Here is a 144,179-nt window from a genome sequence, read left to right on the forward strand (position 1 = left end):
ACGTGCCTCCGTCATCCGCAGCCCTGCTCTCTGCGTTCTCCTCCTCCCCCCTCCCTTTTCTGTCTGTCAGTTCTTACCAATGGCAGTAGGGTTTGGGCTTGTGACCGAACATGCCCTGCACCACACCCTCCTAACCCCCCAGTACCAGGCCCTCCGGAACCCCCCCCCCGCACCATACCCTCCCAAACCCATACACTGATCTTCTACTGACCTTTGTACACTGCCCTACCTACTACTGACCTCTGTACACCGCCCTACCTACTACGGACCTCTGTACACCGCCCTACCTACTACGGACCTCTGTACACCACCCTACCTACTTACACTGGCCAGGAATCAGAGCAGATAGCCAGGCCTTAAACTAGTTGAAGAAATTAGCCTGCAGTGCTAGATGTTCTGCTTTCATGATGATCTCCAGCAATAGCCTTGTGTAACCAATTACTCCCCAGACATGAAAAAAAATTGTGAATAAAAGTGAATGCCGAATTTCTCACTGAAGCCAAATTTTAAAGAGCATGGCACCTGGTGATCTTTGATCGTATCCATGTTTTCAGAATAGATATCCACCTCTCAAAGTAAAGTACAGTAATACCTTGGATTGCGAGTAACGCGGTTAATGAGTGTTTTGCAATAAAGCCATTATTTAATTTTTTTTAAATCCTGACATGGTTTGCGACCGTTGTATGTGGATTCAAGCCTTTGCAGTGTGCAGTACCGCATTAGGCCAAAGGTGCGGGGGCGCCGGTGACACTTGGAGCTGCTCGGATGCACTCAAAGCCACTCAGAAACACTCCATTCTCGAGCGTTTTCAAACCTCTCCAAGTGCATCTGAGCGGTTTCCGAGTCTCTCTGGCACCCCACCTCTGGCCACATGTGCTACTGCATACAATAGAAGTCAAGTGCTTTGGATTACAAGCATTCTTCTGGAACAAATTATGCTCGTAATCCAAGGTTCCACTGTACCATACTTTTAAATATATTCCTAATTATTAGCATTGTGTATAAGGATACTTTGGTGTGATGTCTAGGTCCACTTTCCCTTATAAACACTACACACATAGCAAAAAGTTGCCAATCCCATGAGATGGTTGAAGGCCTAAACGGGTCCAGAAATGCTAACTCAGGATTCTAAAATAATTTTTTTACAGTAAATGTAATCTTTTCAATATCAAGTCCCAGAGTGAGTTTTTAGGACAAATGTTTTGCTCCCTGTCAGGGCCAGCACAAAAAGGGACAATGAGCAGAAGACAATTAAAATAAATTTCAATTTCTAGTGTTTCTCTGGAGATTAACTGCTGTTCTAGTCTCTGAAATAACATATTATGCAAACATTGCTTAAATTAGTTTACACGATTAAATTGGCCACTTCTGTAGTTTTATGCTTCTATGGAAATTGCTACATTTCAGATCATGTACACAAGGCGTTCAGCATACATTATTTTATGTAGACGATTGGATTACTACATCAGGAAAATGTTCAGCTAAGCATCTTCTTTACGTTCAAATACTTCAAGTGTGTATCAGTGCTTCAGCTTTCATCTTCTCGTTCAACCTCAGAATACCAGCAGATGTAAGTAGACATACTGCATGATGGTGTTTACAAATTCTGGATGCACATCTGTATTCAGTGATCTGGTCTTGTATCAGTGTCTTGTATCAGCTACTACAAAACAAGATTGTAGCAAAACTAGAAATATGTTTGACATTATAGTATCTAAATACAATTACTTAGCTTGGCAAACTAACTTCTTTTGAAGCATTCCTTATTTGATGGCACATTTTGTCGCAGAAAACAAAGTCTTTCAATAGGAGAAATTAAGATGTCCTTACCTCAACAGATATTCCTCGGCCACTCTGTCCCATAGTGACTGTACCAATTTTAATAAGGAAATCGCAATACTGGTAGCGTGTCCCCCTTGTCTCCATCTTATTAGCCTTTGCGTTTTGAAAGAATCCTTTTAATTTAATCATAAGTACGTCAAAGTTTTGGTCCGCAACCAAGCAGGGTCCATTCTCAAACAAAGCAAATGTACTGAGAGGGTGTTCTGAACCGTGCATAATGTAGAGGAGCTTCCCAGGTTGACCTAAAAAGTGATTCAAAAATAAAAAATACCGGTGAGATAAAACCCAATACCCTGTGCCTGATGTACTATATAAAAGCCCGATGTTGTATACGTTTAATAAGTTAGGAAAGTACAGTAGATATAAAAAGTCTACACACTCCTGTAAAAACTACAACTTTTTGAGATGTAAAAAAAATTAGACCAAAATAAATCACTTCTCCCCCCCATCAGTTTTTCGATAATTAATGTGACCTGTAATCTGTTGAATTCAATAAAAAAAAAATGAATAACTGAAATTGTACTGGGGGATTTTTTTTTCTTTTATAAATAAAATAATGTGGATGCATAAAAGTGTACAAACCCTCTTATAAATATAATCTCTGCAATTCAAATAAAAGCAAACTGCAATCTTTAAAAGGGGGCAACAAAAAAAACTTTGATACTTTGTTGAAGTACTTTTTGATTTGATGACAGCATTCAGTCTTTTGGGGTAAAAGTCTATGAGTAGGGATGAGCTGAACACCTCCCAGTTCGGTTCACAGCAGAACATGCGAACAGGCAAAATATTTGTGCGAACACCGTTAAAGTCTAACACAAAATCAGTGCTCATTTTAAAGGCTTATATGCAAGTTATTGCCATAAAAAGTGTTTGGGGACCTGGTTCCTGCCCCGAGGGACATGAATCAATGCAAAAAAAAAAAAAAAGTTTTAAAAATGCAAGTTTTTTAAGGAGCAGCGATTTTAATAATGCTTAAAGTGAAACAATAAAAACAAAATATTTCTTTAAATATCATGCCTGAGGGGGTCTCCTTAGTCTGCCTGTAAATTAGCGCATCTTTCCCATGTTCATAACAGTGCCGCAGCAAAAGGACATTTCTAAAAGGAAAATTTTAATTTAAAACTGCTTGCGCTGTAATGTATTGTCGGATCCCGGCAATATAGATAAAAATCTTCAGGTCTGGTATGGATATTAAGAGGAACACGCAGCCAAAATGTAAAAAAAAAAAAAAATCCATACCAGACTCTTATCCGAGCAAGCAACCTGGCAGGCTGTAGGAAAGGGGGGGGGGGAAACGAGAGAGCGCCCACCCTCTCCTGAACCATACCAGGCCACATGCCCTCAAAACACCCCCCCCCCCCAAACATCTTGTCCCCATGTATCACAAAAAAAGGATGTCCCTAATGTATCAATCTCATGTAAGACCCAAGAGACGGGATACACAATCCTGACAAGGTGGTACAGAGTTCCCACTACCTTACATAAACTATTCCCACAAAGTTCCCCACTGTGCTGGAGATGTCCAAAACAGGAGGGTTCCATGCTACATATTTTTTGGTCCTGTGCATGTCTTAAAGACTTTTGGATGCAAGTTAAATGTTGGATCTTTATAATAGACATCCAAATGCCTGATGACGCTTCAGCTTACTTCCTTCAATTAATTTCTAATGTTGTTAAAGCACTATAAGCATTCTCTATTGATACAATTACCCAACACAGCAAAAGCATGTATTCCACTATTCTGGAAAAAAACATGTTGCCCCACCAGCCTGTGGTTTTCTAAGATGAATGAAACTAAACTGATAGAGGAACTCGCGGCATAAACTAATCATAGGAAGAGCGTTTCCATGGTTCTTCTAGACTGAGTTTACCTGTTCACCTGAATATCCTGATATACTGGACTCCTAAGAATAATACAGTGAGACGACTCCAATGGCGATGCCAGAAACACACTTATCTGCCGGACTTGGGCCATACACCCCAAAAACCCTTTCCTCCCCAGAGGCGGCTCTTAGGCAAAACTTAGCCATGTGGCCCACTCATGCCCATAATGAGAAAAATATTTAAAGGAAATAAAATTACCTGTATAAATTGCATACAGTGGGCATAGAAAATAAATCCCCCCTTTAAAATAATCAAATTGTGTTGCTTTGCAGCCTGGAATTATGACAGACAGTTTTTGTTTTATCCTGCTATGCAATTTAGAACATCAAATTGAAAGATATAACACCAACATGTCAGAAAAAAAATGCTCCCTGTCTAAAAGAGATTGCTCTGTTACTGCAGAGGACACTGGGCAGTGGCATGCATAAAACAACTGAAACGGACTGCAGACCAAGCTGGCTCAGACCACAAGCCCCCTTTCCCCCCGCCCTTGAACCTCCATGCCACTTTATTACCCTTTCTTAAGTCCCTGCACACAATCCCTTGTAATAAACTTGCCAACTTATCTCCCCTCCTGTAACCTGCATCCCTTCCAACAGGATCTCTGAAGCCTGGCAATGCTCTCCCTTTCCGCCAGCGCTTGTAAGCAGCAGCTGGCCCGGCAGTATATATGCTCCGCCTCCACCTGTTTTTTTCTTTATTTTTTATTCAGCCAGTACTGTAGCGCCATGGGGGAGAGGGAGGGAATGTTGGAAAGTGCTCAGGAAGATGGAGACAATGCTGGAGTGCCAGGGCTTACAAGAATGGAGCACTGAGGGAACGCTAGAGCGCTGGGGATTTGGATTTTAACACCTCCACTATCCTGGCACCCTAAGGTGGCTGCCTAATGCCGATACCAGCCCTGGGCATGTTTGCAGAGGAAACAATGCAGCCTTTTACAGGGCACTGGGCAGTCTAACCACTTCCCTCCTGTTCTACAGCAAAATGACAGCCGTCGGTGGTTCCGTTATCCCGGCTGGACGTCATATGACGCCTTTCGGGATAACGAGCCGGCGCAGTCAGTCTGACACACCACAACACCGATCTCTGTAAAGAGCCTCTGACGGAGGCTCTTTACCACATGATCAGTGGTGTCCAGTCATAGCTGACCACAGTGATAAAATGTCAAGGGGTATGAATACTTTTTCAAGGCACTGTAACTTTGTAGACTATCAGCTGCTGGCTTCTTGGATACTCCAACATTGAGATTTGTATGGCATGATTCCTGGCTCTGTTCCTGTACACATTACGCCAGCACGCCCAATTACATTTGCTATAGTACAAAATATCACTGAACTGAAACTCCTGAATTTTCTAAAATATAAGAAATGTTTAGGTGATGGAACTATTCTGCCTCTACTAAAAAAACTTAAAGTGGATGTAAACCCACTCTCATCCTTTCTAAACTTCTGTCGTAGTAATGATCAATAAGGATATACATGCCTCCTGCATGTATCATTACCTGTCAAATGTCTCCCCTCTGTCTGTTATAAGAACTGAAAAACTGCAGATTCTGTGGGTGGATCACTCCCCTTGTCAACATGCATTTTCTCCTGTGTATTCCTTACACTAAATTCTGCTATGATCAGTAACATCCAGTCAAAATCCAGAAAAGTAACCACATGACTTCAGAAAAGGAGTGGGGGTGGGAATTAAAAAATAATGCCTGTCTCAAGCTAGTGCATGAGAGATGTAAATAACCTGTCATTCACAGCAGGGGGGGGAGAACGGACAAAAGTTTTCTCCTGTTTGTCCGTTTATCTCACTGAAAAAATAAAAGAGGATTGCTCAGACCTGGATAAACTCTTTGTGGCAAGACTGGGCACAGATAATAAGAAATCTTATACTCTACATTGTAACAGCAAAAAAATTGGGGTTTACATCCACTTTAATATCAGCTTTTGTTTAAGCAACTATAAAATAAACTTATTTTGGTGTAGGTTTGCTGATTTGCAACCTGTCAGCTCACTTGTGACTTCTACTACTGAAGCTTTTAGTGATTGTGGCCCATTGCGGAGAGTGGGCGGAGAGCAGGCTGAGAGCAGGCGGAGAGGGGCGGAGAGCAGGCTGAGAGGGGCGGAGAGCAGGCTGAGAGGGGCGGAGAGCAGGCTGAGAGGGGCGGAGAGCAGGCTGAGAGGGGCGGAGAGCAGGCTGAGAGGGGCGGAGAGCAGGCTGAGAGGGGCGGAGAGCAGGCTGAGAGGGGCGGAGAGCAGGCTGAGAGGGGCGGAGAGCAGGCTGAGAGGGGCGGAGAGCAGGACTCTCTCTTGAGCTGTACGAGTTTCCGGGATTGTGGGGATGCTGCTGAGCACTGAATGTCCCTGGATATGTGTGCGGGGTATGTGTTCGCCCCCTGGTGAAGTGTCCTTTCCATGCCATCTCCAAGCGTCATACAGTGCAGCTGTCAGAGGATCGTGCAGCAGAGCCACCGAGCAGGTCTGTGCAATTTACAACACGGTAACAAGTGGATACAGGGGTTGGGGGCATGGACACTTACTGTGTGCTCTATTGGTCATGAGTGAGATCTGCAGGACTTCCACACACCAACCCCCTCCCCATCAGCTGTCAAAGAGGGATCCATTCCTCCATCAACATCTATGCCATCCTGGAAATTCCACTACAACACTACAAGGCAGCTCTTCTCCACTTCTAAAGCCAGGATCCATGCAGGAGAGGACACAGAAAGCACAGACAATGTACACACAGCACACAATAGACACATGTTACACACACACACACACACTACCAAAATACACATGTTACACCCACACAATACATGTTACTAGGGTTGTCCCGATACCGTCAGGCCCCATACACACGAGAGGATTTATCCGCGGATACGGTCCACCGGACCGTTTCCGTGGATAAATCCTCTCGAGGATTTTGATCCGATGGAGTGTACTCACCATCGGATCGAAATCCGCGCCGAAATCCCATCGCGATGACGTGTCGCGCCGTCGCCGCGATGATGACGCGGCGACGTGCGCGACGCTGTCATATAAGGAATTCCACGCATGCGTCGAATCATTACGATGCATGCGGGGGATTGATTCGGACGGATTGATCCGGTGAGTCTGTACAGACCAGCGGATCAATCCGTTGGGATGGATTCAAGCGGATAGATTTGAAAGCATGTCTTCAAATTTTTATCCGCTGGAAATCCATCCCAGGGGATAAAAATCCACGGAAACAGATCCGCTGGATCGTACACACCAGGGGATCTATCCGCTGGAGCCGGTCCGCGGATCAATTCCAGCGGATGGATCCTCTCGTGTGTATGGGGCCTTACTAGTATCGGTACCGATACTGAGCATTTGCGCGAGTACTTGTACTCGCGCAAATGCTCCCTATATACTCTATATTTTTTTTTAAGTGACGAGCGGGCTAAGAGGGGGCGGAGAGTGGAGTTTAAAAGAGGCTGAGAGTATGCTAAGAGGGGCTGAGAGCGTGCTGAGAGGGACAGAGAGTGGGCGGAGAGCAGGCTAAGAGGGGCAGAGAGCAGAGCAGTCCTCAGCAAGTAAAGTTAGATTTTTATTTTTTACTTTTACGTGGCACTGGTAGATGGCACTGATAGGTGGCACTTGTGGGCACTGATAGATGTCACTGATTGCACTGATAGTGCAATCAGTGCCATCTACCAGTGCCACTTATCAGTGCAATCAGTGCCACCTATTAGTGCCAGCCACCTGTCAGTGCCACCTATTAGTGCCCATCAGCACCAGTCAGTACCCATAAGTGCCACCTATCAGTCCCTATCTGTCAAACTGTCACATGACATTAAAAAAAAAAAAGTATCGTTGAGTACTTGGAAAAAAGTATCGGTACTTGTACTCGGTCTTAAAAAAGTGGTATCGGGACAACCCTAATATTTACCCACATCTGTAATCAGGGCAAGTTAATCTGAAGCATGGGTAGCATTACTGAGCACCTTTCTGTACCTGTCGTTCCAACATTGGCCCCTGCAGTGTGATATGTCTCACAGTCCACATAGAATGTTCCTTGCTTCTCTGCTCCCATCTGCTCCAGCCTGCGAGTAAGAAGTTCCACAGTCTGCTGCACACTCTTCCCTTCTGCTAAAGGAACTTGAGTTACACTGAGAGAAAACAAAACAGTATCTGATTTTTGAAATGTTATAACTTAGAAGCATTAAAAACTGCTTTAGTACAAGAAAAATGCACAATTTATTTTGCCTGACTGCAAATATCACAAGAATATTAAACATGAATAAAGAGAATGTGAAATTGTTGCTATATTTGAAAAAAAGCAGCTAGCCCGTCAGGTATAACCTCTCCCATCATGATTGAGCTTTGCAGTAGTAGTGATCATAAGACAGAAATTCAAGAAAAGGATTTATGGTCAAAATGTAAAGTTTTCTTCACCATCAAAGTGATATCAAAGGCTGTTTTTTTTCCTAATAACAAACATGTACTTACCTGCTTTGTGCAGTGGATTTGCACAGTGCAGCCCTGATCCTTCTCTTTGCGGGTCCCCCACAAGTGCTCCTGGCCCCTCCTTCCTGCTGAGTGCCATATATAGAAAGAAGCTTACTATGGGGGTTCCTGAGCCACTGCTCCGTCTGTCCATTCAGACACAGAACATGGCTCAGCCCTGCCCCCACTCTCTCCTCATTGGGTCACTGGCTGTGATTGACTTTATGAAAAAAAGAACCCTAGGCCTCAAGACAACCTTATTGCTATGTAGCACAAGTAAAGGTTGTCTACAAGAGGGCCATTAATTCAGAAATTCACCTCATTCAAGTAATGGCAATAAGGCGACCTTGTAAGTAAGTGTTGACAAGGGAATATCTCCAAGTTCTTTGAAGAGCCAACAGAACCAAACAGAGATCCCACAGGTAGACATAGGGTGGAATAATATAAGCTACACCCTATACAAAAGTCTTTACCAAAGAATGAGATCTCATCTTTGATAGTACTCAAGGCCAAATGTTGAGCCAAACTGAATTGGAGAAAAGTCAGAAATTGTCTCGCAGAGTATTTTCTGGGATGAAACTTTCTTGCCTTGCAAAAAGCTATATATTCTTTCAAAATGCCAAGTGGACCTTGCAAGCAGTGGATTTCCTGGGTTTGAGGAGTGTAACATCAAAGAAGCCCCTATCCCTTAGTATCTGGGCTGCAACAGCCATGTTGTCAAAGCCAGCGTCTGTGAAGCAGGATGGTAAATCCATCCTTGGGACAACTTGAAAAATCTCACTGGGAGTCTGCAAGAAGCCCAATATGGTCCAAGTACAACTTCAGTAGAGCAAACGAGGAAGGAGGTTCAGACGAGGAAAAGCATCCCACAAAGTCTCCAGAGCATCCACTGCTATAGCTAGAGGATCCCTGGACCTGGAGACAAACCTGCCAAAAGGACTAGCCCATGAGGTGATGTACAGAAAAAAAAAAAATCAAGGTGTTGTAGCCAAGTGCTCATTTTTCACAGTGGGGTCTCAGACACTGATACTAAGAACATCCCAGGGTCACCAATCTCAATGAGTATTTAACATCACAGGCTTTCTGCCTCCCCCAAAGGCAACACTGTTCGCACCAAGAGGCACTGGGACCCTCAGAATCCTGCACACTAGGAAAGTACTACTAAACCTAACTTACGTGGTCAGCGCTTGATTAGGATTCCTTCCCACAAGCGAGATCTCTAAGGACCCCCATCATACCAGCAGGCCTACTATACAGTAGAGCTGCACGATTCTGGCTAAAATGAGAATCTAATTTTTTTTGCTTAGAAGATAGATCACAATTCTCGCGGTGTAACATCATCCTTCACTTTAAAACAAAAAAATTTGGCTAACTTTACTGTTTAGTTTTTTTTTAATTCATTGAAGTGTATTTTTTCCAAAAAAATTGCATTTGAAAGACCGCTGGGGCAAACACAGTGTGACATAAAATATTGCAGCAATTGCCATTTTATTCCCTAGGGTCTCTGCTAAAATATATAATGTTTGGGGGTTCCAAGTAATTTTATAGCAAAAAATATTGATTTTAACTTAAAGCAGAGTTTCAGCCCTTTTTATGTTTATTAAAAGTCAGCAGTTGGCTTTTAATAATCAGACACTTACCTTCTCCACTGTCCAGCGACGCAGCGGCCCGGAGCGTCGCTCCTCTCCCCCCCTTTCCGCCAGCGCCTCCATTCAGACTGTGGGCACCCGGGCGTGACAGCTTTCGGATTCACGGCCGGGCACTCACTGCGCATGCACAGGCGATCGCCTGGGACCTGTCATGTGTCCCAGACGATCGCCTACAGCAGGGCCATCTTAACTTCATGGGCCCCTGGGCAAAGTAATGCAGGGAGATAGTGACCGAGCTCCAAAATGGACGCCTAATTCACAAGCTCTGCTCAGCCTCAGGGGGATCTGCACTCATTCAAGCCCACCACCGCCCTAGCAGCTATGAAATACCTCCATCCAACCCCCGGAACAGCCACAGGATGACCTAGCGCAGGAAAGAAGCATCGTGGAGGAACAAACTGCCCGCATTCTTCCCAACGATTTCCAGGCAACAGCAAAATGGCGCCGGCGCCCGCTCCTTGTAACACTACGAGCACGCCGAGAACAGTACGGCGGGCATCGGCCAGCATGATGATCGCAGGGGAGAAAAAGGGGGTTACAGCAGCAAGCGCCTCCAGCCTGACCACAAGGAACCCAGTGAAATCGAAAGCCCGCAAACACTCTCCACCCAGAGATCCAGCGCCACCAGACATGGAGGTGAGTGGACCCCAGACATCCAAAAGGAATCACCTCAGTACCAGACCCCATATCAACCTTACCACTACAGGACAGCCTGTGTCAGATACCGTGCTGGCTGACTTAGGGCCCACTGTGACACAGTGCTAAGTGGAAGTGCAAGTTTTAGGAGGCAGAGTAGGATCATGTGGGACACACCATGGGGGAATACTCTGCATCCTTTAATACTCTAGTAGACTCCCACAATTAAGAAATTACATGGTTAAAAGACAAGATTACTGACATGGAAGACAGATCCAGAAGAAATAACATCAAAATCATGGGTATCCCTGAGTCTGTGCCACCCCACCAACTGCAACATATTGTACTGCGCCTATTTTCCTCCTTAGCACCAGCACTGTCAGCACAAGAGCTAACGATCGCTCGGATCCACAGATTGCCAAATTATGTAACACACCTATACAATCCAATCAGTATCCAATTGCACTACACAGGTATACTACATAGCTGATGATAGAGACAAATGAGATTGTATGGTCAGCAAAAGCCTTCCAGTTAACACTGAATACAAGTAGATGATGCAAATGAAGAAACATCCATAGCAGATAACCCGGAGCACACACTCCTTATTATTCACAGCAGTATCTTGTATTTGCTCACCATGTCACCCCCATGTTAGTCTCTCTAGCAGGCGCCGTGCAATGTCGTACGTCGCATATGTACAAACGTAATGAACATAAACAAGAACCACTAGAAAAATTGTCTTTGGAATTTGATGCTATTTTTGAGGAGGTGACCATTTTTTTGAAGCCTTATACAATGAGGAATCTCCACAGTTGTCTATCCCAACATGGCGGCAGACAGAGACGCTTCCGCTTTGACACATCCATCGTTAGTATTTGCGTTCCACCAACTTCGGTGGGACTAACGAGACGCACGGCGCATGCGCAACAGCAGCTCGTCAACACGTGTGGAATCATGCCCAAGCAGCGCAGTTCCCGGGGCTCTGCTCCCCGTCATGCAGCGTTGGCTGACCAGATCATACAAGATGGGGCGGTCAGAGTCACGAATAGAAGCAAGAAAAGAGGGCAGGGGGACGAAGACTCGCAGGACGAGAACTATGTGGATGAGAAGCTGTCACGGAAGATCCTGGAGCAGGCCCGGCTACAGCAGGAAGAACTGGAGGCCGAGCATGGACCTGGGAGACAAGTCGCTAAGCAGAAGACAACTGTCCTCGGTATGGTCTAATCGCCTCTAGTATCCCCATCACACCCCCTGGTATTCATCTGTTCAGAAAAGTTATTGTATTTCTAATTCTGGAGTAAGGGGGTGTTTAGAAGTTTATAGTGTCTGTCCTCTCCGGGAGATTTGCCACCATTATTTGTCAGAGACTTAAAGTGGAGGTACACCCGGAAATGTACATTTTTAACCTTAGATTGATGCTCATTTTGTCTAGGGGAATCGGGTGTTTTTTTTTTTTTAATCGAAGCAGTACTTACCGTTTTAGAGAGCGATCTTCTCCGCCGCTTCCGGGTATGGGCTGCGGGACTGGGCGTTCCTATTTTGATTGACAGGCTTCCGACGGTCGCATACATCGCGTCACGATTTTCCGAAAGTAGCTAAACAGTGCGCAGGCGCCGTATAGAGCCGCACCAACGTTCGGCTTCTTTCGGCTACTCGTGACGCGATGGATGCGACTGTCGGAAGCCTGTCGCTCAAACTAGGAACGCCCAGTGCCGAAAGACCATACCCGGAAGCGGCGGAGAAGATCGCTCTCTAAAACGGTAAGTACAGCTTCGATTTTAAAAAAACTAGCCGATTCCCCTAGACAAAATGAGCATCCATCTAAGGTTAAAACATTTTTTTCGGGTGAACTCCTGCTTTAATAAAGTGGATGGCAAGTCTGTACAACCACTTTTGCCTACAGGTGTAAGCCTATACTAAGGCTTGCCTGTAGCTGCTGGAAATATCTCCCAAACCTGCAAGGTTTAGGAGATATTTATAATATGAGTGTGTCGATGGCGGCGCATGCACACTTTAGAAAAGGGGTGCGATCATAGCGTTTGTAAAGGGGTCATGCTGTGATTGGCGGCTCCCATGACTCTGGCCAGTCACAGAGCCGGAGTCCGCGGCCCCGGAAGGAAGAAGGCTGAAGGTAGACGCTTCCGGACAGCAGTGACATCGCAGGCTTCTTTTTTAAGTACCGTATTTATCAGCGTATATGGCGCACTTTTTTGCCCTGAAAATCAGGGCAAAATCGTGGGTGCGCGATATACGCCGATACCCGCGCCGAGTTTTGAATACTGCGCCGACATATACCGAGCGCAGTACACTCGGGTATAGTCGGCCAGTCTCGGCTTCTTCCGCGGTCACGTCCTGGACGTACAGGACGTGAGCGTGACAGTTGCTGAGCCTGCCCGAGTGTACTGCGCTCGGTATATGCTGGCGCAGTATTCAAAACTCGGCGCGGGAAACGAGCGGGGAGGACGCCGCACCCGCCGCAGAAGGACACCCGAATCCGCAGAAGGACGCCGGACCCGACAAGGCCGCTTGTTTGCTTCACCCCCCCGCTGCCATATTTGGCATCTTTGGGGAGGCGTCCCCACTTCCGGGAGAACTTGCTGCAGTAAGGTCCGCTGGAAGTTTGGCCCCTTCTCCTTCCACGGCTTCTGGGCCATTCAGAATGCGCATGCGCTTTGTGCAAGTGGAGTAGGAAACTGGCTGCAGGTTCACCTTATGGAGAATAGCGAGGGCATCATGATTGAAACATCGCCTGGAGTGCCGACAGCCTAGGATCCCTGGAAAGGTGAGTGTCCTTATATGTAAAGTCAGCAGCTACAGTATTTGTAGCTGCTGACTTTTAAAAAAAAATTGGTGGGGGGAGGGGTTGGAACTTCGCTTTAACAGGTTCAAACCGTGCTCTGCGTTCTTGAATACTTTGACTATAGATACGTTTTTAAAGGGTTACTTCCCTTTATGTCAAAACAAGAAAAGGTAAACTAACCCGCGACACCCTCACCCAAATGCATGTGTCCCTATCATTAAATGAAATATTAATGAAAAAAGAGGAGGGGAAAAAAGTGCGTAAAGAAACTCTCCCGGACTGCGGTTTTTGTGGTGTGAACCAGCCCTAAAACAACGAGACCTCAGGGAGATTCCCATTGGTCAGTGCAGTCACCTTCTGGTGCTGACCGGTGCTTGCTCATTCTGAGCCTTAGGCCCCTTTCACACTGGGGCGGGAGGTGCGCTGACGGTATAGCGCCGCTATTTTTAGTGGTTCTATACCGTCGGAATTGCGGCGGTATTTGACCGCTAGCAGTACGGTTTTAACCCCAACTAGCAGCCGAAAAGGGTTAATGGCGCTTTGTCGGCCTTATTACCGTTGTTTCCCATTGCTTTCAATGGAAAGGAGCAGTAAACACACCGCTCCAAAGATGCTGCTAGCAGGACTTTTGGAGCGGTCCTGCTAGCGCACTGCTTCAGTGTGAAAGCCTTCCGGTTTTCACTTTGAGACTTCAGGGCAGGAGTTTTTCAGGTGATATTTTTAGTGCTAAAACGCCTGAAAAACTCCTCAAAGTAAAAGGGGCCTCAGGGGGGCCAGCCTCCTGCCCGTGTATGGCGTTTTTCTATTGCTCAAACCGCTACATCGGCTGGCATGGATAGCAGACACTCATTGAAGGAGGCAAGTACAGCAGGGATCCGGGGGTGTTGTGAATTCAGCTTTTCATTTTATGTAAAAAAAGGGAACTATCCCTTGATTAAAGGAAATACCTGTTAAGTGAAATGGTGTGAGCTGTTAGGGGTGACCGCTCACTCTGGAAATGTTAAAGGTAAGCTCCACTTTTGCTGAAAAAAAAAAAAGCAAATAAAAAATAATGTAGCATATACAACTAATAGAGAAGCCACATTAGAGTTTAATGTGTTACCCCAACATTTTATCTTCCTGATGTGTCTCTTGAGCCATGTACTTGTATGAAAGTCTCCTTCTTTTTTGTATTGCTTCCTTTGTGTTAAATCTCTGGTGTTCCTGCCAGTCCTTCTGCTTTCCTATTAAAAACCGACCACACTAGGCATGAGAGCACATCCTTACCAGTGTGATCAGTTTCCTGGTCTGCTTGGAGCACAGCCTGCCTGTCCTCCAATGGCCAAGACTTGTGCTACACACCCCACTGAAGTCTCCACCCCCACAACTCTAAAGTGGGGTACACACTATGAGAAAATCAGTTTCTCAGCAAATCGGAACCAATGAATGAGAATTTGTATGAAAATTCTTGTTCGACAAAGGCTTTTTTCCTTTCTCCTGATAATGCGGTCTGTCTTTTTCTTGTACGAAAATCACACAAAGACGGCACACATTAAATAAAAATTGTTCTTTCTGTTCCCGTACGAGATTTTTTTTTGGAGTTTGTCCCTTCGGGATTTTCGTTTTGCTGCTGCTCTCAGGTACGGTGCTAGATTGAGATTAGATAAGTATACAGGAGGGGCTAGGTGGGGAGCTGATCACAGGAAGTTTTCTACCTTAAAGGGGTTTTAAAGGTAAAAAAAATTTTTTTTTTCCTAAATAGCTTCCTTTACCTTAGTGCAGTCCTCCTTCACTTACCTCATCCTTCCATTTTGCTTTTAAATGTCCTTATTTCTTCTGAGAAATCCTCACTTCCTGTTATTCTGTCTGTAACTCCACACAGTAATGCAAGGCTTTCTCCCTGGTGTGGAGTGTCGTGCTCGCCCCCTCCTTTGGACTACAGGAGAGTCAAGACGCCCACTAACACAGATCTCCTTTCTCTATTTGCAACGTAGAGAGCATCCTGACTCTCCTGTAGTCCAAGGGAGGGGGCAGGCACAACACTCCACACCAGGAAGAAAGCCTCGCATCACAGTGTGTAGTTACAGACAGAAGAACAGGAAGTGAGGATTTCTCCGAAGAAATAAGGACATTTAAAAGCAAAATGGAAGGATGAGGTAAGTGAAGGAGGACTGCACTAAGGTAAAGGAAGCTTTTTAGGAAAAAAAAAGTACCTTTTTCAACCCCTTTCACACCTGCGGACCGTTCAGATCCGCCTGTCAGTTTCTTCAGGCGGATCTGAACAGGCGCTACATGTATCCCTATGGAGCGTCGGATGTCAGCGGTGACATGTCCACTGACACCCGATCAGCCCAGCTCCGATCCTCTCCGCTAAAATGTGATGGATGCAAACCCTATTTTTGCATCTGTCTGGCGGACCGCATCGGATGAAAATGAACAGACGGTTCGTTTTAATTCGATCCCCCATAGAGGAGAGCGGAGATCTGACTGGTTCGTCTCTGCGCAGTGAGACAGACCTGTCATCTGCCGGCTCAGCGTGGATCAAAGGAGCGATCCCCGCTGAGCAAGCGGATGTTAAAAAACTGATTCTCACGGGATTCGCAGGTGTAAAAGGAGCATAATGCAAAGAAGGTAAACAAAAACTTCTGCTCCTTCCTAGGACTACATGTCTCATGAGGCATTGCTCCTCACACATTCACAAATTCTCCGGCACTTACTGACATGTATGAATGGTGTACTAAGCTGTATGTGTGCTGCACTGTATTTCCTGATATGTAAACATATAATGCATTCTGTATGCAGGATAACTATTTTTATAATCAAGTTTTTCAATTTCAACCCTACTTGTGAGTGCAGCTCCCCCTTATACTTACCTGAGCCCAGTCTCAATATAGTGATGTGCACGAGAGCAGCGGCTCTCTCCCTCCTCATAGGCTCAGACACACTGTCTGTCACAGCCAGTGAGGAGGGGACAGGGCCAAGCTGCATTCTGTGTATCAATAGACACAGAGCTGACTCAGGGGTGAGCCCGCGCAAATGTCTCCTTGGCAAAGGGCTGTGGTGGGAGGTCTGAGGGGCCAAGAGCGCCCCGAGAAGAAGATTAGGGTTGCTGTCTGCAAAACCATTGCACATTTTACTGCACAGCACCGCACATGTATGGTGTCAACATATTCAAAACAATTGTCTTGGATATTTATAAAACGGAGAAGAGTTGGGAGCCCTTCTTCAGGGATAGGAGTTTGAGGCTAGAGATGAGCTTTAAAGTATAACACAAAAGTTTTGCCTTTGGTTATATATATATATATATATATATATATTATGCATTTGTTATTTTAAAGCCATTGCTCTATTTAAAAAAAAAACAAAAAAACAATCATTTGCTTTCTATGATCTGAACTTGTTTTTCCTTGCATGTAGATTATAAAAGTAAAGCTGAAAATTCTGACTCGGAGGATGAATGGCCCACCTTAGAGAAGGCCGCTTCTATGGATGCAGCAACCTATAATGAACATGTGGAGGTGAACCCTGAAGATGAGGAGGCAATTGCAATGTTCATGAATAAAAACCCTCCAGTGAGGTGAGAACCCTTAAAAAAATAAATAAATAATAATAATCTGCCAGTTATACAATTACATATACTGTTGTTGAACAGGGAATCCTGGGGAAGATTTATGATCGCCTGTTTGATCACATTTATGCCAAACTGGAAACATTTGTACAGCATTCCGTTTATTTGTATATTATAACCATTTTAGAACATGTCTCTTGTTATCCTAAGGGTGGTTCACAGCACGATTCCTGCGGTTCTACATGCATGTTTTTAATGCGTTCCAGTGTGTTTTTGATGTTTTTCCCAAACTTTATATTTTTTTCCCCTCATCTCAATTTAGCACATATTTATTTTATTGTATTTAAGTATAAATTACCCCAGATCTCACATTTAAGATGTCCTGTAACTATTTTTACTCTGTTTACATTCCTTGTAATGGGAGTAAAAGTGACCCAAGGTTTTTTTTTTTTTTTTTTAAAGACAGGGTAAAAATAAAAAAGGTCAAATAAATGTAAATCGCCCCGCCGATACATACGCAAGTCACGGCCGCATATGTAAACGGTGTTCAAACCACACATGTGAGGTATTGCCGCGATTGTTGGAGCGAGAGCAATAATTCTGCACCTTCTCTAACTCAGAACTGGTAACCTGCAGACATTTTCAAACGCCACTTATGGAGATTTTTAAGGGTCAAAGTTTATTACTATTCCACGAGCAGGTGCAATTTTGAAGCCTGACATGTTGGGTATCAATTTACTTGGCATAACATTATCTTTCACGATATAAAAAAAATTGGGCTTACTTTACTGTTGTCTTATTCATTTTTTTTTTTTTTAAGTCAACGTTTTATTTTTTCCACAAAACAACTTGCGTTTGTAAGACCACTGCGCAAATACGGTGTGACATAGTATTGCAATGACCATTTTATTCTCTTTGGCGTTTCTAAGTGATTTTCTAGGAAAAAAAATATTTCAACTTTGTAAACAAGTGTCAAAAAGAGGCTCAGTGGTTAAAAACGCACTGGACCGCACTTGGTTTTAACCAGCCCATAGCGTATCTTTAAGACATTACTCAGTTAAAGCAGTGCTATAATTATCTACCATTGCTGGCTTGTTTTTTGGATACTTTGAGTCATTGGTGCAGAACAAGTAAGTTTATCAGTAATTCTGGGTGTTGAAGGTGAGCATCTCAAAGTATTGAAACTACTGGATCAGCATGACGGCCAACCATAGCAGACTTCAAAGCACAAATACAACATTGCCTGACATAAACAATTGTTTTCAAGTTCAGCTTGCACCAAACCCCATTTCTTTGCCCCACTTAGTATTTTAGGATGAGGAAAAAGCATGTTGTTGTCCTCGTATTGCCATAATGGCAACAATAAATCATTTTAATGACAATCTATTAACTATTAATGTTTTTGTTCCATATGATGTCATAATGGGTATCCTCTTTGCTGTTTCGTAGACGGACTCTTGCTGACATAATCATGGATAAAATAACAGAGAAGCAAACGGAAGTGGAAACGGTGATGTCAGAGGTTTCTGGAAGACCAATGCCACAGTTGGACCCTCGAGTGTTAGAAGTGTATAAGGGAGTAAAGGAGGTGTGAATAAAAAAAAAAAAAAATGTTAAAGCAAAACTAAACCTGCTAATACTCCCCTCCAATAATGTGATGCCCATGAGCTCCCTCACAAGCACTGGCTTTGTCCATTTTATTTGGCATGGCCAGAATTGTATAACTTGCACATGTGCACAGTTCACCTCACCCATCCCAGCACTGAAATATGCAGAGAATGTACACATGTAATTTTAAAGTTACTAAACCCAGTATTATGAAAATGGTTCATCCGACCACAGTGCCCACAGAATATAAATCTTTTTACATTAAAGTACTGCCACTATATACTTTTTTGGATGATCTGTATGCCATGGTTGCATAATAAATGGCACAGTTTCTCCAGTGCTGAGAGTTAAGGTGGGAGGAGATTTCCACTGCAGCCTGTATATACGCCCACATGTGTGATGTCAATCGGCTTTGGTACGCAGAGATCATAAAGATGGCGGTAGAAAGTCCTTGGGTGCTTTCACTACGTCACGACCTGGGTTCAAATTTCTTACTTCTGTACTAATATATATATATATATATATATACAAACACATACACATACACACACACACACACACTCTCTATAGAGGATGCTTTAAAAGCCCCCTGTAGGTCATCAGTTTAGTTTTGCGGAGGAGGTCTTGTGCTGGAATTATTTCCCTCACTCTGGCTTGCGCGGTGATATGCAACGTGCATCACAATCAACGTTTTCACGAGTAGGCGCCACTGTTTGGTGGGCCTCAATATTTTTGTTTGGGATTTTATGTGCTTGGGTGTAAGATTTTTTTATTTTTTTTTGCAAAAAACAAAACATTGCTTCCCAGGGGACACGGAAAGTCTAACCCGGAAGTGACATCATAGATGTCACTTTCCAGGTCACATCAAGAAGGGGAGGAGAGCAGTTGTGTGTCCACTCTTCTCCTCAAACTCCCCCCCCCCCCCCCCCCCCCCCCCCAGCAGCCGGCACTTGCCATGTGGGTTGTGGGCCCGCAAATGGGCAAGCGGAGCCTGAAAAACATGGCGCATCGGGTGGTCGCCGGTACTGGGGGGGGTTGTTAACAATCGGGCGGCAGCGCAAATGCTTATACCTGACAGGTAGGAGTCTGCCTGTCAGTTGTACACTATCTCGGTGGCTGCAGCCAGCGGATTGTGTGTGAAATACCCCTGCTGTCAGGTCTGTACTACATATGGACCAGGCAGCGAAAGGGTTAAAGGCACCCTGGGGCGTGTTGGAAGAGGTTAAAGAAAATGAGTTTTATAGGAAAAACACACTTTATCGTACACCACAGGACACAGAGCCTCCATTCCTTACATAGTGGGTTGTATAGCTCAGGTGATCGGACACTGGCACAACCAATGAAGACAAGTTCCCCTCGATATAACCCCTCCCCTAAGGGAAGTGCCTCAGTTTTTTCACCAGTGTCTAAGGTGTTGGACATTAATGCTAAAAAGCCAGCATCCAGGCGTATCTACTACAGAGCCGTATGTTTCCTGGTGTGACTCCAGAGGGGAATCCTCAAAAGTATGCCATAAGTAGGATTCTCGCCTTTTGCCAATTAGGAGTGGATATGAAATTAGCCGAATACCATCAAGGGTCAAATATCGGCTTTATCAGTCTTTTTTTTAGAGACCTCTGGCATCTCTTTCCCTAGTCCGGGCATTCATTCAGGGAGTACTGTGGATAAATCCACCAGTCAAGTCTCCCTTATGTCCTTGGGATTTGAACTTGGTATTGTCAGTCTTGCAAAAGCAACCTATCCGCCATATTCCTTTGATTCTTTTGAGCAGGAAATTGGCCTTTTTGATTGCTATCTCTTCTGCTAGAAGACATATCGGAGTTTAGCAGCTCTTTCTTATAAAGAGCCTTATTTAGTTAGTCACAAGGACAAAATTGTGCTACGCCCCCCATCCTACCTTTCTTCCAAAGGTGGTGTCTGCGTTTTCATTTAAATCAAGACCTTGTTTTGCCTTCCTTTTTTCCTGACCCGTGGACAGCGAGGGGAGGGTTATTGCACTTTCTAGATGTAGTAAGAGCAGTAAAAGTTTATCTGCAGGAAACTGCTCAGATACGTAAAACTGATGTTTTGTTTATTTTGCCAGATGGTCCCAAGAAGGGTCAAGCGGCATCAAAATCCACCATTGCGCGATGGATTCGACAAGTAATTATTCAAGCTTCTGGTTTAAGGAACAGGATTCCTCCTTTTTCTGTTAAGGCGCAATCAACCAGGGCAATAAGTGCTTCATGGGCAGTGCATCACCAGGCTTCGATGGCTCAGATCTGTATAGCTGCAACTTGGTCTTCAGTCCATACATTTACCAAATTCTATCAAATAGATGTGAAAGGACATGAGGATTCCACCTTTGGGCGTAGTGTGCTGTAGGCAGCAGTATAGGGCTTCTTGTTCATTAAGCGGCCTGTTTGATCTGTGTCTCCCACCCCTCATTGAGCATTGCTCTGGGACGTTCCACTATGTAATGAATGGAGGCTCTGTGTTTTATAACTGCGTGCAAAATCGTTTTCTTGGAGTAAACCACGGGACACAGAGGGTCCCGCCCCTCGTTTTGGGTTACGTATTGCTTTGCTACAAAACTGAGGTACTTTCCATAGAGGAGAGGTTATATAGAGGGGAACTTGTCCTCATTGGTTGTGCCAGTGTCCAATCGCCTCTGGTGAGCTATACAACCCACTATGTAATTAATGGAGGCTCTGTGTCACATGGTGTACTCAAAGAAAAGGATTTTTACAGGTAAGCTGTTATGAAAATCCTAGTGTGTGTGTGTGTGTGTGTGTGTTTTTTTTTTTAAAGATTTGCATTAATGTCATTAACGTTGTCTATTTTTAGGTTCTTTCAACCTATCGTAGTGGCAAGCTTCCTAAAGCCTTCAAAATAGTTCCAGCCCTAGCAAATTGGGAACAGATCCTGTACATTACAGAGCCCGAGACCTGGACTGCTGCAGCCATGTATCAGGCCACGCGGTATGTGTTTTTGTATAAACGTTTAAAGCAGATTTTTTATATATTTTTTTTGTGTGTATATGTGTGTGTGTGTGTGTATGTATGTATGTATGTATGTGTGTGTATGTATATGTGTGTGTGTGTATATGTGTATATATGTATATATATATATATATATATATATATATATATATATATATATATATATATATATATATATATATATATATATATATATATATATATATATATATATATATATATATATATATATATATATATATATATATATATATATATATATATATATATATATAAAATTAGTATTGAGTTATGTCTTGATCTAATGTACTTTTCCTTATGATCCTACCAGCATCTTCTCATCTAACTTGACAGAACGTATGGCACAACGCTTCTACAACCTTGTTCTGCTTCCACGTGTGCGAGATGACATTGCTGAATACAAGCGCCTCAATTTCCATCTGTACATGGCTCTGAAAAAAGCATTATTCAAGCCTGGTGCCTGGTTTAAAGGTATGTTCACAAAGAAACGTATGTATGAAAGTTGTACTAGTAGAAATATTTCACCTTTTCTATAGCAGTTAATCAGAATTACTGTTTCATTTTCAAACCTTAGTGCAGAAATGAAACTTGTAACCTAATTGGTTCCTTTTCAAGATGTTTTTTTTAGGCACTTTTGTATACATCTGTCCCAAAATGCTTAGTAACTGAGCGATGAGCTTCTGTGTGTTTTTATTTAAAAAAGAAATCTAAAAGCAATTAATGCTGTGCTCTTCACTGACCATTCTCTAAAAGCCTATACCAGGTATGAACAAAAATTGTGTCTGGACAGCCGCACTCTGAACAAGTTGTAGCCTTTATTAAAAAAAAAAAAGACAGCACTACAAGTCACAGCAACACAAAACCTGATTGCTGACGCGTTTCGCACTGAAACTTGTGCTTAGTCATAGCTATGACTAAGCACTAGTTTCAGTGCGAAACGCGTCAGCAATCAGGTTTTATTTTATGTTGCTGTGACTTGTAGTGCTGTCCTCCCCCCTTTTTTTTTTTTTTTATTATAAAGGCTACAACTTGTTCAGAGTGCGGCTGTCCAGAAACAATTTTTGTTCCTGCTTTGCGAAGTGCATTTCCTGCACCTGAGTTGTCTATGGAGGATATTCATTTGGGTTCCCACCTGGACCGGCTACTCCCTTTCCCTTCCTATACCAGGTATGTTTGCTGCTACGTACGTACTCTGGTCTTTTTTTAGGCCTTGTGCACACTAGACGTTTTTGGACGTTGTTACAGCATCTGTTTTTGGCAGTAGATATTTTTTTTTTTTCTACAGTCATTAAACTCTCACAACATCATGTTATCCTATGTGTCCATGCACACATAGGCTGTTATCAGCAGTTTTGGGCAGTGGCGTTTTTGAGCAGTAAAAAAAAGAGATGATGTTTTTCAGCTGTAAAAATGCTCTAACGCTTTTAAACGCTCAAAAACTTCACTCACCAGCATTTTTTTTTACGTTTTTGATACATTCAAAAGGAAAAAATATATAATTAGTGTAAAAACGCTATTGCAAAATCGTTAAACTCTGCAAAGTTTTTATAACGTTATTTTAACGTCCAGTGTGCAACGAGGCCTTATAAGGAGTGTCTAAAAATGTCTGCAGTCTTGAGACCTAGATGTCATGGACTTTGATCTGATCTCTACCATATTTATGTACATTCTGCAAAATCCAAAATTTTCCTATAGGTTGCTTGTGTGAGAAAATTATCAAAGAAGCTATTTTTTTTTTTTTTTTTTTTTTAGGAATCCTCATACCGCTTTGTGAGTCTGGATCATGCACCTTGAGAGAAGCTGTGATTATTGGAAGTATTCTAACAAAATGCTCCATCCCTGTACTTCACTCCAGGTACCTGCCTGAATTCATATACAGATTACTAGAGACAATATAGTAAAAAGTAAATTCTAAACATGTAATGGTATGTGCATAGTTGCCATTTGCAATACTGAATGCACAATGTAAGTAGGCCAAGATGGTTTTTAGGCATTGTTCATATGGACTTGAGCTTGAATAGAACTACAGTGTAGAGAAAGCTTTAGCAAAGCCTTTGTTGAAGTGATTATAAACCTTTGGTTATTTTTTTAAACCAAAATAAAATGTTATACTTGCCTGCTCTGTATAATGGTTTTGTACAGAAAAGACAGATCCTCTTCTGGCATGCCCCCCTTGGCCCTGCCCTCGTTACCTCGTCACAACATTTGATTGACAGCAGAAGCTATCAGTCTGCCCAATGAGGAGGGAGCTGCTACTCTTGTGCATTACACTGGATCGAATTTGGCTTGGGTAAGAATAAGGGAGGGGGCTGTGGGGCTACTGTAGCACAGAAGGTTTTTTACCTTAATGCATGAATGCATTAAGGTAAAAAAAAAATCTTGAGACTTTAGAACCACTTTTAGGTTTGGCCAGCTTTAAAGGAGAACTCCAGCTTTTCTTCCCCAAAGCAACAGATGCATTGTGCACCACAATGAACCACAGCCACAGCCCCAATGTCAAATTGTGTGTAACTTACCTACTTTTAGCTCTATATATTTTCTTTGTGGTCAAAGTTCTGCAACTTCCTGATTCCTTCCTTTACCAGTCCTGATACTTCATGTCTCGTGATCCCTTGAGCCTCTGTAGTTTCAGGGCGGGCTATGGCAGTCACTTGCACCAGTTCTGGGAGTTGATGCGGGTGGGTTCTTTGGTTACTGTCGGTGTTTCTAAGCAGTGGCGTCACTAGGGTTGGTGTCACCCCACCCCACAAACTATAGTTCCCTTCCCGCAGTACAGACCCCCCCCCCCCCCCACACCACTAATTACAGACCGCCCCCCCCCTCCCTTACATACCTCAGAACAGTGCTGCGCTACACACACTGTGTCTGTCCCTCGAGCACAGGCTCCTTCTCCTCTGTGGATGTAAACAGAGGAGGAGGTGTCTTCAGTCCGTGCCGCTGAGGTAAACGGTGGCGCGGGCAGAGGCACAGCTAATCGGGGGCAGCGGTCGCTGTTAGAGGTGCGTGCTGCTACCCACGGGTGTCACCCGGCACCTGCCTAGCAACGCCTCTGTTTCTGAGCCTTCATATGGGTGGTGAAAGGAGAGTATTGGAATTCTGCTCTCATCAATCCATTCCTCTCTGTAACCTTACCAATATAATATGTGCTGCTGTCCTTGCGTCTCAGTGCCTGGGGAAGTCCAGGACCAGGGTGATTGTCTGTTTTTCTGGCCCTAGAGCGCAAGCCGCTGGGCGGCATGTTTTTCCCTGCTGATAGCTTGGCTGTATGTGCAGGGGAAAGAGGAAGCCACAGACTGGGGTGGGGGCTATGCCCTCCAAGCTGGCCCACAGGAAGTGCTGACGTCATTGGGCACCAGAGACGCTGGATCTGGTCTCCGAACGGCACGAACAGGGACCCTGGGAGGCTGGTCTTTTAAAAGGTGAAGACCCAGCAGAGGCTGCGGATCACCAGAGGGGCAGGATAGATTCTTCTGCAGCACCTCACAAGTAAGCTTGGAGGAGTGTTTTCACCCCCCTTGCATATCCAGTGAGGGGACATATTTTCCTCCCTCCTGCACGAGGTGTTATGGAGTGTTGGTCTGTAACAGAAACAAAATGACCCAAGACCAGCCACCTCAAAGAAAATGTGCGGTTTAGGACCGAACATACACCGATAAATACGGTAACCGATTATGAAATCGATTACTATTTTCATAATCGGTTAATCGGCCAGTAACATAATGGGTAATAAAAATAAAAATTGTCCCTTTTTTATAGAGCAAATAATCACTATGGTTAATATTATATTAATATGAAAAGTCTTTGTACATTCGCTGAATGAAAGAATGTTTGAAATTTTCACTTGCTTTTAACATTCAGTTTTAAAATGAATGTAATTTCTGAACGAAAACCACATACACGATCTGAAAATTTCATTGACCAAGAAGTTTTCTATTATTTCTTACCTTTCCCGTCACTATGGTTGAAAATGAACATTGATTTGACCCCACTGGCGATTAGAAAATCGAACAAATGTTCTTTAAAATTGTTTAATATTTACCACTTCATAGGGATACTTAAGAATAAATTGTTTTTTTTTTTTTTTTTTGATTCTGAAAATCGTTGGTTGCAACCCTAGTGCAGTTTGCGGAAACAAATTGAGCTCCTCATGGAGTAAAGCAGTGTGCCGCACTTGTATAGACAGCCTAGTCACGAATAACCTGGTAGTTTCCTGTCAGAAAATGCTGACTTCTTTTAGAGATAAGCTAACCTCAACGTTCAGCTCATTCAAAATACTGCTTACTAAGATCCAGGTCCCCTCACAGGGTCCAACTCCAGGAATCCAGCTGGTCCTAGCTCTCCACAGCAGAGCGCGAAGCGTGAAGACTCTGAGGAAGATGCCAGATCTACCCATTCTTCTCCGGAAGATTCCGGGTCAGATACAGGGCCCAGGGTTAGAGAATCCGTAAAGGGCTTGAGTTATAATTTTCATTGGAAGACGTTGATGACTTATTGAAACGCTATCTATACGACCCTTGATATAAAGAAAGCGAAGGTATAGTTGTCTAAACATGACCTTTATGTACAAAGGTTTGCATAAGAAAAAGGCTATAATTTTCCCTGTGCATAGTTCCCTGCCTGATACGATCAAGCTGAAGTGGGAAAATCCAGAGAAAAAAACTTTTTTTTTTTTCTGTTAATCTAAAAAAAGTTTCCATTTCAAGGGGACACAGCACAGCCATGGAACAAAAATCCCAAGCTGGACGAACCTTTTTCAAAAGCTTAAAAAAACACGGACCTAGCGTCTGACGATATGAGCACGCTTAGGGATCCGATGGATAAAAGAGGAGATATCCTTCTATGCAGGGCCTGGGACTCATTTATTGGGAATTTTAAGCCGACCCTAGCGTCCACTTGTGTAGACGGAAACCTAAAAGTTTAGTTGACACAAATACAAACGCATCTGTTGACAGGAACCTCTACGGAACAGATTATGAAGTCCTTCCCTCTCCTCTTTTGGGCACTGATTGGTTAGTATGACCGCTAGGAGCCTTGGTGAATTCGGCCAGAAGAAGCCTATGCTTAAAACCTGGTCAGGCGATGCTGCTTCTAAATTTCGCCTATGTGGTCTTCCCTTAATAGGCGACTATCTTTTTGGCCAAGGTCTGCAAGAGGCACTGGAGCGCATGGCCGATAGAAAAAGGCCTTTCCTGAGAATAAGAAAAAGCCAACAGCCAGAAAAAAAAAATTGTTGCCAAAGTAGGGAGCAGGGTCCAAGAGAAAAGGACAATAAGCCCAAAAAACACTGGACAGGGCACAAAGGCATAGATAAGGGGGGGGGTTTCATGTTTAATTTCAGCAACGCAATGGCACAGGGAAAATGATCCCCCAGGGAAGCAGGAGCTTTATCGAATTGGAGAAAGCTTCTAGCGGTTCAGAGAGCCTTGCAGGTGTTTCAGATGGAAATCAGGGGTCACAATCTCCAGATTCTATCGCTACTTTTGCATACATCAAAAAACAAGAAGGTACAAGGAGTCGGATACTTCATTCTATCGCCCAGGAAATCTTATCATGGGCAGAAGGAAATCCTAGCCTTGATCACAGCAGTGCACCTGAAAGGGACACAAAACTGTCTGGCAGATTATCTCAGCTGCTACCAGGTATGTTGGGACAAATTTACAGGTTGGACTTGTCTTTTTTCAACCTCACCAACTATGTAATTGTTCTCTTTATCTGGAAATCTTTGCGGATCTTGCCTACAGATGGGGATGTATTTTAGAAGACATATCTCATCCTAATAGCCCCTTATTGGCCCAAGAGGCCATGGGTTTTCCCTGTTGCAATCTCTGGTCTCAGAGCCTCCCGAAGATACAAGACCTATTGTTTGAGTCCAGTGTCGTACCCACAGGTGGCTTCCTTAAGCTTGATATCTGAAGAAAAGATACTAAGCACCCAGGGGTTTTCAGGCAAGGCTGTCGAGACCCTGGTAAACTGCAGAGACAGTTACTAGAGCTATATATTCCAAAGTCTGGAAGAAATTTATCTCATGGTTATCTGAAAACCAAAGATTAACTTGTGTTCCATCAATTTTGGAATTTGTTCAAGAGGGGGTTGACAAAGGTCTCGGTACTTTAAAAGTACAGGCGGCATCTTTCATTGTTTTTCTCCAATTTTCGCTTGGATAATCCCACTATAGCTAGATTCTTTAAATCAACATATAGGTAGTTATAAGTTGTCCAACGTAGGACCTGTCCCTGGTGCTTCAAAATCTGGTAGAATTCCCTGTTGGGCCCCCAGAGGTTAGTTCAATAAAATTCCTTAGCGTAAAGACAATTTTCCTGGTAGCAATTACCTCAGCTCATAGGGAAAGTGAGTTACAGGCCTTTTAAGTTGGAGAACCTTTCCTCAGTCTTTGAGGATCTGATTGTTTTGAAGACAGATCCGGGATTTTTACCTAAGGTGGCCAGTACCTTCCACAGATCGCAGGACATTGTACCTTTTTTGTAGTAGGGCGACAAAGAAAAATATATTTTTTTAGACGTTGGATGAATTCTTCTCGTCTATCTTGAGGTCACAAGACCTTTTAGGAAAACAGACGCCTTGTTTCTTCTATTAGGAGCACACAAGGGAAAGAGTGCATCTAAAGCCACTTTGCCTAGATGGATAAAGCAAGCCATTTCTGAATCTTACAAAATTAGGGAAGTTCCTCCGCCTTTTGTCATTGCGTACTCAACAATAGCCTTGTCTGCGTCTTGGGCTGGAGCCTCACCGGAACAAATATGCAAGGCTTTCACATGGTCCAGTTTTTCAACCTTCGTTAAACATTACTGCCTGGACCTCATATCCTCTTGGGAGCAGGCGTTTGGTCGTAAGGTCTTTGAGGCAGTTGTCCCTCCCTAGACTGGTAAGTTCAAGCTCATTGTCTCATGGGTTGTCCTGGAAGGCTCTTGGAGAAGAGCTGAGTTAGACTTACCGGTGACTCCTTTTCTGAGTCTTCCAGGACAGCCAGATTCCCACCCGGTTATATCTTGAGTTATGTGTATTATGCATATGTTTATAAGGGATATCGTACAGTTCTTGAGAAATACTGACATGGGGCCTGGAGGATCACCCTTTTTTTAACTGGTGGAGGTTATGTTTTTTTTCTGTCCTGTTAGGAGGAGCCCTAGGTCTCATGGGCTGTCCTAGAAGACTCTCAGTAACTGAGTTACTGATAAATCTAACTCTGCTTTTTTTTTAATGTAGATGTTGTGCCTAGTATAGGTCTCCAACTTGCACATGCCCGTGAAACTGCGAAAAACTGCAATGACCAACATTGTCCATAGGTGACATTTTAAAAGCTTTTGGAGTTGTTTCCTCTGTTTGCAATGGAATCATCTATAGTTTAAAGTTGATCTGTATGGCAGCTGATATTTGTGGGGTTTTGGCATATTGAAAGAATTTTCCCACATAGTTAACAAATCAGCTTGACAGATTCTTCTGCTGCATTTTTCAAGCTTTCTTAAAAAATGTAATTGGATGTATTATATGCATACTGTTTAATCAGTTTGCAAAGTTTAATTTCTGATTCTTTTACCTCTACTTTTCTAGTGCTGCAATGCTGAAGATAGCAGAGATGGAATATAATGGAGCTAATAGTATTTTCCTGAGACTGTTGATTGATAAAAAGTATGCTCTTCCCTTTCGAGTGCTTGATGCCCTTGTCTTCCACTTCCTGGCTTTCCGCTCAGACCGAAGAGAGCTCCCTGTTCTGTGGCATCAGAGTCTACTCACGCTTTGTCAGAGGTACAAGGAAGATATGTCATCAGAACAAAAGGAGGCTTTACATGAACTATTGCGAATCCACAACCACCCTCAAATATGTAATGAGATTCGTCGTGAGCTGATGAACTCTAAATCCAGAGACGTAGAGGTCACAACACCCATGGGTATGGACTGAACCTCAGTGTGAAGCAAGCGTGCCTGTATGAGCTGTGCTCACAAAAGTCTTTTATTTCAGTCTTTTGACATGTATTTTGCCTGTTAACCATGTAACTGGTTAGCACCATGTTTTCCTGCTTTTAAAGTTCTATTTCTGCTGGCTCCTGTCCTTTAAAGTTAAGATGGCAGGAAGCAGATGAGAAAACGGCTTTCATTTTATTTTTAAACCTCTAGTTTTATGAAGACCAAGCAACTAGAAAGTTTGATTGAAAACCGAATGAAGCTGCAGGAATTGATTACAAGTATTAATACTTGTTCATGACTGAGTAAAGGATAAAATGCCAAAATATAATCTTGTGTGCGTTTTTTTTTTTTTGTTTGTTTTTTATTTGCTTTTTAGAACCATCTGTAGGCATGCAGCCTGTGTTGTTAATTCTTTATAGAGAGCATTAATATTGTACAGGTTTGCAGTTCAGATTCAAGATCATGATAAAAAGCCAAACAAAGTGGGCATTTTTTTTTTTTAATGTTCATTTATTTTGAAATGCATCATGCACATTTAAAAAGGAGTAGCTGTAGCTAAAATTGTAAGTTCTTCCTTTCTTTTATATATATATATATATATATATATAAATATATTTTTTTACAGTTTTATGGCATATGCAGTTTCACATAAAATAGTACCAGTAGATGCATTAATAACTGCCAAAGGGTAGTAGATAACAGGTACAGACTATAGTTCAGTATAACAACATAGGAGTTAGTGTCAAGAGACTCACTATCCATTTGCCCCAGACTTTATTAAATGTGTCAACTTTTTTCTGTAATTTAAAGGTTAGTCTATACAAGGGAAGAGAGTCATTAACCAGTTTCAGCCACTGGGATTTGAAAGTAGGGGCCTGCCCTATATACTCTGCAGAAATGTGGGCCTTATGTGTTGCCACAACACTGTAAGCCCTCAGTTACTCTTGGTGGGCTCAGGAACAGGCCCCGCTGTGAGATATTATATAAAAAATTGTAATTGCATACCCCTGTTGAACAGGGGCAGAAAAATTGGGCCTTGGGCACTGGTGCTACAACCCCTCACAGATACTCTAGTTCAGGGATATGCAATTAGCGGACCTCCAGCTGTTGCAGAACTACAACTCCCATGAAGCATAGCAAGACTCTGACAGGCATGGCACCCAGAAGCAGGATGGGACTTGTAGTTTTGAAACAGCTGGAGGTCCACTAATTGCATATCCCTGCTCTAGTTGGAGCACAGGAATGAGCCCTGCTGCAAATTATTGCATCAAAAATTGTAATTGCACGCCCCTGTTATACAGGGGCAGAAAAATTGGGCCTTGGCTACTGGTGGCGGTGCCCAAAACCAAAAATGTTCTTACAAGCTATCAACATGAACATTGGGGAGGAAGAGGATAGTCACTCAGCATCAGCATAGGCAGTCTTGAAGGGATCTCAGATTCATAAAATGAATTTATTTGGTTACATCAGCATCAGGTGCTTGGTAGCTGTTGGTCCAAGACGGATTAATTTTTGTGAAGGTCAGCTGATTGACCGAGTCGGTGGACAGGTGCACCCTGTGATTGGTTACAAAGCCTCCAGCAGCACTGAATGTGTGTTCTGAAAACGCTTGATGCAGGACAGGCCAGTAGCTCAATTGCATACTGTGCAAGCTCTGGCCAGTGATCCATCCTCAAGACCCAGTAACCCAGAGTATTTTTCGGTGGGAAAGGTGTCCAAGTCTGATCTTATCCCCCAAAATATTTCTGCACCATGTAATTCAGATTCTGGCGGTGGGCCCGCAGGAACACTATGAATAAAGGGGGCCTTGAGAGGTAAGGAAGTCCTCTTCCTCCCTCTCTTCTGCCTCAAGTGCCCTGTCCATTATTCCATGCAGTGTGTGCTCCAACAGGTGGTCAGTATCACTGATGCATGCACTGTCACTGCTCACCGTCCTTGTCGCCGCCTCAAATGGTGACCGGACAGTGCATGCATTCCTGATCATGACCCACTGGCATTGCAAAAAAAAAAAAAAAACAAGCTCCCCTGACCCTGTCCTGGTGCCATAGTCACACAGGTACTCATTGATGGCCCTCTGCTGCGTGTGCAGCTGCTGCAGCATGGCCAATGTTGAGTTCCATCTGGTGGGCATGTCACAGATTAGGCGGTTCTTGGGCAGGTTATATTCCTTTGAGGTCAGCCAGCCAAGCACTGGCATTATATGACCGGCGGAATTGCACACAGACTTTCCTGGCCTGCCTCAAGAGATCCTGTAAGCCCGGGTATATCTGCCCAAGGACCACCAAGTTAAGGACATGAGCCAAACAGGGCACATGGGTCAGGTGTCCCTGTTGGAGAGCGGAGAGGAGGTTGGTGCCATTGTCGCAAACCACCATTCCTGGCTGAAGCTGGCGTGGCTTCAACCACCTCTAAACCTGCCCCTGCAGAGCTGACAGAACCTCTGCCCCAGTGTGGCTCCTGTCCCCTGAGCACACCAGCTCAAGCATTGCATGGCATCTCTTTGCCTGCATGCTTACGTAGCCCCTTGAACGCCTACGAAGCCCCACTGGTTCCAAAGACAAATCGGCAGAGGAAGAGGCCATGGAGGAGGAGGGGGTGGAGGAGAGAGGTGTGGCAGAATCACCACTAGTAGTATTTTGGAGGCATGGTGGCGGAACAACCTCCAGCACTACTGCACCCTGTCCTGCATCCTTCCCAGCAGTTACCCAGTGCACTGTGAAAGATGAGTAACATCCCTGTCCATGCCTGCTGGACCATGAGTCATCTGTAATATGCACCTTACCGCTGCCCGCCCTGTCCAGCGAGGCCAAGACATTGCCTTCCACATGCAGGTAGAGCCGGAATCGCCTTCCGTGAAAAAAAGGGAACCTGCCACTGAGGTACCACAAATTCATGGAAGGGGGCAGTCTACCAACTGAAAAGGCAGCAGTTGAAGTGTTAGCAATTTAGCCAAGCTAGTAGTGGTGCAACGGATCACAGTTGATCCGTGATCCGAACGGGTCACCCCATTCGAATCGGCACACACTGTGACCCGCGGATTGCAGCGGCTCCGGAGCTAGGCCGAAGCCTTTCCTAATGTTATGGCTGCGGCTCCGGAGCGAGGCCGAAGCCACGTCCATAACATTGGAAAGGCCACGGCTTCGGCCATCTTGGTACACCCGGCAGCGCCCCTCCTCTCAGTTTACACCCACAGAGGAGGAGGAGCCAGCACTCGTGGGACACACCACTTTGAGTACTACCTGGGGGGGCTTGTCTGCCTGTTACTACCTTGAGGGTGTGTGTCTGCCTGTTACTACCTGGGGGGGCTTGTCTGCCTGTTACTACCTGGGGTGTGTCTGCCTGTTACTACCTTTGGGGTGTGTGTGTCTGCCTGTTACTACCTTTGGGGTGTGTGTGCCTGCCTGTTACTACCTTTGGGGTGTGTGTCTGCCTGTTACTACCTTGGGGGTGTGTGTCTGCCTGTTACTACCTGGGGGGGTGTTCTTTACTGAGGGGGGACTATAGTTGGTGGGAGGGGGGGTGACACAATTTTTTTTTTCTGCACCGGGTGACACCAACCCTAATGACGCCACTGCAATGGGGGAGATGTGGATATTACAGGGGGGGGGAGATGTGGATATTACAGTGGGGGATTTTTTTTTCTTTTTGCCGATCTGAAAAATTATCCGATCCGTGACTCCTCATTCGAACTGTGAGTTTTTTGATCCGTTGCACCCCTACAAGCTAGCATTCAACCGCTGGGCATGTGGATGGCTGGGAGCGAATTTCTTTTGCCTTTGTAGCAACTGGGGCAGGGAAATTTGCCTGCTACAATCGAACGTTGGTATACTGATAGCAGATTGCCCGCAAGTACTTGGCAGTGGCACACTTAATTATACACCTTCATTCCTCTCAGTGCAGGTTTCTGAAAGGACTGAAGGTATAGTGGGGTTGGAGCTCCCAGCTGATGAGGAGCAAGGAGAGGTCAGCCTTTTTCTTTGGTGTGGGTCTTTTAAGTACGCTTGCCAATGGACTACATGGAACTTCGACACATGTCTGGTCAAGCATGTGGTGTCCAAGCGGCTGGTGTTTTGGCCACGCTTGATACATATGTTGCAAATGGCAACGGTGCGATCTGCTGCCCACGTATCAAAAAAGTCTTGCATCAAAGAACTTTTGGAAGAACTTGCAACGAAACGTGAGCAGCGCCCTGCACATGCGGAGCTCTGCGGTGTGATGCAGTCGGTTTGCTGCCCTTAAGCTTGCCCCTGGAGGGCATCCTGCCTCGTTAGAGGTGTGCCTCCTCCTGCCTATCAGGCACCCATGTAGAGTCAGTGACCTCATCATCCCCTCTCTCTTTGTCACTGGAGCAAACCTAGCAGTGTGCTGCAGCTGGGGAAACATGACTTCCAGCTTGTTGTCCTTCTTGGGCACCCCCTCTCACTGGGCTCATGTTACTGCCTTCCTCAAGCTGGGTACCATCATCAGAGCCTTCAAAATGCTGCGCATCCTCCTGCAGCATGTACCCGACACTGTGGTCGAACAGTTCGGGGGACTCCTCCGTGCATGATGGTGGGGCTAGGGAAGGAGTAACAGATGATGACCTTGATCCGATGAAATAGGCCGCTTTGGCACCTGCATTGGTAGCCTGGGTGACAGAGAATGATGAGGACGTTTTGGTTATCCAGTCTACCAACTCTTCTTCATGTTGTGGTGTGGCTTAACACGGCCAACTGCTTAAAAATAAAAAAAGACAAGCATGTCCTGATGAGGATGCACTGTGTCCCAGACCAGCACTGTTGCCTCTAGACACAGAGCCTGCTTGCCCTCTTTTATTGGCCTGTGAGTGTCTGCCTCTCCTTGTTGGCCTTCCAGACATACTGTATTTGATGTATTGGAATAGGTACACAAGGAATGGCCTGCAGTGAGATGCAGCTGCACAAAGCTGGAAAATATATATACTAAATGAACTGCCTGCCTGTAGTATTATTAGGAAGAGAATAACAGCAACGCTCTGCAGTGAGGTTTAGCTGCACACTGTGCCCAGGATACAGTACACTGACTGAATATACTGCAGCTATCTGAATCAACTGCTTGCCTGTAGTATTATTAGGAAGAGAATAACCGGAACGCTTTGCAGTGAGATCTAGCTAAACTGTATACAGTGTGCGTGTGTATATATATATATACACACACACATACAGTGTGCGCGTGTGTGTATAAATATATATATACACACACAAAGCCTGCAGTGTGTGTGTATATACTGAAATACTGGATCTAACTAAATCAACAGCCTGCTCAAACTAGCTAAATTAAATGACACTCTCTATCTCTCTGCCGCCGCAACACATCTACACAAGGCCGACGCGCAGGCGGCCTTATATAGTGTGGGGCGTGTACTTAGTTCCCCATGGGCCATGATTGGCCAAAGGCACCCTACCTTTGGCCAATTATGGCTCTCTGTTCTGGTGGCACTGTGATTGGTCAAAGCATGCGGGTCATAGTGCATTCTTGGCCAATCAACAGCCAGCAATGAACTGCAATGACGCTGTGCATTATGGGCCGTGACGCACAACTCGAATTTGGCACGAATGGCCCATAAAGTTAGATCTTCATTGAACAGCCGATGTTTAAGTCGAACTCATGTTCGACTTGAACTCGAAGCTCATCCCTAGTAAAGAGTATCATTCTGAAAGGGTTAAACCAGAGGATTGTTGGGGGGAATTGTACGATCTTGAATATTCTGTTGTGTATAATTAGAGCCACTCCAGTTTTTTGTTGGGGGGGGGGGGGGGCAATCCCTGTGATCAATGTACATTGCAGTGATTTTAACAAACTTTGTAGCTTCTTCCCTTTTGTTGCTCAGAAGAACCATGTTTTCACCATGTCCTTTGGGTACTAATTCTGAATGGGAATGTGCGGTTCATTATAATTAGCTGAAGCACAATCACTCGGAAATTAACCACCCCCACGCTAATTTTGGCATTACTCGCATACATGCAAAAATATTTTTTGGGTGTATGGGGTTTTTTTCCTAGAAAAAAATAAAATAATATTTAAGCAGAGGCCCCACGGAATAAAATGGTGTCTGTATCCGTTTTTATGTCATATTTGCACTGCGGTTTTTCAAACGCAAACTTTTTGGAAAAAGACATGAATTTTAGTGAACAATACTACCTGCCCAAGATTCATAAAGATCCGGTCCACCCCCCGGGTAGACCAATAATTAGTGAAATAGATTCGATCTCTTCCAGGGCAGGTAAGTATATCAATGGATACCTACAACCTCTGGTTAGAGCCCTACCGCCCTTTATCCGAGACAGTAAACATGTTATTAATTTGATGAATAATGTACTACATGAGGAAGGTTTATGGTTAGTCACCGCGGACGTTGCGTCCTTATACACCATCATACCCCACCAATGGGGAATATCCTCTGTTCAATACTTCCTAGAGAGACTCCAATCTGTCCCTTGTTCAACAGAGGTTCATTATGGACCTCCTTCAGTTTGCTACCACGCATAATTTTTTGGAGTTTAGTGGTAATTTCTTCCTACAGAAGAGGGGTGTGACCATGGGGGCAAAATTTGACCCCAGTTTGGCTAACCTCTTCATGGGGAAATGGGAGGAGGACGTCGTCTATGCCAATCGCAGACCCGAATTGGTTCTGTGGGTTAGGTATATCGACGACGTCGTCCTCCTCCTGTGGAGGGGATACAAGGAATCCTTGGATACGTTCATGGGATTTTTAAATGTCAATGACAGGGGGATTAAATTCAAGTATGAGGCTGATCAAAAGAGTGTCAATTTTCTAGACTTGGAGATACGTGTAAAGGAGGGTCAGTTTGTGACCTCCACATTCTTCAAGTCCACAGACAGAAACTCTTTCATTCCTCGTGATAGCTGCCACCATCAGGCTTGGCTGGATTCGGTCCCTAAGAGTCAGTACATGGGCCTGAGGTGAAATTGTAGCAAGTTGGAGGACTACAACGAACAGGCGAAGGTACTGACCTCTAGGTTTCTAGATAAAGGGTATCTTGCGGAAGATCTATACAGACAAACTTGTGAAATAGAAAAAGTTGACAGGAGCTCGCTACTGGTAAACAGAATCTAGTGGCGGATCAAAACAAATGTACATGGCCTTTTGTTACAGGCTATTCTAGCCAGCACTTTATGATCAAAAAGTTGATCCGAAAACATTGGCATCTCATTAAGGAAGATTCTGTATTAGGTCCTGTACTTCCAGAACAGCCTCAGGTTGTCTTTAGAGGAGTTCCTTCATTAAGGGACTATTTGGCCCCTGGAGTTTGTGACCCTCCATCTAATAAACCTATGTTCTTCCAGAATATAGTGGGCTACCATAAATGTAAAAAATGCGCTGTGTGTAAGATCAATGCAATAAGTGAGCGTAAAACCTTGAGCTTTACTTGATTAAACAGGGAAAAGGGAGGAATGGGGGAAGGGAGGTAAACAAAACAAATGGAAAAATAAGGGGGGAAAAAAAGGGGGGGGAGGAAAAGAAGACAAGATACACAAGGAAAGCACTCACATTAGCCACATCCGTAATGATTAATGTAATATGTATTGTTCCAGATTGTGAAACAATATCTACATATTGTAGCAAAAATCCTGTTTATCTCGTCCTAAAGAAGCCCCACGGTGAAACGCGTAGGCGACTTCAATAGGATTTGTTCATTACTCATATATCTTTGATCCAGATGGTTTTATTGTGACTGTAAACATTTCATTATACCATTGGTACTGTAAAATATTTTGTAATTTTTGTAATAAATATTATATTTTTATACTTCCGCTTGCCTCAAAGTCCGACCATTGCTCTTTCTTCGGATTGGGTATATTTTTTCTATATTCTTGAGCTTTACTTCTAACAGTACTTCCCAAACATTCAATATTAGATCTTTTATCACTTGCTCGACCACTCATGTGGTGTATCTATTGACCTGCCCATGCGGGTTGCAATACATAGGACGTACAATACAATCCTTTCAAATAAGGGTTAATGAACATATAGGGAATATAAGGGGCTACAAAAAACATTCAGTATCCCGCACAATAGAGAAGTGCACGCAAAAGATCCTAGTGGCACCTCCTTTGTTGCTATTGACAATTTGAAACCTCATTGGAGAGGGGGGTCTAAAAGAAGAGCCATATCTAAACCTGAGATGAGCTGGATCTATCGAGTCAAATGCCTTAAGCCTCAGGGCCTGAACGTAGATATAGAGGTTAACGCCTTTTTGGATAAATACTGAGGTGTTCCCTCCTTTACTACGAATGGTGTGACGAGGGTCCAATAAAACGTAAAATCATAGATTTGTCGCAAATTAATTTAATCATTTGGGGTGGGAATTCGATTTTTGGAATGACTGTTTTTTATTAACATCAGAGTTCCTTTGAATTAATGTAATCTTCAGTTCCCAGCAAGTGACATGCATATATGTATATCACCTCTATGTAATGGGCTGATATCCTTCTGTGGTCCATCCATCATAGTGAAGTTATCAGGTGATATTACATATATGATTTAGTATTGTGGTTGTCTTTCCCCCCTTTACCCACTAGATGGCCCTATAGTGTCTAAGTTCATACCACTTCCATAATTTCTAAAATACAAATTTTTTCTTATTACTATGGATTATTTCCTTTATTTAAATAATTTATGCGATTTATGTCTTTGTTCCACTACCGCTTTAATGATGAATATATTAATTGTGGTTATCTGCTTATATGTAATTTGTAAACTATTTACATATATAGTGATAGGCAGTAGTATTGTGGTTAGGTTGATATACAAATTTGTAAACGCTTGGAGATTGGAGATCGGGTAGGGATGACTTTTGGTGAAGTTGGACTTGGTCCAGTTAACACAGGATATTCCTATCTGTGTTCCAGTGACCAGTCTGTATTACGATACTTCCGGTGTGTCTGGTTCCCGTTCTTAGATGTTCTTACCGTCTCCCATTTGTTTAAAGGGAGTGAAAATGCGGCTGATTCTCATTGGTTGCTGCTACACGAGAGTGAGGCTTGGTTGCTCCTCTGTGGGTATATGAGAGGTTCAGTGCATCACCTGTGCCCTTTGATAACGTCATGTATGACGAAACATGTCAGGGCCGAGCCACGCACTGACATCACGGCGTTAACGTGACCCCAGAAGCACGGTGTACGTTTGTTTTTTTATGTAATTTTCTGCCGGCAATTTTAAATCGTTTCAGTGTATATGTTACACTCTTTTAATAAACCCAGTTTTTATGGTACTTCACTATCTCGAGCCTCCGGTTTGTTTTCCTCCATGATTCCCTGTGGGATACTGAGTTCTAGAGAGGATCGCTCCGAGGAGATAGCCACCTGAACGGACTGGGTGAGGATCAGCTGGAAGTCGAGGAGCCTACAGCCACTGTGATCTCCCATCATCGGATCGGGTGGATTTATATGCCTTCTTGACCCCATCTAACAGGGGGTCCAACTAATCTGGTAAGAGCATTCACTTACCTTTTCCCCTGGTGTGACCCTGAGGAATTCCCCCTTTCAATCAACACTTATCTGAATCAGTGGCGGACTGTTTTCTTTTATCTTTTCACTGTTTGGATTATATTTGAAATTGGACAATTTTTTCACTTATTTGATGTCTGAAGTCAAATTTACTGTTTTTAACATATGTTACTAGCCTTATCATTCAGAGGGACTACTTTGTAATTTTTATTCACACATATATATATTTTACATTTTATTATTTTTTATTCTTATTCAGCTTTTTATTCATGCACTTTATACGCACAATGGTCAGGTTGTGTCGATTTTTCTAGCGCAACCTATTCCCCTCTTGTTTTTTTGCTACATATAGTAGTTTACAGTGGGGAAAAATTATAATTTGATCCCGTACCTATTATCCTCTTGTTTTTTTTATCTTGTTACATGTATATCACATGTTTTTTTAGGTGTTGCAGCTTGTTTTATTAATTCAATTTATTTTCATCTATTGCACTTATCAATTTTTACACTTCATTTATTTCCTTAGCGCAATATATTTCCCCTTTGTTGATTATATATGTAGCAAAAGCTGTGTCTTGATCTGTGATCTTCATGTCCCATTCCTGTGACAAAATCAAGTTGAGCTGAGCACTGCTCATTCATTCACAGGAAGCTTTGTTTTTTATGAATGAATACAAGGCTTCCGATTGGCTAAGATGGAGATACAGGTGAATTATGTCACAATCTCTACCTCTACCAATCAGCCTTGTGATCATCTATATAAATACAAATCTTTCTGTGAATGGCTGAGCAGCAGTCAGCCCAACTTGATTTTGTTCTAGAGATGGGTTCGTAAATTTTTGTAGCAGATGCTTTATACAGTTTATACATTACTTATAGCACATTTCTTAGTAATGGAATAGTTTGGACCAGCTTGGCTTAAACAATTTAAAATTAAATACCTGTAATTAAGCTTTAAACCTGCTGCTTTCAGCAGTGCATGCTCCTCTCTTTGAAACCATTATATATATATATATATATATATATGTGTCTAAAGCCCTGTTAAAAATTGTCTGATATTGGGTCCGTTTGCATGGCAGCCTGTCCGACAGAAGCAAGCTGAGCAAGCTGGCAAACCAGCAGCCGACTGGCTCCTGATCAGCGCTCTTAGCAATTTCTTTCACTTGCAGGGAGAGATCATAGGTCGGCATCTGGCCCCTCCGCGGTGAGCGGGGAGTGGAGGGTGAGTGGCAGAACTCTGTTCTAGATTTAAAAAAAACGTATATACGTAAAAACGTATAAACCACATGTGTACTTGACACATGTGGTTTATACTTTGGTGACCTCTGGTCTCTGCAACAACTAAGAAAAAACGGATGTAGATGCTGTAAACTGAACTGTACTTATATAAACTGAACCGAAGACAGGTGTGCAAACTGAATCAGTTTTTTTCTTTGAAAACAAAAAACAAAAACGTGACTCAACAGGTGAAGCCTGTGTGAAGGCTGTGTGGAAGGGGCCATTTATTCTTCAATTCATTTGTGTATTATGTTTTATTGGGTGGATGTTGAGGCTTTGTCTGATGCAGCTTTTGATTGCAAAATCGATATCTTAGAATCCAGCACACAGGACGCCCTCTCCACTGTGGGTCTTCTTCTGTTGCCTAAGAACACACTTGCTGGGAATAGGAAGAGGTTATAAGGTGGTCCTCCTTACAGTTTTTTTTTTCTTTGCTATTGTCTAAGTAACTGAAGGTACCTGGAAAAATGTGGTAATACTGCGCTATCAAGTATATAAACAGAAAAGTAGGATCCTTAAAAGCAGTGGTCCCCTCTACCGGAATAGTGGTTACTTTGTTTAACCGAGAGACCGGGGGATCAACCCATTTTTTCAAAAGACTCTCTTCAAAAGGATAACGGACCGCCATGCGCTGAGGGACCACAAAGGACTTCTGCGGCCGTTTCAATTCCTTATCTATGAACTTATCAAAGTAAGATACATAAGGTATAACTTTAACAGAGCTGTTCGGTTTGTGCACCCCAAAAGAGACTGACCCCTCCGTGGACGTCTCAGCTGTATCCTCCAGCTTGAGAGTGTCCCTCACAGCATTGATAAGTGCACCCACAAGTGTCCTGTCTTGCGCTGACCCGGACGAGGGGTCCTCCTCACCGGGAATGTCCTGGTCTGCATCCCCTGACACTCCAGGACCGGGGTCCTGTGCCGCAGCCAGGCCCGAATCTGAGTCAGAGCATTCCCCGGAAGATGGCGGGGGGAGGGGTCGCTTTTTACCCCCCTTACGCCCTCATGCCGCTTCCACCCTGGCAACAAATGACTCCAGGACTGCCGACAAAGTATTCATGGGAACCACAGGTGCAGGGGCACCAGTAGCTGCCTCTGGAATGTTGCTGCCTCTGGAATGTTTGACTACATATTGCCCACTGACAGCCCTTAGGGACTAAGTCAAGACACCTTAACCAAAATAATGTCCACCTTCCTTGCTGCACTGACCGGGGGTTACCCAGGGAACTCACCACCCAGCAAGAGACCGCTCAGCGCCGCTGCCCACTTTCCGTCCACGTCCGTGTCTGAGGAATCCTGTGAGGTGAATTGCGCCATTTCGGAAGCCAGCCAGCGCTAGAGACCAAAACCCACTCCAAAATGGCCACCGGACGCCTCAGAGAAAAGGGCGCGGACCACAAGAAAATTGCCACCCGCAATGCAGACCTGCGTCACAGCGCGGCCACTGCAAAATGGCTGCCAATGGAAAAATTCAATATTAAAAGCAGGCAAAAGAAAAATGGCGTTGGCGCTACCAAAATGGCGTCACACACCGCGATGTGGACGAGAAGGCCGCAGCTGAGGCTTCCAAAGTGATAGACCACCTCCCACAGAGAGCAGGCCCCGACACCCCCACAGTCCCCAACCGGGACCTGGAGTCCCCCCACAGGTATACCCCGGTCGCAGCGAGCCCCGTGAGGGCAGGAGGAAAAAAGGTGACAGAGGAGGACAGGAGAACCCCTTATTCGTAGGAATGCCCAGCCGTTCCATCCCACCGAGGCAGGAGGAACCGTACTTACCCGTCCTGGCGAGGACCTGCTGGTGCGTCCCTGACAGACCTACAACCAAGCAGTACGGAGTAGCTGTCGGCAAGGTCCACTGTGACTGAGACAACAGCAGCCCAGTCATATGTGGACCCCGGAGCATATAGCTCACCGGCCACCCCTGGAGTCATGGGGTCCGTCGTCGCCGACCCAGCTCGTAGCTAAGGTCTGCTCATGCTCGATGGCCAGATTGGGCCCAAAGGGAGCCAGGCCCTACTTCTCTACTAGGCAGAAAAAACTGAGTTGCTGACTGCACGGTGAGGGGGTATGACTGGAGGGACCGCTCCCTGGGCTGTTCAACTCTGTTAAAGTAACATGTATTTAAATATCTAACATGTTCTGCCTAGTCCTCTCCTATTAGATGGAACGTAACCCATATGTCAAGACTTGAGTAGGCTGTGTCTGTCCATGGACGAAAAGAGAAATAACTATATATATATATATATATATATATATATATATATATATATATATATATGCATGTATATTGATCATCCTGAGTGAACATCTATCCAAATTTCTTATGTACAGCATTCCTTGACAGAATCAGGTGTAAATACTGCTTTAGTAATTTTAAGTTAATTTACTTGTCTGGTTGTTCAGTTTATAGTTTTAAGGCAGGCAAATAAAGGGCAACTGACATGTTTTCATTTGATCCTGGTGATCTTTGGAGTTAGTGGTATCCCCATATTGAGGTGGTTTTGAAAGTATTTTTACATGTTTTTATTACACAAGTTTACCTTTTTCTGCCACTCCAATATTTGTTGGTTTTAGTGAATAATAGGATTTTTTGTACTCACCGTAAAATCCCTTTCTCTGAAGTCCATGGACGGACACAGCTCCTTAAATCTTGACAAGTGTGTTATGTTCCCTGTTTACAGCAGAGGACTAGGCAGAAACATGTTAAAGAATTAAATACATGTTACATTAACAGAGTTGAACAGCCCCGACCAGGGGGCGGTCCCTCCAGACATAACCCTCCTCACTGCAGCCTCAGTTCGTAACAAGCAGTACAAACCTAAAAATCAGGGGTGGGAGCTGTGTCCATCCATGGACTTCAGAGAAAAGGATTTTACGGTGAGTACAAAAAATCCTATTTTCTCCTTAAATCTTGACAAGTGGGACGTCCCCAAGCAGTGTCAAAAAACGAGGGGTTGGAAATATATCAGTAAAACCAATTTTAACTTCACCCCAAAACAAGCAGAGCTCCTTAACAGAGGAGGTGCAACTTTAAACAGCCGCCGGCAAAAACTAGCGGTTGAAAAAAAAAAAAAAAAAGAAAACATCATAAGATGCACTCACAGCAACCATGTAAATTCTGGAAAAAGCGTGAACGGACGAGCAAGTCACCGCCTCGCACACCTGTGAGACCGACGCATGATGTCGGAAAAAAAACCCAGGAAGCACCAATTGCCCTGGTCGAAAGTGCCGTGACCGGAAAGGGGGGCCCGCCCCTTAGGAGCATAGGCCTGTATGACGGCCTGCCTGATCCACCGAGAAATGGTGGTCGATGAGACCGCCAGGCCCTTTTGTGGACCAGACACAGACACAAAAGAGAGTCAGAAGCTCCGAAACGGAGCCGTAGTAGGCTGGTATACCCGCAAAGCGAGTACCACACCTAAAGTATGAAAGGCCGAAACCTCCTTCGGAAGAGGGGAAGGTCGCGGGCGCACCATCACCTAATCCTTATGGAGGATCAAGCATGGCGGCTTGCAAGACAAGACCGCCAACTCAGAAACCCCTCTAACAGAGGTAAAAGCCACTAAAGGGACCACCTTCTGAGATAGTGTCAAGAGAAAATCTCTCTGATGTTTCCAAAGGAAGGTTCCTGAAGAACCGAGAGCACCAGAGTCAAAACTCATGGGGAAAGAGATGGGCCAAGAGGGGAAAGTATATGACAAAACCCCGGCACACAAAAAAAGGGGACTCACCAGGGAACGTGCCGCAAAAAGGCCACTGAAAGAACAGAGCCAAGGCTGAAATCTGCCCCCAAATGGTGCTTTAAGCAATTTTTATATCCACTCCAAGCTTTAAAAACAGCAGGACCCTGGACACCGAGTACATCCGTGGACGTCACTCCATTCCTTCACACCAAGAGAGGTGGGACGGTAGATCCTCCGTAAGAAGACTACGGTGCCCTCAGCATTGTTGAGATGACAGAGTCAGACAGACCCCAGTCACCTAAAGTCTGGCTTCCAATAACCATGTTGAGCAAGTCAGTGACTGTACAACAGGAGGAAGTATGGGACCTCGAGACAGAGGAACCTCCTGCCCTGGCAACCGCCAGGGTACCTCCACTACCAGGCGCACGATATCGGCGTACCAAAGACGCCAAGGTCAATCTGGAGCGATTAGAATCATCGGGATCTCCTCAGCCTCCACTCTGTGGAGCGGCCGAGGAAGCAACTACCATGGAGGAACGGCAAAAAGTCACCGATACAGACCCCACAGGGCCACCGGCGCGACGCGTCTATACCAGATCACTAACTTTGACACCCTTGCGGAGACGAGCGGCCAGGAGATCCATGCCCTGTGAGGCTCACCTCCTGCAAGGGAGCCGAAACACCCAAGCACAAAGACCAGTCGCCCTGGTCCAGCATCTGGCAACTCCAGTAGTCCGCCTGCCGGTATACCTGATGGTAGACCGAAGCCACGGCCGTGGCGTTGTCCGGCTGAAACCAGATCGGTCACCCACGAGGAGAAGCATAGCCTGATCGCCTAAAATAGTAGGACAATGAACAGTAGACAGCACCTGGTATTCCCAGGCACTAGCCATGCCCGACCCTGGGTAGCTACCGAGACCAGACACATTCAGGGAGGTGTGGCCGTAGGTCCACGCAAGTCCAGCGACTCAGGGCCGACTGGACCCCCTGGTTTTGTGAACCCCCGAGGTTCACAACCCATGAGCTGGCATCCGTTGTAAACACTGACCGCTAGAAGGAAAAACCGACTTCCTGAACCGAAGAGTCGGGGATCTCTGTCACCAACTCTGACTAGGTGGCGCACCGGAATCTGATGATTTCAGAGGCAAGAAATTTTTACCACCTGAACAGTATTTCCCCTGGAAAACCAGGGTGTGGAACTGGGCATACAGTACCGCCTTGGAGGAGGCTACCCACAGCCCCCGAACCAGCAGGCGTATCTGGAGATATGTCGGCGTAAGTGCTTTGTGAATCCGGGCCATAGATTTTAATACACTTTTAGCACCAGCAGGAGACAAAATTACTGATTAAAACTATGTACAAACAAACTGTACAAACTACTTATTCTGTTTTTTGCAATGTATAATTATAACTATACAAGACTATACAAGACAGTGCCAAGAACAATCATTTAAGTATTATGGCCTCAAAGTAATAGAACAATAAACTGAACATTTCTGGCATTTTTAGAAAGAACCATTTAAGAAGTTTAACCAAAACTTTATTTTATAAAGAAGAACAGGTTATTACTGCTGTGTCCATGCTGGAAGGGATTCACCTTACTTCTTGGCCTGATGGTTCCAAAGGTCAACAAGAACAAAGACCTCTACAATAGGTTGTTCACCAACAGCAATAATAAAAACAGTAAAACCTTGGTTTGAGAGCGTTTTGCAAGACAAGTGAAATGTTTTAATACATTTTGCCTTGATATACAAGTCATGTCTTGATATAAGAGTAGCATCATGTCACAACTGAGTATAAAAAAGAAGAGGGGAGCCTCTAAGTGTAGCAATATGATTACATTTAATGAAGGTACAACATTTATTGCTACACTTAGAGGTGCCTCTCTTCTCTTTTATACCCTGTAAAAAAAATGCTTTGATATACAAGTGTTTTGGATTACAAGCATGTTTCTGGAACAAATTATGCTCACAAACCAAGGTTTTACTGTATATATTTTTAACATAGGTTAGAACTCCTGTCAGGCTATGTCTCAGTTAAGATCCCCCTCACTTTCTCTTCCAGCTACACTGGTCCCCGAAAGACCCTAGTAGAAACCTGGATATCAATGAAGACCTGACAGAAGTTCTAATTCTTACCTAGTCTATCCAAACTAAAAAGAGTAAAATGTACCCTAGTGCCACTTTAATTGTGTACTACTGAGATATGAGGTAGTTCTTGCATTGTTTCAGTAAGGTGAATGCGATACTTGTATGAGGTCTCCACAGCTTTAGTTAAAGCAGGCTCAATCCTTCTTTGGCAATTCTGCAATTCAGACTGTTGGATAAAGGTTAAACATTAGCCATTTATTAATCTCTTCGAAACAGAGCTATGAGCAACTATCACAGAGCTATGAGCAATTATGACTAAAACTTACGAGTTGAATATGTACAGTAATTGCTAGTATTTTTAAGGCATAAGTTATTATTGACAGAATTTAAACAATGCTATAATAATGAAGCATAATTATGCATGCGTTTAGTAGCGTTTACCATTTAGGCCCCGTTTAAACCTGAGCATTTTCTAGCTTGAGGTTCAAAGCTCAGAAATGCTCAACAAGTACAAATCAATTGTATTCGAAAGCCATTATTCACATCTGAGCATACTGTCACTTGTGCCTGCTACTCCAAAAAGTACATGAGCTACTTTTCAGGCAGAATTTTGGGCCAGATCCACATAGAAATAGATCGGCGCAGCGTATGTGAGATACGCTACGCCGCTGTAACTTACTTTTGGCTGCTTTGAATCCTCAAAGAATTTGCGCCTTAAGTTACAGCGGCGTAGTGTATCTCTGGCGGCGGAATTCAAATCGGCGATTAGGGGGCGGGTTTAATTTAAATGAAGCGCGTCCCCGCGAGAATGAACTGCGCATGCGTTGTCCCGAAATTTCCCGCCGTGCATTGCGCTAAATGACGTCGCTAGGACGTCATTTTTTTAAACTTAGACGTAAGTTACGTCCATCCCGATTCACGGACGACTTACTTTGTGATGCTCCCTTTAAGTCCGGTCAGTTTGATGGGGCAGATGCCTTTTATCCTGACAGGCTTGCAGTTGTTTGTTTCCCCCGAAATCAGCGGGGGAGATACAGTTTTTCTTTTTGTATATCCTCGACATCACTGCGGCCATCTTGGATTCTGGGAAAAGGGCCAGATTTGCCCTTTTCTTCCAGGATCAATTCGCAGTGGTGGTTTATGGGATTAGCCCACCCACCTGAGCCTATTTAAATTCAGATTAGGAGTTAGCTGTCAGAGTCTACTCAGCTGTGCCCTGCTAGGTTTCTCTGACGCTGCTCTGTGGTAGGTACCCTTGTTTTTCTTCTAAAAAAAATGGTGATAAAAAAAAAAAGTGACAAAAACTCCATAGTACCTTTTTTTTACCCTTTCTTACTAAATTTCCGCAGCTGATCCTTCTGCCTAACTCCGCAATGAGTCATTCATCTCGCAACAAAGATCCTCACACTTCTATTAGGTATGTGACCAACTATACGTGAGTATTTAAAAAAAAAAGGAAGTGCGCTCACTGGTCTAATGTGAGTTCCTTACATCTTAGCCCTGCCCACTCCAAGAGGTCCAGAAAATCTTCAAGACACTGTGATGACGACAGCCCAGACCGCAGGTCTCATTCCTCACGCCACCGGTCCCAGGTCCCATTCTTCACGTCATAGATCAGAGAGGTCAAGATCCAGAGGATCTCCTAGGACCTATACAAAGAAGAAATGCTGGACATGTGGGGCTACACCGCTACCAGACAGAGTGGTCTGTAAGGACTGTTTTATGGACTATGCGTCCAACCGCGAGCTAGAAAATCAGCCCGTTGTAGATCTGCTTAAGCGAACAATGAAGGACTCCTCTGAGCTTGTGGCTTTGGTCCCCGCTCAACCAGTTCAGCAGATATACCAGGTTCAGGATACAGAACCTAATCTCCCTGGTCCTTCAGCAGTCAGTACACCTCTGCCAGCCAGCTAGAGATTCACCACCTGAAGACTCTGCAAAGAACTCTTCAGAGGAGTCAGAACCTTCGGGGCTTCAGTCTATCCTTGGTAAAGCCGTTCATCCAGGCAGTCAAAAGTGCAATCGCCTGGAAAGACGCAGAAGAACCTCCCCAAGAGTCTACGAGTTACTTCCCATTCCTCAAAAGGAAGCAGGTTCTCTTCTCGTTGATGGGTGAGATTAGTCAGGTCATTCAGAATGAATGGTCAAAGACTGATAAAAAACTTTCATTGGGCCGGTTCAATAAACTATACCCCTTACCATAGTCGGGAACGCAGTCACTAAACTCCATGCCAGTTGTAGACACTTTGGTGGTGCGACTCGCAAAAAATATAACTTTACCAATGGAGGATTCCGCTTCCTTTAAAGACCCTCTAGACAGGCGAATCGACCTGGAGCTGAAGAGGAGCTACTTAGCCGCGGGAGCAGCGTGTAAGCCAGCTATCGCCCTCACATCGGTATCAAATGCCATAAGATCTTGGACAGATAATATTGAGACGGCTTTGCGTCAGGATGTCCCCAAGGAGGATATAATTAAAGCCTTGGAAGAGCTTAGATTGTTGGCAGACTTTGTCGGGTAACGGCCATTGACACAATCAGGTGCTCTGCAAAATCCATCTTGCATTCAGTAATGGTGAAGAGGGCCTTGTGGCTGAAAACCTGGACGGCTGACTTATCCTTCAAACAAAATTGGTGCAAAATCCCATTCGATAGGAAAGCACTATTCGGAGACAAAATGGATAAAGCTATCTCCAGCCTGTCAAAAGGGAATTCCGGTATGCTTCCCCAGGGCAGAAGGATGCGAAGATTCAGAGGCGGTTTCTCTAGGTTCCGCCAGACAAATCCAAGGGATTTTAGGCAGTCAAGACAGCCCAGAGACAACAAAAGACCTTGGAAAGGTACACAGGCATCCTTTTTGAACAGGAAGATGAAGGCCCTTCCGGCTCCACAGGAGCAGAAGCAGTTTTTTTGACGCCAGAGTAGCCCAGGCAAGTTCTTTGTCCCAGTATGGGCCACCCGCTGCCAGGACCCCTGGGTTCTGTCAACAATTCAATGGGGGCACTTTTGGAATTTCTCTCATCCCCCACCACAGAATTCTTTCAAAGTAACAGAGATTCCATCCTCTCTGCTGAAGGCTCAAGCTCTGAAAAACTTCCTAACGTCACTCCATCTTCAGGGGGGCGGCTGTTCTGGTTCCCTTGGCAGAGCGCTTCACAGGCTTCCACCCTATTTCTGGTCCCAAAAAGGACAGGTGGGTGGAGGCCTGTGATAGACCTAAAGAGGCTCAACCGGTATATCCGCCCCGAAAGCTTCAAAATGGAGTCCCTGCAGACTATCATTCAGGCAGTCCAGCCATCAGATTGAATGATTTCAGTCGATCTGCTGGATGCGTACCTACACGTTCCAATTCTACCTGCATTTCAAAAAAATATCTGAGATTTGCAGTTGGACAGACCCACCTACAGTTTCAAGCCCTGCCTTTCGGTCTGTGTACCTCTCCCAGGGTGTTCACCAAGATACTAATATCCCTTTTGGCTCCCATGCGGGAGAGGGGCTTGAGGATATACCACTACTTGGACAACATCCTCCTCCTAGCAAGCAATCCGGATCAGTTGGTATGTCACCGGGAAATTCTTCTACAGTTCCTAAAAGAGCTAGGGTGGCTGATAAATTCCAAAAAGAGTCAACTAGCACCCACACAGCAGATGATCTACCTGGGTGCAATGTTCAACACTCAGGAGGGGACAGTGTCCTTACCACCGCCAAAGGCAAGGATTGTCATCCAGAGAATGATCAAGGTCATCTGGAGCCCATATCTGACAGCTTCACAATGCCTGAGCCTCATTTGCACAATGTCTTCCTGTATATCCATGGTTCCTTGGGCCCATTGGCACTTGAGGTATTTCCAGACAGGTTTCTTGGCGCAGTGGAAGAAACAATGACTATCTCAGACGATCCTGCTGACGGGAGTAATGCGCAGGAGTCTTCACTGGTGGACAGTTCCAGAAAACCTCTCCAAACCTCATCACCTGGGCCCCCATCCTTGGATCACAATTACGTCCGATGCAAGTGGACAGGGCTGGGGAGCCCATTGTGGGGAAACCGGAATACAGGGGAGATGGTCATGTTCCACCCAGGGAGTGGTATCCAACATCTTGGAGATGAGGGCAGCCTTCTTGATACTAACTTCTTTGGCATCATAAATCAAAGGCCAGAGAATACTTCTACGCCTAGATAACATGGCAGCTGTCGCTTATGTGCAGAAGCAAGGAGGAACTCGCAGCAGGTCCTTCCTCAAGGAGGTGGAGCCGATCATGCTCTGGGCAGAAAAGAACCTCCTGGACCTCAGAGCAATGTATATGCCGGGCAGGTTGAACACGGAAGCAGATACGTTGTTCAGAAACTTCCTGGACAACGAGTGGGCTCTCCACCCCCACGTCTTCCATCAGATTGCCAGCCTATGGAATCCCCCTCAGGTAGACCTGTTCGCCTCCCCGAAGAATGCCAAGCTGGACAGATACTTCTCTCGGATGTCGCATCCACAAGCCGAGGCAGCTGATGCCGTCATGCCCCAGGAGGTTCACCACGGTATATGCCTTTCCTCCCAGGCCATTAATATTCAAATTCCTCCTGAGGCTCCTCAGGGAGTCAGTCCAGGTGGTGGCAGTACTTCTGTACTGGTTCCCTCTAGCCATGCATCTCAGTGTAAGCTCTCCAATCAGGAACCCTCATTTCCCTCAACTTCTGTCGCAGGGCAGTCTAGTTTATCCAAACCCGAAGTTGAATCTTCGAATCTGGAGGATGAGAGGCGAAGGTTAGAGTCCCTAGGGTGTTCCCCAGGAGTCATAACAACCCTTCTAAAAGCCAGAAAGCCTGCGACTAATGCCAAATATTCAAAAATCCGGGACAAGTTCTTGTCATTTGCTACCGGAAATGGATTTGATCCAATCCTTCCCTCTACGTCCAATATTCTAGGTTTCCTTCAGACAGGACTTGATCTGGGGCTTGGTCTGAGCTCCCCCAACGTGCAGGTAGCAGCAATCTCTGCCGCAACAAATAAGAGATGGGCGGAGGATCCTTTGGTAGTCACTTTCCTCAGAGGAGTATTGAAGATTCGTCCACCTGTCAGACGATCATTTCCTAAGTGGGATCTTTCCCTGGTCCTTGAAGTTCTATCTGACCATCCCTTTGCTCCAGTGGAACAAGTAGCAATATGGAACCTGACACTAAAGACGTCTTTCCTGCTAGCCATTACATCTGGCAGAAGGATCTCGGAACTTCACTCCTTAGGGATAGGTGACGGCCACATCACCTTCTTCCCCGACAGGGTGGAACTTCGCCCCCTTTGAGGGTTTACACCTAAGGTCGCTATTTAAAGCCACCTGTTGGAACCCTGGGCACTACTAGTGTTTACAGAGGTTCAGAGTCTTGTCGTGAGCTGGACGTATCTAGAGTGCTCAGGGCCTACCTAGAAGCCACCAACCCCTTCAGAAACTCTAAGAGACTTTTCATCGTACAGTTCAGTAAATATAGGGGCAAAAAAGCTTCCATCAGAACTCTGGCATCTTGGGTTGTAACGTTAATCCAGAAGGCCTACAGGGTGAAGAATATCCTCCATCCTGAGTGAATGCTCATTCTACAAGGGCAGTCTCAGCTTCCTGGGCAGCAAGGGCTAATGTTTTGTTGAAGACGGTGTGCAGGGCCGCCACCTGGTCTTCTCACCATACGTTCCTCAGACACTACCATATTGATCCAGGAGCTCTCACGACTGTTGAATTTGGAAGAAGGGCAGTTCAGGCTGCTATGTCCTTTTCTAATTAAACATTTATTGTTAAAGCGGAGGTTCCCCTGCACATGACACTATTTCCCCCTAGATGGATGCTCGTTTTGTCTAGGGGAATCGGCTAGTTGTTTTAAAATATGATCCGTACTTACCGTTTACGAGATGCATCTTCTCCGCCGCTTCCGGGTATGGGCTGCGGGACTGGGCGTTCCTTCTTGATTGACAGTCTTCCGAGAGGCTTCCGACGGTCGCATCCATTGCGTCATGATTTTCCGAAAGAAGCCGAACGTCGGTGCGCAGGCGCAGTATAGAGCCGCACCGACGTTTGGCTTCTTTCGGCTACTAGTGACGCGATGGATGCGACCGTCGGAAGCCTCTTGGAAGACTGTCAATCAAGAAGGAACGCCCGCTCCCGAAGACCCATACCCGGAAGCGACGGAGAAGATGCATCTCGAAAACGGTAAGTACGGATCATATTTTAAAACAACTAGCCGATTCCCCTAGACAAAACGAGTATCCATCTAAGGGGAAAAGACAAAAAAATATATAATTGGGTGAACTCCCGCTTTAAGCATTATCCCACCCTTGTCAGCTAGTTATTTATTACAGGTATGCTGCAATGGAGGCACCAGGAAAACAGAAAATTGTATCATACTTACCAGTCATTTTTCTTTCCTGGTGCCTATACATGGCAGCATATGCTCCCACCCTCGGTATTCTATATTACAGAGAATGTTGGGGGAGGGACTATGCCTTTAATTTATGCTAGTCATGGATAGGCACCAGGAAAGGAAAATTACTGGTAAGTATGATACAATTTTCCGTTTTAGCCTATATTAACCACTTAAGCCTCGGAAGGATTTCCCCCCTTAATGACTAGGCTATTTTTTGTGATACGGCACTGTGCCGCTTTAACTGACAGTTGTCTGGTCGTGCGATGCAGTACCCAAACAAAATTGACGTCCTTTTTTTACCCACAAATAGAGCTTTATTTTGGTGGTATTTGATCACCTCTGCGGTTTTTATTTTTTTTGCTCTATAAACAAAGACCAACATTTTTTAACTTTCTGCTATAATACATATCCCCCAAAAATATATAAAAAAACTAATTTATTCATGAGTTTAGGCCGATATTTATTCTTCTACATATTTTTGGTATAAAAATAAAAAAAATCGCAATAGGCGTATATTGATTGGTTTGCCTAAAAGTTAACGTGTTTACAAACTACCGGATAGATTTAGGGACTTTTATTTTTTTTTTATTGTTTTTACTGGTAATGGCAGCGATCTGCGATTTTTAGCGGGACTTCGACATTGCAGTGGACAAATCTGACCCCAAATTACACTTTTTGGGGACCAGTGACATTAAAATTTCACTGGCAGGGAAGGGGTTAACACTAAGGAGCGATCAAGGGGTTAAGTGTGTTCTAACTGTAGGGGGGTGGGCTTACTGGAACATGACAAAGATCACTGTTCCTGATCACTGGGAATAGTAGATCTCTGTCATGTCACCTGGCAGAACGGAAAATCGCATTGTTTACATAGGCAGTACCACGTTCTGCTTCTCTACACCGCGATCGCGGGTTGCCAGCGGACATCAAGTCCATGGGCAAGTGCCAGCTATCCTCTTTGCACAGACCGACGTACAGGTATGTCGGTTAACGTAGGAGAGCCGACCTGCTGCAGTATATCCCCGTGAGCTGGTTGGCTAGTGGTAAAAAAGCCTGACGCTTGAATACACATTAATCCACTTGCCGACCAGCCACCGTCGTTAGACAGCGGCAGGTCGGCACAATCCCACAAACCGTCGTAGCTGTACATCGGTCCCTTTAAGCAGGATAGCAGGCACTCGCAAGCTGCACAGCGGAAGTGCCGATGCTCGTGACCGGTGGTCGTAATGACCGCAAGCCACGAGCAATCACGGGCAAGAGAGGCAGAACAGGGACGCTTGTGTGTAAACACACACATCCCATTTCTGTGAGGAGAGAGAGATTGTGAGTTCCTACGAGCTGGGAACCACGATCTCTCATCTCCTATAGTTAGTCCCATCCCAGAGTTAAAACACACACATAGGGAACACAGTTAAAGTTGTAGTAAACACTGTACTACCACTTTTACCTACAGGTAAGCCTATAATAAGGCATACCTGTAGGTATAAAGAATATCTCCTAAACCTGTACGGTTTAGGAGATATTCCCCTCGCAATGCGCCACTGACTGCAGCGGCGCATGCGCAGAGGGGATCCTTGGCTAAAAGCCCGGCAGCCGCCGAACCATGCCGGAAAGAAGTCTCCCGCGCGCATGCATGGGAGTGACGATATCGCTGCTCCAGCCACTGACAGTGCTGGAGCGGCGATACCCGGAAGACACGCCAAGGCAAGATGACATCTCCCTCGGCGTGGACCAGATAAGTTCCCCATGCCTCGTTCCAAGGTAAGTATTTCATAATGAGCTAGTATGTGGTGCATACTAGCTCATTATGGCTTTTGCCTTTCAGGTAGGTAAAAAAAAAAAACAGCAGAGGATTTACTACCGCTTTAACCCCTTCCCTAACAGTGACATTTACACAGAAATTAGTGCATTTTTATAGCACTGATCGCTGTATAAATGCCAATGGTCCCAAAAATGTGACAAAAATGTCCGATATGTCTGCCATAATGTTGCAGTCCCGATAAAAATCGTAGATTGCTGCCATTACTAGTAAAAAAAATAATAATAATAAAAATGTCATAAATCCATCCCCTATTTTGTAGACGCTATAACTTTTGCGCAAACCAATCAATATATGCCTTTTGCGATTTTTATTACCAAAAATATGTAAAATACATATTGGCTTAAACTTAGGAAAAAATTTGCTTTTTTTAAAAAAAATTGGGGCTGTTTATTACAGCAAAAAGTACAAAATATTGTGTATTTTTTTTCAAAATTGTCTCTCTTTTTTTGTTTATAGAGCAAAAAAATAAAAACCACAGAAATGATCAAACACCACCAAAAGAAAAAGGAAAATTTATTACCAAATACTTACCGTAATTTTCCTTTCCTGATAGGCTCCATGGCAGCATACGTGTGGGTTAGCCCCGCCTCCATAACTACCCAATAGGACCCCTCCCCTATAAATCTTAGCTGTGGGCTCTCAGCCTTGTTCCGTAACTATCCTACTCCACGCATTTTGGGAGGGACTCCTGCTGCCATGGAGCCTATCAGGAAAGGAAAATTACGGTAAGTATTTGGTAATAAATTTTCCTTTTTCCTGACTGGCTCCATGGCAGCATACGTGTGGGAAATAACTCACAAAAAGAAACCCGGGTGGGCAAAAATGCTGAGAACATAAATTTATTTAACACTGTCCACCGACAGCACTTGTAAACCAAAATTTAACCACTTCCCGACCCCCGCATGTACATATACGTCCACAATATGGCACGTACAGGCACATGGGCGTACACGTACGTCCTCGCCTATTAGCGGGTGGGGGGTCCGATCGGGACCCCCCCCGCTACATGCGGGGGTCGGGTCCGCTCGGGGAGCGATCCGGGACCACGGCGCGGCTATTTGTTTATAGCCGCTCCGTCGCGATCGCTCCCCGGAGCTGAAGAACGAGGAGAGCCGTGTGTAAACACGGCTTCCCCGTCCTTCACTATGGCGGCGCATCGATCGCGTCATTCCCTTTATAGGGAAGACACGATCGATGACGTCATTCCTACAGCCACACCCCCAAACAGTTGTAAACACATACTAGGTGCACCCTAACTCCTACAGCGCCACCTGTGGTTAACTCCCAAACTGCAACTGTCATTTTCACAATAAAGAATGCAATTTAAATGCATTTTTTGCTGTGAAAATGACAATGGTCCCAAAAATGTGTCAAAATTGTCCGAAGTGTCCGCCATAATGTCGCAGTCACGAAAAAAATTGCTGATCGCCGCCATTAGTAGTAAAAAAAAAATAAAAAATAAAAATGCAATAAAACTATCCCCTATTTTGTAAACACTATAAATTTTGCGCAAACCAATCGATAAACGCTTATTGCGATTTTTTTTACTAAAAATAGGTAGAAGAATACGTATCGGCCTAAACTGAGGAAAAAAAATGTTTTTATATATGTTTTTGGGGGATATTTATTACAGCAAAAAGTAAAAAATATTGCTTTTTTTTCAAAATTGTCGCTCTATTTTTGTTTATAGCGCAAAAACTAAAAACCGCAGATGTGATCAAATACCACCAAAAGAAAGCTCTATTTGTGGGGAAAAAAGGACGCCAATTTTGTTTGGGAGCCACGTCGCACGACCGCGCAATTGTCTGTTAAAGCGACGCAGTCCCGAACTGTAAAAACACCTTGGGTCTTTAGGCTGCATATTGGTCCGGGGCTTAAGTGGTTAAGGAAGACAAAGCAGCCGGTTCAATACAGTAGTGAGAGACAAAGGTATTAATTGAAGACCACGAAGCCGCTCTGCATATAACTTCAGGTGCGACATGTCGTGAGGCTGCCCAAGAAGTCGAGATGCTCCTAGTTGAATGTGCAGTTACTGCCTCTGGAGGAGCCAGGCCCTTCTCCTTATATGCCCTCTGGATGGTCTGAACTATCCAAGTTGAGATGGATCTGATTGATGCCCGCTTCCCTCTATTCTTCCCATGGAGAAGGACGAAAAGAAAGTCTGTTTGCCTGAAAGAACTTGTCATTTCTAGATATAGATTTAATGTGCGTCCTACATCAAGGGGATGAACACTTTGATCTTCAGACAACCCAAAGGTGGGCAGGACAATTTCCTGATTTTCATGAAAAATGGATGTCACTTTAGGATTTGAGCCCAGCATAGGAATTAATACTGCTCTGTCAGGAAAGAAGGTCAGGAATGGTTCTTTTGAACCCAGATTTCTTATGTCGGAGATCCTCTTAGCTGAAGTGACTGCAACTAAAAAGATGGTTTTGAGAGTAAGGTCTCTAGCTGAAAGAGGTTTATCCGGATTAGAGCTGATCGAGGTAAGATAGTCCAGAACAAGAGGTAGATCCCATTTGGGGAACCTCGGTTTTCTTTGGGGCCTGAGCCGAATGGCACCTTTGAAAAACTGGCGAACCAGGGAATGGTTAGCCCAAGAGATCCCTGTAAACGCAGAGATGGCTGAGACTTGCACTCGGAGAGAACTGACTGCTAAAGGTAAGACCAAGCCCGTTTGTAGGAAGCTAAGGATATCTTGAACCTCTGGAGAGCTAGGAGGGTTGGACCTCGACGACATGTGGTCTGAAAATTTTGACCAAATACGCTCATACACTCTGTTAGTACTATTTCTTCTGGCGTTAAGCAGGGTTGACATGACTTCTTCTGGACAACCTAGTGCTTTAAGCCTTCCCCTCTCAAGAACCACGCCCTGAGGTGCAGACGAGCTGGACATGGGTGCCATATTGAGCCTTGGGAGAGAAGATCTGGTTTGGGGGGGAGAGGAATTGGGTCCCGATAGCTGAGGAGCGATAGGAGAGAGAACCAGGGCCTGTTTGGCCAAAAGGGGATCACTGCGAGGATTTCCGCATTCTCTGATTTGAGCCGGTGAAGGAACCGAAAGATCACAGGGACTGGTGGAAAGGCGTAAGCTTTTTGAAATCTCCATTGATCCGTGAGAGCGTCTATCCCATAGGCTTGGGGATCCATGCCCCTCGCATAATACTTCATCAACTTGTGGTTGCGCGGGGACGCAAATAGATCCACTTCTGGGGATATTCCCAAGGTTAGAAGCCAATTGAACACATCTGTGTGTAGGGACCATTCGTTGTTGTCCAACTGGACTCGAGATAAGAAGTCCGCTTGAACATTCTGAATCCCCGGAATGTATACTGCCGAGATGTTGGCCAGATTCTTCTGGGCCCAGTTCATAATTGGTTCTACTTCTCGAAGTAGGGTCCAACTGCGAGTTCCACCCTGTTTCCTTATGAAGGCCACTGCAGTCGTATTGTCCAGCCTGAGCATCACTGAACATTTTGTTAATATATGGCTGAAGGACAGGAGTGCTTGAAAGGCGGCTCGTAGTTCCAGTATGTTGGAAACAATTCCGTGAGAGGGTGTGCTCCATCTGCCTTGAGCTATCTCCGAAAGGCAATGGGCGCCCCAGCCCAGATTGCTGGCATCTGATGTTATTGTAACCCAAGTGATGGGACGAATTGAATGGCAGTTGCGGAGATTCTTCCCCTGAAGCCACCATAGAAGGGATCCTCTCATAGATTGAGTGATCGTGATGCGCTGACTCTTCCTGGAGGAGACCCATTGTTGGAGAAATCCTTTCTGGAATGGACGAGTATGCCACTGGGCCCATTTCACCATTGGAATTGTGGCTGACATGGTACCGATTAACTTCAGACAATGAAGGGCAGATAGCTGAGGAGCAGCGAATGCTTTGCGGATCCTGCCTCTGATCGTGGTAACTTTTTCCTCCGGTAATGAGATGGTGCCTATTGATGTGTTGAAGAGGGCACCCAAAAACACTAGGGTCTGTGATGGGACTAGATGACTTTTCTCCACATTTATTAGCCATCCGAACTCTTGCAGAGTGGTAATTACTAGATCTCTCTGTTCTATCAGTTGATTTCTGTCTTGGGCTAGTAGCAATAGATCGTCTAAATAATGATGAAGACGAACTCCTTTCACCCGCAGAAGGGCTACGACAGCTAGCAGGACCTTGGAGAACACCCGGGGTGAGGTCGTGAGGCCAAAGGGTAGGCAGGTGAACTGTAGGTGCTGGTCGCCTACCGAGAAGCGGAGGTATTTTTGAAAACCTATTGCCACCGGAACATGAAAATAAGCGTCTTTCAAATCTATTGACACTAACCAATCCCCTGGATGGACCGACTGTTGGATGGTTAACAGAGATTCCATCTTGAATTTTTCTTTCCGAATAAACCGGTTGAGATGAGTTAGGTCTATTACTGGTCTCCAAGTACCGTTCTTTTTCTGCACTAGAAATAAAGGGGAATACATGCCTTCGCCTCGTTCTGTTCTTGGAACACTGACAGCTGCGCCTTGAATTAATAAAGAGTTCACGTAGGCCAAAAGGATTTGTCTTTTCTCTTCTGTGCCTGGAAGGTTCGTGGGAACAAACCTGAGTCTGGGGACGCTGTTGAAGATCCAGGTGTGGCCCGACGAGACCGTCTTGATGGTCCAGAAGTCCTGAATAGAGGCCGCCCAAACATGCCGAAAGTGGGAAAGGCGAGCCCCCACCTGAAATGCTTGGGCGGGCCCAACCTCAAAAAGACTTCGTAGATTCCTGGCTGTTAGAAGTAGTGCCTTTAGATTGCTTCTTAAAGGGAGGTTGTCTGGACCTCCATGGTCTAGAGAATTCACGACCGGGTCTATAGTTGCGTGCATCCCTCCAGCGATCTGTATTATGTGGTCTGAAGAAGGTGCGTTTTTGATTCTGTAAACGCCTGTCTTGAGGGAGAAACCCCGACTTACCTCCCGTGGCCCGAGAGATGGCGCTATCGAGTTTATTGCCAAAGAGGGACCCGCCCTCAAAGGGAATACGGCACCAAGCCTGCTTTGAGGCTGCATCCGCAGACCATGGACGGAGCCACAAAGCACGGCGGGCAGTGACTGCCGACAACATCACCCTGGCCACTAGGCGAGTAATATCAATAGAGGCCTCCCCCAAGAAAGCGGACGCTAGCCTAATTTCCTGGATAGGAGAATTCTTAGCTGTGTCCTCACAAATGCTTCTCAAAGAATCATTAACACTGTCAGACCAGGCTTCTAAGGCTTTTGAGGCAGCTGCTATAGCCAGAATGGGTTTACAAGCGGACCCTGCTGTCAAGTAGATTCTCTTTAGGTCCGAATCGATCCGTCTTTCCAAAGGATCTTTAAAAGAAACTGTATCTTCCAAGGGAAGGGTCACATACTTCACCAAACGCATCAACGCTGCGTCTACTGACGGGGCAGTTTCAAGATGGGTCACGTCTTCTTGTTTGAAGGGATATAATTTTGTTATCTTCGACTGCATAGAGCCTTTTTTATCAGGTTTACTCCACTCATTGGAAATAATGGCGCCTATCTCCGTAATAAACGGGAAATAATGTCGCTCCTTGTTGAGCTGTTTAAAGAGTTTTCTCTGTTTAGGGGGGGAAGTAGCTGGATCCTCCAAATTCAGGGTTTCCTTAATAGCTTTCACTAAGGCAGGGACTAAGGCATAATCAAAGCCTATTACTGTATCCTCCAATTCTGAACCACTTTCTGAAGGAGAAGCAGCCGACTGGCTGGCCTGAGTGGCTGCGAAGACCTCATGTAAATGTCCCTGATCCATTAAGGGAATCATTGGGTCTATAGGAGAGTCCTGCTGTATTATAGTATCTCTCTCCTGCAGGGATTTATCCACGACCCTTTTGACAAGAGCTTCCAGGTGTTTATCTACACCTCCCCTTTCATTGGCTACTTTAGAGAAACAATGATCACAAAGGGATTTGTTAATAGATAACGAAGCCTTGCACCCCCAGCAAGAATTTTCCAATCTTTCATCATGGGGGGAGAGATGAGGAGTACTTCTACTAGCATGACCAGTTCTGGATGAACTATGGTGTCTGGAGGATGAGTGCCGGTGATGTGACCTAGAAGACCTGCTGTGACCGTGGGACTCATTATGCTGCTGGTCAGACCTAGAAGGGCTGAGATAAAGAGAAGAAGAAACACAAATAGTCACACTATGTCCCTATACTCCACTCTCTTCCCCCCCAGCAGGTGCAGAAAACATAGTTTTCCCCTTAGCCATACCTGTTGAGGGAGGGCTGGCCACTGAGAGGCAAAGAGATGTCCATGTAGCCTTGGATAGACACTGTAACAGGAAAGTGACAAGCTGTCAAGTAGAAACATGAGGAAGGTTTTTAGTCCAAAACCGCACCAGAACACTTACCTAGATGTGGACAGGACAGTACACCGGGAACCGCCGTACGAACGCACGCCCCCGGTGTACACATGTCTCTCGCTCTGTTTTTAAAAGCTGGGCGTATGACGCCATGACCGCGTCAGCCGTAACCAGTGCGCATGCGCGAATCGAGTCTCGCGCATGCGCTAGCCAGGCCTCGCTCGCGTGTGAGCCAGGCCTCGCTTTCAGTCCTGGTCTGTCTGTGTAGAACGCAGACAGAACCCGGAAGTCAGAGGGAGCGGCGGCTGGAACGCAAGGGAACCAGACGCTCACAGGGCAAGTAAGACTTAACAAACAAGGAAAAAACAAACTACAAACATAAACACTGATGCCATGAAAAAAGAAACGATACTGCTCACCATCACCACCATGATCCGTTCGGCCAGGGACACACACCGGTCTTTAGATAAAAGAAGGCTACCTGCACCGCTAGGCATACCAATCTTGCGCAATAGACTCCATAACTTCAGCGCTATTCCATGCATTCCATACCCTGCTTAACAGACAAGGCTTATTGGAGAATTCATTGGCCGAGCTTGATCAAGGGATGAGTTGTGTATATGTTATATATATTTTTTTTTTTTTTGGGTAGAAGAACCAAACACATGGTCCTACGGAGGAGGACAAAAAAGGAACAAGGCTGAGAGCCCACAGCTAAGATTTATAGGGGAGGGGTCCTATTGGGTAGTTATGGAGGCGGGGCTAACCCACACGTATGCTGCCATGGAGCCAGTCAGGAAAGCTCTATTTGTGGGAGAAAAAGGATGTCAATTTTGTTTGGGTACAATGTTGCACAACCGTGCAATTGTCAGTTAAAACGACGCAGTGCTGTTTTGCAAAAAATAGCCTGGCCATTGAGCAGCCAATTCTTCCGGGGCTAAAGTGGTTAAATAGCCTGCAATACTCTTCTAAAAATGCCTGTATACACTTGCAAAAACACTCAAAAAAGCTCATATAAAAACTCCTGAAAATTGCTCAGGTGTGAATGCAGCACCAAAACCACTGCTATATGATCAATGCAGACTTTGCAGAGTTTATGCTTTCTGACATGTTGATAGTAACATACAAACAATTAAAATGTACTGATTTTATGTCACCCTACTACACAAAAAAATATATTATTTTGAACTCACTATAAAATGATTTCCTCCAGTTGTTCAATGAAGTACATAACAATTCTTCAACCCTTGAAAATAGCTGTGATCACTAGGAGGATTGAACGACGCATTAAAAAGGGCACATTCCCATCTATTAGCTATACCCTTGCACATGCAAAATGGGTTCAGGTCTAGCGAGCACCAAACAATTGGAAGAAAGAAAGGAAAACGTCCAGAAAATATCTTACCTGTGACAAATATATACTGCAGCAGGTCGGCTTACATCAACTGTAAGTAAATCTGTTTCATATGAACTGGGGATGGAAAAAAGGAAGGGTGCACAGTTCCTCATTGAGGTGGAAGGAGAGCACAATCTTACACAGGAAGGAAGGAAGGCCTGGGTTTGAAATCAACCTTGTCCTTGATAAGAACAATAGGATTTTGGTACTTACTGTAAAATACTTTTTTCAGAATTCATTGAAGAACAAGTCTGAATCCTTCATGTTATACTGCTGCCTACAGAAGGATTGGACACTGACAAACAAACTATATGAAAGCCCTGGGTATAGCCCCTCCTACCACAAAGTTTCCATTTAGTAGCAAAGCAGTACCAAGAGCATGATTATAAATAGAGGGATGGGGCCTGTGGCCCTTGAAAGACTTAAAAAAAACGATTTTACAGTGAGTACAAAAATTTTATTTTCTCTCCATCCATTGAGGGAGAAAGAAAGTATAAAAAGCTTTTTGACATCCAAAAGTAGTCCAACTGAGGGAGGTGGGCAAAACAAAAAAACAGCTATGCCTGAAGCTGGTCTCAGATGAAGCAAATTTGGCAATCTGGTAGAATTTTGAAAATGTGTTAACAGAAGACCAGGTGGCAGCCTTACAAACCTGGGAAACAGAAGCCTGATGCCAAAATACCCATAAAGCCATCACAGCCCTAGTGGAGTGAGCCTTACCTGGAAAGGTAGAAAACCAATCCTTGAGGCCATAAGCTTTGAATGATGGTCTGCCTAAGCCACCTAGAAATGTTGGAACCCATTCTGGGTCCACCCAGACAGGTGATGTCACAGTTCACCATCTCCAAAACTGCACTGCCCTTGTTAGGTCTTACATCTGCCCAGCAACAAAGAGTGTCCACTACCTCAGTGAGAGCTGTACACGGGGAGGGAAGGACAACATTCTGATCAGGGTAAAATGCAAAGACCATCTTAAAAAGTAAGGAAGGCCTAAGCCTTAAAACCACCTTATCTTTATGCAAGATCAGAAAGGGTTCCTTGCAAAATAAAGTTGCCAGTTTAGACACTGACCTAGCCGAGGTGATAGTTATAAGGAAAATTTCATTTGTGGGTCGAAGCAGAGAGAGTGAAAACAAAACAGTGTAGCGCTAATTAACCACTTCCATACCAGGCACTGATACATCTTCCTGCCCAGACCAATTTTCAGCTTTCAGCGCTGTTGCACTTTGAATGACAATTGCGCGGTCATGCTACACTGTACCCAAACTAAATTTTTATTATTTTGTTCCCACAAATAGAGCTTTCTTTTGGTGGTATTTGATCACCTCTGGGATTTTTATTTTCTGCAAAAAAAAAAAAAAAATACAGAAAATTTTGAAAAAAAAAATATTTTTTGTTTCAGTTACAAAACATTGTAAATAAGTAAGTTTTCTCTTTCACTGATGGGGCTGCATTGATGGGCACTGATGAGATGGCACTGATGATAGGCACTAATATGGGGCACCGATAGGTGGCACTGATATGCAGCACAGATGGGCACTGATAGGTGGCACAGATGGGCACTGATAGGCGGCATGGATGGGCACAGATAGGTGACACGGATGGGCACAGATAGGCGACACGGATGGGCACTGATAGGTGGCACAGATATACTGTAATGTGTTGTACTAATGGATACCAATCAGTGTCAAACAATAATGCCTGCCAATCAGTGATGCCCATTGTGGGCACTGATTGGCATCCATTATGTATTTCTGATTGGCATCCCTGGTGGTCTATGGTGGCATACCTGGTGGTGGGCATCCCTGGTGGTCTGGTGGCATCCCTGGTGGTCCAGTGTGGGCATCCTCGGGGGGGCTGCGCTGATAATCGATCAGCACAAACCACCCCTGTCAGAGGAGCAGCCGAATGGCTCTCCTCTACTCTCGTCTGACAGACGCGAGTGAGGAAAAGCGATCACCAGCTTTTCCTGTTTACATCGTGATCAGCCGTGATTGGATCTCTGACAGAGACTGTTTACCTAGATCAGTGTTGCGGGGTTTCAGACTGACACGTTTCGTCCCAAGGACATCATCTGGGGTGAAGCAGAGCATGCATTGCAACTGCTTCCTGCTGGCGAGCTCAACTGATAAACATTCTTGCCAAAGCATTTGATTCATGAGCACTGACATAAGCTCCAGGCAAAAGAGTTGCAGGAGAGAATCCCCCAGTCCATCCACGCAGAAGCACAATGCTTTGAGGAAGGCTCCAGGTTCTTTGTACTATGTCTAGACCAACAAAGCTTGACAAACCCCCATGGATACAATTGTTGGTTGCACGCCCACACTAGCCAAGGAAAAGGACATTTTAAAAGGGGACTCACCTTTTTTTTTTAAGTTCTTATGGACCACCCCTGTGAGAACACTCACTGTGGACTGTTGACAACTATGAGAAACCTGGGCATCTTCTTCAGAGAATATGCCTGCCCTGGAAGAGTCTGTTTCCTTGAGCTTTGCCTCCTCCGTTTCCTCCTCATCCAACCTGAGAAAGGGTGGTACAGGAAAATCGCCAGGTAGTGTCTGTGAGGATGGGGACTTCGACCTCGTAAAGTAGAATTCCAATATAAGCCTAACTAATCTTAAAAATGCTCCCTCTGCATAGCCTGAGTGGCTCACATTCACATCTTTTGGTTCGCAGCTCTCCTTGGTTGAAACAAGAGAGATCATGTGACTGGTCCAACCTGAAAAAAGGTAAGTATACAGATCTGTCTTACACAGGTTAATCAGAATAGATGTTAGGAAGGGGGATTTTAAATTCAGTTAGGTATATCCTGGAATTCTACTTTAAGGTAATCTCTTTGAAAACCTTTAGGATAGCCACCAGCTGTGCAAACACAGTGGAAAATGCAGTTTAGAATTCCTCCTTTGACATTAAAGTCCCTAAGGAAAGAGTTCTTGAAGGAATTAGTGAGAAACTGGATGTTGCCAGAGCTGTTTTTCTGCCCCTTAAATTAATGTGAAGGAAAAACTGTCTCCTGAAAGGAGCCTAGTACATATGGTCCCCATTCCCCTGGTGCCAGATCTGACATTCTTGCTAGGCCCACAAGGGGGCACAATACTCACGATCCTTAGTGATAACACCAAGAAAGGGGGTGGGGGTTAGCCTGGAAGTGCTCCACCACCTGGAGGCTTTGGGGTCCCTGGTTGTGTTGCAGCTTGTGCTTTGTAGGAGTTTAGCAAACTGTGTTCTGATTTGCTGGAGTCCCAATGGAGAAGAAAGGCCGATTCCCAAGATGGGCTCCGTGCATAGTGGCCTCCAGGTTGTGCCTTCGCAGTAGCACAGGAGGGTGGGTGTATGCCCTGTACCAATGAATGCCCACAACACTCCCCAAGAAGAAAACAAATGTCTGTCTCCCAAGCAGAGCACAGTGCTCTACAGGCAAATTTCAGGTCACACCCACATCTTCAGAATGGCAGGGTCCAGGTACAGTAAAACCTTGGATTGCAAACATAATTCGTTCCGGAAGCATGCTTGTAATCCAAAGCACTTGTATATCAAAGAAAATTTTCCCATAAGAAATAAAGGAAACTCAAATGATTTGTTCCACAACCATTTATTCATAAGTCCTTCAGTTTATAGTCCATATAAAAAGATTATAGCAATGTGATAAGTTGTGTAACCATAAAATGTCCATCCACAAATGGCAGCCTCCACAAGGGGATTAGAAGCAAATCCAACAGAAGCTACAGAGTATAAAAGAGAGGCACCTCTAAATGTAGCAATATGGTTACATTTCATGAAGGTACAACATTTAGCAACTCACATGGTTGATGATTAAAAGAGGCACATCTAGGTATGCAGACATCCGGGGTAAAGCTGTCCACATAGACTGTCCTCCGCACCGCCGGCTCTCATCGCTATCAATCTACAATCGTGACCGGGAAGACTACTCTGCAGTAGAGCGATCTGAAAGCGAGGCTTGAACCGCTCGTGGAAGGGACAACATCAATGGCAGTGAGGAGAATAGTCTATGTGGACAGCTTTACCCTGGATGCCTGCATACTTAGATGTGTCTGTTTTAAAGCAAATGTCCGCCTAAAAAGAAATATTAATACTGCAGCTGCTGACTTTTAATAAATGGACACTTACCTATCCAGGGTGCCCGCGATGTCGGCAGCCGGAGCCGAGCAATCGCTCAGCTTTCGGCTGCCCCGCCGCTTCCTTCGGTGAGGGAATCAGGAAGTGAAGCTCTGCGGCTTCACTTCCCGGTTCCCTACTGCGCATGTCGCACTGCGTGTCCTCACTGGTCCCCGCTGTCTTCTGGAACTAGTGTGTTTCCCAGAAGACAGTGGGGGGGTGGATTGGGGTGTGACCCGCGGGAGTCTATGCCCGGAAGTAGGTGCAAATACCTGTATTATACAGGTATCTGCACCCCCCTCCCCCTGAAAGGTGCCAAATCTGACACCGGAGGGGGGGGAGGGTTCTGAAAAGCAGAGGTTCACTTTTTGTGTGGACCTCCGCTTTAATCATGAACCATGTGAGTTTCTAAATGTTGTACCTTCATTAAATGTAACCATATTGCTACACTTAGAGGCGCCTCTCTTCTTTTTTATACTCAGTTGTGACATGACTTTACTCTTATATCAAGACATCGCTTGTATATCAAGTCAAAATTTATAAAAAAAATGTTGCTTGTCTTGCAAAACGCTCTCAAACCAAGTTACTCTCAAAAAGGTTTTACTGTACGGCCTTCAATGAACTTTCTGGCTCTGCATTAAGCTAAAAATTTGGACAGAACACCGGATCCTGATAAAAAAGAAGTCAAGTGGAAAGGGTTTGTGTGTCTCAGGCAGAAGGCATGCATTCTCCTAAGACACTAGCATAAAACTAAAACATGATGGAAGGGCTTATATCTGGCTTACTAACAGCTTTCTTTGCTAGTGTACAATCTCCTGTAGACAGCAGACAGAATTAACCCTGTGTCCCCTAACGATTGATAAAGCTATAGCATTCATAATGTTCATATGTGTCTATCGGAACACACCCGTGTTTTCACTCTCCTCTTCACAATGACACAACTGAGTAGGTCTAAACAAAAAAAAAACCCTCACATGATGCAACGCAAGCCTTGATGACTGTGCGGTGTCAGCTGCGGTGTCATCCACAATGACAGGATAAGAGGATATTTTTACTATTTTTACCCTCTTGGCATCTCATGCTGAAAGCTAGGTAGTTCAAAGTATTACATCATGTTTAGTCATTTCAACAGCTCTTTGTTTTACTTTATTGGTCTACAATTAAATTAAAGCTCTTCCAGTTTTTGATTACTTACTGTATCAGCTTGAATAAGTTCTGCCAAATATATAATGAGGTCCTCTGCAGAGTTTAGATGTAGCCCTAGTCTGAGCAATGCTGTAGCAACACATGCTGCGGCAATCACTGATGGAGCAAATGCTGCAATGTTATTGTCTGTCAAGAGGCAAGATACGATAAAACAATATTTTGCTTCAATAACTAAAATACAAGGCAAATCATAAACAAGTTAGAAAATAAAAAGGAATACTGCGATGTGTGCAAACGTGAATACAAAAATTAGCTGTCAAAAAGCAAAATTGTGAATATGAAAAAAAGTGTAGCGCTTATTATTATATAAAATTAATTATTTAGGCCACATAATAAAATATAGAAAATCCAATATGTAAATAAAAAACTTATCAATTATCTCAAATAATACCACGTGACAAATGAACAATTATAAATTCCACCTATCAGTGAAAAAATGCATATAAATATAGAATGTGGATTGAATCCATTCAATAAAAAAAAGAGTGGCAATAGTCCAAAAAGTGTGGAGAAAATTACAAATTGGAGTGGAGAGTCCAACACAAATGTAACCCTCTAGATAGAGAGACGATAACCAGGAACAAAAAGTAATAAAGAAATTCAGCGCTGGAAAAATTAAACTAAATAAACCTAAAAAATTGCAAGCCAGCACTGAAGGATAAATTCAAATACAAAATCCCAATAGTGATCAATGGTAATAAAGTGCAGCGCAAAGACATAAAATTTAAACAATATCAAAGGTAATGATCAAATATAAAATTCTAATAATGACACAAAGAGACATCCATAAAGTGCATCAGTGAAAAAAGTCCAAAGGTGCTCCAAATAATGAAGTGACTTTTCGTGATAAACATCAGAAACGGTGATCAACAGGAAGGTTCCTCCACCACTAATTACAGATGGCCCCTCACCTCAGCCATTCGACCATGGCTAGGTCACAAAGCTTTTTGAAAACCTCCAAGGCAAGCACAGGACACTTCCAAGTTAAAGAGATGTACAGCAGGCAGCAGGCAGCAAAACGGCTCAGCACTCCCAGAGACCACGGAGAATTTATATAAAACAGAAAGGGGACAAACTAGTGCTCTCTGTCTTTATACTGGATTTAATGAACAATAAAAATCAAAATAGACTCACATTAAACAACACTCAAAGCCGAGTGTAGAGCGTGGCAGCACAGCACGGAGCTCCAGGGCTTCCGGATCTAACACAGCTCACACATCAGCGTTGGGTCGGCGAGCGCGGGTGACGTCACGAAGCTCCTCCCCCTCGTACGCGTTACGTTCCTATGGGCGGAACTTCCTCAGCGTGGGGTAGAGAGGCTAACGTGAACATCCCGCGGCGTCATATATAGTGTATGGTTGCCATCGCAACACACCAATTCCTGCTAACCTGCGCCATCTAGTGGCCAATTGATAAAAAGGCAACTAATATGCAATAGCACAATGCACAGGAAAAAACGGTCCACCTAATTAAAGAAGGACCAGCAGGTTTATAAGTATGGAGAAAATAATTTAAAAATTATTATAAACGTGACGTCAACCACGATCGCCTCACCATTACAATAAAAGGATACCACTAAAATTAGCAGATAACTCCAGTATAATTTACAACATATTAAAAACATTTTTATGAAACCATAAGAGATAAATTAAAATCTTAATCCCTTTTTATACAGAACAAGTCTGCAGTGGGTATTATTACAATAATACATACACAAAATCTAGTCATATGAAAATGTAAAAGATAAAGATATATATTATTAAATATTAATATTAAAAAAGATAAAATTACTAAAAAAATGTTTTATTAAAAATTGCAAATATCCCCCAAATACTGAATAATACAAAATAAAAAATTAACGATTAGAGATAAAACAATTTAGGTCGAACTCAACATTGAGGCCTAGTGGAGCCGAAACCTTGGTTTCATAAATCCAAAAAGATTCACGACGGCTAAGCTGTCGTATGTAATGTCCTCCTCTCCAATGTTTGGTGACCTTTTCAATGCCCCAAAATTTAAGATCTTTGGGATCTCTGCCATGGCATTCTCTAAAATGCTTAGAAACACTATGAGTCTTAATGCCACGTCGAATGTTGCTAATATGTTCTCCAACCCTCACATGCAACTCACGCGAGGTACGTCCGACATATTGCAATCCACACTGGCATTCAAGCATATAAACCACGCCCGTAGTCGAGCAGGTAATTAATTGCTTGATTGGATATTCAATTCCGGTAGTATTGGAAATAAAGGACTTACGTTTCTTGATATTACGTTTGGCATGTTTGCAGGTTGCGCATCTGCCACAGGCATAGAAACCAGATAAGAAATTAAAAAGTTTGGGTCTCGGGATGACAGGTGGATCTATCACCCCTGGAGCCAACCGATCTCTAAGTGAAGGGGCCTTCCTATACACGAACTGTGGACGTTCTGGAAGAACCGGACCTAGGACCACATCTCCCTTTAAGACAGGCCAATGCTTGGCCACAATCCTTTCAAACTTTTTGTGTTGGATGTTATAATCCAACAACATTTTGTAATTGGATCTATCCATTTCTGCGGTCGGAGGTTTATCCATAATAATCAGATTCCTATCTAGGTTTTTGACCTTTTCCATCTCCTGACTCACGGAAGACCTGGAATAGCCTTTAGATACAAATCTAGTGGCCAATTCCTCAGACTGTACAGCATAATCGGAATCCAAAGCACAATTCCTACGAAGTCTGACGAACTGGCCACGAGGAATATTGCATAGCCACAATTTATGATGGCAGCTAGTTAAAGGGATATACCCATTTCGATCTACAGCCTTAAAGTGATTCCTAGTAGCCAACTTGGATCCAGATTTGAAGATCTCAAGATCTAGGAAAATTACCTGTTCAGGGGAAACTGTCCAAGTTAGGACAATACCTTTATCATTGGAGTTTAATTTGGCCATAAAAATCTCCAATGAGGGCATATCACCCTCCCAGACCATCACTAAATCGTCTATATATCTGCGATAACAGAGGAGCTGAGGCGGTGTATCGTGGAAGACTACATCCCGCTCCCAGTGGGCCATAAATAAATTGGCCACACTGGGAGCAAAACGAGCTCCCATCGCAACTCCTCGCTGCTGTAGGAAGAAATCCTTATTGAACCAAAAATAATTCTTCAGTAAACAAAATCTCAAACTATCTAAAAGAAAACTAATATGTTCAGGATTCAAATCAGTGGATAACCAGGAACACCACCACCGATGATGAGAGGAGGCTTACCGGATATAAATAACTTAGAGAGGCATATACTACCCAAGTCACAAACAGCTTATAAGGTCGGTCAACTTGATGGGTACAGCTGATCCTGGATCCAAACGGCAACTCAACATAAGCAATCCAAAGCTTCAATATATATTATGGGATGTATGGTGTGTACTCTTGTTGAAGACAGAGACTCTGTATCGTTATGCCATTCGGAATAAAAGAAAACCGCATTGCATAATACCGTTTAAGAGTAGTATTTATTTATAAAATATATATAAAATGAACACTCACATTTAGGATGATCATCATAGGCATATCATAAAAAAATAGTACTAGAGCGATGTATAAAGGTGGGTCCACCCAACGTCATCTGGGGTGTGGACCCCCCACTTCTACATCGTTATTTGAAGACAAAATTACCCCAATTGGAAAGACCCTGAATTCGGAAATCGTTTGTCATCACTTCCGGTTTGTTTAATCCCAGAAGTGATGACAGCGGGACAGGCCGGCCAAATTCCACGTATAAATGGTTTATATGGAGGGACTAAATCGACACAAATGAATATAGAAGAATAGCCAGCTACTTTGCTGTTCCACAAGCCCCATATATCGGCGAGCGTTACTCTCATAAGCTAGAGGCACTAAAGAAAACCAAGCCTCGCTGTGAAAATGAGGCCACGTGACATCAGTTCCGCTTCTGTGTGTTATAATATCCAAGCCTCATTATAAAAATGAAACATTTAAGCCTAATTATAATGTACACATTTTTTATTTTATTTTTTGATCATTAAAATATGTATTAAAGATATGATTTATGAAATATTGTTAGATGACCCCAGTTCGAAATGACTGGTATACTGGTTAAACACTATTATTGCAATGTTATAATTTATGGCATTATTGCTAATATTTAGCCCGGCGTCATTTCTGTAATACAGTATATTTGAGTTTGTTTACAATTCCGAGCCCTGTGTCTTTGGAGCGAGGCTTGGTTCAATTTCCTGTGAACTAAGGTACCGCAGATGATTGGTAGTGACAATTTCCAGTTACTTTCATAGCGAGGCTTGGCTGTCTCCATTAAAACCATCCTCTCACGTGTTGCGGGCAGCGTCTACGTCATCCAGCCTCGTTTTTATAATGAGGCTTGGATATTCTAACACACGGAAGCGGAACTGACGTCACGCAGCCTCATTTTCACAGCGAGGCTTGGTTTTCTTTAGTGCCTCTAGCTTATGAGGGTGACGCTCGCCATCACTCTGAGAGAGATATATGGGGCTTGTGGAACAGCAAAGTAGCTGGCTATTCTATATTCATTTGTGTCGATTTAGTCCCTCCATATTATAAACCATCCATATGCGGGTTAATAAACAGGAAGTGATGACACACGATTTCCAAAATCAGGGTCTTTCCAAATGGGGTAATTTTGTCTTCAAATAGCGATGTAAAAGTGGGGGGTCCACACCCCAGATGACAACTTTTTAGTTGAAACATGTCGGGCGGACCCGTCTTTATACATTGCTCCAGTACTATTTTTTTATGATATGCCTATGATGATAATCCTAAATGTGAGTGTTCATTTTATAAATAAATACTACTCTTAAACGGTATTATGCAATGCGGTTTTCTTTTATTACGCATGGCATAACGATACTGAGTCTCTGCCTTCAACAAGAGTACACGCCATACATCCCATAATATATATTGAAGCTTTGGATTGCTTATGTTGAGTTGCCGTTTGGATCCAGGATCAGCTGTACCCATCAAGTTGACCGACCTTATAAGCTGTTTGTGACTTGGCTGGTATATGCCTCTCTAAGTCATTTATATCTGGTAAGCCTCCTCTCATCATCGGTGGTGATGTTCCTGGCTATCGTCTCTCTATCTGGAGGGTTACATTTGTGTTGGACTCTCCACTCCAATTTGTAATTTTCTCCACACTTTTTGGACTATTGCCACTCTTTTTTATTGAATGGATTCAATCCTCATTCTATATGTATATGCAATTTTTCACTGATAGGTGGAATTTATAATTATTAATTTGTCACGTGGTGTTATTTGAGATAATTGATGAGTTTTTTTATTTACATATTGGATTTTCTACATTTTATTATTTGGCCTAAATAATTTATTTTATATAATAATAAGCACTACACTTTTTTCATATTAATATCATAAACAAGTGTACAGGAGTTTGGATATATATTGAGTAAATAAATAAATAGAAATGTAGTGTGACATTTGGACAGCTTGCATCATGAATACATACATACCAAGTGCACAAAATGTCAAAAATATTCGAGAATGTCTTGTAAGTGAGACACGGCTGGTTGTGGATAGCAACAGTCTTTCCAAAATATGGTCCAGAAAGTCAAGAGATATTATAATTTCCAAGTCCCAGTGCAAGAAATAAAGTATATTCACTTCCCACTCCTGAAATAGAGCAAATAGAAATATATTCTGAATCTATAGTGCATCATACTGTATATTGACACATTACAGGTGTAGATAATAGAAGAAACTTGTGCTATGACAAATAAGTGGATTGCTATCATTGACCAGAGAGAGGGATAAGGGAGCAATGGCAGCCTCCTTAATTTTGTGTCCCCTCAAAATACCTCATCACACAGCCATTATTGTATAAACCGCTGGCAACAGAAGTGAGTACACTCCTAAGTGAAAATGTCCAAATTGGGCCCAAAGTGTCAATATTTTATGTGGCCACCATTATTCTCCAACACTGCCTTAACCCTTTTGGGCATGGCGTTCACCAGAGCTTCACAGGTTGCCACTGGAGTCCTTTTCCACTCCTCAGTGATGATATCACAGAGCTGTTGGATGTTAGAGCACTTGGGCTCCTCCACCTTCTGTTTGTGGATGCCCCACAGATGCTAAATAGGGTTTAGGTCTGGAGAAATGGTTGGCCAGTCCATCACCATTACCTTCAGCTTCTTTAGCAAGGCAGTGGTCGTCTTGGAGGTGTTTTGGGTCGTTATCATGTTGCAATATAGCCCTGCGGCCCAGTCTCCAAAGGGAGGGGATCATGCTCTGCTTCAGTATGTCACAGTACATGTTGGCATTCATGGTCCCCACAATGAACTGTAGTTCCCCAGTGCCGGCAGCACTCAGCAACCCCAGATCATGACACTCCCACCACCATGCTTCACTGTAGGCAAGAAACACCTGTCTTTGTACTCCTCAGCTGGTTGCCACCATCTGAACCAAATAAGTTTATCTTGATCTCATCAGACCACAGGACATGGTTCCAGTAATCCATGCCCTTAGCCTGGTTGTCTTCAACAAACTGTTTGCAGGCTTTCTTGTGCATCCTCTTTAGAATAGGCTTCCTTCTGGGACGACAGCCATGCAGACCAATTTGATGCAGTGTGCTGCATATGGTGTGAGCACTGACAGGCTGACCCCACCACCCCTTCAATCTCTGTAGCAATGCTGGCAGCACTCATATGTCTATTTCCCAAAGACAACCTATGGATATAATGCTGAGCATGTGCACTCAGTCAAGTCAAGCATGGTGGTGGGAGTGTCATTGTCTGGGGCTGTATGAGTGCTACTGGCACTGGGGAGCTACAGGTTATTGAGGAAACCATGAATGCCAACTTGTACTATGACATACTGAAGCAGAGCGTGATCCCCTCTCTTCGGAGACTGGGCCACAGGGCAGTATTCCAACATGATAACGATACCAAACACACCTCCAAGACGACCACTGCCTTGCTAAAGAAGCTGAGGGTAAAGATGATGGACTGGCCAAGCATGTCTCCAGACCTAAACCCTATTGAGCATCTGTGAGTATCCTCTAATGGAAGGCGGAGGAGTGCAAGGTCTCTAATGGCGCGTACACATGATCGGCAATTCCGACAAGAAAAGTTCGATGTTAGCTTTTGGTCAGAAATTCCTACCATGTGTAGGCTTCATCTGACTTTTTCTGTCGGAATTTCCGACAGCAAAAATTTGAGAGCTGGTTCTCAATTTTTCCAAAATTCCGATTGTTGCTCTATTTCTTCTCTGTTCTGTTCACTTCCTGCTTTTGATTTTACTGACCACTGTGACGGTAGGCTTTACTGCGGTGGTCAGTAACATGCTCCCCCTCTCCTGGGAACTACATCTGTGTGGCAGGATGCTCTCTACGTGTTAGAGACTTCAAGGAGGTGTGAATTACTGGGCGTGCCGCAATGCATACTGGGAAATGTAGTTCTTACATGAACGAGCGATGCAAACCAGGAAGTGAATGAGAGAACAGAAACTAGAACGCCGGAGGTGATATAGATGAAGGAATTTAATAGGTATTTACTAGTTTTTTAACAGAATCATTACACTATTCTGTCTGTCTACCTTGCAGACATTAATTTTAGGCAAAACATTTTTTTCCTTTACAACTCCTTTAAACAAGCTGTACACTTGCTACTTTACATTGTAGCAAAATGTAACTTATTCAGTTTTGTCACATCAAAAGATATGATAAAAATATTTACAAAAATCTGAGGGGTGAACTTATTTTTGTGAGATACTGTGTGTGTGTGTGTATATATATATTGTAAGGGGTTAGCTCGGTAGCGGGGGTGTGTGACTTCCTGAGTGGGTTCACTACACACTGAATTATACAGAGAGGCAGCCATGGGTGGTTGAAAAAACAAGGGTTATGGTTTATTCTTCCATATTGCTGGAAACAAGTGCAAGCATCCAAACAGCATAAACAAAACAAAACATAAAATAAACCCTGGCCACTTGGGCCATCTACCTTCACAACACAGGAACCTACCTATGGAGTCTGGCACAGCCTACTGCTGGGCAGACACTGCTGGTCTTCTAGCAGAAAACAATAGTCTTTTTGATTTTCTTATCACACAGCAAAAATATCAACAACCACTTCACCTCAGCTCACTGCTCTCCTTAACTCAACAAGCCTCAGGATGCAGCATTGAGCAGTAATCCTCTGGACAACTTATAGAGGCCTTAATTTCCTCATTCTGAACAGCTGAAGCTATCCAACGTCCTTAAACCTTTCTGGCTACCTCTGCAGCCAACACCTGGTCCCAATCCTCACTGTGGATGACCACATCATCGAGGTATGCAGCAGCATAGGCTCGATGAGGCCGAAGGGTCTTTAGCCATGGTGCGTTGAAACGTGGCGGGAGCATTCTGTAACCCAAAAGGCATCCTCCGATATTGGAAAGATCCTTCTGGAGTTACAAATGCTGTTTTTTCCCTGGCCGACTCCGAGAGAGGAATTTGCCAATAACCCTTAGTCAGGTCTAACGTCGTCATGTGCCTAGGCGATCAATCAGTTCATCTATGCGGGGCATAGGATAGGTGTCAAACTTAGTGATTTTATTCAGGCGGCGAAAATCATTACAAAACCGCCAACTTCCATCTGGTTTGGGTACTAAGACAATGGAACTGGCCCATGGGAACATTCTTGGGGGACATTTGGGTGTACTGCTCTTCCTGTCCAGTGTGTCAGATTACTGCACCCAAATGTCCCCCAAGAATGTGCCCATGGGCCAGTTCCAACACCATCTTGCGGTACGGTTTAGGCACTACCAGTTGCTCAATGGTGTCCTCTATCCTCTGTGACACTCGATATAACAGGTCCCTTTCAATAATGAAGTAAGGGAGGGCAACCCTCTCGTCAGGGTTAACTAACTCCCCATCTATCTTCACTACATTCTCCCGGGCTCTTAGCAATGTGGGGTCCCTCAATTGCTCAGTGATAAAAGTTTCTCTGTGCACCTCGAGGTCATCAAACCCTATTGGCCGCTGTTCCTCTTCTGAGGTAGCCGGATCCTCCCTAGGGACTGGTGTTTCCCCTGCTAAGACTGAGAACGGAAACTCAGGAGAATCCTCACAGTTAGAGGATTCTGGAGTAGATGATTCAGGCTCAGAAGAACCACTTACTGGGGAATCTGGGCAATCCCAGAGTTCCCAGAACTTTGAGAAATCCCTTCCCACAATGGCGTCATGTGGCAGTCGGGGAACTAGACCCACTTGGTGACACAAGTTACCGAGGGAGGTTTCAAAGGAAACCGTAGTCACCGGATATTCTCGAGTGTCCCCATGTACACAAACTACAGCCATTTTCCTAGGATGTAAGGTTTTTCCCACCACTAAATCACTTTTCACTAAGGTGACCAGGCTACCTAAATCCAACAATACCACAACATCTTTACCATCTAAGCACATTCTACATAAAGGTTTCTCATTCCCCTTTACTGCAGTGCATGTGGTTGCAAAAAGGGACTGTCGTCTCTCTGTCAGAAAGTCACACTGCATTGGCTCATCAACCACTGGGCAAACCGCTGCTACATGTCCCTCTTCTCGGCAACGGTAACAAATCAACCTTTTGGTCCTCTCTTGTGGGATGGGTCTTCCAGGCCGCTCTCGCCAACCACTAGCAGTGGTCCCGATAATACCTCTAGTTGTTCTTTGGTCCCTCTCTCCACCCCCATCCTTTGTTGCAGTCTTACCTATAGGTGGGGAGGGTCTGGTCTTGGGGTGGAAAGTCTGTGCGTCTCTGGGAAAAGGGGACAAATTTTCTGTTAGGTACCTTTGGACCAGGTCTACTAGTTTGTCTGCAGGTTTCCGGACCGCCATGGCTCACCCATTTCTGCAGGGTGTTAGGAAGAGACCTAAGAAATTTGTCCATGACTACTCGCTCCAAAATTTTTGGTCCGGACAGAGTTTCTGGCTGCAGCCATTTCCTGGCCAAATGGATGAGGTCATACATCTGCGATCGAGGTGGCTTCTTCAGCTGATAACTCCAATTGTGGACCCGCTGAGCACGGACAGCCAGGGTTACACCAAAACGTGCCAATATTTCCTCTTTTAACCAATCATAGTTTTTTGCATCTGCAAGCTCCAAATCAAAATATGCCTTTTGGGCTTCTTCAGATAATAGGGGGGCCACTAGTCCAAAAAGAACAGAAAGAGAAAGGCGCACCAGCCTAGTGTATTACCGTTGACAGTTTAATAAATAAATAAGATAAAATATAACTACTCACAAACGAAATGGTATAAAAGGCTTGTCAACAACCATATGATGATAAATACCCCTTGAGCCACAATCCCGGATAGGGGGGAAAGAGGTGTGTCACTGCCGGCTGACGCGTTTCAAGGCAACAGAGGCCTCTTCATCAGAGCTCAGCAGTATGGGTACTGCTGAGCTCTGATGAAGAGGCCTCTGGGATTGTGGCTCGAGGGGTATTCATCATCATATCGTTGTTGACAAGCCTTTTATACCATTTCGTTTGTGAGTAGTTATATTTTATCTTATTTATTTATTAACCTCTTCCCCACCGCGCCATAGACAAAAGACGTCTACAGCGCGGTGGAGTTATTCTGGGAGGACGTCCCTGGGACGTCCTCCCAGAATCCTTCACGAATCCTTCACTCGCGCGCCCCCTGATAGCGGCGGTTTACCACGTGATCGCTCCGTCATGTAATGACGCCGGTTCCTCCCTCTCCTCTCTGTACTGATCGGTACAGTGTGAGAGGAGAGGAGGGAGAGCGGAAGCAGCAGCAGCTGCTGTGGCTGGATCTGTGACAAATGCAGTCACAGATCCAGCCATCCTTCCCTGCGCAATACTCTGCAATAAAATCAACACTCTGAAATAACCCCCCATACTCTGCAATACCCCCCATACTCTGCAATAACCCCCCCATACTCTGCACTAACCCCCCCATACTCTACAATAGCCCCCCCATACTCTGCAATAGCCCCCCCATACGCTGCAATAACCCCCCCCATACTCTGCAATAACCCCCCCATACTCTGCAATAACCCCCCCATACTCTGCAATAACCCCCCCATACTCTGCAATACCGCCAATACTCCGCAATACCCCCAATACTCCGCAATACCCGCTAATATGACAGAAACAAGATTTTTTTTTTTTTTTTTACAGAATTGTCAGTGTTTTTTCTTTTTTAGCGCAAAAAATAAAAAACCCAGAGGCGATCAAATACCACCAAAAGAAAGCTCTATTTGTGGGGAAAAAAGGACAAAAATTTCAGATGGGTACAATGTTGTATGACTGAGTAATTGTCATTCAAATTGTGAGACCACCGAAAGCTGAAAATTGGTCTGGTTAGGAAGGGGGTTTAAGTGCCCAGTGGTCAAGAGGTTAAACTGTCAACGGTAATACACTAGGCTGGTGCGCCTTTCTTTTTCTTCTTTTTGTTCTCTGCTAGGATGTTCCCCATCCCTGAAGGGCAGCAAGGCCATTGTTACCAGTTTTGACATTTGTGGAAATTCCCATGCGGAATATTGACTAACTGTCGGACAATCCACCCATGCGCAGGAGCTTGTGTTTTTTGTTTATTACTTTGTTTGGGTCGCTAGTCCAGCCCACTGTTCTTTAGGCCAACTCTCTTTTTCTGCTGTTCTCTCAAACATGGTCAGTTCACTACACACTGAATTATACAGAGAGGCAGCCGTGGGTGGTTGAAAAAACAAGGGTTATGGTTTATTCTTCCATATTGCTGGAAACAAGTGCAAGCATCCAAACAGTATAAACAAAACAAAACATAAAATAAACCCTGGCCACTTGGGCCGTCTACCTTCACAACACAGGAACCTACCTATGGAGTCTGGCACAGCCCACTGCTGGGCAGACACTGCTGGTCTTCCAGCAGAAAACAATAGTCTTTTTGATTTTCTTATCACACAGCAAAAATATCAACAACCACTTCACCTTCAGAAGTCTTCCTCAGCTCACTGCTCTCCTTAACTCAACAAGCCTCAAGATGCAGCATTGAGCAGTAATCCTCTGGATAACTTATAGAGGCCTTAATTTCCTCATTCTGAACAGCTGAAGCTAACCAACGTCCTTAAACCTTTCTGGCTACCTCTGCAGCCGACACCTGATAGTAATTGGTGAATTTTCTAAACAAGGCAGAAATGTATCTCCCGTCTGTGACAACACCCCCAGATTTACCAGACTTCCTGTCACAATATATATATATATATATATATATATATATATATATATATATGATAAAAGAAAAATGTATCCCTTTAAATACTGTGTATGTCTGCACACTGGTCCGTTGGGCTTCCATTGTGGTGTTAAAAATCCAGCTTGGTGAATTTTTTGGTCAGTTAAAAAAAACGCACAAAAAATGCGCCTCCCAGTTCAAAGGCATTGAAAACGCACCAAGAACGCATCATTACTACAACCTTGTTATGTTTTTGATGTGGTTTTTGAGTCACATGACCTATGAAAAACACACCATAAGCACTGTAAAGCATGGTAAAATTGCTACAAATTTGTGGTGAAACCGCAGTGAATTTGCTGTAAAAAGTGCAGTGAATTTGCGGTAAAATGGCAGCAAAATAACCACAAATAAGTGGTAAAATCGCAGCACATTTTCGGTGCCATTATTGCTGCCTTTTCTCGGCTGCCCCCCTGTACTATACTTTTCTCTCCTGGTTCTTCTGTACAATTCCCTCCTGGCTCCCCTGTACTATACTTATCTCTCCTGGTTCCCCTGTACAGTTCCCTACAGGCCCCTCGTACTATACTTTTCTCTCCTGATTCCCCTGTACAGCCCACTCTGTACTATACTGTTCTCTCTGGGCCCCCCAATACTTTTTTCTCTGACCCCCCAGTACCGTTTTCCACAGTGCTGTGATCTCCTCCCCCCCCCCTTTACTGTTCCCTCCTGGCCCCCCTGTACTGTGCTGTGCTCTCCTGGCCCCCCTGCACTGTAGTGTTCGCTCCTTGCCCCATTACTGTTTGCTTTCTGCCCCCCCGTACTGTCCCCTCCTGGCCCCCCTTTACTGTTGCCTCCAGGCCCCCCATGTGCTGTGCTCTCCTGGCCCCCCTTGTACTGTTCATTCCTAGCCTCCCTGTACTGTCATCCCCTGCCCCCCCTATACTGGTCCCTCCTGGCTCCCCTATACTGTTCTCTCTGACCCCCCTGTACTGTTTCCCCCTGGCCCCCTGTGCTGTTTCCTTTCTGCCCCCCTGTACTGTTCCTGGCTGCCTATAGTGTTCATTCCTGGCTCTCCTATTTGGTTCTCTCCTGGCTCCCCTATACTGTTCTCTCTTGCCCCCCTCATACTGATCTCTCCTGGCCCCTCTGTACTGTTCTTTCCTGGCTTCCCAGCACTGTTCCTTCCTCCCCTGTACTGTTCACTCCTGGCTCCCCTGTACTGTTCACTCCTGCCCCCCCCCCTGTACTGTTCCCTCCTGGTCCCCCCCCTGTACCGGTCACTCCTGGCCCCCCTGTACTGGCCCCTGTACTCTACTGATTCCTGCGGCTGGTATTGACAGCTTTGTGTGAATAGCTACTGATACAGGGCCTGTACAGTGCAATGACAGTTTGACAAACTTCCTGTGCATTTAGGCACAATCACTGCAGGTGATTGCTAGCTGTGTAAATAGTCACAAATAGCTGCAGCCGTCAACAGCCTGTCATTGCACTGTATGGGCTCAGCTGCCACAGCTATTGTACCTACACACAGCTGTTGAACCCAGCTCCAGGAATCAGTAGATTTTTTACACTGGGATTCACAGAAAATGCAGCCCTAGACTAATGTTATGAACCAGACTACACAGAGGCACCCAGAGGAACTTGTGTGGCTTCCATATACACTTTGCAAATGTTTGAAAAATACACCTGTTTTATCATGCAAATTGTTGAAACAATGTAACACTGACTGATATACCACTGACCCAAGAAGAAATTCTAGTATTAGATAAAGGACTCAAATATGCACCGGCCAGGAATATGGATAAATTTCAGACCTACATAAATATTGAAAAATATGTTAGGAAACTGAACATTAAAAAATACATGACCGGTAAGACCTTTAAGCATGCTGGAGGGGAAAATGAAACAGTGGTCCACAGTCAATTAAGGAACAAATCCACCTTCAACCCCAAAGTCAAAGACGGGAAACACATTGAAGTATTCAGAAATATGGTGACAGATGAAATCAAGAAACTAGTGATTCAGAAAGTAGAGGAACCTAAATCTATGAAGATCGGTATAAAGAAACTTAGAACTAACAAGAATCTCGTTATCAGACCCTCAGATAAAGGTGGGGGAATAGTGTTACTGACCACAGAACAATATCATAAAGGAATGCTCAAACTCCTTAACGATCATGAGACTTATAGCCCAATGTCAGGAAACCCTATGTTCAAATGGAGAAAAGAACTGGAACAAGTCGTGCACTTGGGCCTCAAAAAAGGAGTCCTTGACAAAAAAGAGGCAAAGTACTTGATCCCTGAAGCTTGTAGGACCCCCATCATATACGCTTTGCCTAAGATTCACAAAGATAAAGAAAACCCTCCCTTCAGACCCATTGTTAACGGCATAGATTCAATAACAGCCAGACTTGGTCAATACATAGATCGCTATTTACAACAAGCCGTACAACACACATGCGCATACCTAAAAGACACTAAGGAAATGCTGCAACTGTTGGCCGGGCTGAATGAAGATGGACCTCTGCTAATGGCCACGGCCGATGTCTCTTCATTGTATTCCATTATTCCTCACCACCTAGCCTGCGACGCCACTAAGTGGGGACTTCGGAATTTCACCGATCTTCCCTGTGTACAAAGGAAGTACATCATCAAGTGTTTAGACTTTTGTCTAAAACACAGTCACCTATGGTACAACGACCAGTACTACCAACAACGTACTGGAGTGGCGATGGGGGCAAAATTTGCCCCGAGCGTGGCAGGGCTGTTTATGTCCCAATGGGAGGAGGAAGCGGTATTCACTCATCAATCTACAGATCTTTTGCTATATAAAAGATATATTGATGACATCTTTATCCTGTGGAAAGGCGATCACCAATCATTGGTGACTTTCCTAGAGAATCTAAATACCAACACTAGAAATATTAAACTTACCTGGCAAATTGAAGAACACAATATAGCCTTTCTTGATTTGGAGATCTCTAGGAATAATGCAACCTTTGATACCAAGACTTTTTTCAAGAATGTGGACAGAAACAGCTATTTACCCCTCACCAGTTGCCATCATAAGAACTGGCTTTTTAATATACCGAAAGGGCAATTAATGCGCCTACGACGCAATTGTACAAAGCAGGACGTTTTCCAAGAGCAAGCGAAACAGTTAGGTGACAGATTTGTCCAGAAGGGATACAACAACATATACATCAAGCAAAAGATAGAAGAGGTGTCTAAGATACCCAGGGAAACACTTCTGGAAAGCAAAATTCCAAAAAGCAGACAAGATTTAGTACCCATTATATTGGACTATAACATACAACACAAGAAAATTGAAAAAGTTATCCAAAGACACTGGCATATCCTTAAAGGTGACAAAGATCTGCGAGATATACTACCTGACAAACCAAGGTTTACATACAAGAGAGCCCCCACACTGAGGGACCAACTAGTGAAGAGCGTCATCAATCCACCAAAGAAATTGTTCACATTCTTCACCGGAAAAGGATTCTACCCTTGCAAGAGGTGCTACTCTTGCACACATACTAAACACCCGAACAAAAAGGTGTCTACCTTTAAGTCTAACAGCAATGGTACAGAGTATGAAATAAGGGACTTTATTGGCTGCAATACAGAAGGGGCAGTTTATGCACTTGAATGCAGCTGCGGACTACAGTATGTAGGCCGCACAAAGAGACTTTTACGGATACGCATCAAAGAGCATGTGAAAAATATAGAAAACGGGTTTCCTAACCACAGTGTATCTCGCCACTTTGCCAAGGTCCATCACAAAGACCCGTCTCACCTTAAATTCTGGGGGATAGCTCCATATTCTAGACCATGGCGGGGGGGACATAAAATCAGGGCCCTCAGCCAACTAGAATCAAAATATATTTTCAATATGGACACTTTTACACCTAGAGGTCTTAATATAGAGTTCGATCTGAACTGCTTCCTCAGTGATTTTTGAACACCAAGTCACACCCCTACATCACCCTATCTATGCCATGCATTATGTGTAAGACCTTCTGTGACTTTACTATCGCTTCCTGCCTACTGTGCGTCAGGTGCTGCTCTACTCTGTCAACTTAGGATTCAGCCCCTTTCACACCTGGAGTTGAATATCCAGGGCTCTGTCACCTGGATTTTTTCCACCATCAAGTATCTGGTTCATATTGCCCATCCTTGGACATATATATGTTTTATTTAATTTCAATTTCCTTCTATATATTACTTAATATATATTTTTTTCCAAGTAACATCAGCTCGAATGTTTTATAAAAATTCTCCATATTTTCTGCCTAACTTGCCTGCCATTGCATTCTATGTGGGGCCCTCAGGCTCTGTGACATGACTGGAGCTGTGCTGTATACTGTATGTCAGTGTACGTCTCATTTATATCTGTGTCCCAATTTGGACCATCCATATTGGTGCTTTATGAGACTCCCATATGTTTAGATTATGCATGGATGTTGTATTCGACTTCCATATGTCTAGATCAAGCATATATATTAATTGCTTTTTTAGTAATTAATTTTTAATTTTTTCCTTATTTTTCTGTACACAATCCGAATGGTTTTTTAACTTCCCCTTGTGGGTTTTTTTGCTCATAGCACAGGCCAGCCGCTGCTTGCTCCGGCCCGGCCCCCATGACTATCCTTTCCCCGCACTGCTCTGTTCCATCCTGTTGGGACTGATAGGTGGAAGGGGACTCAGGGAAAATGGCGCCGGTGCTGACTTAAGCAAACGGCATGGACTACAACAAAATGGCCACCGCTATGTCCTATTGCTGAGACGCTATTTAAACAAGACCTAGTACTCTAGTTATTTATCCCCTGATGAAGTCACGTGATGTGACGAATACGCGTCGGGAACTTAGAGTACAGACCAGGAGCAGCACCTGACGGACGGTGGACGAGCGCGGTGTTCGTAGCTACGTGACCGCCTCTAGACTGCCCCATGTGAGTGTTTTTACTTATGATTTTTCGTTTTAATAAATTTTACCTTGCTGCAAGCTCCACGCAATGTGCCCCCCTCTCTCCTTCCACTTCTGCCTTTCATAACCCATCACGAGCGCACGGCTCGAGCGATATCAAGTGGAGGAACTGACAGCTGGAAGTGGATAAGGATACGAGCGCGGTGCTCGTGGAGATAGGCACACGCTCCCTACACACACTTGTAAGTTGTGTAAGTGGACAGCCAACCACCTCCTATTTTGAATGTTACGGTTTCCATTTGCCTATTAGAAGATTTTTGCTACAACATCTACACCATTGTTCTTTCATGTATATACCGCGACTGAGATCAGACAAGCAGATATCCGCCTAAACAGCTAGCTGGCACAGTGATACACCTGGGTCTGTATAAGAGCAGGGAGGTAAGCTGTTTGATTCACCATCAGTGAAGGGTGCACGGTGTGTGGATTTTACTCTATCACACACTTTCATTCACCTAAACTTGTTATCTCCTACACTTATAACACTGGTTTACTCAGTTTCTCACTTTGTCACTTTATATTTGTCCGGTTGTTGGATTGCATATCAATTTTGCTCACTAGATTGTATATCACATTTGCTCTAAGTCCTGTTAACTTATATTTACAGTACATACAAATATTATTATTATTTTTTTTTTCTGTTCACTCCCCCATCCACCCCAGGATTCCTTTTCCAAACGGTGGTCTACTCATTAGTCATATTTGCAGACCTTTATGTGTGCGTTTTTTTCTTCTATATCATCTGGGTTAGTTTACACCTATTTTATTTCCAATTAAGAGGTCACTTCTATTTTGCCAAGTACACCCCACTATCACATTAGTCCATTTTTTGTCCACTTTCCCCTCCCTTTCCTTCCCATTTTTGGCCTCTACAGCGCAGACACTCCCATCACCTTCATAATGTAAAATTCGTTTTTCTTGATGGCTAGCTGGGACATTTTTGTATTGTAATAATGGAGCAATAACTAAGTGGGCTTAGGTTAGAAGTTGTGCACCACTGGAATCATTGCCGCACCTTCTTTTTTTTATAAATGTTATTGATAATCTGGGGACAAAGTAGATAGCAACATTGCTATTTTCCCATGAAACACAATCATGTAGCATTCTAAGGCCGAGTACTCACGGCAGGACATGTCCGATGAAAACGGTCTGCAGACCGTTTCCATCGGACATGTCTGGCCGGGGACTGCCCGGGGACTTCTGTTCGATGGCTATACACACCATCGAACAGAAGCCCGCGCGTAAACATTACGCGGGGCGTGTCCGCGGTGTCGCCGCGTCGATGACGCGGTGTCGCCGCGACAATGACGCGGCGACGTGGGCGGGCCGCCTTAAAAATGCTTCCACGCATGCGTCGAAGTCATTCGACGCATGCGAGGGATGCGGGCGGCAGGACATGTACGGTAGGTCTGTACAGACGACCGTACATGTCCGGGCGGACAGGTTTCCAGCGGACTGTTTTAAAACAAGTCCGGGAAACAGTTGTCCGCTGGAAACCTGTCTGATCCGTCCCAAAATGGTCCGCTCGGGCCAACACACGGCCAAACATGTCTGCTGAAACTGGTCTGCGGACCAGTTTCAGCAGACATGTTTGGTCGTGAGTACGGGGCCTTAAAGGAAGGTACAACAGTCTTTGCATTGAGAACATTTTTAATTTGGATTTTTTGGCAGTTTTAACCATACTCTTGTATGTATTCTATATTGTTTAAAGCTAATTTTATTAGACGTTATTTGATACCTGTGCCTACTGTATATCCACTTGACAACTGTTAAAAAAAATGATAAATATATATATATATATATATATATATATATATATAAGGAATATGTCTCATTAAACCTAATAATAAAACATTAACAGCGCTAGAGGAATCTGAGATTCCACTAAAAATATGTATCCATATACTGCAGATAGTATAAACATACAAATGTCATTGATAAATGAAATCAGATAGATCTCATTGGTAAACACAATGAAAGTGTTAAAATCCAGAAAGAAACAAAATTCCCGATGGTCAGCAAATGAGTCTCAATGGATGGCAATCCCAAACACTTCACACAGAAGATGCTAACAGTGGATAGCTTCAGCTGATACACCAGGTGAAATAAAGATTCCGTCACTTATAATCCCCTTAAAGTGGGGGTTCACCCTAAAAAAAAAAAAAAAAACTGTTCTATCCAGCATACTGCTGACATCAACAGTATGCTGTTTTTTTTTTTGGTCTGTACTTACCTTTTTCCGTCGTTTTCACCCGGCTTCCGGGTTCTCGCTCCCCCGGGGAGTAGGCGTTCCTAAACTCTGCATAGATGAGTGACGTGCGCGTCATCGCCTTCCGAAAATATCCGAGTCGGACTCTGCACTTTACGGCGCCTGCGCAGTCAGCTCTACACGGCAGGCGCCGTAAAGAGCCGAGACCCCGTTGGTTATTTTCGGAAGGCGATGATGCGCACGTCAATCATCTATTCAGAGCTCCCCGTCGGGGAAAAGGAGCGACACGCCCACTCCCCGCAAGGAAGAAGACCCGGAAGTGCGGCTGAAGACAGGTAAGTCTACACAAAAAAAAAAAATTGACAACGCTACAAGCCTTTATTAAGGCTAGAGATAGGTTAGGCAACAAATTTATTTTAGGGTGAACCCCCGCTTTAAGGTAATCTACTCACCGAACTCCATACACATTATGCCTTATAAGATCGTCTCTGGAATAAAACCCATCTGCTTCCCTCAAGGTATGCAGTGATTCCAGTCAATGGATGGATGCGTGCAGCAAAGCGGACTTGGAAGTAAGCAAAGGGAATAAGGTAAGGTAATAAACAACCCTGCATATCAAATGTGCTTACAATATGAAAATTGGATAAAACGTGTCACTTAGAGAGATACATCAGCTCACTCAGTTAGAGGCTCCTTCCAACAAACTAACTGTGAGGACTGCGTACACACGGTCGTTCCAAACAGATGAGAATGGTCCGACGGGCCATTTCCATCGGTTCACCGCTGAAGTGGCCTGATGGTCTGATGTGCGTACACACCATCATTCCAAAAACCGATCGGGTCAGAACGCAGTGACGTCAAACAGACGACATGCTGAATAAAACGAAGTTCAATGCTTCTAAGCATGTGTCGACTTGATTCTGAGCATGCGCGGGTTTTGAACCGATGCTTTTCTGTACTAACCATCGGATTGGACCGATCGGACAGCGGTCCATCGGTTCGATTTTGAAGCATGTTTTAAAATTTTGGACCGAAGGAAAACAGACCGATGGGCTATACACACCGTCGGTTTGGACCGATGAAACTGAACCTCGGTCCATTCTCATCGGTTTTGTCCGACCGTGTGTACGCGGCCTTAAGGTGAGTCCCGGGTTGATGCTCCATCCTGTGAAACGTTGCGTGGACACGTCCTGACACTTTTCGTGATTGGCTCACATCTTCAGATATATATATACACGTTGCAGTTTGCAAGTGGTTTACCGGGCTTATGGCTGAAGCTATCAGCCATAACCCCAGTATTTTTTTTTCAGTCGGCAGCTGGCTTTCTCATGAAAGTGGTCTGAGCGGATCATTTGCTGCTGGATCGCTTTCAGAAACAGCGGGAGGGGACGTCCTTTCAGTGGTTCTTGGGGTTAACGTTTTTACCAGGGTGTCCGAGAAACGATCCAGCGGTGTGGCTGGCTGATCACAGAGGAGAACAGAGACCAGATCGTCTTTGATCACTTGTATGGCCTTGAAGGACTGGAGCGACGTCATGACATCACTTCCAGTCTAGAGTAGAAGGAAACAAAACATTTTTTATTTAAAGCAAAAGATCAAAATAAAAATTTAAGGTAAAGGAAATATTTGGGGTCTTTTTGACCCAAAATCTCTCCATAAAGAGGATCTGTTGTATTTCTATTACAAGGGATGTTTACATTCCTTGTAATAGGAATAAAAGTGATTAAAAAAAATAAACAAACAATTAGGCCCGGATTCACATACATTGGCGCATATTTATGCCAGCGTAGCGTATCTAATATACGCTACGTCGACGTTGCGCAGAGAGGCAAGCACCGAATTCTCAAAGCACTTGCCTCCCAAACTGCGCTGGGTTCCCTCTGCGTAAGCCGTCGTAGGTGGAAGTGCTAATGCTAATGAGTCGTGACCCCATGCAAATGATGGGCCAAGCGTCATAGAAGTACTTAAAACGAACGGCGCATGCGCCGTCCCGTGGCCGCATCCAAGTGCGGATGCTCAGAATCACATCGAAACAACTGCCTAAGATACGACGGATCACTGCCTAAGACATGAACGTAACCTACGCTCAGCCCTATTCACGTACTACCTAAACAACGTAAAATACGACGGCTGTGTTCCCTGGTCCATACTTTAGCATGAGTTGCGCCTCTTATATGGGGAATAAGTTTACGCCGGACGTAGGACTTACGCAAACCGCGTATTTTATGCGCCGGGCGCAACTATGTTCGTGAATCGGCGTATCTCCCTCATTTGCATATGTGCATAGAAAATCAATGGGAGTGCCCCTTGTGGCCAGCGTAAACATGCGCCCACGATACGACGGCGTAGGAAAGTTACGTCGGTCGGATGAAGCCTATTTTCAGGCGTATCTAGTTTTGTGGGCAAGGCGCATAGATACGACGGCGCATATTTACACTTACGCGGTGTATCTCGAGATACGTCGGCGTAAGTGCTTTGTGAATCCGGGCCTTAAAGTGTAAAAGTAAAAACAAAAAAAATATTAAGATTTTTTTTTTTTAAAGCGCCCCAATCCCTTTGTGCTCACAAACAGAAGGGAATGCACACACAAGTTGTACACACACATGTAAACAGTGTTTGCACTACACATGTGAGGTATCGCTGTGAACATTAGAGTGAGAGCAATAGATCTAGTGCTAGACCTCCTCTGTAACTCTAAACAGGTAACCTGTAGAAAGTTTTAAAACATCGCCAATGGAGATTTTTAAGTATTGTAGTTTGTCGCCATTCCACAAGTGTGCGCAATTTTAAAGCGTGATAGTTAGTAATCCATTTACCCGGCCTAACATCATCTTTCATATTTTACAAAAAATACTGATTTAAACTTGTAAACAAAAAGTGCCAAAAAGGGATGGTCTTCAAGTGGATATACTGTATCTTTACAAACATGTACACTACGACCCCTTTCACACTGGAAAGGGGTCTTTCACACTGAAAGAAGCCTCATCTGCAATCCCAATGTGAAAGCCTGAGTGCTTTTCAGAGCCCTTTCACACTGCCAGTGCCCGAAAAACGCTGGTAAAGCTCCGCTAAGACCCCTTTCACACTGGGGCGTTCAGGCGCTTTGGCGTTAAAAAAAACGCCTCAATGGGAAGGGGCGCTTTAGGAATGGTGTATTCACCACTCCTAAAGCGCTGCAAAGAAGCTGCTTGCAGGAATTTTTTTTTTTGTTTGTAAAATCTTTATTTGTGAACGGCATAGCGGTACATCACAACACATGTTGTCAAAAGCATCTTGCAGCAAATAAGAAGCCATACATTTTTTTTTTCTTTGTACATAACATAAAAAACAAAGTAGACTTTGAAAACAGAGATGCTGCTAAACACATTGGGACCTGGTACTCAAAATAGTGTCACAGAGGCCCAAGGGCCGGGCAGCAAGCTGAAAGTGGAGATCTCCCCAACACACAAAACACAAAAACTGTGACTTAAAACATGGGGGCGGCACATCTCAGGCTTCTCCTCAAGCAAAAAAAATTGGGTACACGCTGAAGGAGGGGCAAGAACCGGGGGCCAAACCAGCCAATCCACTGGACAACAATTAAATCATTTGTCGGGATGGCAAAACAAGTGCCTGACCCCAAAAAAGGGCCAGGCTGCCGCCGCGGCAGCGGGTCATCGAGTCCGTTCAACCATCCAGGGCCCCCGATGCCCAACCCCCCCCCCGGCGATTCAGCTACCAGGTCTCTCAATGTCAGTAGGTCACAAGGAGAAAAACAGAGAAGAGTAGGGCAAAGGAGATAAGAAAGAGAGGGAGGAAGATAGAAAGAGAGGAAAAGAAGAAGAAGAAGCAGAGAGAAATTAGAATCAGAAGGAACATACCTGAGGTCAGACGTCCAGCTCCTCCCCCGCACCGCCTGCCACCGCCACCTCGTATTCTTAGCAGCTGAGAAAAAAGAAAAAGAAAAAAAAAGGGGGAAACCACAGCAAGGTATGGGGCTCGAGGTCTTTGCTTAAGAGAGGGGTCTGCCAATTCTAATAATGCCACATCCAGACTGGAAGTGACATGGCCCGGGTCCGAGAAATACTCCGTCCAGGTGCTAGAATAACGCTCCCGAGTATTCCTGCAGGTGGCAATCCAGTCCTCTGCCTCCCGTATCTCACCAACCTTGCTGGGAACCTGCGGGTGCTTCCAATATATCGGAAGTAGCCGTTTCGCTGCGTTCAAAAGGTGGGGCAGTAGACTGCGTCTATACTGGCTCGCCGGCAGGGGAGTGCAACAGAAAGGGGAGAAAGGGACGTCCAGGTCCAGAATTGCCTTGATCTGGGACTGTATGTCTAACCAAAAAGGTCTGATCACTGGACAATCCCACCAGATGTGCAGGAGTGTACCCCTGTGGCCACATCCCCTCCAGCACCGGTCCGACACGGAAGGGTAAATCCTAGCTAAGTCTACAGGCACCCGGTACCAACGCGACAGCAATTTATAATTAGTTTCCTGGGTCTTGGAGTCAATTGAGCTAGATCGTGTAAATTGATACAGTTGCGTCAGCTGGCCAGGGGTGAAAGTCGTTTCCAAGTCCCTTTCCCAGGCCCAGACAAAAGTGGGTTTCTGTGTAGAAGTCGCAAAGCTGAGCAAACGTTAGGGTTCAGAGATCACATGTGGGATCGGTTCCTCTTCAATAAAGAGGCGTTCAAAGGCCCTGAGCGTAGAGGTGTCTCGGATCGAGTCCCCGTGGGTCGCAAAGAAGTGGTGTAGCTGTCGATAGCGCCAAAAGTCCATGGGGAAGGTCCTGTGCCGTTCTCTAAGTGTCTCCAGGGGCAGAAGCTTACCATCACGCAGAAGCTTACCACAGCTAGCGCTACTATCCTCAACCCATGGCCCAAAAAAGGCCGTCTGCTCCCCCGGTGGGAACCAAAGAAAGCCGCCCAACGGGGCCAATGGGGACACAGAGGGGGCCAGGGCCAGCCGAGTATTGAGCCGGTCCCAGATTCTCAGGGTCTGGGTTGTCAGGGGACTATCGGAATTTGCTTCACCGCTATCTCCCCGGGACAGCCACGGGGCATAAGACAAGTTCCTACCCGCCATACACTTTTCCAGGGAAACCCAGAGCTTAGAGGTAGTGTGAAAGGGCCAATTGAGTATCCTTTGGAGAACGATCGGCCCTATGATATCTCTAAATATCCGGCAGACCCAAACCCCCCTGCCTCCCTCTGGCGTGTCAACAACCTAAGTGCGATTCTCAGTTTCCGGTCATGCTAAATAAATTTCAATATCAGACTGGACATCTGGGTGAAAAAAACCTTAGGGAGGGACATGGGCAGCATCTGCATATAGAACAGAATGCGTGGGAGGATGTTCATCTTTACTACAGCCAGCCTCCCCAACCAGGTAAAGGACATTTTAGTCCAAGTGGCCAAGTCGTTTTTCACCGTGGCTAACAAGGGGGGAAATTGGCTGTATAAAGGGTGTCATATCTGTCTGTTAACCGACACCTAGGTATTTCAAAGAGGACTTGCTTCAGTCTGGTGGCGAGGATCTTTGCTAAAATTTTTACGTCCACATTAAGGAGGGATATGGGCCTGTAGCTTTGGGGCAGAGTCGGGTCCTTTCCCTCTTTGGGGATGACTGAGATATGAGCCAGCAGCGCCTCACTAGGAATGACGTTTCCGTCTGCTATGGTGTTGAAGTAGCCACACATCGACTCAGACAGCAGAGGTAGGAATTGTCTATAATAAGCTTTAGTGAATCCGACCGGACCAGGGCTCTTACCATTGGGCAGAGACTTCACCGTCGCCTCTATCTCAGCAGGGGTAATAGGGGATTCTAGCTGGGAACTTTGCTCGGCCAGACGCCGTCAAGTAAGTGCGAATGTCAAACAGTCTCGTATCACAAACCCCGGGGGAGCGCGTCGAACCTAGGTCATACAGGGCGGCATAATAATCACGGAACCCAGAGGCTATTTGGGAGGGCCTGACCGCAAGCAACCCAGAGGGAAGGCACAGCTTATGTACCAGCATTTGCGCACACTTCTTCCTGAGAGCTCTAGCGAGCATACGGCCACATTTATTGCCGTGCTCATAGTATTGTTTACGTGCCTGGCGGTCTAGCAAACGCAAAAATAATTCCCTCATATCGGTCAATTCCCGCAAAGCCTCCGAGTCACTGGTATGCTTATGTCTGAGTTCAGCCTTTTGAAGGCCTTGTAGCACCCTATTGAAGTCGGCCTGCTGAGCCTTTTTAAGTCTAGATCCCTGGGAGATCAGCTCACCCCTCACCACCGCCTTGTGTCCCTCCCAAACAATCCCCCTGCAGTGAGTTTCTGACCCATAACCGAACCCTTTAAAAAAACGTACCGTCCCAAGGGGTCTACTCTGCTCTCAGTGACCTGGAAGGGGCAAGATTTGTGTATGGCAATAGCCGTGCCCTTAGACTTAGTGTCCGGTGAGTTACTTAAAAAAGTTGTTATATAAATGAGTTGGTAGTTTGGGCAGTGATCGGGGGGTAAAATGCATTTCCTGTAGAAGGACCACCCCAGACCTCTTCAGTTCCCACCACAGCTTACTACGTTTACATGGGGAGCAAAGACCTCGAACATTATAGGAAAGTACCTTAAGTGTCGCCATCAGAGGATCCGTTTGCGAGAGGGTGTCCTATCGATGGGGCAGGTGCAGCGTGGGGGGCGGAGCCGGAGGCCGTTCCTGTGAGAAAAGCGCAGGCAAGAGAGAAAAGATAGAAGGGAGAAGAAGAGAAACAGTGAGGAACAGTAAAACACACATACATTACAGATGGTAACAAGGGGGTGAAAACCCCATACCAAAACAACAGGGGGATAGGCCCCGGGGTCAGCCCCACAAATTGGGCACCCGAGACTCATTCCTATTTCCAAAAAGGAAAATATACCTAGTAAGGTACGGCCTACGGGGGGAACGTGGACCAACAAGAGAGGGCAGGGTGCGAGGGACAGCCCCCGCACACCACCGCCTAGTTGACATAAGAACATTCGGTTAGGGGTGGGAATCAGCTTAGTGAATCTCAAAAATAAAATAATTATCAAGAATTAAACTAATAAAGTGAACAAAACTCGAACTGGGATGTCAGGGGAGCCACCCGTTGGGACAAGTTCGAATAGAGGCAAGACTTCATCTACAGTTCAGCTACCACGGCCGGTAATAGGAAATCTTAATCCGGCCAGCAGCACCAACAGAGGCCCCAGTCCCTGCAGCAAGTCATACAAAGGCGCATAGCCCAACTATGTCTAAATCCTTCCACCCAGAACGGAGATGATTTCACAAAGTCTGGGCACGGAAGGAGCTGCACAGGTAGCAATGGGTGAGTACAGGGAGGGAGTGCAAACAGCAGCTGGGAAGCATCAAAAGAAGCAAAAGGGTATAATTACCATCAGTTCCCCGGGGGATCTGAGCCCCGGGGGGAGTTGGCAGAGGGGTGTCTTCGGTCTCGCCTGCGACTTGCGGCTAACCGCCATCCATGGTTGAGGAAGTTGCAGGTGGGGGTGTTCAGACAGTCCCCTCCAATCAGGGAAGGCCACCGGCTCCAGTCCCAGGGTATCTAGAAAATGCGGGAGGTCATCCATGGTGCGCAGCGTGGCCTGCTGGCCATCTTTGGTTGCCTGGAGGTAAAAAGGGAAACCCCAGCGATAAGTCAGTCCCGCTTTTTGTATAGCTTCCAGCAGCGGGCGAAGGGCTCTACACTGCATGAGGGTACGCCTTGAGATATCCTGGTAAAAGGAAAGTTTGGCCCCATCGAAGTCAAAGTATTGCCTCCCACGCATCTTTTGCATAATCCTGTCTTTCAGAGTGTACTTATGAAGCTTGCATATTATGTCTCTGGGATTATCCACATCTTGGGAAGGGGGTCTAAGGGCCCTGTGAGCACGGTCGATCTCGATGATTGCTGTTGCAGGCAGACCCAGAATCTCCCTAAATACATGCTCCAGCGTAGGGACAATATCCTTATGAGCAGTGGCATCTGGCAGGCCGCGTATACGAATGTTAGCTCTCCTGCTGCGGTTCTCAAAATCATCTAGCTGACAGAGTAATGCTTCTATTTTCTGGTCTTGGGCACTGCACCTGTCCTGTAGCATGGAAATGGCTGGTAAGGCCTCATCCAGCCTCTGTTCCACTGACTCCAGGTGATTAGTATCTGCCTTGAGCTGTGCCATGTCCGCAGTAAAGGCCTTCTCCACCCTAGCAGTAAATCTCTCAAGATCAGCACGTGTGGGGAGAGACCAAATATGGCGCTTCAAATCCCCATCACTCAAAACGTCTGCCATGTCAGGGCCCTGTCCATGGGAGGTGGAGGATCCCGGGTAGGGAGGGGGAGCAGTGTCACTCACCAACTCCGGAGAGGGGACCTGGGAGTCTGCAAACTGCTGCTGCTGAGACGCAGCCTTCTGTGCTGCCTTGGAGGCCTTAGTCGTTGGCGCCATCTTGGAGGCTTCAGGGCCCGGTTTGCGGGATCCGCCGAAGAAGGCCTCCAGTTGCTCCTGCCGGGTCCCGTCCTTCTTCGCTTGCTGGGAGAGTGCCCGCCGTCCCTGGCTTTCACATTGGGATTGCAGATGAGACTTCTTTCAGGCGCTTTTTTTAACGCTAAAGCCCTGTACACACAATCCATCCGATGAGATTGGTCCAAAGGACCGTTCTCATCGGTTAACTGATGAAGCTGACTGATAGTCTGATGTGCCTACACACCATCAGTTAAAAAAACGATCGAGTCCAACACGGTGACGTAAAACACAATGACGTGCTGAGAAAAATTAAGTTCAATGCTTCCAAGCATGCGTCGACTTGATTCTGAGCATGCGCAGGTTTTTAACCAATGCTTTTGCATACTATAATAGCTTGCAATTTTTCGGATGGCCGCTAGGTGGCGCTTCCATTGCGGCCGGCGTAGATTATGTAAATGAGCTTTTACGCCGATTCCCGAACGTACGCGAGCCCGCCGCAGTCGAATTATGTTGTTTCCGTAAGGCCTTAGGCGGCCTAAAGTTATTCCACCTATGAGGTGGAATAACAATGTTAAAGTATGGCCGCCGTTCCCGCCGCGAGATTCGAATTTTTTACGTAGTTTGCGTAAGTCGTCCGCGAATCGGGATTTACATAGTTTACGTCCACGTCGAAATCAATAGGCCCGTGCGGCGTATGTAACCGCAATGCACACTGGGAAATGTAGTCGCCCGGCGCATGCGCAGTGAAAAAAAACCTTCAAAAACGTGAGGTCAAGCCTCATTACCATCAAACACGCCCCCCTCCAAATCATTTGAATTCGGCGCTCCTTACGCCCGCCCGCTTTAGGCTACACCGCCGTATTTTAGCAGGCAAGTACATTGAGAATCATGTACTTGCCTAGCTAACTTACGGCGGCGTAGCCTAAACAGGCTAAGCTACGCCGCCGTAACTTTGCACTATTCTACCTGAATCTACCTAATTGTATGTGATCTGCACAGCAGTGCAGTGCAAATCACATGCAATGTCTAACATCGCACAAGTGTGAACCCAGCCTAAGTCTCCCTGTTTTAGGGCTCATGCATACAGACAGTTTGGTATGCAGAGTGTAAACTGGGGTTTTTCAGGTGCAAGGGGGGCAGAGGCGAAATGTACATCCCGCTGCCAGCAGCCTGAAATATGCAGTGGCTGTATATGGCCGGTGCCATTCTGTGTCGTCATTGCGTTTAGGGCTGTGAGTAAGCATTCAGGAACTTAGGCCTCAAACTGCCTGGGAGCAATAATATCAAAGATTATACCATTAGGTAGATTCACAAAGAGTTAGGCCGGCTTATCAGTAGATAAGCCGGCCTAACTCTGAATCTACGCCGGAGTTTGTTTAAGCGTATGCTCAAACAGAGATACGCTTAAACAAAGCTAAGATAGGACAACTTGCGCCGTTCTATCTTAGCTTGCAATTTTTCGGATGGCCGCTAGGTGGCGCTTCCATTGCGGCTGGCGTAGATTATGTAAATTAGCTTTTACGCTGATTCCCGAACGTACGCGAGCCCGCCGCAGTCGAATTACGTCGTTTCCGTAAGGCCTTAGGTGGCCTAAAGTTATTCCACCTATGAGGTGGAATAACAATGTTAAAGTATGGCCGCCGTTCCCGCCGTGAGGTTCAAATTTTTTACGTCGTTTGCGTAAGTCGTCCGCGAATCGGGAGTTACGTCGTTTACGTCCACGTCGAAATCAATAGGCCCGTACGGCGTACTTAGCCGCAATGCGCACTGGGAAATGTAGTCGCCCGGCGCATGCGCAGTGACAAAAAACTTCAAAAACGTGAGGTCAAGCCTCATTTCCATACAACACGCCCCCTCCAAGTCATTTGAATTAGGCGCCCTTATGCCCGCTCGTTTGAGGCTACGCCGCCGTAGCTTAGCAGGTAAGTAGATTGAAAATCACTACTAGCCTAGCTAATTTACGGCGGTGTAGCCTAAACAGGCTAGGCTACGCCGCCCTAAAGTTAATCCAATATACCTGAATCTACCTACATGTGCTTCAAGAAACTTTTTTTCATTCTGCTTGGTCAACTGCACCATAATGGGTAAGTTCGTTCATTAATACCTAATTGTATACAGCAGTCATTGATTGTATTTTCATTGTACTACCCACGTGCGTACAATGAGATCTACTGTACTGCAAAGTATTAAAATGCTTCAGCTCAATACTCTTTCTTTGCTACCCACTCACCAAAGCAATAAGCCCACTGAAGTCACCAAAGTTGCCCAACGTATTTCCTATAATGCCACAACTGGCCTTGTTCACTTTGAACTGGAATCTGATATCACTACAAGGAAGCCCATGTTATCAGCAGTGCAATAAGTCTCCACCCCTTGCTTATAGCATATGTTCCTTATACTCACCATCATTCTTCAGAGCCGCTATCCACTTAATGTTTTATTGTCTCATCTGTTCCCCAGCTAGTGATCAACTTAATTTGAAAGTAATTCTTTTAGCATGACTTTATTACTAAACACATTCACACACTGCTTCCAACACACAGCAGACAGACTTGCAACATTTGTACAAAATGTTAACATGTGGAAAGAAAAGGTTATACCCTGATCTCAGTAGCAGCAACAGAGCAAGCTGTATACAACTCTAGAGTGTCAACTTTTATTGGAACCATATCCTTCATCTTCGAGGCCAGCAGGACACACACTGTACCAAGCAGCTGTAAATTTCTTTTTTCCACTGGAAACAAAGATAAGCATTTTCGTATGTAGCTCATAGCTAGAGGGAATACCACATATTCACATTGTTGGTCCTCACACACCTAGAATTTGAAGAATAAAATAAAAGACAAATTAGTTTATTACTAATCGAAAGCATTACACTAGCATTTACACTACGGTAGCATTCAATCTGCACTGGATCAGTCTTCAGAGGGTATTTAACACAGGGTTCGACAAAATCCGGGTGCCCGGTCGCAATTGCAACAAGAAATAGCGACCTGGCGCCCAGGCAAGCTTAGGCCCCGTACACACGAGAGGATCTATCCACTGATCTGCCGGCTCTTCTCGCTGCAATGACAGGTGCGCGGCTTGCATCGGACTTATATAGGCCTCACAGTCCCATCATGCTCCGGTACCTACCCACGTGGGTAGGTATCACATGGGTAGGTACGGAGCATGATGGGACTGTGAGGCCTATATAAGTCCGATGCAAGCCGCGCACCTGTCATTGCAGCGAGAAGAGCCGACGTGTCAACATCGGGAGAAGAAGAAGACGACGTCACAGCCCGGAAGAAGAAGAAGACGTCACAGCACGGAAGAAGAAGATGAAGACGTTCAGCGCTGAAGGAGAAGGCACCGGACAGCGGGAGGAAGAACCGGGGTGCGCCGAGTCAACAGCGGAGAGCGGCGAACATAGAAGAAGACCCCCGGAGAGTGGAGAAGACCCCCTGGATAGTGGAGAAGACCCCCCCGGATAGTGGAAGAAGAAGCCCCCCCTGAGAAGCACACCACCCCCGCTGAAGACGTCGGAGGAAACCCGCCGGGGGGTGGGCGCTTTTATAAAAGCGACCCCCCCCCCCCGGCGGTGGAAGAGAACCAGACGGCGGCGAAGAAGAGCGGCCCCCACCCGAAGACGTCAAAGAAGAAGCCCCCCCCTGGTGAAAAGAGCTAAAGAAGACAGGGGGCGGCCTCCGGAGCAGACTAATAAAATATTTTAATACCCTGTGTTTTTTTATTTGTGTTTATACCAATTTTCTTGCAGGTGAATGGGTAGGGGTACGATGTACCCCATACTCATTCACTTAGGGTGGGGGGCCGGTATCTGGGGGCCCCCTTATTAAAGGGGGCTCCCAGATTCCGATAAGCCTCCCGCCCGCATACCCCGACAACCAACGGCCAGGGTTGTCGGGAAGGGGCCCTGTCCTCATCAACATGGGGACAGGGTGCTCTGGGGTGGGGGGGCCGCAGTGCGCCCCCCTGCCCCAGAGCACCCAACCCCCCCATGTTGAGGGCATGCAGCCCGGTACGGCTCAGGAGGGGGGGGCGCTCGTCCCCACTCCTTTCCTGGCCGGCCGGGTAGCGTGCTTTGGATACGGGTCTGGTATGGATTGTAGGGGGACCCCCTACGCCGTTTTTTCGGTGTAGGGGGGGTCTCCTTACAACCCATACCAGACCTAAGGGCCCGGTATGCTCCCGAGGGGGGAACCCATGCCGGATTTTTAGTTAAAATCCGGCGGGGACCTCCCCCTCAGGATTCATAACAAACGCCGCACACGTGTAGAATTGGCGGGAATCCAAGTCGGATCTCCCGTCGCTTCTATGACGGCTTTGTCTCTATCGCGGCAAGCCAGCTCGGCGCTGGCTCCCGCGATGGGGCTCGTAGGTGCTCAATCTCGCCGAGAAAGGGAGCGAGATTGACACAATATCGCAGTCACCCACTGTAGTTCATGAATGTTCCTATTTTATCTGTTCATTCATAACTGTCACTTAGCATCATAAACTGTGTTTACAATGCTTCCGTTTATAAATGGAGATAGGAGCCACTGTCTCCTGTCCACTCATGTTCAGTGCAGCTGAGGCTGCTGAGAAATGGAATCTCTATCCTCAGTCCCTTTCCATGTCCATGTTCCATTCGGAACTCTTCAAATCTACCTTGGGAAACCGAATCGAAACTATTCATCCTCAGTTAACAGCCTCAGATACACTGGATGCCATAAATGCAGCTCTGCTACAATCAGCCGACTTAGTAGCACCGAAACGCAAAGTCCGCATCCGGAAAAAAAAGTCTGGCTGGTTCAACAACCAGCTGTCCCTACTGAAGCAAGAGCGCAGAAGGGCGGAAGCCGCCTGGAAAAGAAGCCCTTCAGAAGATCACCTCATCATCTACAAGGCAATAACAACACAATATCATAAAGAAATCTTCAAAGCCAAGAAACATTATTTTTCTATGACGATTAACAGCGCCATGAACCGCCCCCGAGAACTCTTCAAGATGGTCACCCAGACCATGAATCCGGGATGTCTTGAAGTCCCCAATTCAGACACCCAAGAGTTCTGTAATGAACTATCGGATTTCTTTATCGACAAAATCGAAAGAATCCGGGTAAGTATTCTGCAAAATAATACCCCCCTCAGCCCCCTCTTCAATCAACCACAAAACACCAACAGAAACCTTCTACAATCAACTAAGTTCACTCTGGAACCCATCTCCATCGATATCACCAAAAATATCATTGGTGCGTTGCGGAACAGCACAGCACCCAATGACATCATTCCCACCAAGCTGCTGAAGGAATGCGCCGACATTCTGGCGCCTCCCATCACACAGCTTATAAATCAGTCATTTAAGGAAGGCATAGTGCCATCCCTGCTGAAAGAGGGCACAATCCAGCCCATCTTGAAAAAACCTAACTTGGATCCCAAGGACCCAACTCACCGCCGCCCCATAACAGGCCTAAATATTCTCTCCAAGATAATGGAGAAAATAGTGGTACAACAGCTGCAACAGCATCTGGATACCCACAATCTACTCGATCCATTTCAATCAGGTTTCCGTCCCGGACACGGGACAGAAACGGCCTTACTCAAAATATGGGACGATGCCCTCGAGGCCGCAGACGAGGGAGAATCCTGTCTCCTGGTTCTGCTGGACCTAAGCGCAGCCTTTGACACAGTAGACCACAAAATGTTACTGATGCAACTGGCCGAGGTAGCCAGAATCGCAGAAGCTGATTTACCATGGTTTTCCTCCTTTCTTGAAAACCGATCACAAACAGTGAAACTGGGATCTTTCACGTCGGAAAAACGCACAGTGCCATGTGGAGTCCCCCAAAGATCCCCCCTGTCACCGGTACTGTTCAACATCTATCTTCGCCCTCTCTTTGATATTATCAGTAGCCAAGAACTACTTTATCACTCTTATGCAGACGATACGCAATTGTATTTTCGCATCTGCAACAAAAAGGATCATCATCTCAGTAGAGAAATGTCTCTCTTCGATAGAAAACTGGATGACTAAGAGTTATCTTAAACTCAACAGTTCCAAAACAGAACTTCTTATGTTTCACGCCAGCCGAAAGAGTCAACTGGCAACTACCTGGACACCGCCGCCCATTCTGGGAAAAAACATCACCCCTAGCTCCAAAGTCAAAAGTCTAGGAGTCATTTTTGACACCTTCATGACAATGGACGCACAAATAGGGTCAGTAGTCAGCGGATCGCACCATTTGTTGCGCCTACTACGCAGACTTATTCCATTTATCCCCAAAGAAGACGTAGCAGTCGTGGTGGGAACAATCGTGAATTCCAGACTGGACTATGCAAATGCCCTTTACCTCGGGCTCCCAAAGTACCAAATCGCTCGTCTGCAAGTCGTACAGAATACGGCCGCCAGACTGGTGACTGGGAAAAGGACATGGGAATCAATCTCACCTTCGCTGAAAACCCTTCACTGGTTGCCAAGAATTGTATTTAAAGCACTCTGCCTGACACATAAGTGCATCCATGGGAAGGCTCCGCAATATCTTTGCGACAAGATAGAACCTTACAATTCTAATCGCGTTCTGCGATCCACTGACCAAAATCTGGTCAAGGTGCCAAAAACCAAATACAAGTCCAAAGGAGAAAGAAGGTTTGCTTTTCAAGGTCCGAGACTATGAAACGCTTTACCAACCAGCGTTCGGTTGGAGGAAAACCACCTGACTTTCAGAAGACAGATTAAAACTCTGCTCTTTTGATGTCATGAGACACGAAACATCAAGCGCCCAGAGGCAATTCAGTTCGCATGTGCCGCGCTATATAAGTTTTTCATTCATTCATTCATTCATGTCTCAGGCCCCATACATACGACCGAGTTTCTCGGCAGAATTCAGCCAGAAACTCGGTCGGAGCTGGATTCTGCCGAGAAACTCGGTCGTGTGTACACTTTTCAGCGAGGAAGCCGACGAGGAACTCGTCGGGCCGAAAAGAGAACATGTTCTCTATTTCCTCGTTGTTCAATGAGGAAAGTCGGCCCGCCGAGATTTTGGCGGCTTTCACACTGAACTTGACGAGGAACTCGATGTGTTTGGCACGTCGAGTTCCTCGGACGTGTGTACGGGGCCTCAAAGCCATGAGTAAGCACGGATTGTAGTGCGAAACGTCAGCTGTATGCCCCTGTCTTTGCTGTGATATGTGGTGTTTGAAAAACTTTTATCAATAAAAGGCAACCAAGAAGGTTTTTCCAGAGTGCGGCTGTCCAAACATTTCTTTCTACTACATGTCGCAAAGACAGCTAGTATGCCTTCTAGATGTATATCAAAAGATGGTTGGGTTTGCATATATAATGCAATGCAAATTGCTGATGTGTCACCACTCAGAGCTTAAAGCGTTTGGACAGGAAACAATTTTTTTGGTCTAAAATAACAAACATGTCATACTTACCTCCACTGTGCAGTTCGTTTTGCACAGAGTGGCCCCGATCCACAACTTCTGGGGTCCCTCGGCGGCTGTCTCGGTCCTCCCCGCAATTAGTAACCACAGTCATGTGAGAGCTCGCATGGTGGTCACTAATTGGGGGCGCACTCCCGTGATACAGCGAGCGGCCATAGCCGCTCACTGTATCACTCGGCCCTTCCCCTCGGAGCGACGCGTCACTCAATCCCATCCGCTCTAGCCAATCAGCGGCCAGGCTGAGCGGCAAAGACGATCTCGGGACTGCGCGGGACTTTCGAGGGGTCAGGTAAGTATATTGAGGGCTCGGGGGGGGGGGGGGGGGTGTTATGCAATGTTTTTTCACCTTAATGCATAGATTGCATTAAGGTGAATTTTTTTTTTCATTTAAACTTTTTCATTTAAACTCCAATTCTGGCAGCTCCTAGCTATAATCCAAAGTATATCTTGAGTAGGATGGAGGCATTTTGCCTGTAACAAGGTGAAGTTCAAGCATAGCATGCATACACACATGAATCGATCACCGGCATCTGCGATAACCCCTGGCAAGAAACTGCCCCATTCCATATCCACCCCAGCTCAACCCTGATATCTACAGTCTATATGGGGAGCGGGCTAATGGTGCCACATGCTGCAAATGGGTCTTACACCACTGATAGGGGAGACTCCAGATTCTTCAGACATTGTTCAGCTGTCAGCCAGTGTGCTGATCTCCATCCCCCATGTGCCTCAACCTGATTGCAATGCTATTGCCGCAATTCCATCACACTCCCACCATTGGTTTAAAGCCAGAGGGGCATAGATTTAAGACGTCAAGTGACGTGTCTGTGAGGTGAGCGTGTTCCGCTTACATCAGGACAACGCGCATCTATCCGCTTACCTCCTTATATCGGGTGATTCAGCAGGTAGAGCCGCCCATTGCTATTATCTTAAAGTGGCATTGCAATTCCAACATGAACAGTATGAAAATGGGATCCTCATTCATTGTGTAAGGATAACCACTTTGGGACTCCGTAGCCATTTACGGGCTATTAAAATATTGGAGATAACAATCTCCTACATTGATAGAGCATTACATTATTAAGTAAATCTTAAAGCAGAGGTCCACACATGGCTTTTAATAATAGGATACTTACCTGTCCTTGAGTCCAGCGATGTCGGCACCGCAGCTGATGTTTCCATCAGCTGTCCGGTGCTGCCGACGCCATTGCGGGTAAGGGAACCCGGCAGTGTAGCCTTTCATGCAGGGGACCCTACTGCACACGCGCGAGGCCCACTCCTCTCTCCTACTGGCCTGACGAAAGGGGGAGAAAGAGGGAGCCCCAGCCAGGTATGCTGTCCCCCCCCCCCCCCAAAAGGTGCCAATTGTGGCACTGGAGGGTGGGAGAAATCAGATGAGCAGAAGTCCCACTTTTGGGTGGAACTCCGCTTTAATGATTCCAATTAGCATAACACACCTCTACCTATCCAGGATGAGGGTATGAAACAGATCAGGAGAGATCACACTGTACTGATCCTGAGTCAGGCCACAGACAGACACAGCGCAGCTCAGCCCTGCTCCCTCCTCACAGGATTTGACTGACAGCAGCCGCTGCCTCTGTGTCCAGTGAAGAGAGAGAGAGAGCTATCAGGCACTGCGCTCTATCAAAAGAGCAAAAAGGGTATTTAGTGAGGCTGGGGGAGGGGCTAATTTTTTAAGTTTTTTTATCTTAAGGGAGAAGTATTTTTTTTTACAGAATCATACTTACCTAGGTGGAGGCAGCATTGGACCAATGCTGCATCTGCCCCCCCCCCCCCCCCCCGCCGCCTTTTCACTGAGAACTGAGCCATCGAACACCACCGATGGCTCGGTTCTCTCAGCTCCCCGAGCAGAAATCTGCTGCCTGTCAATCAGCATCTCTCCGCTTTGCCCCCCCCCCCCATGCTCACTGGAGCGCTGAGCTGTACAGTATCTACTGACCTTTACTTTTGGGACACTTACCTGTCCAGGGATCCCGTGATGCACTCACCCAAGCTGATTCTTGAATTAGCTCTTGGGTGCCGCCATCTTGAGTAAAAGAAACTGGCAGTGAAACCTTGTGGCTATACAGCTGGCTTCCTACTGCCCATGTGCGAACCATGCTGGGCTTTCTCAATGGGTCAGCTATGGCAAGGGTGAACTTCCAGCTGAGTTCGCAGCGGCAAATTCAGCAGGAAGTGGGTGCGCTACCTGTTAAAACCTGCTATCAAATGTGGCACTGGAGGGGGGAGGAGGTAGACAAGCAGAGCTTCCCCTTTTGGGTGGAGCTCTGCTTTAAAGCGGAGATCCACCCAAAAATGGAACTTCGGCTTTTTGGAACCCTCCCCCCCCTTCGGTGTCACATTTGGCACCTTTCAGGGGGGAGGGGGTGCAGATACCTGTCTAAGACAGGTATTTGCACCCACTTCTGGGAATACTCTTGTGCAGCAGCCCCACCCCTACCCGCTGTGTTCTGGGAAACACACTGTTCCCAGAAGAGAACGGGGACCACCAACGGCGCGCACCACGCTACTTGTGAATGCGCAGTAGGGAACCAGGCAGAGAAGCCGCAACGCTTCACTTCCCGATTCCCTCACCGAGAATGGCGGCGGGTGTAGCTGAGGGATAAGCGATTGCTCGTCCCTCGGCTGCCGACATCGCGGGCGCGCTGGACAGATAAGTGTTCATATTTTAAAAGTTAGCAGCTGCAGTATTTGTAGCTGCTGGCTTTTAAAAAAAAAAATATTCGGCCGAACCTCCGCTTTAAGGTAAACAAATGCCCCAGTGCACTGTTATGCCAGGCAGGGGCAGTACACAATGTGGAAAGTGGCAGACTTTCATTCTAATGATGTACAAACATCCACGTTCCACACACATGGAGGGTTAGTGAATAAAGCAATCACCAGAAAGCATCACATGTAATCTCTGGACACCAACTCCTCCAATATCCCGATCATTGTCAGGCCTGGAGTACATATAACAGTCCATCCATAGATCAATGCTTCTCTATACATGCTTATCCTGGGCGGGGTCTACCTCCAGTATCCAGTGGGCCAGGATCTCTTGCATGTCTTCGGTGACTTCAGGTTGATGACACCGGTCGCCTGCACTCTCCGCCCTTTGCCGCCTCTCCTGGGCTAGGAGGTTACACAGGACTCGGGGATTTCGGAATAGCTGCGGGTCTAGCAGAGCTCGGACCACCCTCACTCCTTCATTCGCCATGACTCTGCCCGCTCTAAGCTGTACACCCGCGAAGAGCCGCGCTGTGGATGGAGGACACGCCCATAGGGAAGAGCTGTGTTCTGGAGGGAGGACACGCCCATAGGGAAGAGCCGCGCTGTGGAGGGAGGACAGGCACACCGGGAAGAGCCGCGCTGTGGAGGGAGGACAGGCACACCGGGAAGAGCCGCGCTGTGGAGGGAGGACAGGCCCATAGGGAAGAGCCGCGCTGTGGAGGGAGGACACGCCCATAGGGAAGAGCCGTTCTGTGGAGGGAGGACACGCCCATAGGGAAGAGCCGTTCTGTGGAGGGAGGACAGGCCCACCGGGAAGAGCCGCGCTGTGGAGGGAGGACAGGCCCACAGGGAAGAGCCGCGCTGTGGAGGGAGGACAGGCCCACAGGGAAGAGCCGTGCTGTGGCGAGAGGACGCGCCCATAGGGAAGAGCCGCGCTGTGGAGGGAGGACACGCCCACAGGCATCCTTACATGTCGCAGACGTTTATACACAAAAGAATAAAAGGTTTCATGCACGTTGGGCTTTTTTTTTTAAACTCTTCTCCTGACAAAAGTTAAAGTGTCAAAAACACGTTCAGGTGGGTCAAGCATTTCGGCATTTATTAATTAAATTGGCCTGGATATAAACTTATTCTGGAGTGGTATGACAAAAACACAAAAAAAAAAAAAAAAAAATATATATATATGTGTATATACAATGATCAGTCTATGAAGACATCCAAAGTAACAGTGATAAGTCCATAAAAAATCCAAAATAAGTGAAATGTTCTTGAATAATCGTTTCTCAGCGATAGCGATTGATTAAACACCTGTGCCCAGATTCACGTACCTGGGCGCATCTTTGTGCGGGTGTAGCGTATCCTATTTACGCTACGCCGCCGCAACTTAGACGGGCAAGTGCAGTATTCACAAAGCACTTGCTCCGTAAGTTGCGGCGGCGTAGCGCAAGTGGGCCGGCGTAAGCCCGCGTAATTCAAAGTAGGCTGGTAGGGGGCGTGTTGTATGGAAATGAATCGTGACCCCACGTAAATGACGCGCCTAACGAATAGCGCATGCGCGCGCATGCTCAGTATCACGTAAAATTTTCTCCCTAAATTACGCCGGCTCAATGCTTAGTCAACCTGAACGTAACCTACGCCCATCCCCATTCACGTACGACTTACGCAAACGACGTAAAATACGACACTGTTTCCGACGTTCATACCTTAGCATGACTTACCCCTGCTTTATGAGGGGTAAAGTTACGCCGGTCGTACGCCTTACGTAAACAGCGTATTTTAATACGCCGGGCGCAAGTACGTTCGCGAATCGGCGTATCTAGCTCATTTTCATATTCAACACGGAAATATACAGAAGCGCCCCTAGCAGCCAGTGTAAATATTCACCCCAAGATACGACGGCGTAGGAGACTTACGTCAGTCGTATCTTGGCCGAATTCAAGCGTAACTGATTCTATGAATCAGTCGTATAGATACGACGGCGCACTTTCGGACATACGACAGCGTACATGGAGATACGCCGTCGTAAGTCCTTTGTGAATCTGGGCCCAGAAGTGCACCTTCCACCGTGATAAAAGGAAAATCTGTGCCCTTACCAGATGACTAGACTCCACGTTATAGGAGCCTAGTAAAGCGTGGGTTCATACAGTGGATAGAATCCGTCCTCTGGATGTAGGCAGAATAATGAAGATATATAGGTAGATTCAGAGAGAGTTAGACCGGCGTATCAGTAGATACGCCGACCTAACTCAGAATCTGCGCCGACCTATGTTTAAGTGTATTCTCAAACAGAGATACGCTTAAACATATCTAAGATACGACGGCTTGCGCCGTCCTATCTTAGGTTGCAATGTTTCTGCTGGCCGCTAGGTGGCGCTTCCATTGCGGTCGGCGTAGAATATGCAAATCAGTACATACGCCGATTAACGTACGCCCGGCCGCCGCAGTACATTTACGCCGTTTACGTAAGAGATAGGCCGCCTAAAGTTAGAGCTAGGCCCTAGTTGGCCTAGCCATTGTTAAGTATGGCCGCCGTTCCCACGTCAAAATTCGAAATTTTTACGTCGTTTGCGTAAGTCGTCCGTGAATAGGGATTTACGTCCACGTCGAAATCAATAGGCCCGTGCGGCGTACTTAGCCGCAATGCACACTGGGAAATGTAGAAGCGACATTAACATAAAACACGCCCCCTTAGAGAAATTCGAATTAGGCGCCCTTACGCCCGCCCGCTTTAGGCTACGCCGCCGTAACTTAGCAGGCAAGTACATCGTGAATCATGTACTTGCCTCGCTAACTTACGGCGGCGTAGCTTAAATGCCTTAAGCTACGCCGCCGCAAAGTTGCGGCAATGTATGTGAATCTACCTAATAAATTCAAATGGCTGCTCTCTCATGTTAGGTGTAGAAAAGAGCACCAACATAGCATAAAACCTTGATGGTTTATTGAGATAACACAAGTCCAATCAGACAAGGATAAAAAGTTTCAGGGTGTAAATTTGGGTGGAGTCTATGCTCAGTCTCACCACGGTCGTTTTTGTATTGATCTGCAGATTGTTTTATACCCTGAAACTTTTTATTGTTGTGTGATTACCAGCTGCTGTTTTTGATCATCCAATTTTTTCATCTGCGCAATTACTACATATATTTTTCTATTTTCCTCGTAACACTTGTATGCTCACTTGCTCTATGCCCTATGCTCAAAAACTTTTCAAATTTCTTTTTGTCCCCATAGGATTCAATTATAGAGTCTGAAAATGCACGATAAGTATGTTATTGTTCCTGACAAACTCCTCTCCTTCTCTAGAACTGCTCTCCTCCCCTTGCCCAGCCCAGGGACCAAATGGCTGAAGCTGGATACTTGTAAAACACCTGAAAAAATTGCTTCAAAATCACTGGCTCAGTAGGCTGCCTGCCCTGGTGTAAAGCACAGAGGTTTGCTTCTGCCATGTGCTTGCAGTCAGCATAATTATATAGGAAACCTAAAGCGTTGAAGAATATGGGCTAGATTCACGTGGAGCGGCGTATATTTGTGCGGGCGTAGCGCATCTCATATGCGCTACGCCGACGTAACATTGAGAGGCAAGAACAGTATTCACAAAGCACTTGCTCCCAACGTTACGCCGGCGTAACGTAAATTGTCCGGCGTAAGCCCGCCTAATTCAAAGTAGGAAGGAAGTGGGCGTGATCCATTTAAATGAAGCTTGACCCCATGCAAATGATGGGCCCAACGAACGGCGCATGCGCGCGCATGCTCAGAATCACGTCGAATTTACTCCCTAAGATACGCCGGCTCAATGCCTACGACGTGAACGTAACCTACGCCCAGCCCCATTCACGTACGACTTACGTAAACGACGTAAAATACGACGGCTGTTCCGTCGTCAATACCTTTGCATGGGATACGACTCCTATATGGTGTATTAAGTTTACGCCGGATGTACGCCTTACGTAAACGGCGTATATTACTGCGACAGGCGCCAGTACGTTCGTGAATCGGCATATCTCGCTCATTTACATATTCAACGCGTAAAACAATGGAAGCGCCCCGTGTGGCCAGTGTAAATATGCGCCCAAGATACGTCGGCGTAGGAGACTTACATCGGTCGGATGGAGCCAAAATTCAGGCGTATCTAGCTTTAAGAATCAGGCGCATAGATACGACGGCGCATCTGTGCACTTACGCGGTGTATATAAAGATACGTCGGCGTAAGTGCTTTCTGAATCCGGGCCTATGTCTTTAGAAGCCAGGGCAGGGTCTGAGGATGGTAAACTAAAGGCCCAGAGCAAGTAGAGTTGTTACTTGTAGTTGTTCAGAAGCCAAACACGCAAAGGGGCCAGGAGCAGCACTGTTAATACAACTTGCAAGAGTTATTAAAGCGGAGGTTCCGCGGCCAATCGTTGTTTTTTTTTTGTGATCATTCATGAATTTTTTTCTGATCTAAAAGAATACTCACTGTTTTGATGTCTTTACGCATCTGCTGTCCGATTTCATATGTAGCACCCCCTTACTTTCAGTATGGGCACTACGCTAAAGTTAGTGGGGAATGGGAGAGTTATTTTGCTCCCATTCATGATTTGTTACATTTATGGGCTGCTGTCATTCCTGAACTGTCCTGTAGGTCAGTCTGCGCTCCAGGGGTGCCGATCCCACCCCTGGGCGACAGGTGGCGCTAGAGGGGTTCTGGCAGAGCAATTTTCCCCAGCAGCCAATTAGAGGAGTTTTCCCTCGCAGGGCATGCTGGGGAGAGTATATCTGTGGCAGACGCCATTTTCCTTGGTTTTTCACGGGTTCCAGGTGCGGCACCCACCTTTAGACCCCAGCGATATGGCCTACCAGGCCGGGGTTGCACGCTACACGGAGCTCCATGTTGCCGAAAGGGGCCCCAGTGACTTACTGGGTCCCCAGCTCTATTGAGGAGATCCCAGGCTGTATGCCATTCGATGGGGGGTCGGCTTGAGGAGAACCCGGAGGCAGGTTATCCAATAGGGCTTGAACGAACCATCGGGGTGACCAGGACATTGGAAGGTGCTCATTTGCATATCAGTGCAATGCACTTGTGTGGGTAATATTATGTTAAGAATGTGGGTAAACCTTTGCTTTAAAAAGTTGAAAAGTCTTGACAGTTACTGCTAATATATATATATATATATATATATACCGTATTTATCGGGGTATTGCGCGCTCCGGCGTATAGCGCGCACCCCTAATTTTGACCCTAAAATCCTGTAAAAAAAACATTTTATTACATTTTACTACTTACAGTTTTGGTGTCTTGCCCGGCGTCCATCGGCGGCCTCGTCCGGTCCGGCGTCCGTCTGCGGCCTCGGTGGTGTCCTCCCGGCTTCTCCCGCGCTGTCTTCATGTCGAATCCCCGCTTCCCGCGCTCAGAAACCTTCGCCGACGTATACCGAGCGCAGTACACTCGGGTATATTCGGCCAGGCTCGGCTTCTCACGCATAAACGTCACAGAGCGTGACCCGAGTGTACTGCGCTCGGTATATGTCGGCGCAGGCATTCAAACACGGCGCGGGAGGGGGGTATCGGCGTATATCTCGCACCCACAATTTTGCCCTGATTTTCAGGGCAAAAAAGTGCACGGTATACGCCGATAAATACGGTATACTATATATTATAATATAGATATTTGTTAAGAAATCTGTTTTTATTAAAGTTTTATACGGAATTGTTACAGCCTTCAAGCGGCTCGACCCAAGCAGTGGCGGTCACTAATGTCAATTATGTAAGACATAATTACACTCAGTCACAACTTCTTCTACAATATAGTGTAACATTTTATAATTGGCTCATGTGTTTTGGCAAAATATACTAGTCAGGAAACGACAAAATTATTATAGACTCTTTAGGCCCCTACTCAATTTGAAAGGATTGAAGGGATTGAACACAAGATGAGTCACTATCTTGCCCAGACATTTGTGATTTTTTTTCCACATCCTGTTTTTCATATGGTTCAGTGGTTTATTTAAATTCCCCAGTTGTTTCGAAAATAATATAAAGAGATGGGGGTCCGGGTTCCTTTGAGCATATTTCAAAAGCTTTCCTGCTATAAAGCAGTAAACCTACAGTAGATGCTTTCTTTCAGCAATAGTGGGAGCTATCTTACAAATAAAACTTAATTACATGTGCCCTTGTTTTTTTTTTCATAACTTTATATTTATACTTTTAGAGTTAAGAGCTAGAAACGTGTCATAAACAAACAAAGTTATCTACTGGAGTATGCCAGTCAGTAGTGTCCTTGGTTTTAAAAACAATTTGACCAAGCAAACATTTATTTGAAGCAGTGACCTTGATTTCCTGCCAGATTTGGCTTTATATTTATCATTTTGTTCAGCTATTCCATGGCACAGCTTCATTTTCCAGAGTACAGTGTACTTTGTGATTACCAAATAATGTTTGATGCTCATTAAGTTGCTACATCAAGGGACAAGGGTTTGCTTAACATGAACTTATCTCTAAGCGGGCAATTTAAACTAAGTATGACTAAAAGGAATGCATAAGCAGAGGTTACCTGCAGTCACAACTAATTAGTGGATCCAGAGATAAAGCCAGATGAAGTTTGGGCCATGTCACACTAACAATTTTGTCAAATTCCACAGTACTGCACACGAGGCATAGCAAATAGAAATGCAAGCAAAATTGCAAAGACTTTGCTTAAAAGGGGTAACCTAGGAAGGAAAGGAAGGGGTATGCACTCCTGATTGCATAGGGCCCATTCACAGTAAAAATTCAATTGATGTGCTTATTGATAATGCACTACATTTCCAGTTTTAACTTTATTTATTTTTTAACAGAAAAGTTTTTATTGAACCAATCAGTATTACAATACAGTTTGCATTCGACAGTCTTTAACTTTCTGTAGCGCTAGCCCCGGAGGAGCCGCTGGTTAGATTGGGACGGCATAATTGTGTTACCTCTGTGATGTGTCTAGGGGTGATGACGATGATGAGAGCAATGACGGAATGTCCAGACAACTGGTTGACGTTTTCTGTGCCTTTATTTTGGGTCCAACATGACCAACAGTCAACATGAGGTAGATAGAGAAAGGTTGGTGAAAAGGAGAAAACTTTGCAGATTCAGGCTATGGATAAAAGAAGCAGTCCTGCCTCCAATGATAAATCTTGCTTTGTCGCCACTCCAGCCGGCGTGGGTATAGTGCCCCTGGACAGGTCCCTCTCACAGGCCTGGCAGCCAGGGTGTCACTCGGAACCGCTGAGAAGGAACAAGTCTCTGCCACTGACTTGGCTCTAATAGAATTAAGATTAGTAAAGAGCCTCTGCCACCGGCCCAGTACTCAGGAACATGGATAGTAGAGCGAATCCTTTCAGTCAATAATTTGCCTGAATCTCGCTCAGGTAGATTTCCTATATTTGGAGCCACCAACTGACAGTTTGCAGCATACAACCTGTCAGTGTTCGGTCACCCAGATCCCCGATGGTTTGTCTGAGTCCTATTGGATCACCTGCCTCCGGGCTCACCTCAGACCAACTCCCCACCGAACAGCACAGTCAGCTTGGGATCTTCCTTTTGAAGTGTGTCAGTCACTGGGGCCCCCTTTCAGCTTTAGTTGCTCTGGGCCATAAGGTCATAGAGTCAGGAACTCCGCGTAGCACGTGCGCCCCGGCCTGGTAGGCCATATCGCCGGAGCCTGTGATGTGCGCACACCCTAAAGGTGGGTGCCGCACCTGGAACCAGGAACCCGCGAAGACCCCACAAAATGGAGTCCACCACAGAAATACCCTCCCCCAACATGCCCCGCGAGGGAAACACTCCTCTGATTGGCTGCTGGAGAAAAGGCGCCTTCGCCTGGACCCCTTCGGCGCCACCTGCCATCCAGAGATGGAACTACATCTCTGAAGCACAGAATGACCCACAGGACAGTCCAGGACTGGCAACAGCCAAATTTAAACAAATCAACATGGATGAGAGCAAATAGCACTCTCATCCCACTAAATTTGACATAGCACCTGTACTGAAAAGTACACAGGCGCTACATTTATATTTAACTTTAAAGTCTTTGATAAGTATTTGCAATTTAATTGGCAATGCTAGTGCTCACTACTTCTTATTATGACTTTACCTATTTCTTTGGTACTGAGTATATACGCTATTGTCTCTCAGAAAAAAAGTCGTTCTTAGGCAGATTAACTTTCAAGCCATGTCACACTAGCAGTTCTGTCATTGGTGTCTATTTAACAGCATAAGAATCGTTATGGCTCTGCTCACCTCCTTCTATCGCATTGCTCCCCTGCTGCCCAAATCAAGTGTCACTCCGTTGTTGCTCCATCACCAGCAATCAAGATTTTGCAGATGTTGGCAAGTGAGAAAACAACTTAGGGAAAGTAGCAGTTGATTTTTAGTAACCATTGATATAAAAAATCAGCGCACTAGAACTAAAAATAATAAAACATTATTTCCCCAGCAGCTGGATACAGTCTGCTTTCCCTTACAAAGAGAAATTGAATTATGATCACAACCAGCGCTCATAAGAAAATATTAGTCCTAGAAATTGTCCATTAGACAATGTTGTCTCAATATATCACTTGGTAACCTCTGGATCAAATAAAATATATTTGTCCAAATTACAAGTGCATCAAGTTTTCTGAACCTTTATCCTACAGGTGGAGTTCCAATCTGCAGGCCAATCTTCCCTTCCACTGGTGATATTCTCAGGCCCCGTACACACGTCCGAGGAACTCGACGGGCAAAACTCATCGTTTTGCTCGTCGAGTTCTGTGTGAAGCTGCCGAGGATCTCGGCGAGCCAACTTTCCTCATTGAACAACGAGGAAATTGAGAACATGTTCTCTATTTGGCGCTTCCTCGGCCAAAAGTGTACACACGGCCGGATTTCTCGGCAGAATCCAGCTCCGATCGAGTTTCTGGCTGAATTCTGCCGAGAAACTCGGTCGTGTGTACGGGGCCTCTGAAGAAAACCAAAAAAACACAATATAGTGTAGTATGTTCATCTCAGAGACTCCAAAAAAATAATATCTTTTACAAGGGCAATCTGGACAAACATTGGAGTGGAGGAATGGGGACATTTTAAAAGGAGCAAAGAGTGGAGTGATTTACAAACGTTTCAGTTTGGTAAGGTTCATGGATTGACTCTGCACTTGTTGTGAGCATCACCTTGTTAAAGTGGAGTTTCCTTCCCAAATTTTTTTTTTCATTATTGTGCTCATTAGACCTAAAAAATAAAAAAAAATGTTTTTACTCATCTGGAAATGCCTGTTGCTATGCAGTCCCACGAAATCTGCCTTTGGAATCACCTAGGATCCTGACATCATCTCCCTCTAATGCTCCTGGGAAAGTGCGCTACCCAATTATCACTCCCCATCCAAGACTTCCAGGAAGTAAGTGCTTGTGGGCTTCACAATGCCCACAAGCAAAATGACAACGGTGTGGACATAGTTTTATAAACTATCTTTTTTGAATAACTATGCGGAGCGGCAGCGGATTGTAAAATAGTAAGTGACCAGATTTATATTATAAAAAAGGACATACATTTAAAAAATGCTAATTGTGGTTGGAACCCCGCTTTAATCACTTAAGACCCGGACCATTATGCAGGTTAAGGACCTTGCCCCTTTTTGCGATTCGGCACTGCGTCGCTTTAAGTGACAAATGCGCAGTTGGCATCCTTTTTTTCCCACAAATAGAGCTTTCTTTTGGTGGTATTTGATCATCTCTGCAGTTTTTATTTTTTGCGCTATAAACAAAAATAGAGCGACAATTTTGAAAAAAAATCAATATTTTTTACTTTTTGCTATAATAAATATTCCCCAAAAATATATAAGAAAACTTTTTTCTTCTCAGTTTAGGCCGATACGTATTCTTCTACCTTTTTTTGGCAAAAAAATCGTGACTGCGACATTATGGCGGACACATCGGACATTTTTGGGACCATTGTCATATTCACAGCAAAAAGTGCTATAAAAATGCATTGTTTACTGTGAAAATTACAATTGCAGTTTGGGAGTTAACCACTAGGGGGCACTGAAGGGCTTAAGTGTGACCTCATATCTGTTTCTAACTGTAGGGGGGTGGGGCTGGACATGTGACGTCATTGATCGTATTTCCCTATATCAGGGAACAGACGATCAATGACACTGCCACTGTGAAGAACGGAGAAGGTGTGTTTACACACACCTCTCCCCGTTCTTCAGCTCCGGTGACCGATCGTGGGACACTGGCGGCGATCGGGTCCACAGGTCCCACGGGAGTGGTCACGGAGCTTCGGACCGTTGTGTTCTGGGAAACACACAGCTCCCAGAACACAGTGGGAACCAGTCAGCACAGCGCAGCGCGTCTCGCGCATGCGCCGTAGGGAACCGGGCAGTGAAGCCGGAGCGCTTCACTTCCTGGTTCCCTCACCGAGGATGGCGGTGGGGGCAGCAGAGTGACGAACGATCGCTCGTCCTCTGCTGCGGACGGCGCTGGACTCCAGGACAGGTAAGTGTGCTGATATTAAAAGTCAGCAGCTGCAGTATTTGTAGCTGCTGGCTTTTAATATTTTTTTTTTTCAGGGGACATCCGCTTTAATGATCTATTTCATCCATGTAAGGCTGCAGTGATTGTTTTTTCTTCAGTTTCATTCAATCATATTCAGACAGGCTACAGTTTACATTAGAGTTTCTAATTACAATTAGAATGGGGACGATTGAAATACATGGATTTTAACTTGTCATACGACTTCACATGTGTCAAGTCGCACAACAAGTTGTACTAGTGGAAAACGGGTGTTTAGTCCATTATATCTCAATAACAATTTTCCAGCAACTTTAAAAAAAGGAAATAAATCAAAGATTTATACAAAGCAATTCTTTATTTTCCAAGAGTCTAAATAATTAGATTAAATGCTCAAAGAATTTGTGAGATCGGGCTAGATATCATTGGCATTTAAGGAGATAAAGAAAATATTTTTATATACCTTAGTTTATGTCATAAAACTGTTATTTGTAATGTGTGTGGCCAATGGTTGAAAAAGTAAAGAAAAATAAGGAGGCAATGGACATCCATGCCTAATGTTATTCCCAATATGTACTGAATAAAAGAGAGAGGGTTAGACTGGTGCAGCACAGCAATCTACCGGGTGTGCAAAACCAGGTGCCAATGGTAGCCAATCAGCTTCTAACTTCAGCTTTTTCAATTAAACTTTTAAAAAAACTGGAAGCTGATTGATTTCTACCAGAGCTGCACCAGATTTTGCACCAGTTTTAGTAAATCAACCCCTATGATTGAAAATCTGCCTGATGAGTATTTCCTGCCTGCCTGTCTGCTGAGCATTTCCTTAAAGGAGTTCTCTGACCTAAAACTTTTAACCCCCGCTGTGCCCGGGCTGTAAAAATATGCAAAATAAACTGTCACTTACCTGCCTACGATCCCCCGTTGTTCCGATATCGCCGTCCCGTTCTCCGGGCCCGGGCCCCTTCCGCTTCCTGTGTGTCGGTGACTCATAGTGCGCTCAGCCTATCAGCGGCCGCGACGGGACATTGGTGAGGCCGCTGATAGGCTGAGCGCACTATGAGTCACCGACACACAGGAAGCGGAAGGGGCCCGGGACCGGAGAACGGGACGGCGATATCGGAACAACGGGGGATCGTAGGCAGGTAAGTGAAAGTTTATTTTGTATATTTTTACAGCCCGGGCACAGCGGGGGTTAAAAGTTTTAGGTCAGAGAACTCCTTTAAGAGAGACTAAATGGGCAAATTTACAAAATCTTTTTAAAATTCACTTGCGATCTAACAATACTGTACTCTCTTTTGCACCACTCCGACTTCACTCCTTCCTCCTGTGTGCACATCAATTTGCTACAAGCCTACGGCCGTGTGCTGAAGACCATAGTCTTTTCAGGCAGATCCAGAAGGGAGCTGACATCTGAACAGCAGGACCCCTGTTGCTGTATTGCTGTCACTGGCAAAAGGACACTGCTGTCATTAACATGTTGCAGCTAACAGAGACTGAGCACATAGGGACTGGCCATTTAACTAGCAGCATTATTTTCTGCATGCAGACTTTACTGGGACTGTGCTCATGTGTACCAGCATATAGACTAGTCCCCAACACTAGCCGGCTGAAGAACTAGAGCTAAAGACTATTTACTAAGATAGCTGCTTCACAAGAACTTTGCCTGTTGTCCATAGTAAGAGGTACCTCTTTAGGGAGTCTTACATTTTATAGCTGACATTTATATATAGAGAGATCTCTAAATTGATTATAGCTTACTGTTTACAGAGGAATTATCACAGTACTGTGTATCACTGCTGTAACTGTTTTTAATGCCATTACTTATTGCTGATTCTGTGGATTACCTGGTTTACGCTAATTCAGCTATCATATGATAAATATTGTCTAGTGAATGGTAATTGATCTAATCCTTTACTTACTCATGTGTGTGCATACTGCTATTTACTTCAACCTCTGACAATATATTGCGTTCATTTACCACTAACCAGTCTGGTGTTTACTTTTTGATACTGAACATTTGTTGTGTGCAGGGAACCTATATTTGTGCTCCCAATAGCAGTGAAGAATCCATTTGCTTAACCTACAGTAGTTTGTGTCAGAAGGGCTGAGGTTGTTCTCAGAGTCCAGGCAGAAGAACAGAGAACCCAATCTCCTGAGGGAGCAGGGCTAAAATGCTAATGTGACATTGCCATTCCAAGTCATGGATGGTGGCAAAAGATTTATTTCTGCCTATCTCCCTGTTTGACTTTTTTTAAGTAGGTATGAGCTCCGGCGTGTTCGCACAGTCCATGTGTAGAGCCCGCCAGGAAGTCTGCACGGCGCTGTGCTAACCACAGGCAGGGAGACATTTCCCGATCTCTGCAGACGAGCATCAGGATAATGTCTCCCTGCCTGTGATTAGCGCAGCGCCGTGCAGACTTCCTGGCGGGCTCTGCACGTGGACTGTGCGAACACGCCGGAGCTCATCCCTATTATTGAGCTATGTAATCTCTTGAAGCTCTGTGTTTAAGGGCGGGGGGAGCAATTAACCTGGCACACCGTATTATTGATGGCAGAATCTGGATTTTTTGAGCCTTGAGTCCTTTGGACTCTTTACAATACATGAATATTACCAAACAAAAGACCGAGCCCCTTAATTTTGTTTTTACATTGGTTGCAAGTCAGAGGTGTGAACACTACCAAGAATCCAAGAAAGATACCCTATCAGCTGTGAACTACAATTGCAAATGCAGATGCTGGCAGAACATTTCAAGTTATTACTTAATGAATAACGGCGCAGAATGCAAGTGAAGGGAAAGCTGGCTCACCTGACAGCATTACTTTCTCTAAATTAACCACTTGCTTACTTGGCACTTAAACTCCCTTTCTGCCGAGACCAGTTTTCACCTTTCAGCTCATTCACTCTTTGAATAACAATTGCGCGGTCAGGCAACACTGCAATCAAATTAAATTTTTTTTTCCACACAAATAGAGCTTTCTTTTGGTGGTTTTTAACTGCTGCTAGGTTTAAAAAAAAAAAAAATCTAAATAGAACAAAAAAGGACCAACATTTTTGAAAAAGAAACAAAACTGTTTCAGAGTTTGTTATAAAATTTTGAAAACAGATAATTTTTCTCCTTCACTGATGTGCGCTGATGAGGCTGCATTGATGGGCACTGATAGGTAGAACTGATAGGCGGCACTGATAAGCACCGATGAGGTGGCACTGAGAGGTGGTACTGAGAGATGGCACTGATGGGTGGCACTGAAGGGCACTGATAGGTGGCACTGATAGGTGGCACTGATAAGGAGCACTGATAGGTGGCACTTATGGGCACTGATGATCACTGATGGGTGGCACTGATGGGCACTGATAGGTAACACTGATAGGCAGCACAAATCTGTGGCACTGATTTATGAGACACTGATGGACATTGATTGGCAGCACTGGTGGGCATTGATGGGTGGTACTGTAGGCACTGGTAGGTGGCACTGGTGGGTACTGGTAGGTGGCACAGTGGGCACTGGCAGCTGACACTGGAGGGCACTAAAAATGCAGCCATGGCTTTCTGTGCGAGGGACTGATGTCCCTCTGACAGAAGCCGGTGATCACCTTACGCTGGCAGCATAAGGGGAAAAATTTGCGATTACTGAGCTTCTGTTTACATCATGTGACAGCTGATCACGTGGTAAGGGGCTGGGATCAACCCCATACTCTTATCTGTGATCACCGAGTCTCACCGAGTGACCCGCAGGGATGCGCAGACAGCACTTGCTCGGCAGGAGATCCATGGACACCCTCCCGGCAATTAAGGCCTGCACTGCAGCCGTCTTTCCGCTATAGCACAGGCGTCAAGTAGGTAAAGTGTATGTAAAATCTCTCTTATTTGCTTTCTTGTGGTCTGTTAAATTTACCACTGAAAACATTTATAGTATTTTTTGTATATCTGACAAGTGAAAATAAATACCCGATGATTATGTAAAGCTGTCTTCAGTCCTCACCTCTTATGTTATCTCAAGGAGAATAACTAGCCCTCTAAGGCTGGCCATACATTAAGCAATTTTCTTTCCTTTAACCAGGGGTGGAAGAAAAGAAAATCGCTCAATTCCCCCATCAACACATTCAGTGTTGATAAGTGAATGCCTCCCGCTGCTGCACTATTGTATTCTGACAGTGTCAGTGAGAGGTTTCCCTGCTGTTAGAATGCAATAATTACCGCCGCTGGCTATAGCTAGCGGCAGTTATCTTATGAAAAAAAAAAAAAACACATCAGGTTGGTTGTACAAAAGCTGATCAATCAACAGGCATTTTTCTGTACTGGATAAAACATTAGGAAAAGGTGGATCCATAGTAGAGATGTAGTGCATATGTGTTTGAATTTTTTTTTTTTCCTCCGACACACACTTTTAGAATAACTGAGGATTTAAAGAAAAAAATCTGAGGCATTAATGTTGGCTCAAAAATGTTATCCTTCTGCTCCCTGCTGTAGTTGTACTAAAAGCTGTGTAGCACTACTCCCATTGCACTGGAGCTGCTGGTGATTGGGTTCCCACACTTTCTTCAAGCACAAAGAACTGTGTTTGAGCCTAGGTTTTATTAGGGGTAAGCCTGAGTTTTCCCTTGTGTCAGAGGGGGACGGGGTCACCTACATAAGAGATGTCACTGGCTGAAACCGCGTCATTTCCGGGGTGTCTCCGGTGGAGACAGGTGATGCGCTGCGCTGGATGGACATTTCCGGGGTGTCTCCGGTGGAGACAGGTGATGCGCTGCGCTGGATGGACATCTCATCGCTGGATCCTGGACCTGGATGAAGAGGAGATCATCTCATCACTGGACTCCAGAGAGGAGATCAGCCATCGCAGGATACTGTAGGATTAGTACAATGACAGTGTATCTTTTTTAGTACTGATTACTGTATTGCTGTCACTGGTTCCCACAAAGTGTCAGTTAGTGTCAGAATATCCGCCATACTATTGCAGTCCTACTATAAGTTGTCTAATTGCCGCCATTACTAGCATAAAAATAAATAAATACAAATTCTAGTGAATGTACCATGGTTTGTAGATGCTATAACTTTTGCGTAAACCAATCAATATACACTTAGTGGGTTTTTGTTTATTAAAAATATGTAGCAGAATACATATTGGCCTTAATTTATGAAGACATTTTTGAGTGGATATGTTTTATAGCAGAAAGTAAAATAGTGTTTTTATTTTAGTTTTGTTCTCAGTTTTGTTGTTTTTAAGTTTATAGCACATGAAAAATAAAAAAAATAAACAGTAGTTATCAAAAGCACCAAAAGAAAGCTCTATTTGTCTGAAAAAAAGTGATATAAAATGTAATTTCTGTACAGCATTGCATGACCACATAATTGTCAGTTAAAGTAACGCAGTGCCAAAAAGCATAAAATGGCTGAATGGGGGGGATAAATCTCCCGGAAGTCAGGTGGCTAAGACGAATGTATGACTTGCTGGCGATTTTCCATTGTAGTCTATGGAAGTCGTGCAGCACAAGATACGCCCAAAAGTAGTGCAAGAAATATTCTTTTTTGTCTCAGCGACTCAAGATGTGACAAATAAAAAAAAAGATGTGAGAAAAAAAAATAACAAACATGTTATATTTACCTCCACTGTGCAGCTCGTTTTGCCCCAATCCACATCTTCTAGGGTCCCTCGCGGCTGTCTCTGGTCCTGCCCACAAAAACTTTCCACCTTCATGCGAGCGAGCATGGTGGTAAGTTCTTGCGGGCGCGCTCCCGTGATACACCCGGCGGCTATAGCCGTTCACTGTATCACTCGGGCCCGCCCCCCGACACGCAGCGTCATTGGATTTGATTGGCAGCAGCGCGAGCCAATGGCTGCGCTGCTTTAAATCCATCCACTCTAGCCAATGAATGACCAGGCTGAGCGGCAAATAGGACGTCGGGGGCGAGCACTGCAGGTGACCGGGCTCAGGTAAGTAAAATGGGGGGGCCAGTATTGTCGGATGTTTTTTCACCTTAATGCATAGGATGTATTAAGGTGAAAAAACATTTACCTTTAGTGTCCTTGTAAGACAGCACCCACTTTGCCTGTAATTTTACATGTCGTCAGAATGTCTCAGGTCGCTGGAAAATCACACTAGTGTGAACCAGGGCAATTTAACAAGCATCTAAAGAAGATTTAAAAGACTACAGTTTCCATGAACTAACTTGTAGCAAACAAGTATGATTAATGCCTTGTACACACGATCGGAAAAATCAGACGGAATTTTTTCATCGGATATTCTGACCGTGTGTGTACCCCATCTGATTTTTTTTCCGTCGGAATTTAGAAAGAGAACATGTTCTCTTTTTTTCCGACAGAAAAAAATTATATCGGAAATTCCGTTCGTCTGTAGGGAACTCCGACGTAGAAAAAAACATGCATGCTCACAATCATAAAAGCATTGAAATTTATTTTTCTCGGCTCGTCGTAGTGTTGTACATCACCGCATTCTTGATGGTTGGAATTTGGTGTGACAGTGTGTATGCAAGACAGCTTGAATGGAATTCTGTCGAAAAAATCCGTCAGAGTTTATCCTGACAGAAAATCCGATCGTGTGTACAAGGCATAATCTTTAATGAATCTGTTTGGGCAGAGCTTGTAAAGGCTCATTTTCATGTGTAAAGGGTTGGTGGATAAGACTGCTTGTAACGGAACCCCAAATGGGACAGGGGTTAAAGCCGTTTAGGATATTCCATTCCCACACACAAGGCAGCTATCGACACTCCATAATCCGGCGAACACGACCCATACGAATTCCCCCATTAATGAGACACACACAGCTCTCTATGAAGTTCAAGCAGGTCTGACAATCTTTATTGAGAAATACAGCTCTTATATACACAAAAAGAATACTGCAGTAATCAAATGAACAATGACCCAACTCCACCCACAACATCATACAATGCTTACCTAATGAGCCCCAATACACATCTTTTAGTCAGACATTCTGACTCCGCTCTGACACAATTTACATGAGCTAATTAACTAATCATTTACCCAGACAAGGTGACTCCGAGATATGACCTTTCAAGGTAGACATCCCCGGCTCCTCTCACCTGCTATACAATACACATTATCATAAGTGTAAACACAGGACACCTCCATAATAGCAGGGTCAATTAGCATCCAACAGTATGTGTCCCAACATGATGAATGAATCACTCTTACAATTAACCCGTTGAGTTCAGAATCAACAAACAGCAACCAGTTCTCCACAGATATCCTGGAATATATTGTGGATAATAATATATATTCTGACTGTCCATTATTTTCTGGCTCATGCTTTCTAAGAGCTTCTGGGTCCCATGGCCCTCCCGTTACACTGCTGTTTGCAGAATGAAGGCTGATAAAAGGGTAAATGTCACTCTTCTTCCAAATAAGGGGTACTACCAATTAGAAGATGAAAAAAGCTTGTTCCGCCCAGCACATGATACTTTACATAGTACATCAATGCACAGATGACATTCTGTGCATTGATTTCAGTTCAAGCACTTACCAGCATAGTAAGTGCAGTGTTACTGTGGTTAATTAGAGCTAGGGGTTTATTTTTAGGCTGCATTCACACCTGAGCATAGCGTAGCGTTTTGCGGTGTTTTTTACCACGATTTGCCGCGACAAAACGTGGTTTTTGCCGCGGTTTGCCCACAATTTTGTACGGGTCTAGGGTCACCAATGTAAAACGCCCAAACGCCCAAATTCGAGCGACAAAAAAGGGTCCAGAACTTGTTTGGGCTTCAGGTGTTCGGCGTCAGCCGTTTTGTAGTGGAGATGTGAGCCATCTCCATAGAGAATAATGTATTTTTCCCCCTCTAGCGTTTTGGGGCGTCGCGCTTCAGGCGACAAAACGCTCAGGTGTGAATGCAGCCTAAAGGTTAGGTTTAAGCAAAAGAAAACATTTTCATATCACATTGTACTACTCACCATCTCTAACCTCCATCATTGCCTTCTGCATCTTAGTCAGTTTTCCAGGACAAGTCTTATTTCAAGTTGGGGAAAAACCTGGGATTGTGCTTTAAGACTCGTTGTCACCATGCCCACACATGAATCGCTGTGCATTTAAGTGTGATTCACATGCACTTATGTGCGATACAATTTTAGCCCATTCATTTTGAATGAGCTAAAATTGCACCGCACCAAAGTAGTGCATGCACTACTGCACTACTTTTTAAAATGCACTGTAACCAGATTGCATGGTACAAAAGTACCATACAATCCAGTGTGGGCAAATGCACTGCGTTTTAGGTTGTTGTGAACTTTCATTTGACACCTAGCGCAGATTGCAAATAGAGTGCTTTTTTGCATGCGGTCTAAAACACACAAGAATAAAAAGAGATTTCCTGTGCGGTTCATGGTGTGAACCGGCTCTAAAGCTGGCCTTAGCCATTAGTGGATGATCGCATGTGTAGGCCTGACTGTAGGCAGATTTATGTAGGATATTCTGTACATATAAAATATAAATATATGTGTTGTGGGTGCTGACCCCCCCTGCACATCCCTCCATGCCACCACCAAACACAAGGCAGCGGTGCGAATACACAGACTATGGGGTGAGACACACAGACTGTTACAGCTGCGGGTGATTGCCCCCCTTCTCCCTGTGCTGTTTCACAGAGTTGAGCTGTGTGAGCGGCTGGCTGCAGCTGGTTACCATTGGCTGCAGCAGGGGACCATCATGTGCAAACTCTTTAGAGAGAGGACACTGCACGCAGACACCGTTACTTTACTTACTAGATTAAGCCCTGTGAGGAGACCCTGTGTGCTTGTTGTTTCACTCAGTCACAATATTGCATTTAGCACACCTGCCAGGGCATATTGGGTCCTTTCTAAAGAGCTAGCTAAAGAATCAAAGCCTCATCTCCCAGGACTACTGAGTATCCTCCATTATAAGGGATGAGGACTTATGTGTTTGTTAAGGCCTGCAGTGACTCCGGGACATGCACTTATACTTACTAAGGAGGAACTCCAACTTTTAGTAATAGGTTGATATTGCATGTTGTTCCACACATTTGAAATCAAGGGCCTGTGATTTCAGGGTTTTAGGGAAATAGACTGACCTGTCAACAAGTTAGTCTAATTTCCCTTTATTTCCCTTTATGCCTGACCACATAGGTCACAGTTTAGTCATTCAAATTGTTTGAAACTGTGCTATTTATAATTTACATGTGTCTTTGTGCTATACTGCTCAATAACAGAGTTGGCTATATTTAATTACTACTTGGTAATATTACTGCTGTTGCTTTATGAAAAAAAAAGTATTTTGGTAAAAATACTTTTTGTTTCACTACAGCTTGTGTCCATCTACTGTTGTGTTTACAATAACCTTTATTTGCCAGGTGTGCCAGAGGGGCTGAGACTGTTCTTGGGGTTGAGGGGCAGAGGATAGAACCTAACATTCTCCAGTGGCTCCTTTATATATATTGTAGTGTTTTTTAAATGTTATCTTTATTTAAAGAAAATTGTAAAACTGGAGATGAAGTTACTACTTTTACACTACCAGAATCAGTCACATTAACTGTTTAGAACCTACAGCCTAACTACAGCTATTATTTTTGACATGTCCATTGCTTTACTATGAATTCTTTCATCACAGAAAGAGGCAGAAAAAGCTATTAAATAATTTCAATGAGAACTCTTCCTCAAGGATGCTTTTCTTGACTGCCTTAATCATCTTTTTGATACACTGCTTATGGTAGAGAATAAAATATCCATCCTCTGTAGGATTTATTTTATCAATTCTAAAAACTAATTTCTCCTTCAGAATGTTCAGCATCATCAAGCTCAGAGTAGGCTGCTTGATTAGACTCTGAATCATTATCACTATAATTACTATCTTCTTCAGACTTTTTGTTAAAATGGATTTCATTTCCTATAATGTATTCATCATAGTAGATATAGACCGCAAAAAATTGACTTTTTAAATTGGACATTGTCAGGCAAAATGCTGGACTAGCACAAATGACAGTTTTAACCACCAGGCTTCATGCACACTGGGCTTAAAAAAAGTCTGTTCTCTTGGCAGTTAAACAAGCTCATATACAGTAGAGCATTTTTTGTACAAAGTTTAGGCGAGTTTAGGAGAGTTTTACGTTTTTTTCTGTCAGTAAGCTCCATTCAGAAATGTGTAGAGAAAAACCGGGACGGCCGCACTCCAAAAATAAAAATGTGTTCCTTTTAATAAAAACTGGTCACAACATAAACATGTCACAGCAAAAAATCAGGAAAAGAGCTAACGCGTTTCACACTATCATACAGTGCTTATTCATAGCATCCAAGTGTTTGGACTCTACCTTGCAGTTCTCTGGGACATCTGAGCGGTAAACTTTCTTTCTTATCCCATACTAAGCTCCATTCAGAAACGCAAACCAGAGATTTTTTTTCCCTGCCTCTAAACCTTAAAATATGCCTGTAATTGTCCTAATGGGCATGGACACATAGGATAACATTGAGTAGCTTCTACAGGCAGAACACAAAACTCCTGTAGAAGCAACGTTTTTTTAAGCCAGTGTGCATGGAGCCTTAGGCAGAATATTTTCAAAGAACATATACAGTGACCTCCTTCATTTACTGTTCTAGTTGTAACTGTTTTGAGGATCAACACATGTTCCTATAGATCTTAAAAGCTTGATTTATGCACATTTCCGCGTGTTGAGCATTTGAATGGGCTGGAACAGACTCCCTCCAGAGGTGGTTCTGGCCAGCTCAGTAGATTGCTTTAAGAAAGGCCTCGATTCTTTCCTAAATGTACAGAATATAACTGAGTACTAAGATTTGTAGGTAAAATTGATCCGGGGAAAATCCGATTGCCTCTCGGGGGATCAGGAAGGAATTTTTTTCCCCTGCTGTAGAAAATTGGATCTCATGCTCTGCTGGGGTTTTTTGCCTTCCTCTGGATCAACTGTGGGTATGGAGTTGGGTGTATGGGATTGTACTGTGTTTTTTGCTTTGTTTGTTTGTTTGTTTGTTTTTTTGTGGTTGAACTGGATGGACTTGTGTCTTTTTTCAACCTGACTAACTATGTACTATGTACTATGAGTTTGGAGAAACCGTCTTTTAGCTGCTGCAGAGAGTTGTCATTTCTGCATTACCAACCATCCCCCCTGTCCTGCCCACATCAGACTTCCCCTGATGCCTGGACCCCGCTGTGTACCTGGGCGCCGTACAGGGGGGACATGTGGTACCCCCTTATTGGTGGCCCTGCTAACAGAAAAGGTGCAAATGCTGTCTATTATTTGTTGGAGAACCCATTGGGGGACACCTTCAGTCATATACTGACTGAGTTTACTTTTTTATGCTATGGACATTCTGTACAAATCCCTCCCACATTAAAACTGTGTTTGTTTGCTGTCTTGTCTGTCAGCAGCAGATACAGGCCCTGCTAGAGATGGTGCCACATGGTGTCACGATCAGGCGTCTGGCTTTAAGACCAGTAGCTTTAGCAGTTGCTGGACAGGTATACAGGCAGTCACTTCTGGCAGATGACACAGGCTCACCTGAGGTGCAGAGTCTAAGTACTATAGCCGGTGTTCATCAGAGCTCCTGATGGTGGAGATAGATTTAGCTGTGTGCTAGTACCAGGTCGCAGTCCTCAGGTTTGCCCCACCAGGGTGTGAGCAAGCCGGGTCCAGTAGCAGATGAACAGATAAGGGTTAAACAGCAGCGTGGTCAGTAAGCAAGCCAAAAGGTCGGTAACAAGTAGTTGCAGTTTGGGATCAGGCAGTAGAGCAGTCAAGGAACAAGCCAAGGGTCAATCAATAGTGCTAGCGAAATATAGATGGCAGCAGGGAAGTCAAATAGCAAGGCACTGGCTGAGAAGGCACAATAACCTGACAAAGAGGAAGTGCAGAGACAAGGCTTTTATAGGAAGTTCATGGGAGGAGCAAGGAGTTCAAGGTTCAACAGCAATCAAGACACGAGGCAGAGTTGTCCAATGGATCAGATACATAGGTGTGCGTAGCTTATTGCATTAGGGTGTGCACCCCAAAGAATAAAACTTGAATGAATGCGCGTGTGTACAGTATATATATATATATGTCTATATAAATAAATATATAGCAATAGGGCAATGGACTGTGTCAGTAGAGCACTGGATGGTGTAAGTAGGGCAGAGGTTGGTGTCAGTAGAGCACTGGATGGTGTAAGTAGGGCAAAGGTTGGTGTCAGTAGAGCACTGGATGGTGTAAGTAGGGCAGAGTTTGGTGTCAGTAGTTTATTTTTATAGCAAAAATGGAAAAGACGAAAACTGGACAGCCGCACTCCAAAATCACTTAAAAAAGAGATGTCTTTTATTTTTCAACTGTACATACAGTCACTGCAAACCAACAACATACAGTATGGCCGACGCGTTTCGCACTGGCAGTCAGTGCTTAGTCATGGCTGAGCCATGACTAAGCACTGATTGCCAGTGCGAAACGCGTCGGCCATACTGTATGTTGTTGGTTTGCAGTGACTGTATGTACAGTTGAAAAATAAAAGACATCTCTTTTTTAAGTGATTTTGGAGTGCGGCTGTCCAGTTTTCGTCTTTTCCATTTTTGCTATCATTAGCATTGCCAGCACCTTGGTGGTTCAACAGCCCTTGATTGCCTACGGGGCTCACCTGGAGCGGTGAGAATTTTGTCAGTTTATTTTTATAATTTGTAAATATAAAAAAAAAAAAATTATTATTAGCCCCGTTGGGGGCTTTGGTGAAATATCAAGGGTCCAAACAGATCCCTGATGTCCCACTTTTGAGACAGAAAAAGGAACTGAAGACAGAGATTCCACAGTCCCTTCCTCTGTAGCCAAGCAGCATGGGGAAACTGCACAGCACAGGGTGATTAGGGTGTGCCCAGGCACACCTGGCACACCCTGTGCGCACGCCTATGATCAGATAGGATTTGTCCAATAGATCAGGCAGGGAGCTGTCCAGCATCCCAGATAGCTCAGTGGGAAGCATCAGCGCCAGACACTGAAGAGGTCCCAGGTCCTGATAGTACTCCCCTCCTCTCAGGACGTCCTATGGACGTCTTAGGGCTTGGTTTGTGAGGAAACCTCTGGTGGAATTCTCTTGTTAATCTAGAGGCATGAAGGTTCTCCTTAGGCTCCCAAGAATTTTCTTTTGGCCCATATCCTTCCCATTGGACCAGATATTGTAGCTTGTTTCTAAAGATCCTGGAATCAAGAATTATTTCCACCACAAATTCTACTTCACCCTGTACCTCAACAGGTGGAGGAGGTGGAAGAGTTCTTCCAGGAAAGGGATTTTTATATAATGGTTTAAGTAGCGAGATGTGAAAAACAGGATGAATTTTGATACTATCAGGAAGTTTTAAGCGAAAGGTAACTGGATTGATTTGAGCAGAAATCTTGAATGGTCCTACAGACTTCTGGCCCAGCTTTGCAGATGGAACATGGACCTTCACATTTTTGCTTGATAATCAAACTTTGTCACCCACATAAAAGGTAGGAAGTGATCTGTGATGTCTATCAGCAGCCTTCTTGTAACATTCCTGAGCCTCCCTCAAAGTTTCGATCAATTTCTCACGAATCTCCTGCAATGTAGTTAATCTGTTGGTAACAGAAGGAATTGGAGTTGAGATAGGGAGATCAGGAATAAAAACTGGATGATACCTGTTTAAATAAAAAGGACTCAGGAAGGCGTGATGTGCACGTGAGGAGGTGCGTGCGCGCGTAGGTGGGGGAGGGAGAACATCTATGGGACTGCACGGAGGCGAGGACGGATTGCTATAGGGGAATGAAGGGAGGAGACAGCTGCTCTCACCCCGACGTGTCGCACGCCGAACATCGCTCCACAGGCACCTTCTCACCGCGGTAACGGAGGGCACATATGCGCTGCGCTGAGCCGCGCTGCGGTGCAGTAGAAACAGTCGGTGAGAAGCGGGGACGGAAGGACGGCTCGAGGCAGGAAGCGGGACACGCCGATGGGAGACTGAATCCGCCGAGCATACATTCTCTCTCACCCCCCCGGTAATACAGACCTCAGAGGGAAGCACGGAGGTAAGGTAGGAGAAATCATCTGTGGGAGAAGCAAAGGAGGAGCTGAAATTACTACTAAGCGGATAAGAAATGATAAGGAGCGCTGTGAAAGGTCTGTTACTCTCTACTTATAGTACATCTAGTGAATGCAAGAAGTGTACTCTAGGAGGGGAAGCTGCCTGATCATTAACTTCACACAGCAAAGTCCAAAACTTTAAATTATAATGACTGAAACTGATGGAATATGAGAACAAGTGTATTTTCTGCATATTGCATGTATATAGCTCTGTTAAGCATCTGTTAAGCATTGTATGAGGAGTACGTAAAGAGCTGGTGCACGGCCAGGGGACAAGCAGGGGTTAAAAAGTTACCCCCCAAATTAGATACTTTTTTGCACTAAAAAAAAAAAAAAAACGCTACGCCCTGCTCTCTGAAAACTCATACAATACCTCTGACACTGGAAGGTAAATGGACAGCAGGGAAAATAGATCAGCCCTTGAGTTCCCCTGAATTCAGCTTTTTATAAATCCATGAGATACCCCGGATACTCCGGATACCTCTCTGAAATTTCATAGATGGAAGTATAGTTATACACACACTGGGGGAGAGATCAAGATAAAATCAAGAGATCATTAAGATTAAATGAAGACTCAACACTGGCACAGGGGAGATCAAGTAAATTAATTTACTGAAGGACACAACCCCTACCTCTGTATAAGATACACGGTAACCAACATAATTTATTCCAAAGCCTCTGGGGGTCTTGAGCTTCGAATTTTTCCGGCGGGCTCTGTAGCCTCCCTGTTTTTTGTAACTTCTTTTTTTTTTTTTTTGCTCTCTCCGGTCCTTTTTTTTTTTTTTTTCTTCTCTTGCTCCTTTTTCGGAGCCTAGTGAATTTTTGGTATTCCAGAGATTGGACAAAGAAAAAAAATCAACTTGCATGAATGTTGTAAAACACATAGTAACATTTATATATGTGGGGTGTCTGAGAAAGATAACAAGAACCTTGTATGGGGATAAGACCCGTCCTGGCAAATTGACCTGATACGGTGGAGAGAAACATAAAGGAGGGAGGGGAAAAGTACCCCCTTCACCGACACATAGAGATAAATAGGGGGAGGGGGAGGGGAGGAAAGGGAAGGAGGGGAGAGGGGTGTTGTCCTTTCCTTTTTTCTTTTCTTTCTCCCCTGTCTTTCCTTGCCCCCCAACCCTATCAATATATAGCTCTTTAGCACCCCCCCTCAAAGACGTGGCCATTGACACGGAAAAGCTCAGGGGTGAAATCCAAAAGGGGAAAGCAGACTAGATAGGGAAAGGAGGTCGAGCTGGGTAAGAGAATCAGAAGGAGGGGGGGGAAATGAGCAGGATGGCAAGTAGATCTACTAAAGGGGGACCCCCGAAGACACCAAGCGAAAAAACACAAATAAGCTCTATTAGATCGTTCATGATTAAAGATGACACCCCACGACTACAAGGAGTAAAGCAACAACAGGTAAAAAAGGATAAGGAAAAGAAGATTGAAAACAAGAAATCTCAAAACGGAGACTCAAGAGAAACATCAGCGGAAATGAGAGAAGGAGGCACAGAGAGCGACTCAGAAACTAGCAGGACGGATGAACACCGGTCAACTACACATGCCCCATCCAAGAAAGAAATGGAAGAGATGTTGCTGAGATTAGAGAATGTAATCAAAGGGGAGATACAGACCCTACGAACAGATCTTGGACACCTACTCTCTAGAGTAGAGGTAGTGGAAGAGAGGACGGATAAGCAAGAGCTGGAACTCAACACTTTAAAGGCTCAACTTGAGCAGTTACAACTCCAACAGAGACAGACCATGTACAGACTGGAGGACCAAGAGAACAGAAATCGAAGACAGAACCTAAGAATAAGATCTATACCAGAGGAGAAAGGAGAGGAGCTCAAGACCAAAATACAGGAGATCTTTAATCCCTTACTGGGACGTGCACCAGAAGAATCAATTAAGATCGAAAGAGTACACAGAGTGGGAAACCCTAGAAGAGCAGAAGCTGATCGAATTAGAGATGTAATCGTAAGGTTCCAGCTATATGAAGAAAAAGAAAGGATTTGGAAAAAGCTGAGGGGGGCTGCCCCGATAGTGTTTCAAGGACTAGAACTCCAGATATTCGCGGACCTTGCCCCAGACACATTGGCAAGACGGAGATCCTTAAAACCACTTCTAAATCAACTTGTTGCTCAGAAAATTAAATATAATTGGGGGTTCCCCGCCTGCTTAATAGCAACAAAAGAGGGGAGGTCCGCGACTTTAAGATTCCCCGAAGATTTGGAGGACTTCTGCAATAGACTAGGAATTCAGTCCCCTGATCTACCTGGATGGGTGTAGATCCCGTAGGAGGGAAGTTTTAAAATTTTCTTTCCCTATTTTTTCTCTTCTTTCCTTCGCTCTCTCTCCTCTCTTTATCTCTTCCCCTTTTTTCGGGGGGGGGGGAGAGAGGGGGGGAGGGAAAGGAATTAAGTAGTTCGCCCCGCACTAGGAGGGGATAGTCCGATCCCCTCTGCCCCACTCGAAGTAAACGAGTGGGAGGAGGCAGTTCCAGACCCCACCTAGAGAGATCTGAACCAGGATATGGTAGCCGGTTCGGAGGTCAATAGGTGGCCAAACAGGGGGGGAGGGAGGGGATGGAGGGGGTGGGAAGGGGAGGGAGGGTCAAACGGGGGGGGGAGGGTTGGGAGGGGGGGTGGGTTTGGGGAGGAGGGTCAGGGGATGGGGAGACCTCACCAGATTGGCCAACAAGGAAAAGTATAGGGAATCGGAAATGCTAGTCACAGGGTTGAAGATAAAGAGGAAAAAAAAAGGAAAAAAAAAAAAGAAATGCCAGTAATCAAATGCTTATCCTATAATGTAAAAGGCCTCAACAATCCCGCGAAAAGACATAAAATATTAAAGGAACTGAAAAATTACAGAACAGACATAGCATTTCTACAAGAGACCCATCTCACAATTGATTCCAAAATTAGGTTATACTCTCAAGATTATCCAACCTGGTACTACGGGGATACGATCTCTAAAAGAGCCAGAGGAGTGGCAATAGGGATAGCTAAGGGTACACGCTTTACATTGTATAATAGAATGACTGACCCAGAGGGGAGGTACCTCTTCCTAAAAGGGAGAATAGAAGAGATGGAATGCACCCTGGTTAACATATATGCACCAAACGATCGTCCAATAAAATTCCTCGAAGAGATCCTAGGAAAATTAAGAGACTTTAGGGCCGGAAAGGTGATTTTGGGAGGAGATTTAAACTTCTGCATGGACCCAAAAATAGACAAGACCTCACAGATCCAGGAAATTGGGAACATACAGACAAGAAAGATAAAAAACAGCTTATATAGAAACCAACTGATAGATATATGGAGAATCCTAAACCCGGGACACAGAGACTTTACCTTTTACTCACCGGTACACAGAAGTTACTCTCGGATTGACTATTTCTTACTAGACCACAGCATATTGGAGATGGTTGTCGAAACTAGAATTGAAGTGACGACAATATCTGATCACGCTCCAATCAGCGTATCCCTGAGAATCATAGGGAACCAGAGACCGAATACGATCTGGAGACTCATGAGGCCCTACTGACGGAGGAGACTAGCCTCAAAAGGGTAAAAAAAGACCTGGAAGAATACTTTAAGACAAACGATACAGACGGATTACCAACAGCTATCTTATGGGACGCCCATAAAGCGGTAATCAGGGGGACTCTAATATCCGAAGGTGCTAGGAATAAAAAAGAAAAAAGCCGCAAAAAGGAAAAATTAATAACGGAGATATACGGATTGGAGCAAAAACATAAAATAACGGATACTAACCGAGAATTATACCATGAACTGGTGTTAAAAAGAAACAAACTTAAAGAACTACTAGATCAGGAAACGAGAAGAGAGTTCCATCTCATCGCTCAAGAAAGATACAAGTGGGGAAATAAAACAAATAAACACCTTGCTAGGATGGTACAGAAAAAGAAATCAAGAAATTACATCGAGAAGATCAAAGACGAGAAAGGAAAGGAGGTACATACCACAAAAGACATCGCGGAAACTTTCAGAACATATTATGAAAAACTATATGCAGTAGAGCAGACGATTCGATCGGAGGAGGAGAAAAGAGACAAGATTTCAAAATTTCTGGAAGAAGCAGGACTGACAAAAATGAGTCAAATCGACAGGAGTCTGATGGATCAACCTATCACAGTTAAGGAAATTCAAACGGCCTTGACGGCCAGTGTGTCAGGCAAAAGCCCAGGGCCAGATGGCTTCACTGCCCTATACTATAAAAAATGCAAGGAGATCCTTCTCCCAGTACTTTGTAGATACTTTAACGGAATTGGAAAAGACTATTGCCTGGGTAGAGAGGCCTCTGAGGCAACTATTACAGTAATTCCCAAAGAAGGCAAAGATATCAAAAACTGTGCAGGGTATAGACCTATATCCCTGCTAAATGTGGATATTAAGTTGTTCTCCAAAGTACTGGCAGAAAGAATCAAGAGAGAGATGGGTAAATTGATCCATCCAGACCAGACGGGGTTTATTAAAGGGAGAGAAGGAAGGGACAACGGACTCAGAGCCTTACTGATCCTTCAAAAAATGAAGGAAAGTGGGTCCCCAGGTCTATTCCTGTCGATAGACGCCGAAAAGGCATTCGACAGGGTAGACTGGGGACTCATGTTACAAGCCCTAGAAAATATGGGCTTCGGCCTGAGGATGCTAGACTGGATCAGAGCCCTCTATCGGTCTCCAACGGCAAAAATAAAAGTAAATGGCAGCCTTTCAAAATCATTTATGATGAAAAACGGCACAAGGCAAGGTTGTCCCTTGTCCCCACTTCTATTTGTTTTATCTCTAGAACCACTACTGGCTAGGGTACGCAAAAACCCAAGCATAGAGGGAGTAAAAATTGATCAAGAAGAACATAAGCTATCTGCATTTGCGGACGACGTCCTCTTTTATGTTGTGAACCCTATAACATCAATCCCAAAGCTCTTGATCCTATGCGAGGAATATGGAGAAATCTCAAATTTTAAATTAAACCTCACTAAAACAGAAATCCTAAATGTAAATATTAATAGAACAGAGGAAAGGCTGTTAAGAATGGTGCTCCGACTCCCATGGGTAAAGGAACTCAAATACTTAGGGATCCGGCTGGCAAATACAATCAGGAAAATCTATAAAATCAACTATGTACCTCTATTGGATGAAATTAAGGGCGAAATCAAAAGGGTTAAAAACCGACAAATCTCATGGATTGGGAGAATAAACTTCTGTAAAATGGTCCTATTACCAAAAATCGTTTACAAATTTCAAATGATTCCCATGGCCCTTCCAAAGCCGCTTCTTAATATGTTAAAAAAACTTATCATGAATTACATATGGAACTTTAAGAAGCATAGAATCTCCCTACAGATTTTAAAACAACCAAAAAATAAGGGGGGACTCGCAGTGCCGGACATAAAAAAATATTATGAAGCAGTAGTGGTATCCCGAGTAGTAGAGTGGGCCAGAGTCAACAAAGAAAAAAGGTGGGTCAGTCTAGAGAGCGCACTATCTAAGGTGAGATTAGACACGATAATATGGAATCCCCCTAGACACAGAAAATTCAGCACGAAAATACACGCAATAACAAAAAATGCACTTAAAATTTGGGATACAGTAAATAAAAAAATGGATAGTAAGTTTAATTCACCCCTTATAGCACTAAAAAATAACGAATACTTTGCACCAGGGAAAACACAAGTGGGAGGGAATTGGATAAAGAACGACACAGCACGACTAAGAGATGTAATTAAAGATGGACACTTGATATCATACGAGGAGTTAAAACTGAAAGAAACCTTGATGGAAATTAATGAGTGGAGATATCAACAACTCAGTCGGTTTGTACAGAAATTACCATCCCCAGTGAGAACAGGGGAACAGCTAACAGAAATGGAAAAATTATGTATAACGGAAAATGCCAAAGGCACCATATCAAAAATATATAAGATACTACTACAGACCGACGAGAGGGAGATACCCCCATTCATTGAAAAATGGGAAAAGGAACTCAAATCACAGCACGACAGGACCCAACTACAGAAAATGTTGAAACTGACACACTCCTCAGCAGTAGATAGCCGAACGGCAGAAACGAATTATAAATGTATTGCCAGATGGTATATAACCCCTAACAAATTAAGCAAATTTAAAGAGGACCAGTCCGAAAACTGCTGGAGAGGTTGTGAGACCCTAGGAACTATGGCACATCTATGGTGGGAATGCCCTAAAGTAAAGACTTTCTGGGAGAAGATCTTGAAGTATATAGAAGAGATAACAAAAAATAAAATAAAAAAAGATCCCTGGACGGTTCTATTCCACGGAGGTGATATAGGCCTTAGAAGATATAAGGAATCAATGGTGCCACACCTACTGAACGCGGCAAAAAGGCTAATCCCCAGAAAATGGCAAGAGACAGAATGCCCTATGATGTGGGAGTGGATTGACGCCGTTGAAGAGACATACAGGATGGAAGATCTAAGGAATGGGCTGGAGGGGAACGATATAAGTAAAAGCAAAAAATGGGATGATTGGAGAGAATTTAAGAGGTCATGGAGCTATGCTGAAAATCTGAGGGCTGGTACAGAAATCCCTGATATAACCCTATAAAGTGGCCACATCTGGTGAGGAGGGGGGGGGGGCAATAGGGGGGGAGGGAGGGAAGGGGAAATTTAATAGAAAAATATATTGTGTTTGTATTCATGATAAATTCAAAAAAAAAAACATACATAAACAAAATAAGAAAACTAACAAATAAAAACTAGAAATAAAAACAAGGAACTAAATAAAAAAAGAGTACAAAACAAATTAAAAGTATCCCTTTACTAATGATGTAAAACCAAATAGAGACGCTATGTGGCCGGCAAAAACGAAAGCTGAGCGCTCTAAAGAAACTCTAGGAGGCGGAACCTGAAGTAAAGGGAGAAAAAAAAAAAAAAAGAAGGACTTTGAGAAGTGGAGCTATGTTTAGAATTGTTATATGCAAACTCTGCTGTAGAAAGATAATCCACCCAGTCATCCTAAAGATAACTGACAAAACATCAAAGGTACTGCTCCACGGTTTGATTGGTCCTCTCAGTCTGACCATTAGACTGGGGATGAAAAGCAGAAGACAGATTAACCTAAGGCTGAGCAAAAGTTTTTCCAAAATTTTGAAGTAAACTGTACTCCTCTGTCAGACACCACATCGTCAGGGATTCCATGTAGTTTACCGTTTTAGAGATAGATCTTCTCCGCCGCTTCCGGGTATGGTCTTTGGAACTGGGCGTTCCTATTTGATTGACAGGCTTCCGATGGTCGCATACATCGCGTCACGAGTAGCCGAAAGAAGCCGAACGTCGGTGCGGCTCTATACGGCGTCTGCGCACCGACGTTCGGCTACTTTCGGAAAATCGTGATGCGATGTATGCGACCGTCGGAAGCCTGTCAATCAAATAGGAACGCCCAGTCCAGCAGCCCATAACCGGAAGCGGCGGAGAAGATCTCTCTCTAAAACGGTAAGTACTGCTTCGATTTAAAAAAAAAAACACCCGATTCCCCTTGACAAAATGAGCATTAATCTAATGTTAAAAATTAACTTTTAGGGTGAACCTCCACTTTAAATCAGCAGTTTGTTCAGCTGAAGGTACCCCCTCAACAGGTATAAAATGAGCCATCTTAGTGAGACATCAACAACAACCAAGATAGTGGTAATTTCTCTCGAGGGATGTACATCTACCACAAAGCCCATAGAAATTGAGCCCCATGGTCTTGATGGAACAGGGAGTGGCTGGAGCAACCCCAAAGGAGAAGCTCGGGGAGTCTTACTGCATGCACAGGTCAGGCATGAGGCCACATAATGTTTCATATCTTTCTTATAGCTGGGCCACCAAAAGGAACGTGACAAGAGCTCTTCTGATTTGGAAATCCCAAAATGCCCAGCAAGTTTTGAGTCATGAACCAACCTGAGGGCTTCAATCCGAGCAGATTTAGGCACATAGGCCCGGATTCACAAAGCACTTACGCTGACGTATCTCGAGATATGCCGCGTAAGTGCAAATATGCGCTGTCGTATCTGTGCGCTGTGCCCTCAAACTAAGATACGCCAGAAAATAGGCTTCATCCGACCGATGAAACTTGCCTACGCCGGCGGAGAGTGGGCGCATATTTACGCTGGACGTATTTGGCGCTCCCATTCATTTTCTATTCACATATGCAAATGAGGGAGATACGCCGATTCACGAACGTACTTGCCTCCGGCGCATTATATACGCGGTTTGCGTAAGTCGTACGTCCGGCGTAAAGTTATTCCCCATATATGAGGCGCAACCCATGCAAAGGTATGGACCAGGGAACACAAGCCGTCGTATTTTACGTAGTTCACGTTGTACGTGAATATGACTAGGCGTAGGTTACATTCACGCCGTAGGCAGTGATCCGGCATATCTTAGGCAGTTGTTCCGACGTGATTCTGAGCATGCGCACCGGGATGCGGCCACGGGATGGTGCATGCGCCGTTCGTTATATGTATCTGTCTGGTCACGCCTCATTTGCATGTCTCACGCCCACTTCCACCTACGCCGGCTTATGCCTTAGAAACCCAGCGCAGATTTGAGAGCAAGTGCTTTGTGAATTCGGTGCTTGCCTCTCTGCGCTGCGACGGCTTAGCGTAAAAAAGATACGCTACGGCGGCATAAATATGCGCCGATGTATGTGAATCCGGGCCATAGAGACTATGGGCCAGATTCAGGTACAATTACGGCCGTGTAACGTAACCCGTTTACGTTACACCGCCGCAAGTTTTCAGTCTAAGTGCCCGATCCACAAAGCACTTACCTGTAAACTTGCGGCGGTGTATCGTAAACACATCCGGCGCAAGCCAGCCCAATTCAAATGGGGCGGGTACCATTTAAATTAGGCGCGCTCCCGCGCTGGACGTACTGCGCATGCTCCGTTTGCAATTTTCCCGACGTGCTTTGCGCGAAATTACGGCGGCGCAACGTGTTTGTGAATCGCGACGTGCGTAACGTACTTACGCCGAAAAAAAAAATCAAAAGCGACGCGGGAACGACGGGCATACTTTAACATGGTGGAGTAATTTTACACCATGTTAATAGCAGCCCTAACTTTGCGACGGGAAACTAAGACTTGCGCCGACGTAATGACGGGAAAAACCTTTGTGGATCGCCGTAACTGCTAATTTGCATACCCGACGCTGGAATACGACGCATCCTAAGATCCGACGGTGTAAGTCAATTACACCTGTCGGATCTTAGGGCTATCTATGCGAAACTGATTCTCTGAATCAGCCGCATAGATAGAACAAGAGATACGACGGTGTATCAGGAGATACACCGTCGTATCTGTTCTGTGAATCTGGCCCACTGTTCATGACTCCAAAAAACATTCTTCTACACAAGGTTAATATTCGTAGGCGGATTATTGAGAAGAGGGTAATTTTCATACCCCTCCTTTAGAAGATTTAAGAATGTCTTGAAACCCGTGGCCCCTATGAAGTTCTTTTGAGGCAGGATCATACATTCAGGGTTGTCTTCCTGGCATGGTTCAGTAAACATCCTTGATAATACATCAGCCTTACCATTCCTTGACCCAGGTCGATACGAGATGATAAAATTAAACCTGGAAAAGAACAGTGACCAATGTGCTTGTCTAGAGGATATCCTCTTGGCAGTACGAATGAATTCTAGATTTTTATGATCAGTGAGAACAGTTACTGGATGTTTAGCCCCTTCCAGCAGATGCCTCCATTCAGAAAAGGCTTCCTTAATTGCCAGTAACTCTTTATTTCCGATGCCATAATTTATTTTGGTTGATGACATTAAGCGAGAGAAATACGCACAAGGATGAAGCTGCATCTTTTCTCCTTTTCGCTGAGAAAGGATTGCTCCCACAGCAGAGTCTGAGGCATCCACTTCCACTATAAAAGGAACTTCAGGATCGGGACGTACCAATATTGGTGCAGAAGTGAAAAGAGTCTTTAGCTTAATAAAAGCAGTCTGTGCCTCAGCTGACCACACAAAGGGCATACCTTTCTTTGTCAGCTGTGTAATTGGTGCTATCACTTTAGAGAAGTTTCTTATGAATTTTCTGTAAAAGTTGACAAAACCAACAAATCTCTTTAACACTACTAGGGGCAGGCCAATCCACCGATGCTTTGATCTTCTCAGGATCCATGCTTACCCCTTTAGGAGAAATAATATATCCCAAGAACTGCATCTGGGTTCATTCAAACTCGCATTTCTCCAATTTAATATAAAGTTGGTTCTTCCTTAGCCTTTCAAAGACAGTGCAAACATGTTTGCGATGTTCCTCCACGTTCTTAGAAAAGATGAGAATATCATCCAGATAAGCAATAACAAACTGGTCCAATAGGTCTCGAAAAGCACCGTTGATGAAGTGTTGGAAAGTGGCAGGGACATTAAAGAGGCCAAAAGGCATAACCAGGGACTCAAAATGGCCATATCTGGTTCTAAAGGTGATTTTCCATTCGTCTCCTTGACACATGCGGATGAGGTTATATGCCCCCCGTAAGTCTTGCTTTGTAGAGACTTTGGCAGAGCGGAGTCTTTCCAACATTTCAGAGATTAAAGGAAGTGGATAGCGGTTTTTAATAGTGATTTTATTCATGTCATGGTAGTCAATGCATGGACGCAAGGTGGAATATTTCTTTGCCACAAAGAACAGGGCTGCCCCTGCAGGAGACGTCAAGGGTCTAATAAAGCCCTTCTATAAGTTCTCATCAATCCATTCCCTAAGAACTTTTAATTCAGGTTCTGAAAGATTGAAAAGGTGACCAAAAGGAAACTGCAGCTTAGCATTGCATGCTATTATTGAGCTTATGGTCTACCAAAACTGCCAGATCCTTTTCCACTGGATTTCCCCAGTTGTAATCCCCCTAGTATGTATAGTATCAGAGGTATCCAAAAGTTTTATGTGGTCGTAGTTGGAGGGGGGTTCATAGGACACTGCCCCTGTGCCAAAAATAACAGATATGTTGAAGGCCAGGGAAAATATTGGGTCCATTCTGTTGTAGGATATCAACTTTGTAAATGCATGGAAAAATGTAAAGGTGATAAATAGGGTAGCTCATAAACCAGAAGTTAGCTTTTTTTTGCAGTATACTGTGATTTAATGTCACAGATAAGCTGCAGCGCAGTTACCTGTAGTTCTACATTCATACAGTATGGGATGTGAAGGAGAAAAACTCAGCAATGCCAGCTGGAAAAATTAACAATGAAAAATGAGGGATGAGCAAGATGGGGGAGAGCCCTATTAGTGTTGTAAATTAGCAATATTATTGGATATGTAACATTTTTATAAAGGTGAAAAATCACTTATATTTGGTAAGGCTGTGAATACCCAAGGTTTGTGGTAAACACAACCTTCCTATTAGGCATGTGAAGAATACATCTGTCTTCGCTCAGGAAGCAGGCAATCGCATTCAGTTCCTCAAGGAACCCAACCTTAGGTTCTCAAAGGGGGGTTAGGATGGTGGGACAGAACTTGTCAGTAGAACAAAAAAAACATCAATGGCTTGTATGGCAGAGGTGCATTTGGTAGTGTGTGAAAGTGGACACGAAGAAGTCAAAGTCATCGTAAATATTAAGAAAGCATTCAATAATTACACTAAAGATGCGTTTCTTGGTTGATACGTCCATTCATCAGTTTTATTGATGTTACACAGTGGTTTAGTGCCTTCTGGTTGCTGGGCAATCCTCAGGATTTGTCTGTGTCATGTGGAATTAAGACTCAGACTAAAATCCCTTGCCTGAGCAATAGGTTCCTCTCCTAACCCCAGGCCCAACCTAGATTGTTCCTAATTCCTGAGTTCTTGCGTCTCCAGTGTCTTCTGCATTTTTGTGCCTGCATTGTTTCCTGCACTCCTGTACCTCCAGAGACTCTGTAACCCTGTGCACTTACAGTGCCTTGAAAAAGTATTCATACCCCTTGAAATTGTCCACATTTTGTCATGCGCAGAGGCCGGGTGTTGTGAATCAGTGCAGGATGTGGGTGGTGGGCTGGCAGTGATGTAGAAGTTTTATAGTTTTTGCCTTTCACTAGTTCAGTTTATTATTTTTATGCATAATTTATTATTTGTTACAGAAACCCTCATGGCTTCCACTGTTATACCTATCACTACATTATTACCTTGTCAATTTGGGTGCTCCCTGCTGCCGCTTTGCAGCCACTTCAGCTCCCGGGATATGATCTCTCAGCCCCCAAATGCCTTCTATCAGTTTTGCTACTGCTTATACTGTTTTACCAAATATCCATAGGTAAGATTGTTATGCCGCGTACACACCATCACTTTATGTGATGAAAAAAAACGACGTTTTTAAAAACGTCAATTTAAATGACCGTGTGTGGGGGAAAACGTTGTTTTATGTCTTGTGAAAAACGACAAAAAAAAAATTGAAGCATGCTTCAATTTTATGTGTGGTTTTTCAAAACGTCGTTTTTTGTGTCACAGAAATTGACCGTGTGTAGCAAAAAACGACATTTAAAACAAAGTTTTTAAACCCGCGCATTCCCAGGAACTAGTTATGAAGTGAGCTTCAATGCAAAAAAGTGGTGAACGTAACCTCGCTTTGCTAGAGCATTGTGAAAAAACGATGGTGTGTAGGCAACGTCGTTTTTGAAAATTGAAGTTTCAAAAACGTCGTTTTTTACTTAACAGAAAATGTCGTTTTTTCCCATCGCATAAAGTGATGGTGTGTACACGGCATCAGGATCACTGTGTAGTGTCCCCTCTCTTCCCTTTCTAATAATTACCATTAATTCGTTTCTCAATATCAACTATTATTTATTGTAGGTTACCCCAGTCCCTAGCTTCTCCTGATAAGTGGAGTTATTCCACGAAACGCGTCAAGCATACGAACATACAATATAGCTGTCATGTCACAGTGAAGATGTTTACTACTATGGGCTTTGATGTCTGAATCAACAATAGTATTTTACTATGTATTATGGTTATATGTCATTCTGGGTCACATTGCTGGTTTCATTGTTTATCATGTGCTATTATGTTTATTTTGTTACTATTAGAATGCTATATGATTTACCAATCATGCTTCTGTTATACATTGTTATACATTAGAACTATTGTACTACCCTGTTTACCTACATTGCATTGTGCCCTAGCATGCCATTAATAAATATTTTTTTATCATATTGATTGATTCACTCTGCCCTAGTGTTCTGTTTCAATTAAAGTCCCAACAATTTATTTTTCCTATTTAGTGATGTAGAAGGACCAGAAGGAAGACAGCGCCCTCCAGCTGATCCTAAGCGCACCACACACTTCAAACTAGAAAGTGTGCAGGATGTGGCATTGGGCGGCCGCATAGTGCTGGGATTAGCCAGTACCTGCCATGGGAATGACCGGGGTACGATCAACAAAGAGAAAGGGAGGCAGAAGGCCAGATAAAGCAACATATATATCAACATAAAATTAAATAACAATTAATAAAACATCAAATATAATAAACATGCACAATAGAAGAATTATCCAATAAATGAGTAGCGATCTAGTTGACAAATCACTCTTTGTTGAAAACAAGTAATACAATTGAAAAAAATTAAATTTAACAAATAGAGGCATGATGTAAAGCAGTGGTCATCAACCCTGTCCTCAGGGCCCACTAACAGGCCAGGTTTGCAAGATAACTGAAATACATCACAGGTTATATTATTTGCTGCTCAGTGATTGCAGTATTCTAGTCTGCATCTCCCCAAGATAATACATAAAACCTGGCCTGTTAGTGGGCCCTGAGGACAGGGTTGATGACCACTGATGTAGAGGCAATATCTATTGCCAACTTAGAGGGTTTGGGTAAGGACAAGTGAAATGCCGAGTAGCAGCATACTGGTCAGAGTGGAGAACCCTACCAGTTAAGGTTATAGTTAATTACTACAGACCAGATCAGATTCATGAAGGATCATCATAAGGAGTAACAACCCCAAGAAGCAAGATGGTAGACAAACAGGGGAGATGTCTGAAGGAGATGTGGAAAAACACATGGGTGAATAGGTACATATTTATTAGGATTGACCCGATACCTATACTAGCATCGGTATCGGGACCGATACCAAAGATTTCCCCGGGTAAAATGCTCCGATACTTCACCCGATACCTGACTGTTCCTGTATCCTCCTCCAGTTCCCCCATCCGTGCTGCTCTCCCCCTCCACACTCCGTGTCCCCCCTCCGTGCCGCTGCTGTCCTCCTTCTGCTCTCCCCCTCAATGCTCGGTGTCCCCCCTCCGTGCCACTGCTGTCCTCCTCCCTTCTGCTCTCCCCCTCCGTGCCACTGCTGTCCTCCTTCATTCTGCTCTCCCCCTTCATGCTCCGTGTCCCTCCTCCGTGATGCTGCTTTCCCCCTCTGTGCTTGGTGTCACCCTCCATGTCCCTCTCTGTGCTCCATCTCACCCTCCATGTCCTCCTCCGCCCCCTCTGTCAGGATGGAGAGCAGCTGACT

The 144,179-nt window shown here is 44.8% G+C and overlaps 3 protein-coding genes across 5 annotated transcripts in view; 1 reads left to right on the plus strand and 2 right to left on the minus strand.

Moving 5' to 3' along the window:
* Positions 1-11,219, minus strand: part of MED20 (mediator complex subunit 20) — a 12,138-nt gene extending 919 nt beyond the window's left edge. Inside the window, exons 1-3 of one of the 2 annotated variants that reach the window (XM_040337697.1) lie at positions 11,117-11,219; positions 7,701-7,855; positions 1,831-2,084 (exon numbers count right to left, since the gene is read on the minus strand). In XM_040337697.1, the coding sequence (XP_040193631.1) occupies positions 1,831-2,084; positions 7,701-7,855; positions 11,117-11,130 (423 nt within the window). In that variant the 5' untranslated portion in view covers positions 11,131-11,219. The remainder of the gene's footprint in view (positions 1-1,830; positions 2,085-7,700; positions 7,856-11,116) is intronic. The other variant, XM_040337698.1, reaches the window with a different exon arrangement.
* A 162-nt stretch (positions 11,220-11,381) lies between these two features.
* BYSL (bystin like) lies at positions 11,382-29,688 on the plus strand. Its single transcript, XM_040337696.1, has 7 exons — positions 11,382-11,693; positions 16,677-16,836; positions 18,277-18,415; positions 21,262-21,395; positions 21,748-21,908; positions 23,190-23,292; positions 29,007-29,688. Exons 1-7 carry the CDS (start codon positions 11,435-11,437, stop codon positions 29,353-29,355), a joined length of 1,305 nt encoding a protein of 434 aa, XP_040193630.1. The 5' UTR covers positions 11,382-11,434; the 3' UTR covers positions 29,356-29,688.
* A 16,075-nt stretch (positions 29,689-45,763) lies between these two features.
* On the minus strand, positions 45,764-105,751 carry CCND3 (cyclin D3). 2 transcript variants are annotated; one of them, XM_040337701.1, is made up of 5 exons: positions 105,474-105,751; positions 97,615-97,830; positions 72,689-72,848; positions 67,166-67,272; positions 45,764-46,128 (listed from the first exon to the last, which is right to left on the minus strand). In XM_040337701.1, the coding sequence occupies exons 1-5, from the start codon at positions 105,657-105,659 to the stop codon at positions 45,997-45,999; spliced, it is 801 nt and encodes a 266-aa protein (XP_040193635.1). In that variant the 5' UTR covers positions 105,660-105,751; the 3' UTR covers positions 45,764-45,996. The 2 variants fall into 2 exon arrangements, with proteins under 2 accessions (XP_040193635.1, XP_040193634.1); XM_040337700.1 differs by having other exon boundaries at positions 67,166-67,302.
* Between the last annotated feature and the right edge of the window lie 38,428 nt (positions 105,752-144,179).

This window comes from Rana temporaria, chromosome 2 (assembly GCF_905171775.1).
Source record: "Rana temporaria chromosome 2, aRanTem1.1, whole genome shotgun sequence".
In the NCBI taxonomy this organism is placed as follows: Eukaryota; Metazoa; Chordata; class Amphibia; order Anura; family Ranidae; genus Rana; species Rana temporaria.

Bases quoted from the DNA above. Each gene is read 5' to 3' on its own strand.
- BYSL (XM_040337696.1), top strand. From the start codon at position 11,435: ATGCCCAAGCAGCGCAGTTCCCGGGGCTCTGCTCCCCGTCATGCAGCG. The intron at 16,837-18,276 runs GTGAGAACCCTT...GCTGTTTCGTAG, and splicing joins AATAAAAACCCTCCAGTGAG to ACGGACTCTTGCTGACATAA. The intron at 18,416-21,261 runs GTGTGAATAAAA...GTCTATTTTTAG, and splicing joins TGTATAAGGGAGTAAAGGAG to GTTCTTTCAACCTATCGTAG.
- CCND3 (XM_040337700.1), bottom strand. From the start codon at position 105,659: ATGGCGAATGAAGGAGTGAGGGTGGTCCGAGCTCTGCTAGACCCGCAG. The intron at 97,831-105,473 runs GTAGACCCCGCC...TTCAAATTCTAG, and splicing joins TGGCCCACTGGATACTGGAG to GTGTGTGAGGACCAACAATG. The intron at 72,849-97,614 runs GTATAACCTTTT...GCTCTATTTCAG, and splicing joins TTGCTGCTACTGAGATCAGG to GAGTGGGAAGTGAATATACT.